Raw genomic sequence first — 127,693 nt, forward strand, 5'->3', positions numbered from 1 at the left:
ATGCAGTCTGGTGATGAAGACTAGGCTTCTCCCCCCTCTTGGAAGTGTCAGTTCCTTTCCTGCTTCCTCAGGCATAGCTGGTTGAATTGGTCTTGTCACCAATGGATGCCTGCTGCACAAGACCTCAGACATTCACCTTCAAGGTGCTTTCTTCCTCTTGGCCTCATTGTGCAGTGTTTTAGGCATTGAGGGCTGCAAAGGCAGGATAGTCTCTGTACTCGGGTCCAGGAATATCTCTAAGGCTGCACTGTGCAGTGTCTCAAACTGCTGAACAGCTTTCTGCCCCAGCTGCCAGTCTTCAGCCTTGGCTCCCAGCTCTGGCTGAACTGGCGGAGCCCGCGCTAGAGTCCTGTCTGATCCGTATGACTGGTGTGATGGTGGAATCTGCTGTTGCTTCCCAGGGACTCTCAAGGACTCAGTGACATGTCCACAGGCTCTCATCCAGCCCAGAAACCGCAGGCAAACTGAAAGAAAACCACTGGCTATTCCAAACAGAAGGTAAAGACGGACCAAAAAGCAAAGTCACACCATTAACTGCTACCCAACACTTGGTCTTTCAGACAACTGAGAAACAGCGCCCATCTTCTCTGCGTCCTGCTTCAAAAAGACAGCAGCTGTCCCAACTTTAGTTCATTCTGTAGCAGACTCCAAAAATATACTGCCACATTATTGATCTACCCAGGCTCATACGGCTTTCTGAAGCTAACAACCATTTAGCACCTATTACCAGCTAGTGCCTCTGACAACACAAAGTCACACATTCCTGTGGCTGCAATAACTATGTATTTTTGGTATTCGGTGTTTAGTGAAAAGTGCCATTCCTCCTGTTATGGTCAACATGATGTCCATTGGCCATAGAAAGCAGTAAATGTGTTGTGTAGGAAATACCTCAGACTTTCATGCATTAAATTTGTAAATGATGTTTTCTTCTCTCAATTGCTGTAACTGTTAATAGTTGAAGAGTTTAAAACAATGGTAATTCCAACCAATTAATCAATCAGGAATGGAATTGATTAAATTAACAAACTAAGACCTAAGGGTGGAATGAATTATAGACTTGTCTGGTGGCTCCTAATCAATTAAGGACAGAATTGACTGCACTGAGAAACTAAGACCTAATGCTGGAATGAACTGTAGACTGGTCTGATTGCTCCAGTGAGGTACTATTAGCAGACCACAAGTCTTGAGTTCCATCATTGCAATTTTGCTTCCCAGATCTCTTTCAATAAATATCTCCTTCAATTTAAAGGTTACCCAAGTAGATGGAGAACAACGTATGAATTAAAGTTCCTGTGTTTCTAGTTCTGATTAGGCAGACACAAGCCATCCTTTCAACAAAGATCTTTTCTGCAGATGAGTGTTCTTGGAATAGGTCTATTCGAATGTCCTCATCACTTCTAACTGGCTAGGATTGTCTTGACTTAGTAGTGGTACCTAAGTTACCAAAGGAAACCTGATTTGCGTTAATGATCACACAATGCAAGAAAACACTTTTTGAAGGAAGAGGTGATAATGGTAACAGTACAGTAACATTCCCTTTTCTTCCATTTATGGAAATGCAACGTTCATGTAATCTTTTTTATTTTCCATTGCTTTCAGTTAACTTTTCACTACTGGGGGAAATTAGCCTTTTCTACTACACCAAGCTTTTGCTCTGACCTTGAAAACACAGCAATGAGGAGAGAACAATAACTAGACTTATCTCAGAAAGTCAAGAAACTTGTTTTTCCCCAAAAGCCAACTTTAGAAGTAGTGACTAGACTAGACGCTCCAAATCACAGGCACAGGACTGAGCTATAGATTTTCAAATGATGTAAAAAAGCAAAAAAATAATATCTTCAGGCAAATTGAATGCTTAATGTGTCAAGCTGTGCTGAAGAAATTGATTGTGTTGATAATGCAGCGGTCTTCACGATGTGAGCTAATGTTCCTCTGCTAGTACAGGCTGGGAGGCGTTCTGCTGTACTCATCTCCAGTGCAGCTTGCTCCCCACATACATTAAAGTGCTGATTAGGCCTCGCTGGCAGTGCGGGTGCAGAGAACTGATCTGCTCTCTTTGCAGTTCGTTAGCAGTGCTGGTACTTGGTTCAGGCGTCGATCATTTCCAGGTAGTTTTCAGAAGCTGTGCTGCAAGCGACAACAAAGGTGAAAAGGAGCTGCTGCCCTTGAAGAAAGGCTGACAAATGCTCTGGATTTCACAGAGCAAGAGCTGATTCATCACCGGGAGGGAGAGGGAGGAGTGACCCTGGACGTATGACACAAGGGGCGTGTCTCTCAGCTCTTTGTCGTTCTGCAAAGATGATGGTGAAAGTCATCTCCACAGGTGCTCTGAGAAAGAGCATCTTTATTGGACAGAGCAGGGGATTCCCTGATAGCTCAGGACCAGGCTGCGGCCCTGTTTCTGCTTAACACACAAAACCTATCAACGTTTCGTGAAAAGTGGGCATTTCAGCCAAGACTAGGCTTGTGTGTTTTAATACAGCAGAGGTAGTGCGTTGTGATGTTGATATTTGATTTCAAGTTTTATTGTTTCCTTCAACAACAAATAAACAACACAAATATGTTGCCATTTCTGTCTGATTTTGAATCGTGCGCAACAGGCACACACCCCTTCTCATACTGGAATGGAAGGTTTTCTAATCAAGATGTAGAGAAAGCAAAACTGCAGATGGTCAGACTGCGTGTGAGATAACAACAGAAATTGATCTTTTTATCTTTTATGTCATGCAGTAACACAAGTCCAGGAACCAATTACTCTGGCCTCAGTGAGCCCTAACTAATTTCTCCAATTTTTCAAGTTTTCTCTTTGTTGTAAAATGAAGAAGGAAAAGCGAATTATACAGATGGGCCCTTTTAGATAAAATAATAAGCTCGCTCTTGTGCAGCCTTTCCAATTTCCCAGGCCCACATCCCCAATTAACGCTAATAGTTTGTGCCTGAATAATTGCAGAAATCCCTCCCCTCCCAGTCTTCTGCAATCCTGACACTTAAGTGCTGGAGACGCTTGGCTGAGCCCAGGACTCGTTTATTTTTATTTTTATCCCACCCCACTAAATTCCTCTGCAGGGCTCCCAGCCGGAATAGTCCCGGACATTGTGATAGGGTAGGTCTGCTGGCTTCCTGTCTGCTCCGTAATGGCTCAATCAGGAGCTATTCGGATGGGAAGCAGATATCCAAACCCGTTCGTCTTTGATCCCGACACCTCTGCTTCCGGGGTGCCACACAACGTCTCACTGAGTGGGGAGCACCGCAGAACGGTTTCTTCCAGTGTCCCCACAAATCTGCACAGGACGAGCCCCCTTATTCATCATAAAGAACCCTAAATAGAGAGCACAGCAAGTGCGGGTACTCGTATCTTCCTTAACTGATATTCACCGGGCTCTTGTTGGTGTTTCTTTTTACAGGCCTCCCGTGGATCAGACCCGTGGAGCTCATGAAAACAAAGTGCCTTCTTCCTCGTTCTCGGTGATTTGCAGGCGAGTGATGCTGGTTCAGACTCACGGAGAGCGACCCAGGAAAGCCGAGACACTGGGAGACCGAGTGTTAGTAAGCAAAGGTCAGCCTCTCTGTGTGTGAGTCCCCCCCAACCCCTGAGTGGAGGGGCATTATCGCAGCAGGTGCCCCATTGAAATAACACAACAAAAGCCCTTGGTCTGTGATCGCATCTTCTGAATCCTCCCAGGTTTCATTGAGATGCCAAAATGTCCTCACCTGCATGCTTGTACCTTGGTCACATTCTTCATGCTGGAAACGGGATTCTTAAATTAATAACATCAGCTTCATTTCTCAAATAATGCCAAAGTAAAAATAGACCTAACTGCAACAGTAAGAATGATGGTGCAGGATGGGGCTCATATCCAAAGATGACGATTTGATGTTGTTACCTTCCTTCGGTATCACTGCTGGAGCAACAGAGTGAAAGCAGGCGCGATGCTGCTTACATGAAGCTGTTGAGATTTAAGGATGGAGGGTGTCTTCCTTAAATAAATCTAGTTGTTCTTTCCAAGTTCAAGGAGAATACATTTTTTTAAAGAAATCAATTATGGTTCAAAACAGAAAGCAAGCAATAAGCAAGATTTCCATGAAGGTGGAAATCTTTACAGACGCTCCCAGCTCCAGGTTTTCGTCCCGTGTCCCGTTCCTAGCTCTCGAGGGCTACTCCTGGGTTCTTGGCATGTTTTCACGGCTCTGGTCTTCAAACTCGGCCCTCTCTGCGGTGGCACACAGGGAGGTGGAACACCACTGACCTGTCGTGGCTGATCTGAGAGGAGGTTGCGACCCTGCCTAGCAACAAGAGAAGGGGTTCCCCCTGCGGTGTTCCAGGGGCTGGCTTGTGTGTTGCTTGTAAGAGTCAGCCTTGTTAGCCAGATGCCCTGGGAAGTCAGATTTTCATCACTATTCAACGCGGTTCCCAATAAAACAAGGTAGTAGAGTATCAGCAGGACCTGGCTTTAAAATATTGCTTTGATTGATAAAAGACTCCCCTTAAAAGAGCTCTGACTTTCTTTGGAAAATATGTTTTATTTTTGACCCAGTGGTACTGCCTCATCAAAGATATGCTTTCCTTTGAAATAATAATTGATATGGAAAGTCTTGCAGTCACCAGGATGAATGGTATCGTGTATATCAACCTCACCAAAAATCAAATACAAATTTTTACATGGAACTCTGCAGGAGTGAAGTGAAAAATTAGATGATTGCAACATCTTAAATGATGCTGGAACAGTAAAAGCCATATATTAGTACATATTTACTGGGAGATGTCACAGGTCTTTTAAATAAATGCATGCACTAACATGACCTCTTGAAACAGGTTAAATAGGAAATAAAGGAGGAATCCACTAGCCGGTGATACAGTTGTTGAGAAAGATACCTGCACCCATATTCGGAAAGTTTACTGCAATCTACAATGGTATGAACAGAGTGAGTGTAGTAAAGACCAGCAGTGGGGTCAAGCTGAAGCACAGGGAGGCAAGTCAAAGCATGATACTGTACAAACTGAAACTATGGGGGTAACGATGAAAATACAGTGCAGACGTATCTTCATCAATGTCTGTATATCATTTGGGACATCAATCTTTTTTCCTACTGCCTGAGTAACTGAGGGTGGTTTCTAGGCTCTGTTCAGTTAATAGAGTTACAGATCTAGACCTGTGCTTATCGCACTTGTAAAAGCCAAGTGGCTGATTGCCTGTGGTGCAGCATCATTTCTAACATAATTGAAAGCAGTTTGTGCAAGCCAACAAAGAAAAAGAGAGAAGGAATAGGCTTTTTAGCAACTTACTTCATGTTCTGCTGCTCTGCGATAGTTTCAGTTAATGACCTCTGAAACACATACAGTTACATATCTTCTAAGGCCATCAGTGACCATTGCCAACAGAGGAAGCCCACTGAAGCAATGAGAATTTATTTCCACTCATTGTCACAGCAAATGGATAATCATTAAACCTCATTTTGAGGATCACAGAGGTGACTTGTCAGAATGGTCAATGCAGAAGTAGAATATAAATGGGGCATATTATACCACAATCGGTGTGCCTGAGGGATGTTTACTATGGTACTCAGTGGTGTTCCCATGGTCCTTTGAAGTAAGGTTCTGTGCTTCAGTAAAGTGCCCTGTATACTGTATATCGAAGAATATTTGAAAAACAAAGTATCAGGCATGGTTGCTCTTTTCTTTAATTAGTCAATTTCCTTCAATTCAGGTGTTTTGTGCAGCAACCTTAAGAAAACCTAGGGAGAAAATCAAACTTATTATCCCTGAAGCTGACCACAAGACTTTGGTCATTTAAAAATGGGAAAAGTAGCAGAATATACAGCAAGTTACTTCTGTATAGACATACTGTAAGTAAATACAAAGACAGTCCATAAAATGAAAACAAAGAAAAGAAAAAACACTTATGCGGGAGTTGATAGATTTGAATATTTTTAGTAGAGATAAGAACAGATTTTTCACGCCTTTTAATTAAGAAAAGTATCTAAGTGGAACTGGCCCAGTTCAGTGTGTTTCTCTTCAGCTCTGCAGGCTGGCTTTAATCTTGGAGCCTGCTTCATTAAGAGTTTCTTGGTTTTGTTCCTGGCAAGAGAGCAGCAGGGGACTCTCCTTTAAGATCTGAGCTCTGAAAACTCCTTAGAAAATGCAGATGAGCTGCGGCAGAGTGGGAGAAACCAGCCGGGGAGTCTGAGGAAAAACAAAACTGTCAACCAGAGCTTCTTCTTCCACAGGAGCAGAGAAACGACACAGTCGGGCAGGGCGGATGGGTAAGGCTGTTCTCTGGAGTTTTGTTAGCTGTGGTACACGCACTGCTGGGACTGGAATTATTTACTAGCCCAGAGCAGCAGCAATCTATTTATTGATCCAAAATTCTACTCTCCTCTGTCTGTTCTCAAAACGAAAGGTCTAGCCATCAAGTGTTACGGGGGTACTGACTATCACCAGAATGAGGACAGGAAGAACAGAACTAGAGTCAGCACATGACAGGTCTCCTAAAGCTACACGTAAAATGTAAAAAAACAGATTTCAACCTTCAAATTAAGTGTAGACTACAGATATCCATCATGACCAAACAGTGTTCCATCTGGCTCAGTGCTGTGACATTACCCACGGTGCACCTACAATGTACTCTAATAATGGGGGAGCTTTTTACATTTAAAAAGGGAGAGATTATTTCACCCTTTGATTAAGAGGGAACTTTGAGGAGGAGAGTTTAAACAAGACCAAAGTGGAATATCAGCAGGATACAGTTTTTTTACAGCCCTGCTCTTACAAAGTGCCATCTTCAATAATAAAACAGTCAGAACTCATCTGACCTGAAGAAGGGCACCACCTACAGCAGAGTGTCCCTCTCATTGTAACGGGGCCTTGGTTCGGAAGTTCTGATCCAGAGAAAAGATCCCCCCAGACTGGTCCATCAGCTTCTGAGGTATTCTGCCTTAACAAATGATGCAGGAATGCACACAGTATCGGAGGTCTTCATAATTAGTCATTGAAATACTGTCCTAAATCTTTTACCTGTGTTTATCATGTTCTGCAGCCTGCTTCACTGTGTCTAAAATAAGTATGATACCTGAAATACAAGGAACAGGTAAACTTGCTATCGGGCATCTCATCTGTCTTTCATACTTATACATATATTTGTACAACACACCAGGGGCTAAATACTGTAGTGTAAATGAACACCCCACGCAGCTGCTCAGGTTGTAAAAGTGATATGGAATGGACCTGAAGTTTACACTCGAACTTGCTGAAGACATAAGACACAGCAATGACACGATGATTCACTTCTCACCTCTCAACACTAACTTGCTGTTTGCTGAAGTGCTGGTACACTTTGCACACAAAGGTATAAAAATTCCCCAGTGATTTCTGACAACCCACTGAGACGACTGGCTGCTGCGACTCTGACTGCGTTCGTTACCAAGCAAACATCACCAAGACTCCGACTGTCCATCTGATGTGCCGCTGATGCTCCCTGCACAACAAACACCTCCTTGTATCCTGGCAACAAAGCCTCTTGTTCCTCAGAAGCCTGACGAGAACAAGGCTTTGTACTGCTGACGCTTGACAGTAATTGATTGATTGTGCCAGGGTCTCAGCTCTGAGGAAGGCAAGGGTTAAATAACACACTTATTTATAAAGAAAAATGCATAAGCCAAAACTGTTTCTTTTGCTGTTGAACTAAAAACATTGTCAAAAAAACATTGTGCAAGATGACCTATGTTCACTAATTAAAATGTAATTGATGCTTTCATTACGCCTACTGTAGATGTTAATAGATATAATACTTGACTCACGTTGGGAATGTTTTTCATTCCAGATGCACATCATATTTATTTAATTTCTAGGTCTTTGATTATGCAGATGCATAAATATCCTCACATATGCTGAATGCTATATACTGTATATAACCCTTAACATTAACTGTGCACAGTTAAGGCAAAAAAAACAACAAAAACAAATGAAGGCTTTTTATTTTGTTTTTTTAAAGGGGAATAACTTCCATACCATGAAGCTGGGGGCTCTATTGCTTTGAAACACATCAATATTTTTTTTTAATCTAGGAAGAGGAAATGGTGCCTGAAATTCGAAATGTGCTTCCATTTTTAAAATAGAATAACATATTAAAGTGCGATAAAATGAGAAACTGTATTAAGGAAGATAATTATCGGATTATTGACTACTAGTGACTAATATCACGTACAGTATGTGCCAACATCCCACGTCCCTGAGCTACAATTCTTTAACGTTTTTAAACAAAGAGAGGTTTTAATTGTCACTTGGCTGTGTGCCTCCTAATAGAGTTTAAAGCTGGAGTATCACCCTGAGGAAAAGCAGAGTAACGCGTGGCAAGGCTGAGTGGAACCGCGATAAAAGCACGCAGCACGAAGACGACGCGGAAAAAGCGTGGAAACCGTGTAATGACACCCCGCTGCATATTTTCATAAGGTCTGGTTTTGTGAAACGTCGTATTTTCTTACGTTACTGAATTACACGCAGCAGTGTAAGAGTGGTTAAACCTCAGGAGCGGAGGGTCGCGGGTTCAAATTCCTGGTGGGAGGCGCCGTTGTGCCCTTGAGTAAGACACTTCGCTTGGAGTGCTTCGGTAAAGCGCCCTGCACACAAAACCTTAAGTATCGGGTGTGGCTACAGTTTCTCTTAATTAGGCAATTGCCTTCAAAGCGTTCAGCCGTTCTTTAGACTCAAGAAACACTTCAGAATAAAATCAAACTTATTATTTCTGCAGCTGACCACATGACCTCGGTCATATAAAACGCTAGAAAAGCAGCAGAAACATACCGATTTCCCATTGAGTTAGTTATTTGTCCAATATTGGTGGCATATTTGTAAATGCATTCAAATAATACCCTGTACGTACTGTACAAACCATCGTACAGTTGCAATACAGAGAGAAACCAAACCAGACTCTCTAACCCCAACCCCTCTCCAGCATAAATACTATTAATGTATATAATTTAATCGAAGTTTGCTCTCCAATGTTAGAAGAAAAACAATGAACTTAAACCAATACAGAGTTGCTTGATTATCATTAACACATCAGCCCATGGAGAGACAGCCAAATTCGCTCCAAAACATCTCGGACACGGTGCCACAGCGGAGTGAGCTGGGCCAGCACCACTAGTGGGCACTTCTGTGAGCGTAAATTTCAACAAATAGACTTTCGATCCACGTTTCCATTTCCATCTGCCCGCTAACGAAGAAATGGCAATTGGCAGTTCAGTTCCGCAAACGGCAAATACAGCTCTTCAGGTTTGACATATCACATGGAAGAGAAATCGGTACAAGAAAAACAACGTTGCCCCCCTTGGTACTGTACATATATGCTGAAATATCGCCCTGGATAACTCGACTCTGTAATTGGAGCGCAGTGGTACTATTCCCGAGCCACGCTGAATTGCTTGAGAAGAAAGAGACTTCTTTCTCGGAGGCTTGTAATTTACTGTTGCTGTGTTGTAATTATGCTAATTCTAGCAACCCACACTGTACAATTATAATGTCACAACTTCAGTGCAAATGAAAGCAATGAAAAGTCTTTTCAGAGAGACTGAAAAGCACATTATGTCTGAGCTTCTGTTAAGTGTGTGATGACTCGAATGAAAGAGAGGTACTAAAAAGAAATAACATTTTAATTAATTTCTTCCCCAATTCTACATTTCCTATGGTTATAAGCCATTTTTGTTGGTTATTCACATTGAGAAAATGTATACTATGTCTATCTTAATCATTCATGTTACCTAGTGTTAACTTGCAGTAGATGTTTGTTCTCTTTTCACTGAATCTATATTTTATTTCTGAGTAACAAGGTGAGGTCAGCACAGATCAATAAGTTCACACACCAACTACGAAATATAGCTACCCCCCCCCAGTAATTATAAATGACATCAAAAGGAACAGATACAAGTGTGCCAAGGTCTAATGATTAAAATTAGACACGTTGAGAGATGATTTTCCTGGAAAGTGAGAACTTGTAACGAGTGCTGTGTCCACGAGGTAGAGGAAGGACCCCGTGCGTTGTTCTGAGAGTTTCAGGAGATCGTTGGGTACTTTTCCAAATCGCTTAAATATCCCGGGAAGTGGAGGGTTTGGTTATTAGTGTAGTGTCTTGATTGGATAATTGATCAGCGCGCTGGCGCTTGCTGGAATTACCCATAGCTGTGGTCGGTTTAGCGAAAGGTCATTCACGGTTGATGGTGGACGTGACACTTCCTGCGCTGTATTGCTTCCGAATTGTGGTAACATCTGTCAATTAGGCATCAAGCTGAATGGTTGCCAGATGCTTTTGTATGAGAAGAAACTGTTTTTAGTCTATTTCTTGGGAAACATTAAATTCCATTTAAATGTGTTAAGTGTTTATTTTGTCCATTCTATCCCGGTAAGGTGCAAGGAATTCTTTATAGTGAACTGGTACAGCAGTGGCAAAACACTAAGCACAAAATAGAGGACATTCAGCAACCCCAATATCCAGCAGCTTGCAAGGCCCTCTGTCCGTGATGAAATGTAATGTAGGCAGACAAGGTATTGTTTATTGACTCTCAATATCCACCCATTTTTAGGAATCTGCTTGCAATTGGTGCTTTTCTGGAGTCTATACCAGAAGCCCAGGGAGCAGCACAGAACAGAGAGCAAATTACTGCCCTTACTCTAGTCATGGTGCCAGTCCATCTCAAATTCGAACCCAGGACCCTGAAGCTGAGAGCCATACCACTGTGTCTCTTGCTTTAAATACCCCTGAATGGTAAGATGTGTTAGAAATAAAACATTTAAATAGAGGGCTCCTATACCGAGACAAAATGATTGTCTTGGAATAAATCTGTATTAATCTGCACAACATTGTGGAATTATATATTTTTTTACACAATGTAAAACCCTCATTTCCAAACAGGAGGACCTACAACCTAGACTGTTGGCACGTTCCATTCCAATTGGGTATCGGTACATCAGGCCTCATCTTCAACTGTGAATTCATCTGGAAACGCACTATAAATAATCATGTGCCAGGTAAGGAACTAGGTGTTGCAACATTTCACACTGTTCTGAAGTGTAGCTGCAGTTCAAGGTTCCCAAAATAAAGAGCACATGGCTAAGTTGTTGATATTAAACATCTTTGTTCCTAACTGAAAGCCAGGGTTGCTTTTTGTGAGGGATATGAAGTGTATCTCACTCATTTTTTAAATGTGTCATGATACCATCAGTGTCATCGTCACCCCTCTTACATGCCCTGCTGGAAGGGGACCGCCCACTGAACTTCCACATGCAGTCATCCAGTGTGATCAAGCATGCTCCCGAAACCACTGTTTTATACAAGTCCTTCTGGGCCTCTTTAGATCCAGTTTGGTGGTCAAATGCTGATCTGCTCTTCCTGCTATGAGCCCGACCCATTGTCTCTGGGTCTCTCCACAGTTACAATCATGACATATGCGACACAGGTCCTCGGTTGACCTTCTGATCGTTTGTATTTCTCTCTCTTCTGGTTATTCTGAACCTTTGCTGAAGGATTTGCTGTGCTTCCATTTTTTAATCCAAGGATCGGGTCTCATGTCCATGAACGTAAAAGGTGGAGACACAAAAAGTTCTCTACTATAGAATCCGACTTCTCCTTCCGTTGAAGAGCGCATTTTGGAAAGGTGGGGGTCTATACTTCCCTGTAAAGATGAAAGATTCGCTGTAGTTAATAATTTGAACTGCATGCATTCAACAAACTCTGCAGAAGCAGCACTTTAAATGGTTAATTAAAAGGCTAAAAATAGTCTACAGCCTTTTCCTTCATTGTTTTTTTGTGAGAAAATCCTAAAATAAACAGAACGTTTTAAACAAAGAGTCCACAGCTTTGGACCAGATGAGAATTATCACAGCTAAAAGCTATGTCATCTGGTGATCACAAGAGGCTCTGAAACACCAGATAGAGTCAGGCCTTTTTATGTTTTATAAAAAACCAACAGCCTCTGGATGGCTACCCAATTGCTGTGGCAAGATATTTTTTCCTTGCTCACATGTTAGCAACTGTGAAGCAGTTCTTCCACACTCGCACACAAACCAAAGTCTGATGGTCTTTCTCTCATCTCCCATTTAATTGCCTCTGGGCTCGTTAGGTCTAACTGACATAGACAGCGTTGGAGGCAAACCCAGCAGGTTGAGGGTGCGAAGACCTCTGTACCGAAATAAAGACTTTCCTTCCCACCTTGGAATCAGATAATCAGATTATTTCCCAGCCTCTCAGGAGGCTTGTGTTTCCCTTCCTAAAAACACACTGAATCTTGACCACAGCTACATCAGGCCTCGACTGACATTGTCCTTTGTAAAAAACTGGAACAACCCCTAACCTCCATGAGATGACCAGAGCGGGCGTTTTTTCTTTAGTTGTAAAACCTTACCGTGCTTCTTACATGATGCAGTCTTGCAGGATTACGGAAAAGAATGGCAAGAAGGATGAAGGGTGATTTCTGAAGAGGTGGGTTTTGCAGTCTCAATGAACAGATCCTTAGTCTGGATGGCTGGAACCCACTTGATCCCACCTCACCCCAGCCTTTAAAACCCTGGTGCTCCGAAAACACCGCACCAACCAAACAGACATTCCACTTTCTCAAATCAAATCATTGGAAACAGGTAGATGTCTCTGAATGTGCCCCTTGAATACGTTTAAATAGCTTACAACATTTAAAGTTAATACAACTTCTTATGTTTCACTGCGGGGGGGGGTATTCAAAATACAGCCCCCCTCAGGTCAAGACAGAGCAAGGTTTTATACAACTCAGACGTCAGATTCATGATCATTAATCTGCAGCTAACTCTGTGGTCTCCCCACCTGTAATGGCAATCAGGCTTTTGATTTCTTGACACAAGAATCCATCCATCCACTTTCTAACCTCTGTATCCAACACAGGGGTGCAGGGGAGCTGGAGTCTATCCCAGCAAGCAATGGGCACAAGTGGGCACACCCTGTTGGTTGGTTGGGATGCCAGTCCATTGCAGGGCACACACAGATACTGTCAGGCACACACTCACACAAGGCCAGTTTCCCCAGACGTCAATAAACCTACCAGCATGTCATTAGACTGTGGGAGGAAACCCACACACACAGGCGGAGAACATGCCAATACCTCCCAGATAACACCCCAGGAAATGAACTCAGGGTCCCAGCACCACCCTGGCACAAGAATCATTTAGCTTTAATCATTTCATTTAATCATTTGATATAAGTGCTGTAACAAAACATACAGTAGTAAAATAAAAAATATAGTACCGAGTTTGCCATACAGTATGTCAGACTTTGCCCAGCACCTTAGCGAAACCTGTCCTATAAAAAGATGGGGGAAGTCAATTCATTTTTGGATCACGTTGCTGCTTGAGAAAAAAAAATAGAACTGTGGGCAAAGAATCAAGGAGCAAGAGGAAGATGATTGATCATAATGTGAGTAGTGAGAAGTTAGCAGGTCGCCTGAGTGTTCTTCTGTCACCAGATTCCACATGTTCGCCACACAGTGCCATCGATGCCATCGTCCAGCTGGGCATCCACAATACAACACTCTGTTCCTCTCCTGTTCTTTTTCCTCTAAATAGGATGAGCGTCTGTGCCTTACTTTTCCCCTGAATGAGGTGATATCTTGCCAAGCAGGAACAATCGTCCCCATTGTGCCGAGTGTCTGCTGTTTGCCAAAAGCAGCCTTCACTTTATAGACCCTTTCTCATCATTGCAATGTGGCACATGGGGAGTTTGTGTTGTCGTCTTTGTGGCTGGAGCTGTGTGAGAAACAGGCAGCCCCTGTTTTGATGCCCTGTGGCTTTTTTTTTTCAAAGAACGGCTTTTAACTTTTTCCAGTTTTAGACTTTGCTCATCTTTTAGATTCCTGCTGTTCATGCGCCCATCCTGTGCCTCCTGGTGCCCAGACATTGTGGGGGGTTTGCCTAAAAAAGCCTCATTATCGTGAATGAAAACAAAAGGAAATTCTTAACATACTGTATCTCTTATTGTGTGTTCATTTTATATACAGTATATACAGTAAGCTAGAACTTATCATATGTACCTATGATATATATATATCATATATTAAAAATGATTTTTTACTATATTGACATTTATATGCTGAAGATCCTATTTGGTAGTACATCACCATGTTAGTCCAGTTTTCTTTCTGTCTGTTATTTTCTTATGTGTTTTTCTATGACGAATACAAAGATGAAATAACTTTGGATGGCTATGAACTCTGGCAGTCAAGCTCAATGCTGACTGCAAAGCCTGCTTTTACTGCAATTACACAGCCGCTGGTTGCAGACATGCTCCACAATAGTGTGGTGTGCAGTTATGTGTGAATACTCTCCCAAGTCAGCAAACATTTCCTCTCTCGACATCCTTATTGTTCTTCCACGGACTGTAAAGGTGTTGCTGTGTCTGGACTCCTGCCCCTTTCCCTGAAGGCTGTGACTTTCTTACAAGGGGTTATAAATTACAGGTTATCAAGGTCACTCTGTTTCTTTTTCTGCCTTGCTCAAAACAAAACCATTACTCAAAGAAAATCAATTGACATAATTTATGTTGGGCATCTAGCACAGCTTGGTCACAGCTATTTTGTTTTCTTGAAGGCTATTTTATTTGATCAGTTCTGCCTTTTTGCCTAGCTGTGCAAGCTTGTTGATATTTTTTTAATCAAATCAGCAAAAATAAGAAGGACAGGAAGCCAAGAATATGCATGCATAGTCGTTATTGAGTACAGGAGAGGTAAGACGAGCTCGTGTTATTCTTTTCTAGAGCTCATGGTTTAGATGAATTATTCAAAAACATTTGTGCCGCAATCTGATTCTGGCTACATTTCCCAATGTGGGAAATCAGTAACTACCGTTAGAACAGGTAGCAAAGTGGCCTTTAACTTGTAATACCAGAGATGTGAATTTAAAAATGTTCTTGATGGTTTCAGGTTTTTATTGTTCAGAATTAGGGTGTGTTGTTCAAGATGAACAGTGAGTAAAAATAACTGCCAACTGACAAGTCTCAACCTTTCCATTTCTTCTCCGTGGCACATTTTAATTAACTTTTACAGGGCACAGGAAGGCTTATTTCTTGAGGGATCTGTGCTGCATCTTTCTGGGTGATGATAAACTATTCACGATTGAACTACCTCTACTGGCAGCTCATTCAAATCTACCGAGCTATGCTTTGAAGGCAACATCACAAAATGCATTATTTTAGCACTAGTTTTGCTGTTCATATGTTTTTTTTTATTTAAATGGCTTTGTGCTTTGCTTTGCAAAAGATCTATTTCTGTATGTGTATTAGTGTTAGTATTATATAGTGAAAGCCTGTTGTAATACTGTATGTACAGTGGTGTGAAAACGTGTTTGCCCCCTTCCTGATTTCTTATTTTTTTGCATGTTTGTCACACTGAAATGTTTCAGATCATCAAACAAATTGAATTATTAGACAAAGATAACACAAGTAAACACAAAATGCAGTTTTTAAATGAAGGTTTTTATTATTAAGGGAAAAAAAAAATCCAAACCTACATGGCCCTGTGTGAAAAAGTGATTGCCCCCTAAACCTAATAACTGGTTGGGCCACCTTTAGCAGCAACAACTGCAATCAAGCATTTGCGATAACTGGCAATGAGTCTTTTACAGCGCTGTGGAGGAATTTTGGCCCACTCATCTTTGTAGAATTGTTGTAATTCAGCCACATTGGAGGGTTTTCGAGCCTTAACCGCTTTAAGGTCATGCCACAACATCTCAATCGGATTCAGGTCAGGACTTTGACTAGGCCACTCCAAAATCTTCATATTGTTTTTCTTAAGCCATTCAGAGGTGGACTTGCTGGTGTGTTTTGGATCATTGTCCTGCTGTAGAACCCAAGTGCGCTTCAGCTTGAGGTCACGAACAGATGGCCGGACATTCTCCTTCAGGATTTTTTGGTAGACAGCAGTATTCATGGTTCCATTTACCACAGCAAGTCTTCCAGGTCCTGAAGCAGCAAAACAACCCCAGACCATCACACTACCACCACCATATTTTACTGTTGGTATGATGTTCCTTTTCTGAAATGCTGTGTTACTTTTACGCCAGATGAAATGGGACACACACCTTCCAAAAAGTTTAACTTTTGTCCCGTCAGTCCACAGAGTATTTTCCCAAAAGTCTTGGGGATCATCAAGATGTTTTCTGGCAAAACTGAGAAGAGCCTCTATGTTCTTTTTGCTCAGCAGTGGTTTTCGTCTTGGAACTCTGCCATGCAGGCCATTTTTGCCCAGTCTCTTTCTTATGGTGGAGTCATGAACACTGACCTTAACTGAGGCAAGTGAAGCCTGCAGTTCTTTGGATGTTGTTGTGGGGGTTTTTTGTGACCTCTTGGATGAGTCGTCGCTGCACTCTTGGGGTAATTTTGGTCGGCCGGCCACTCCTGGGAAGGTTCACCACTGTTCCATGTTTTCGCCAATTGTGGATAATGGCTCTCACTGTGGTTCGCTGGAGTCCCAAAGCTTTAGAAATGGCTTTATAACCTTTTCCAGACTGATAAATCTCAATTACTCTGTTTTTCATTTGTTCCTGAATTTCTTTGGATCGCAGCATGATGTCTAGCTTTTGAGGATCTTTTGGTCTACTTCACTTTGTCAGGCAGGTCCTATTTAAGTGATTTCTTGATTGAGAACAGGTGTGGCAGTAATCAGGCCTGGGTGTGGCTAGAGAAATTGAATTCAGCTTTCCAAAGATGTGATAAACCACAGTTGATTTATGTTTTAACAGGGGGGGGCAATCACTTTTTCACACAGGGCCATGTAGGTTTGGATTTTTTTTTTCCCTTAATAATAAAAACCTTCATTTAAAAACTGCATTTTGTGTTTACTTGTGTTATCTTTGTCTAATATTTCAATTTGTTTGATGATCTGAAACATTTCAGTGTGAAAAACATGCAAAAAAATAAGAAATCAGGAAGGGGGCAAACACTTTTTCACACCACTGTACATGCTGTGTTTCCTCTTTGTATTCCCCAGCAAACAGATTATTCCCAGAGTGTGTGATCCCAGAATACCCTTTGGAATTCAGGGGAAAAAAAAGGAAATCTTGTTTCATTTCATGTGGCAATGTTAGTTTTTCACAATAGTTAACCGATTAATGCAAACCATCGGCCATTAGCCATCTTTCCAAGCTGCTCATCTCTTTGCACTGGTACTGGTAAGTTGGACTGTTAAAGTAAAGGTGCCCTTGAGGACTTTGGCAAGACCATTGGGAGTCACTTTGTGTCTTCTTCACAGAGCAGAGATTTGGAACCCGAGCGCACTGCTGCTGTCAGTGTTGCTATGTTAACCGCTATGATAACTATGAAAATCAATTGCAGCTTAGCTCAGTTCTAGTGCACAGAAAATACAGTTTAACCTTTCTTGTTTTGTTATAGTTTCCAACGTGTCCTTTATGTGTATGTATGGTGTGTAAGAAAATTGAAAGAAATCAAATTGTCAAAGTTTTTAAGTCCTAATTCAGCAAGAATTAGGAATTAAATTCTTTAGGACTAAGTTAGGGTTAAGCTTAATATAACTGCCAGTCTATGGTTTAGTTTGAGAGTTAGGAAGAGTTAATGTTTCTACAAGGATTGGGGTTGAGGTTAGTGTATGTTTAGGGTTGGGGTTACAAACATAAATTATCTGAGGGTTATTACAGTCTTGGAATAATGTCTACATTATGTCCCATTTTCTAGCATTACAAATGTTGAAAATCTGTGGCAAGACTTGAACATTGTTGCCCATCAGCAATCAACCCCCAACCAACCTGACAGAGCTTGAGAAAAATGCGCAAAACGGGTACCATTCAGGAGTAAAACATTGGTAGAGACTCAGAATGGCTCACAGCTTGATTGCTGTGACATTGACTCGGGGGAGAACATACTGCAGTTCTTTTATTTTCCTTTGTGTTTTTTTACTGAAATTTGACTTCTTTTCCCCTTACAACCATGCAGCTTGAGCAATAGAGTTTTCATTAAGAAGACTTGCTCTAAAGAAACACGTCTACCTCATCTGTAATTCAACAAAATGGGACAGGGTTGAAAAAGGGTGAACACGTAAGCTAAGCACTAGAGATGTGTGCTGTATGGGCTCTCCTTGATTTCCTTCTGGAGATGACACCTCTGGCTCTGGAGCATCGATCCTCTTCTGCGTGCAGTACAGGACTGGTGAGGTGAAGTGTGGGTCTTTACTCATTGGTGCCTGCCTGTGCAGCACAGCCCTCATTACAGGACCACTAACACACATCATGGAACCAGCCCTCAGCTCCTCCCCCTTTTTTTCCTGAATGCAGCACATGAGTGACCTTTTCACTAACACAGCCCAGGTGAGTTGGATGGAGCCTAATGGCTTTCTCTGGGTTCATTCTAGTGGCTGCGGGGATGTGAACCCGGTTTATACACTAATACATAAAGTCTTTCAAAGGGAAAGTCAAGTATCCTTTTATGAGGATTGAAAAAAATGCAGTGGAACATAATGACACCTAAGAAAGAAAGAAATATGTAGTGCTGGGATCCACATATATTTTTGTTTTATGCTATTTTTGGAACATTCCCCTGAAGCGTGCAGGGCAGTGTGGGGAGAGGTGTTTTTTTTTACTAAACCTGATAACGAGGGGCAGGCAGGAGCGGTAGAGATTCACAACGCCAGAATCAGAATCACAACGGGTCCCAATCCTACTGGGAGAGGGAGGAGGGAACTCAGTCGAACTGGCAGCCGAGTTTGTGATCTCCTGTCACAGCCTGAGGAACAGTGAGCCTGTCTCCCTATAATGCTCAATATGTTTACAGTATATGTAAATATTTCATGATATGTCTTTGTTGTAAATGTCTGTTATATGTCTGTAGATTTTATTTTATTTTTGTTTTGTTTCATGATAATTTTATTTTTATTTGCTTTGGCAACACTGATTGTACCCATCGGTCATGCTAATAAAGCACCTTGAATCGAATTGAAATTGCATAAAGTTGTAAAGACAGCATCATATCTCTAACCCCTTGGCAGACTGGCCTGGCCCTGACTCTAGCCCCCTCACAGGCACTGGGCTGGCCCTGCTCCTGGCCACTGCGCTGAGGAAGAGCTGAGCGTGTCCGTGAGGCAACAGCAGCAGCAGCAGCTCTCCCACAATAACAGTGTTGACGTCAACTGAGCCACAGGCTCCCGTTGGAGACTGAGCTGCGAACTGCGAGAGAGAGAGAGGGATAGAGATAGAGAGGACTGGAGGGGATAGACTAAGCGGCGGTGGCTGAGGCAGCCATCTTAGATCTTTGCCGAGTTTACAGAGAATACATTCCCGGAAATTTTTTTTTCATGCACTCCTTCAGAAAATACGTTTTGATTTACCAGAAATAAGGACGCCACTCGTTCGTTTTTTTATTTTGCTTCCATTTTTTTGTGTAAAAACGACATGCATTTCCGAAGACATAAACCTCCAGCATCTGTAGGCTGGCTGGTCCTTGGATTATTTTTTGCGGTAGAGGCAGCGAAAGGTAAGCGTTAAAAAAAAGGCGACTGAGATTGTTTCCCCCACTTGAATCTGGCTACACACGATTGAGCTTGCCTTGTTTTTGATGTCTAAATTCTGGGGTCTTAATCGGCACGTCGTTTCAGCCATATTTGAAGTTGCTTTCTTGAACTGAAGGATGCTTTTGCCTTCCCATAAACGAGAATGCGTTCACACGATTTTATTGTAATGTAGCAAATGCAGTGTTATCCTTTTTCCTATGTACTCTGTTAAAAAAAAGCGCCTAATCGAGTCGGTGAACGCGTTTATGTTCCCCTTGAGTTAAATATTTCCCCCAACAATAAATCCGCTTAAAAAGTGGGTTCATACATCGTTTCTGGTGCAGGAATTAGTGGTTTTGTTAAAGCGGCTGATGTTAATCGCAGTGATGAAGCTAGTTAGGGATACTCCCCGTTTTTATTTTCTGTGTTTTGCTGGGATAAATTCTCGTCCCAATTTTCACCCTTTCTACAATTCTAGTATTTTTTTTCCTCGCAGGGTATATATTTCTTAAGCATCGGTCTCAGTCTAAATATCTGCATAGCTCCGCTATTTCCACGACGTTGGTTTACGATGTTATATACAGGGGGTATCAGGTTCAAGGTTCAAGAGTCGTCATGTTACGCTGTATTAAAACTAGCCAGATTCGACCCCTATCCCGTTTAAACATATTTTTTTTTATTGCCAGGATAAGTTAATGTCTCTCCGTGTGATCCACACAAATGCTTGTGTATCGATTAGTCTGGGAAAGCATGAAGCCCTTTTGAACATACGCATTGCAGATCCTTTCACAAACGCTGAGAGGGTGATTTAAAATTTTAATGGGCCACAATCGCTCCCATGGAAAAAAAAACAAAACAAAACTTGTGAGAAGATCATAATTGTGGGCACTCAAGGTCATTAATTACAACCGACGTGTGGTTGGGTTAGATGCACCGGCCCGTTTTCTTCCGCCATTCATTAATTATTTTAAAAGATGAAAGGGCGTAACACATGAACATTCGCTTTTTAGTGACAGATGACAGTGCTGGGTTTTTTATCCAGCGATGACTATCCGTCTGCATTTATAATTCGTGATTTCAGGCAGTATCTGGGAAAACTAGCCGCACGTCTCCTGCTGCTGGTTTGTTAATGTGGGACAGCTATTCCAGATTAAATTAGCCTCATCACACGTTGGAGTTCTCGTATGTGATTTCCCGTCGCTTAGTTTTATCATGGATTTCAAAGACGGGAATAGATGTAGGGCTATTTTGTAAAAGTAGCTGCCTCGCGTTGAGCTGGTTCTGCGTTATGTTTCTCCTTACGTTTCAGCCACCCCGGTAAAAAAAAAAAAGAGAGAGGAGGGGACCGCGGTTCGCTGAAACACTGTTTGGGCGGCCGGGGTGATGAGACACAATGTAGACGCAGGTTGCCTTTGTGGATCACAGAAGTGTTGCATCGCTGTGCTACTTCGGGTGCTGAAAAGCGAGGCCAGATACAGGCCGGGTCATGTGATGCGCGCTCGGCGCTGAGATCCGGCGCGGTGTGGCGCACCCCGGGCAGCCGTGCGTCTTGAGCCGCTGTACCAAGCGGCACCGACACATACTGTAGGGTTTTAGTTCAGAGTGAATTAACAATATTTTTACTGCGCCTTTTGCGTTCCCTCCCCTTGCCCCACCCCTCGAAACGGCGGTGTTGTCTTTCGGGATACTGCGTTGGGAAAACGGGGATCGTGATTTTGGTGGTCTGCGTGCTGTCCTTAGAAATTATATATATTTTTTTCCCTCGGACCATATCCGAATAGTTCTTTTTGATCCGATGCAGCTGTTCACGAAGCCGTGGTGGCGCAATGAATCTATCGATCAGCGAAGCTCTTGCAGAAGGTACTCATTGACGAGAACTTGACGTTTCATCTTATTAAAAAAAAAGGCTAAGCCTTAAATCTTCAACGAGCAGCACCGGCTCTATTACAGATCTGTGTTCTCCAATGCAGTGACACAGCAGATCTGGTGGTTTCCAGAAGCAGTTGTGTTCTCTCTGAGTTTTGTTAAACGCCTTTTTTTTAAAAAAAAAAACTTGTTTAGCTTCTCAGGTGAGGGTGTGAGGTGCCTGGGTTTTAATAGGTCACTCAGGGCTGGAACGATTTGTGCTAATCGTGGTTTGCAAATGCCCCACCCACTCTCCCTCGTTCTATATCCATGTCAGCTGCAGTTTACAAAGTTATCTCCCTCTTTCACATTGTAAAGTGCGTGGCTATAGTGCACTTGAATGGGCTACGAGCTTTAAAATAATGATACGGAAGATCTGGTGATCCACTTAACATTGCACACAAGAAACTGAGAGTCGTACCCTGGGGGTACAAGTCAGCATTGTGGAAGCTGTCCTGCGGAGTGCACTCTGTTCACTGGCGATAGGTGTTTATTTTGACAGTGGTAAGATTGGTCTGTTCTGAAAGAAGAGCAGCCAGACTAAAAATAAACAATAGCCCTTTTCTCTTTTGATGATGGGTAAAATTAAACCACCCTCTATAATCAGAACATTACTCACATAGGCGTGTGAGAGGGGTGTAGCTCAGTCTGAGACAGGCTGCATGGGTTTCTGTGCTTTGTTAATGCAGCAGGAGCTCAGGACAAGTTCAGTTTTTTAAAAAAAGGAAATAAAAAAACCTTGCTTTTTAACTGAACGTGTCTTAAGTTGGCCATGTCATTGCTGGGGCTTTTCAAACATAGATAGTGGCACAGTTCAAGTTGTACAGGAGGTCTTAATTGTTCAAATGCTCATTGAAGGACAGAAAATAAGAATAAAATAGAGTAAACCAAGTATATTTGTTAAAGGTAGGTGCCTTTATCCCCCCCCCCCCCCCAAAAGAAAACTGCATGAAAACCCGAATGCAGTGTCCTTGGATTGTCATTAGTCATAGGAACACTTTCCCTCTGTATGCTCATCTGAAAGGCTGGATGAGGAGAGACGAGCCATACCTTCGTCTCCTCTCGGGTTGGCCATCGCAGTGCCCCGCTGGACAACAGGGGCACATGGTTTCAGCCTGTGCAATCTGAGCTCGAGTCTCCCTGTTCTCCAGCCTCTGCACTGGTTCCCTGCTGAGGGCGGTGCTGACAGCTCCCAGGAGAGACCGGCCTGTGGCCCTGCTGGTCAGAGGGCCTTACATTCTTTTTCAGACCCTCTTCCCAGATCTGATTCTTTGGAGACTCTTCATACCCGCTGTAGTGTGCATCTTCGTATTTTGTTTCCAGGGTGTGTGTACGGAGCTTCGGGTTGTCCTAATGCAAGGTGCTTTATGAAATAAGGACTACTGTTAAGGTCAGATTTATCAGCTCCACTGGGGGAAATAGGTCAACAAATGTCTGCTTTCTGTTTTGTATTTCAAAAATGTGATTTGAAAAATAAAGTCCACGTCTGTTGTGGAGGGCCACACTTAACGCATTTGAAAAGAAAAGTTTCTTAGCACAGTTTTCTGTTTCTCCAGAAAAATGTTCCTCTGTGTCCAGTCAGCGGACTGTGTGATTTAATTTGACAGGAATCCAAGCTGGTTAGAGTCTTGGCTTAATATTGTGGTGGATTCCAGGTCTGGGTTTCTTTTCTAGAAAACGCTGGTGGTATTGTTTCTTCTTGTTATTTCCCAGAAGGCCCAGGGTCTCATGCAGCTATCGCAGTGGGTTTTATTTGGGTTAATGAGAGCGCAAGCCCGGTCATGTGACTGGACCAGCGCACATTGTGTGCTCTGTGCTGTCTCATCTCGTCTCTCTGTTCCCGAAAAGGGATGCACAGATAAGGCCTGGAGACTTGTTGTGTCAACATGGGGAAAACTGGAGCTATGAAAAGTCCACTGATGAAATTCTGTCTGGCTGCTGACTGAGCAGTTTTGTTCAAGTGGCAAGATTATTTTTTTTCTGTAAATTGGCCGTTTTGGAATGGGTTATGATTAATTGTGCAGTGGGCGAAGAAGTTTCGGAGAAAAATACTTCATTTCACTAAGCTCTTCATTTGTAAATATTATGTTTTGAGAAAAGATATGTGAAATTGCTTAATGATACTAGATGTACAATGAACTTCTGTAGTTTTAAAAGTTAATTCTTAGGATTTCTTTTGAAAAGTTAAGTCATAAGGCAGCAGTACCATGGAGTTTAATACTGTTATCTCAGTTGCTGAGTTCTAGGTTTGATTCCAGCCTGCGGCACCTTTACTGTGGAGTTTGCATGTTCTCCATGTGCTCTTGTGGGTTCTCAGTAGGTCCTTCTGTCTTCTCCCACCTTAAAAAGACATCTAGGTTAATTGGTATCTTTAACTTATATGTAGCTGTGCACACTACATCCCATATAGGGTGCAATCCCTCCTTATGGGAGTTTTGAGAGAGAATCAGGCTTCTCACAAACCATGCCAGGAGCAAAAGGCTTTCTGATAATGGACAACTTATGTATTTTCAGAAGTCATTGTTCATTTTTATTTTTTGATTTGTTTTTCAATCTCTGCTGTAAGGGCGGTAGCAAGGCAATGATTGTTTAATGTTTAGTGACATATACTTGAACAATATCATCTTAGAGAATTGTTGAGATTAAGCGTTGACTTTAATCAAAGCATGTCCATAGGATTTTTTGCAGTTCCCTCTTTAATTCAACTAGTGAAGCTGTTTGTCACATCTTACCCAGGGATGGTATAGTAGAGTAAGTGCTGTAGGTGTCCTCCTATAAATAAAGCAATTTCTGATCCTTTGTGATACAAAATGTATTGTAAATGCTGCTAGTTAGATTTTTTTGTCCCTCCTTTTTTATACTGCCACCTTTGTCTGTCCTGAGTTTTGATGCCTGTTTATCAAGTGTGTTAACGCAAAGATTTCTGTATCTGATGGAGTGCTATAGTCGCAATGGCTTTAAAGGAGGAATCCAGGCCCAGAAGATCCTTGCGTGATTATTGTTGCATGCTATGAGTGTCTGAGCTGTGCTTAGCTTTAATGACTTGATCTGGTTCCTCTCGGCAGTGTTGAGTGGGTGGGATGTACATAACTAACTGCAGGGCATTCTGGGGGTCTCCTCAGCTGAGTCAGAAGCGATTGCGAGTCATTGAGACCATCTGTTGTTACAAAACTGCATATTTCAGATGCTGCTTTATTAATGGGCAGGTGAGTGATTGGAAGTCCGTTTACCTTTGCCCATATTCATCGAATCCCTGTGAGCTTGCTACATGAAGAAATACTCTTGTAAATGACCCGTTCAGAGATGTGGCAGCTGTGTCTACAGTGGCTACTTGTGCCTGCAACCCCTCGGTTAGGAGTTCAGCACTGCTCTGTTCAGTGCTGTCGGCTTCAATCAATAGCTGGGCATGTTTTATAGAGTGCGCCTCAGAGTAATCGAGGTTGAAAGCTCTTTGTCATGATATGCATTAGGTGTCCAGTGTCAGATTGTTCAGTCAAACACAGTCAATAGATGCTGGTTTTGAGGGCTGTGGTGTCCTTATAAATTATGTAGTCTTATTTACTCTGCAAGTAATGAGTCGGTGATTGCTTTAATTGGAAAGTGCTGGAGCTGAATATAGGGTCATTTGTGGGTCCTCAGTTTTTCTTCGAAGATGTGCCTGACTGCTGTGTTGTGTCTGGAAAAGTGCTGCAGGTTATGTAACTGTCAAAAGACAATTAACCTGTCTTTGCTTTTGAGCATGTAAATGTGCCTTCAGGTCAAACTTTCAGCATGTTGCTGCACCAGGTGCTTCAGTTAAGACGCGGAGTGTCTCGGGGTAGACGCGCTGCACTCATTAGTCATGCTGGAATTGGTGCACGCTGTTTCTGTTAAGTGTGACGCTCGTAAAGAGAAACCCAGGCTCGACAGGTGTGTTCTTACTTAAACATGCATGTTGGGTTTTAAGCTCTTCTTTTGGCTTTCTTTATTGTCGAGCAAAGTTAGTCCGGCTTGTCTGTCAGGATCATGTTTTACTGCAAGAATGGCGACGCTGTAATGATTTTGGTAGTTACCGCCACTGAGGCAGCTCTCCTGACATTCAGGCCTATAAAATTGTTTTAAAGAGCAGAGGTCATTGTTGCAGACTGCCTGTCCTGAGACGCGTATTTGATGGCACAATGTCGGTGATGAATTCGCGCTTCATGTAAGATGCCCTGAAGACTGAGCATCTAGCCAGCTTCCATTTCCTCTAAACAGCTGGAATATTTTCACTGGTTCCCTGATGCATGTATAATAAAAGCTGGAAACCTACAATTCCTGTTTCTTGACCTAGAATAGAGGTGGAGAATAGGAGGAAAAAGAACATACAAGAAGTTACATTATCAGGTTTTGGCAGGTTTGTATTTTTTAAACAATTAAAATACAGAGAAGTGTATGTTTTTGAAGAATTGGGAGAAGGCAATTTTGAAATTTTGTTTGTTTCAAACCTCTTTGTCGTTACCGCAGCTAGGTGTTTTCAGAAAGGATGCAGAGCTGGTGAGGCCAGTGATCTTTATAAGATACCCTTAAAGGTTTATTGTCTTATTGTAGTAGCACCTCAGTGCTAGTTCAGGCACAAAGCCATGCCTCTTGTTTTGCAGAGCAGTTCCAGGCTAAAGGACTTCCTCGCATGTCTAGTTAACAACCCTTAATCTTGTTCCTTAGCTCCAGCAGATAAGCTTCCCTTGGAAGTGGGGGCTGTGAAAGACTGTTGTTTCTGCTTGCTTTGGTTTACTTTTGGTAATCAGTTTTTTCAATTGAATTTCATCCTTGTTTTGAAGATAGCCATCTTAACTATAAACTCCTTTTTCTTTGACTGGTTTACCCCCCTCCCCAAGCTAAACTTGACCGAGGACAAAGAGCTTCTGTTCCCCTCGGTCTTCCCTCTTGTGACCGCGATCTGGAATGAAATGCGTCACAATGCTCCCACTATAAGCGCCTGAAAAAAAGACCTGATAGCAGCGTGAGACTTGGGAAACGTGAAGAATGTGGGGGGCAGGACCAGCAGCAGGAGCTTTTATGGCTGTTGTTTTGTAACCCCTTTGCTTTCGCTTGGATAAAAAGTCTCAAAAAGCCACCACACCTCTTTTGTTTGTGTTTACATTCTCTGGTCTGTAGCGGCCTTGATCACTTATACTGTTAGATTTCACTGATTCCACAGTAATAACTCGCCTGAAAAAGTGATCGCCTCCTAAGACCGGTCTAATTCTTTGGCCTAATACTATTGTCATTTTTTTCTTTCTCTGTGTTAGATCCAGTACAACTTTAGCCGTTTGTCCAATGACGTTGTGGGCTTGTTACATGTTGGACACACTTCAGCTTGTGCTGTATGAAACTGAGCTGGTCTGATAGATAGGTGCAAGTGAACAGACTCAACCTCGATGTGTTTTGGACTATTGCAGATGGGAGGTACAGTTATATTCCCCAGATAATGGGTGCATTAAACGTTTTAGCTCAGAAGGTCCAAAAGTCCGGGTTCTGAGAGGGGAGGCAATGTAACATCCTATACCAACATTTAATATTTTCCCCTAAAAATATTTGCACATTTCTTTGAGGATGCTGAAATATTCCTTGTTAACACGTGAGATTACTCAAGCATCACACTTATGTGGGCTTTGGTTGTCTTGCTGCATGTATGTTGGAGCTGCTTCTGCTGGGTCCACTGTGTGCTGTGGCTCACGGCTCCAGTCCTCCGAGCCTTGCGAGCTGCCTGTTGGTGTGGCTGAAAGATCGGGTGTCACCCAGTCGGTCTCCAGGTGCTCATGTGAGCTTCACTCGCTCCGCAGCTGCGCAGGTGTTTGGAGGAGAAAGGCTAATAAAGTATTGCTTGACCGATCTAAAATGGGGTCATGTTATGGTTAACAAAAGGATAGGTGGAAAAAAAACTTTCTGTGCCAGAGGGGAGACTCTTTGAGTTATTGAGCGGTCTGGTCCCTGGCTTTCCCTGGCTTTGACCTGCTGGCTGGGGTTTTAATAGTTTAGTGAACAAACAAGTGCTTCCTTGAGCAAACAGCTGGGCCACTGCCAGAGCACCCTCTTAACATCCAGAGAGTTCAGCCTGCCAGCTTGTCGGCCCTCTGCTATCAGCCTGCCTGGGGCTTGTTCACAGGGTCCTGGGCTGTGGGGAGCAGCTGAGCGAGAGGTGGCGTTGTGCCCAGTGTAGGACAGCGGGAGGAAGTCGGGGTTTCTCTCTGAAACACCACTTCAGAAACCCAGACTGCAGAATCATGGACAATGGAGAAGAGCCGAGTCCCTTAGACACGGGGAGTCCTTGCTCAGTTCGCTTTCTGGCTCTTTTGTGCCTTTTATTTCTCCTTTTTAGCAGTTTTTATGAAAAGTTTCCTAGCTTGATCTACGTCGTGTTTTTAAAAAATATTTTATGTTAAACATTTTCGAAGAAAGGCCACCTTTTGACTGATCTCCGTCTTCTGAACTAGCAGCTAATTGACCTGAAGATCTTATCTAGCTGTGTCTGAAAGAGTCCAGAATTGTGGTTAGTGCTTTCTTTTTTTATTTGCAGCTCATGTGTTCTGGTCCTTTACTGGAGGCCTCTGGTGATTATAGATGCATTTGACTCCTTTGTGTTTTCTTGTGACAAACGTCATAAATTCAACAGACTTGTAATGGATGTAATTGGGACAGCAGTGGTCATGGATCCAGACCTGTATCTGAAGGTTGTGGGTTCAAATCCCAGTTGAGAAACTACTGTTTTTGTTCCCCTGAGCAAGGTACTTACCCCGAATTCTCCTAGTAGAATACCCAACTATATAAACAGGAGCAAATATAAGTCACTTTGGATATAAGCATAATCTAAATTAGTAATAATCATTGGTTATTTTCTTTTGTACTGCAAGCTTAAATAAAATAATGGGGAGTTTTTTGTAAGTGGTCTACATTTTTAGCACAGGCATTTTTTTAGGTTCCTTTTAGGTTTCAGCTAAAAGTTGTCAGGCACCAGTCTTTAGCAGTGCTGGGGCCCTGAGTTCAATTCCTGGAGTGTTAGTTGTTTTGATGCTATTCCTCGCATGGGCTCACATGTTTGTGTGGGTTTCCTCAGGGCGCTCAGGTTTCCTCCCACAGCCCTAAGACACACTGGTAGGCTAATGGGCTTCTGGGAATACTTATACTGTTGCAATTAATTTCTCTGTGCTAGATCCACTACAACTTTAGCTGTTTGTGCCCAGTAATATCGTGGGCTTGTTAAAGGTTAAGGGCACACTTCAGCTGATGCTTTATGAAACTGAGCTAATCTGAGAGATTGGTGTAAGTGAACAGAAGACACTGCTGCAACATACTCCGACATGTCATGATACATAGCGATATTGTGATAAGTTGTGGCATACTGTGATGTGTCGCGATATCGTGACATGCAGTGACGATGCAGTATAGCGTGGCATGCCGTGATATACCCTGACATGCTGTGGCAGGTCACGACACACCGCAACACACTGAGATATATTGCGACAGCCCCCGTGACGCGTTGTGACATATCGCGACATACCCGCAACGTCATGATATGCCGGGACAGGCCCACGGTTTCTCAAGCAGTATGTGACAGGTCCATGACCTGTTGCTATATTCGTGGCAGTCTGCGATACATGTATATCGTGACAGGGTCACAACATGGCGTGACAGCCCCGTGACATATCGCGATATATCACAACAGGCCCGTGATATATCACGATATGCCGTGACAACCCCGCGATATGTCACCACAGCCCTGTGACATATTGAGAAATGCTATGACTTTCCCTCAACATAAAGATATATGCCGCAACCACCCAGCGATATGTGGCCATATGCAGTGATGGCCCTGGTATGTCTGAGTTTTTTTTCCCACTGGAATTGTTCAGCTCTACATTGAGGAGGTGTTCTTAAAACCTCCTTCATGTTGATGGACAGAGAACAGAATTGCACAGATCCATTCCATATTTCATGGGTTATGACAACAGTTTCTTTTAAGTCCCTGCTATAAACTCCTGCAGTTATTTAGGTGACTAATGCATGACAGTTGCTATGTGAGGTATTCAGCTGCCTGAGAGTATTTTTCCTGAATGAAGCACGTCTGGTTCCAGGGTTCAATGCTGTCATAACAATGTAGTCATAAATTCTTCATGTAAGTATGCCTGTGCTGTCACTGCCACATATACTAAATAGCTTATCTGTTTTGTTAAAGTTTTCATCTGCCACAGGAGCTCGTAAGTGGATGCAAGGCAGGCATGTCATTATAGTATTGGATGTCCTTAGGTTTTGTTATGCATAGTAGTTTTACATACCGATCATAGTATAAACAGATTCAGTTTTGAGCTGCCAGGTGAACCCTTGAACTGTACTCTGGCATGAGGGGACATGAGTATTTTTACAGTAGCAGAAGGAGTTTGAAATGGTGGTTCTAGAGTGAGCCTAAAGGTTTTATTGGGAGTTTTAAATGGATGATGAGATAGGGCATGAAAAGACTATCAATGCTGCACTAACGGCAGGTTTGTCCAGTTTGTTTATTTGCAGCTCAGTTGATGATTGGGATTTGGGATATCTCCTTATGTTTCTTTTTAGATCCAACCCTGCATACTGAAAGTAAAAAGGGCTTTCAGAAGCTTTGTTTTTTATCTCGGACAATTTGCTTATTATCATTCTAGGTCTGCTTCACGTGTCAGGTTGGTGCTGCAGGCCAGCCGTTCACACTATACAGCATTCCGCGTGAAGTCTTTGCATAACCACAGCGCAACATAAAATAAAAGAAATGGGAGTTTTGGTCGACAAGCTCCCAAGTGCTGGCTTCATGACTAATGTTCCAAAAGCCCATTCCGTTATATCTGTCCTTGTTTCTCAGTAACAAAAAAAAACTGAATCTGTTATCATCAGCTCATCCCTGCTTTAATTCTCTACCAGCTCCCTTAGTCCCCCTGGAATGTTGGGAAAAGAGCACGGAAGCACTGGATGTGGTCCATTTGTTGTAACCGTGGAAACCGGGGGGGGGGGGGTCCGGCCACACTCATTTCCTTCCGGGATGCAGTGCCAGCTCCTGCCATGCAGGAGGGCATGTTCATGTGGGCATGATGAATGTAGCATGTGCACACGTGTGTGTTAGATTTATCATTACTGAATGTGACCAAATACATTTTGGAGGTGAGGAGATCCTGGAGATAACTTTGCAGGTTAGCTCTTTTATTTATTGAATCCTTAGCTGAAACTACAGATCTCTTGGTTGGAGTTTTTTTCCTACTCAAAGGAATAGGAGTGTGGTTCTCAGGGGATTTTAAGTCACTTATGAAACGCTATAGTTGAAAGGCAGCCTTCTGCATGTTAAGAAACCAAAAAAAATAGTTCAGGTGAAACCAATTATTTATGTCTATTAAGGTGTTATTACAATGATTTAATTTAGGGCTTAGATGAAACAAAGTGCAGAAACAGGTATCAGTCCCTGTACACTGTGTGCACAGGTATTGCTATCAGTATGGGGACCAAATCTGATAACTCCTTCAGAAAGAGACGAATCCAAAAGTGCCAGAAGTGTGTTTTGGACCAGGTTTCACCCTGTGTCCCTTTTAATTTCAACAGAGTAGAGAACAGCGCAGAGAAATGTGAGCACTTCCCACCCTTACTCCTTCTAAGTGCAGCAGTGCAAAGGTGTATGTAGGAGGGCGTGAATTTGAATAGAGTCTTTTATTTTCCACATTTTCAACAAAGCTGTCTGCATTTCAGTTTGTTCAGTTAGATTTCGACTTTGCTGAAAGTGCCGTTTTCAGTTGCTGACAGCTGGAAGGTGATTTTATTTCAGTTCAGAAGGGGCCTGTGTGTCCTTGGCGTGGGTTTGCCTGGTAGATGCTGGCCTGTTGTCTGTTCACCAATCTGCTGAGCCTTTCTTTCAGAGCATCTCTATCTGGGCTCTGGGCTTTAAAAGTCTTGTCAGTGTGCTCAGAACTTTGACGATATTTTTCTTATATAAACTGTCTGAAGTTGCAAGTGACACTGGCTCCAGGCCATTGCAAACAAAGAGTCCCTGCCAGAACAGCAGTGCTTTCTAGAGCTCACTTAAACTGCAGGAAATAAAATTATAGAAACCACACCAGAGGCAGTGTGGTAATCTCATTGTCATCATATCCTCATTTTCACTTGCTTTGATGCTTAACTGGAGGCTTATTAAGTGTGTTTACTAAGCATTAACATGTGGCAAAACCTAAATTGTTTCAAATTGTTGAGTAAACTTAGAAAAAAATTAATGCATGTCAAGTGCACATTAGTTTATAATTGTGGGCTTTTTATTTCCAGTGCTCACTCTACAGAATAGTGAAGCCTTTTGTTTTGTTAGCTTCTTAAATGTAGCATTTTATAGAAAAGCATTTCTGCCTTTTCGTTAGTGTTGGAACAAGACCTTGTGTAGTTAATCCATTCAAAAATCCTAGATCTCTTATAAGCCTGTGCGAGGTTTTATTTAATCAACATTCAAGCTACTTTATGGTCCATTAAAAAAAATACTTAGTGAAACTAATTTTTTGCGGTCTTGAAATATTTGTTTGAAAATTCATGTGACTGCACTGTTTTTCTGAAGGTTTTGCACACCGCAGAAATTAAGAAGATTACAGTGGTGGTTTACCAGTCTGGTCTGGAACCCTATTCAGAGAGTTCCACTGTAGCTTAGGTCATCTGGGGCCTCCTTAAAGGAGATTAAACAGCTTTATTTGCCTCTGCCTTACCGACAGCTGTGGGGGAATTGGTGCACTTAGTTAACTTGCAAATGATTTGTGGAGTATAAATGTTTATCCAGACGCATTTATAAGACTCACCATAATAAACAGATATGCCTGAATAGATTCAATTTGATTTTTCCACATGTTCAAATTGGTTACTTTTGCAGTTAGAGACGTTTAGCACAATTTGTATAATATGCTTTTCTGATTAAATGGTAACAACCCATTTTAGAGTGAGAAACACGCTTACGTTGTAGTAATAAAAGCAGTAGATGAACTCTGCGGGGTGATAGAAAATATAAACGATTTTTCTGAGAAATCCTCTTCCTCATTAAATACCCATGCAGTTAAAATGTCTGGGTGGACATATTCTACCATCTACGCCTGAGGCTGTTGTTTCTGAGATGTGGAGTTGAGGCTCCTAGTGATTTAAGTTTTTTCACACACAGCCAGTTCAGGTGGGAAAAGCTTTGCTGGTCTCTGTGCTTTGGTCTGCCGACACGTGAGAGTATGGTCGTGTTTTGGCACCTGTGTGTTCCTTCCCCTCTGAAAGCCTCTGATTTCTGAGAAATGGATTTAAAAAGAGTTTTAAAAAAGCAAAATGGAACTGCTGGAAAGACAGGGATTCATCCGCATGTGTAAAGGAGGAGTCCTGTGAAAAGATGCAGGTACCTAAAAGGGGACCTGTCTCCCCCAAGGCATTTTGTAATGAAACTGCAGACTGGGCAGAAATGAATTCTTCTTTCATGCCTGGATCTGGGAACACGCTTCTCTGAACTTGATCAGGAGCGGATAGTGGTCTTCGGCGGACAGCTGTGCTAGTATTTGAACAGGCCGGGTTCGAGCTGTTACAGCTCCAAGGAGAAGAAGCTGGAGACGTTCCCAGAAGCCAGGAGGATGAGATGGATTAATCCAGGGAGGCCTGACAGCCCATTATCTCCCCACCCCCCTTAGCTCTGAGATTCCTCTGGAGAAGTCAAACTAGTGTTGAGGACACAGAACAGTCAATTCAAAATAAGCCCCAGCACTGACATGTGGGCTAATAGTAAATACCTGGCTTTTCTCCACCTGATCACTTTCCAGTCCACTCTGTCGCAGTGCTTTTTTCTCCATTTACTGCCGGTGTCCTACTTGGTATTTAGACAATATGTCTTAATACTCTCCCCTGCCTTCTGATAAGCATGATATTACACCTCCAAATTCAGAGACGGCTTCAAGCTGTCAGGTTATTGAATTCTACCTCAACCACTGATTCACACTGATGGTTTTTTTTGCACACTGCTTGTGCAGTTTTATTGAAGTTGAGTGTTATTTACAAATGTCTTTGTATTGGAACATAAGCATTTCATTGCACTTGTGCATTTGACAGGTTATGTTGGTAGTGCAGATGGCCATTGATGAAATGAAAGAGCAGACTGAAGGAAAGCATGTTATACTGTATCTGTTGATGTATGTAGTTAAGTATAGCATTGTTTTTTTTTTTTGCGTTAGGTAATGCTAATAGCTTACACGTGACCCCGTTTTCTGGTTATCCAGAGTGATTGTAAAAATACTAGACCTATTCTTATCTTGGTTCGAAATTTAAGCCCAAGTGGTTTGTCCTGTGGCCAGTGTGGGCAGTTTGGGTGACGACGCTGTGACCGATGTCTAGGGCTATCACATGATCTTCTTCATCTTATCTTTTGGTCTCACCAGCAGTAGTGAGAGGTGTTTCCCCTCTTTACAATGAAGCTGCCAGTTCAATTTCAGTTTGAGGTGGGACTGCCACACATTGGAGTTTTCTGCACCGCAGCGATGGTGTTCAGCTGGCAGCTGGATGTCTTTGATGAAGCAAAGACGAGGATGCTGGGCACTGATCCTGACCATCCCCTGTGGGTGTACACTCCACACGCTCCCAGGTGGTGCAGGATTCCTCTGCTTTGGAGTGTCTTGGCTGGCAAGCCCTTGCCAGTGCACACCCTTTCTTGTCAAGGACTCTGTCCTCGGTGCGAGGCCCAGGCTCCAGCGAAAGGCAGGGTTGGGGTTAGTCGGCCTAGACAGTCTCGGTGCCTAGTGAAACGATGCCTCCCTGTGGGCTAGCGAGGAATACGCCTCCCCTCCAGTCGATGCTGCGCATCCTTGTGATGTTCTTGCAGAACCTCTAGCGTGTCAGAACAAGGAGCACATGGGTCAGAGCATGGCTGTGCCTCCTCGTTCTCCGGGGGGGGTGGCACAGGTGTCACCCTCCTGAGATGTACAGATCCAGTTGTTAGGTTCCTAAGTGGGTGGGGGTGTATCCTTTTAAAGATCAGGTGGTTCTAAACTTAAAAAAAGGAGTAGGTCCTACTTCTGGTACCTTGCTTCACCAAGCACGTGTGTAACCGTCAAGGCAGTGTGGTTGAAGCCTTCAGCAGTAGGAGCTCTGCTCTAGACACAATGTAGCTTAATTGGGAGATCCTAGCTCATCACCTTCCTGCTCCTAATTTTTGGTGCAGATGTGTAATACAAAGTACAATGATCAGTCACAGTTTTCTGACTTATATGCTGCTTGCTTGCAAGATTTGCTCCTGTATGAAAATACAGAGGTCTTCTCTGCTGATGTTCAAAAGTGATTAATCCACTTGATCTTTGTTTAAAAGTATTGAACTGCTTCAGAGGTGCTTAAACTGTTCTGTCAGGACGCTGGTTTTAAAGGTTTTGTCATTCTTTTCATTTTCTAGTTAATAAGCATAAACCGTGGATTGAAACGACGTATCATGGCATCGTCACGGAGAACGACGACAAGGTGCTTCTGGACCCTCCCTTGATCGCTCTGGACAAGGACGCGCCGCTGCACTACGCAGGTAAGGCACAGGCGAGCCGTGCTTCCCGTATCCCCGCGCGTCTGCCGGGTCCACTTCCCGCCTCGCCACGGCGCACGGAGGAGCCTTTCCCAGCGCCTCGTCCCCACGTTTCCGACCCTTAAGCGGCGAATCCAGGCAAACCAGCCCAGCCGGATACCTGGGAGATGTGAGAAATAACGGAAACCCAAATCCTGGTTCCTCCTTCTTTTTAGCAGCCTTGGGATTTCAGCCACGCAGGTTTGGAATCGGACAGTTTTCCATGACAAATTCTGGCCAGTGACCCGTTGGGAACACCAGCAGTGTTGAGGTCAATGTTAAAGGGCTGCACACCAAAGCTGTGTTAAACGTCGCTCTCCAGCAGTTAAGTGAAGCCTACCGTCCGGTGGCTTTAGCTTTAGACAGCAGTGTGTAGAAATGCAGCTGTCTAAGCTGGTGATCAGTTCCTTCACCTGTGACTGCTCTGCAGTGGAAATGTCTTATCATGTGCTTCAGTCTGTGTCATTATCCCGGGCCTGTGGCCATAGTGAGGAAAGGCGTGAAGGTTTGGGGGTTAAATCCATATTAGGACAGGTCACTGAATTGTCATGCCTTAATGCTTTCTGGCACAATATAATTTGAGAGAGCTCACATAGCTCACCAAGCCTTTAACATTTCAGTTATGAAAATTGCATTAGTTTTACAGAAGCCAATACTGCAGCAGAACTTATAATGCTTTATAAATGTGTTTTATAAAACCCATGGTTATTCTCCAGGATTTCAATTGATAAGGTAGACTTTATCTCATTATTTAATCCGGCGCCTTGTCCAGTACCAATATAAAACAACTAAAACCCCAAAAAGTTAGCTTTAGCTGACTGTCAGTGGAACAGTGCTAGATTTCTACTGACTTTGACACACGTGATTTGGTCACGTTTATCTGTAAGATATTTTTTATTTTTGTCATGCCGTTTAAGGATGCAGCAGTGGCCTCCTTGCTTTTTTGTTTTCTTTGAAGATCAGAAAAATGTATGTCTTTTTATCTTCATTTTTCAATGAGGAGGACTTAAAACAACACGCTAAACCAGGCCGTGTGTATCTGGGTCTTTGAACAGGCATGTTGACCATGTGGCTTGTTTTTATGATAAATTACCACGTACTGCAGGATGCAATTAGATGTGCAGTGTGCCCCTTTATCTCCAAGCAGTGGTTTCCAAATCGCTTGGATCTTTTTTCTAGGTTTTAATCGAAATGTATTTGTTCTCCTGGGGTAGCTGCGCGTCTGTGGGGCTGTGTTACGGACTTGAAGGTGTTAAAGAGTCCAAGCTGTTGTTCACTTTCGGCGACCAGGCACTTCCCAGAGCCGTGCAGCTGACGGGAGCTGGTCGTGCCCTAGACTTTGTGATAGCACAGCGGGTGTTGCGGTGCGTGTGCTCTGCCACCTCCCAGGGGTATCGGAGGGGTAGCCTGGTTACCGGCGCTCTCGCAGGGCCCGCTCCGGCGTGGGGAGGCTGGGGTTTCGTGTCTCCCTCTGCTGTCGGGAGAGGACGTGCTCGCCTGGGCGTTGCCAGCCCCCGTGTGCGCAGAGCAAGCGCCTGCGGTACAGCCGGTGCTTAAGCTAGCCAGGCGTCTGCCCCCCTGTCCGGAGACCTGAGCGCATTCAAGCCGTGCATAGCTTTTTCAGTGCCTTCGCTGAGCGGAATAAGCAAGTGATTCATACCGTAGCATGACCCTGGGAACTCCCAGCGCAGACGAGCGGTGATGGCCTGAATTCAGGACAGATGGTCCTTCGGCGTGGCTAAGAAATAAGCTTTCTACACACTGCGCACATGACTTCACTCCTCCCGCATTTCTAGAGGTTGTCATTTGAATGGCCTTAGTGCATGGTTTTCACCCTTTCTATTAAAGAAAGCTGCGTTTTTTTCCAGATTTGACCAGCCCCACACCGGCACATGCAGACTTACAGTCTACGGGACTGGTTGATTTATTTCTGTGAGCGTTAAGCACCTCTGGTCTGGTAACTGGATCTCAAGGTGGGCAAAGCTACCTGACGGGAGCCCAGCTCAGGGCAGAACGAGAGGGGCCGAGGGGCCGGGGACCAGGTGCCGGCGCACTGCTGCAGGGAGAATGGAGATGAGAAGCACAGCTGCTACCGCTGTCAGTGCTTTAAACACCTCAGCTCAAGGCACTAAGCGTCCCAGATCCTGAAGATGCTGCTTGAGGGCTCCAGATTTTTATTGCACCATCAGGAAGTTCTGCCAGACTGCCTGACAGAATATTGGGGGAAGTCTTTTTTTCAAGAAAGAACAGATGGATCTCTCCCAGTTATACTGCAATTTATTTTTTTTTTGCATGCTGCTCTAATTTGTTGGTACGTTTTTCTTTTGAGTGCTGCCTTTTTTTAAATGCCACTTTGGAGTGAATTTTTTTAATTAATTTTTTAAGGAAAAAAATAAAGGATTAGGTATAGGGGTGTTTACGTATTCAGAGTTCTGCATACATAGTTATAACTAGTTGTGAGTAATCACAGCTGGCAAAAATCTTCTGCACAAATGGTTAGAAAGGATGATGCACACGGTTATATCTCATTGTATCATAAGATCACTTTATTGGCCAGCTACAATTTCTTGTGTTAGGAATCTGTCATGAGAGAGAGAGAGAATCATGAAGTTATTATTTAGTCTCATTGAAGTATAGCTTTGGTGTTTTTGGTTAAGGAAGGACGTGAAAATCAGGTTCTTTTTGGAAGATTCAGAAGCCTGGCGGGTGGTTTCCCAGTCAGAGAGGCTATCTGTTGTACTGCTTGCTGTGAACAGCCTCACCCAGGGAAAAAATCCGTTCCTGCCCTCAGTCGTAGTGAAAATGAAGCAACAGCCGGTCAATGATGATGTGATACGTGGTTTCAGATTGGTGAAGTTTGCAAGAGCGTTGGAGTTCAACCAGTCCGGTGGTGGGGATAGTCTTGGGCAGCCGGAGCTGATGGAAGTTATGATGTGACTGAAAACTGAAGAAAAACTTACATCTGAAGCATTAGTAAACGGCCCAGCAGTAAACATAGCTTCTTGTGCTCAAAAGAAACTCGACATGTTTGAATGAAAGAAATATGAAATACAGATGGAACCCAATGGCCATAGTTTCAAAGACATTTCCCTTCTGGAAAGTAACAATTTGAAAAAGAACAGAAATACTGGACCTCAGTCTGACTGGTGCTTGTTGTAATGGAAATTGTACAGGTGGGATCTGTTTTAATTGGTATATTTCAAAATTCATATGCCTAATGACAACATTATTATATCTTAAATTGAGAAGCTGGTGTACTGTTTAACTACTGTGTAATTATTGTTTATCCTGATTTTTTTAAATGTGGAAAGAACTTCCAGTCCTGCACTGAATGGTGCTGTCCCCTCAGGTCTGTATCATTGGGTGTGTCAAAATCCCAATAGTTTTCTCTCTTTATGCCCTAAAGGTAAACATGTAGGTCTGACTCGTGCCTAAGAACTGTAGCAGGAGAAAGGTTTGCCGCTATGAGCAACATAACAAGCTGAAAAATGAAAAAAGCAGTTTTCCATTTCATTTGTTTCGTGTAAATTGCTGGTGGCGTATTTTCTAAATACGAGATTACCTGACCTGCAGCAGGTCTCCAGCCAAAAACAAAATCAATTAAGGTGCCTGAAAAAATGTGGAGACAAAGTACAACCACTGGTTTTCTGGTCCAGCGTTCGAAGACAGGCCTGACATTTCGTGCTCTGCATGGTGGGGAGACCTCGTGGCATTCATACAGCCCAAAACAGATGTTTTTGATGAAATGCGAGAACTCGTGTAACATTTAGCTTTGGGCAGAGGTAGAGGTCCTGCTGTGTGGTTTTCAGGATACAGTTCTCGCTCTTTCCAGTGCCCTGTTTGTGGTATATCTTTTGTCAGATGCTCACAAATACCTTCTCATTGATCTCCCCTTGAACCCTGTCCCCCTGTATTTGCCATTTGTACTCAATACTCAGTCTCTCTCTTGTGTAACTGACCTGGGTTTCTTTTTTCCCTTTGTAGAGAATTTTGAGGTGACTGTCACCAAAGAAGGTGATAATGGGTTCTCTTTCTACCCTTCTAATACTGTTTTATTAACCCACTAACCCCGGCCCCCCTCCTCACAGGGAATCAGCACTTGACACAGAAACTCCTGTCATGTTCTGTCATCCGTTGTCCCCGTTTTCTTTCGTTTTGGTTTTTTTTAAAAGAGAATTGCTGATTCGCGTAAAAAAAACAACAAACTGGATGAAAAGCGATGAGCACCTTTGAATGAAATTGTTAGAAATATCTGTGCATGAGGCATCCATTTTACTGCCCAAAACCCTACACACCACAGTAGACTTAGAAACGCCACAAATTATTTTGGTATATACTGTAAATAATTTTGAATACAGCCCACGTGAGGACTGCACTTTTGTTTAAGGCTGCATGGTTATGGATTAGTAGCTCTTGTAGCCCTTTTTGAGTTTTCTTAATGTTTTTTTCTCAAAAAGTGAAAACTCAGCTCAAGACAGACTTGTCCCGTGTCTGTGGAGGCTGACACTCATGTCCTCTCCCCTCTTCCTTCAGTCCTGGCTGTAGCATGTGCTCTCGGTCTGCCGCTGATATCCGTGGATGACCAGCAAGTCGATATTTCTAACACCGACTCTCATCCAGTGCTTTTGTTTCAATTCCCTAGTTTTCTTATTATTTTGGGGGGGCTGTCGGAGGGGCAGACAACATTGCACAGGAAGTCTGCTTTTTTAAAAAAACAAACAGTGGATTTAAACCAGTGACAGAATTTCTGCAATGGTGCTGGACCTGAACTCAAAAGCTGTTTTTAGTCGCCATCTGTTTTCTTAACTGCATTTTAACCTGTTTTTTTTGTTCATTGTGCTCTGGTAAACCTGAGCCAGCAGCGGCAGCGTGGTATTTATATCCAGATATATAAATATATACGATTTGTACGTTGCAGAGATCTTGGCCATGCACTTTTGGTTTTACATTTTTCTTTTTAGCTGGGGGGTGTCTTAAGTACTCCTGTGAAATGCCTGTCTGCATCTTTCGGTTTTCTTTCCAGCATGAATGAATGAATGCGATGTGAACCCAGTGGCTTGGGCATCAGACTGCTCCTTTCGTAACAAAAAGTTTACCCCCCCTTCCTCTGCCCTCCTCCCCTTTCAGCACTCACCCCTGTTTAAGCACAGTGCTTTTTTTTGCTTTCTCCACAGACCCTCACAATGTAAACCCTTGGCTGCCAAAACGTTTGGGCCTTTTTTTTGTTTGTGTGTTCTAACTGTGCTGACGATGTGCGGTACAGGCTGCGGTTGGTGTTCTCATGTTGTGTGTTACGCCTCCCCCCTCCCTGGTTGTCGCCATGTGTAGGTGAGATTTGTGGGTTTAGGATCCATGGGCAGAACGTGCCCTTCGAAGCGGTGGTCCTGGACAGGTCCACTGGCGAGGGGGTCATTCGGGCCAAAGACAAGCTGGACTGCGAGCTGCAGAAGGAGCACACCTTCACCATCCAGGCCTTCGACTGCGGGGAGGGGCCCGACGGGGCCAGCATGAAGAAGTCCCACAAGTAAGAGCCGCACGTGGGGCCAGAGAAACGCCATTAAAAGGAAAGGCGAGGGAAGATTTTCAATCAGACCAGACTCTGCCGTGCTTTTCAGTCACAGAATAACATTGTTAAAATCCACCCTTTGCTGTTGGCTGTGCATGTGTGCTGTGTGATAAGGTAGATGTGCGTTCTTTTACACTCGAGGGCGCCTAGTGACATTTTGCAAGACATAAGGTAAACAGATTTTGATTATTGGCTGAATTTGTTTTCTTTTGCCGGTTTTCTTGTTGCTTGTGTGCAAATGCAGCAGTATCTTTATCGACCATGTTTCCCCTCCAGTTATACAGCAGGTCCTCTTTCAGCCCATTACCATGGAAGACAAGAAGGCAAGGGCACTAGAGATCCCAGCCTGCAGATTAGATCTGAGCTCGTTGTGGAGTGGCGTTTCAAGCTTTGCACTCTTATCCAGGCAGCAGGAATGATTTTCAAGCCATTAAGCTCTTCTAGTATGTGTACTTAGCTGTTTCTGGGGGGCTCCAAGTGCAAAGGTTAATTTAAGAGAGAAATGCTTTTGTGAAAACATTATTTCACAGACTGCAAGTATCCACGCAAATGATGTGCCTTTTAGTTACTGGCAAAGGATGTCTTTATTTCAAAATGGGTTGTTAGGGAGGGGAGACAAATATAAAGATTTAAAGATGGCAATTTAACATTCACTAATGTCAGAAAACAAATCTTGACACAACAGACCATGTCCTCGTGCTTTGTGTAACAGAATTATAATGCACGATAGATAATCGTAGTAGGTTTCCGTTTTGAATTAAAAAAACTTGCATGGAATCGTGCTGTACATGCCTGTCAGATTGGGCGACTGAAAAAGGTCGCAACGATAATGACAGGTGTCATTCACAAGAATTGTGTGCCCATGTTGTACAGCATAGATCTCCACTTATTATGATACTATTATTATGTCTCCCTAGCCTGACAGTGCACAAATACAGTAGCATTCACAGTGACTTTCCAACCAGTGGAAGAAGTACAGATAATTGCTTGACATTTTGTATTTCTGTTTAGTATGATTCATCTTCATTTTGCTATAAAGCAGAGATCGCTGTATTGCCTAGCTCATTCTACAGCCATGATCCATCCATTTTCTCCGTGCAACACATATGGAGTTTGTCACTAAAGTTCAGGAGGGCCGACAACAACCAAGTTCAGTCCGACTCAGCTGTCGGTAATTAGCAATCACTCAAAAATCACAATCGATTTTTGGCGTCCGACCTCCACCCCACTCTCCTCACTCTGCAGGGGGGTCCCAGCCTCCTCGTCCTCTGGCCAGGAGGTCAGCCCTCAGACAAGCAGGTGAAGCCACATTTTGATTAAACACTCCATAATAATGTCCTTTCAGGACACTTAATTCTTGGGTGTTGGTATTCCTAGTGACCCCTTATTAATGGTCATTTCGCATATACACACTCTCTTCTTTGCAGGTTATCTGAGGGCTTTAAAATGTGTTTTACAGGTTTTTCATTTTGGTCTTATCTGCCGAGAGTTCATTTTTGTTTCATTTTCATTTTCACTGTGGCAGGGCTACAGTGCACATTCAGGTGAACGATGTTAACGAGTACCCGCCAGTGTTCAAGGAGAAGTCCTACAAGGCCACCGTCATTGAGGGCAAGAAGTATGACAACATCCTGAAAGTGGAGGCAGTGGACGCCGACTGCTCCTTCCAGTTCAGCCAGATCTGCAGCTATGAGATCGTGACCCCTGATGTGCCCTTCACCATTGATAAAGATGGTGAGTCGCCCCCCCCCTCCCCCCCAGCTCACTACCTCCTCCGCTGGTGCCTTGTGGTACTACAACACCCCCCATCCCTCTGCATCAGGCCGTAAAGAAATACACATTGAGCACAGCTGGGCTATTGCATACTGAAGTGTTGGTGTGTGCTCCATTTTGTGCCTGGTGTTTTGCAGTAGTTTGATATGCAGTGAACTAAGAATCATCCATCCCTTTATGAAGGCAACTTACAGAGTCAGATTCAGTGACATTAATTAGGAGAACAGTTCTCTTGTTTGCCATCTTGAGTGGGCCTAAGCTTACCTCTGAGGAATTTGAATGTCTGAATGAAGTCCCTACACCATATTTTCTGTTCCTGTCTTAAATGATTCAGCTGTCTTAGTCCGTCTGCCTGTCACATTCCCTCCAGGCCAGGAATACATTTGGTTATTATTGTTTTACTGCCTCTAGAAACAGCAGTCTTTCTTGTAGAGTGGTGAGCAACACCGAAAACAATAAGTGTTATACTCCAGTCACTAGTAATATTTTCATTATTACAAGTGATATTGTCATGATGTAATGATAATGGAAATGTGTAAATGTCTCTTTGATTTAAATTGATCCACAGTCTGGTTGCAGAATCTCCTAGGTACAGTATTTCTCACGTATTACTTCTTCCAGTTACTTCACATATTACTTCTTCTGATATTTGGAAAACCCCTTTCTTTCAATGTCATCTGTAGTGATCTGGAAGAGGTAAATTTGAGATAGATTTTAAACATTGATTTGATCTGAACAGAGGTTAAACTGAGATGAGGCCATTGGTCTATTGAACACTTTTGCTAGTTAATATTTAAATGAGCTAAGTTTCTTGAAAGGAGACTAGGTATTAGCTTCAACAACATGACTGGATAGCTTGTTCCACACTACCACCACTCTTTGTCTAAAGTAGTGCCTGCATTTCAGGAATAGGTGACAGAGTGGAGTGCTGGCTTCATTTTTAAGAGTTAAATGGGCTTGTGACATGTGTTGGGCGATAAGCCAATTGGTTGTGTTAAAGTAGGGAGTTCCATTTTGTTAACCCAAAAGACACAAATTGCAGTGTTGTTACTTTGATATGCAATTTGCATTTATCAAATGCATTCCTTGTCATTTCTTATGTTACCTGCCTGCTGTGTATCTTTTTGTCTTTTCAAAGTGAGCTTGCTCAGCTACAGGTAGGCTTTGTTCTTTAGCTAACAGGAAGTCGCAAAGGGGTGAGAGCGATTAATGGTGAGCTAATTTCTGTCCTTTTCTGTCTGCTTTATAAGGCTACATAAAGAACACGGAGAAACTGAACTACAGCAAAGAGCGTCTGTACAAACTGACTGTGACCGCCTACGACTGTGGCAAAAACCGAGCATCTGAGGACGTCCTCGTCAAAATCAACATCAAACCCACCTGCAAACCTGGGTGGCAAGGTACTGCACAGCTCTCGCCAATTGCTGAGCCATTTTGTCGTCATGCTAGACTCCAGTTTTGTTGCCAGAACATTTTGGATGAAATATTGCACATGGTGCCAAGTCATTAAGTTGCATTAAGTTGAGACTTGGCGGAAGTGACCAATCTGTAAAGCGTGTATCACTTTAAATGATTGGCTTTTGGGTTATTTGACGTCATTTTGCTGGTCATTTTGCACAGGCTGGAGTAAGAGGATCGAGTACGAGCCAGGCACAGGAAGCCTAGCCCTGTTTCCCAGCATGCACTTGGAGACCTGTGAGGAGCCCATCACCTCCATCCAGGCTCATATTGAACTGGAGACCAACCATATTGGCAAAGGCTGTGACAGAGACACCTACTCAGAGAAGTCCCTTCACAGGCTGTGCGGTAAGAGCTCTGCTGTTCTCTGTAGTTGTGTTATCGATGGCTGTTTCAAATCCATGTCTGTCTCTGTCCGCAGACTGATTGCTTGTTCCCTTCTTAATTACTTCACTACTGTAATTTCAGGAGCCAGCTCTGGCACAGTGGAGCTCCTCCCAGCCCCCAGCAGCACAGCAAACTGGACGGTAGGGCTGCCCACTGACAACGGGCATGACAGTGACCAGGTCTTCGAGTTCAACGGCACCCAGTCCATTAAGATCCCTGAGGGTGTGGTGACCACCAGCTTCAAGGAGCCCTTCACTATCTCTGTGTGGATGAGACACGGCCCCGGGGCCAAAGAGAGGGAGACTGTGCTCTGCAACTCCGACAAGACAGGTGCGTGCACAGTGTGTCTGTGCCCTTTAAGTGTACTCACCTCTTATCCATTTAGTACAGCTTTATATAATGTACAAGTCAGAAAGGGCCAGCCATTTTATCCTTCATTTCATATTGCTCTAATAAAAGTGTGTTTGACATCGGGCGTCCATACTGCTTGAGTCAGGCCTGTGTTTTTTTTAATAGATCCCAAGTTCTCAGGCCACAGTAAATCACCGTCGGGGTCTTATTACTCTCTAACCAACCCCTTTTCCAAACCCAGCCCTTTTATGTTGCCAGAAGCCAGCTGCAGTGTAGCCACCAGTACGTTTTGATCACAAGAACCAGAAACCAGGGAGAGTTTTGACTCGGGAGCGAATGGTTGGGGCTGTACCTGTCTTGTTGGCAGACTGGAGGAGGTGTGCTGTGTGTGCAAAGGTCACTGCTTTCATCAGCTGGTGTGCTGCTACAATGAGTTGGATTACAACATGTGAATTTTGACTGTGCTTGGGTAATTTTGCACCCTTAAGTACACTTCATGTCTTATCATGAACATTTGGTTTTGTTCGCTGATAACGTATCTAAGGCGCTTTTTTAAAATCCTCTTTGATTGAATCGACTTAAACATTTACTGGAGCTGTTCTTCGACTGCGCCCCTCCACCCCCATCACACACACACTTTTCAAGAGGGTGGCTTTGGAAAAGTCCCCTAATTACACGGGCTCCTTGACCGCTTTCACCTCCAGGCCCAGTTAGGTACAGAATGTCTCCCAGGGCGTTTCTCGAAAAGAGTAGGGGTGTAACTCCGGCTTCCTGGCCATATTTCGCCCTTGGCCCTTACCAGTTATGGCCTCCTAACAGTCTAACCCCTATCTATCAGCTGGCTTCATTCCTTGTTCTCCTCCCCACTGATTGCTGGTGTGTGGGGAGCGCACTGGCGCGCTCTGGCTGCTGCCCCATCACCCAGATGGGGGCTGCACACTGGTGGTGGTGGAGGGGGGTCCCCATTACCTGTAAAGCGCTTTGAGTGGAGTGTCCAGAAAAGTGCATAAGTTCCACATACTTATTTTTAAGTACTTCCACTCGTTATTGATCAATCCCTCGGCCCGCCACCAGGGGGCACCTCACAGCCCGCTGCGTGGGAAACGCTGCTCTGAACTGTGCTGTCTCCCCCCCCAGCAGAGATGAACCGGCATCACTATTCTCTCTACGTGCACAACTGCCGCCTCGTCTTCCTGTTCCGCCAGGAGCCCGCGGAGACGGAGAACTACAAGCCTGCCGAGTTCCACTGGAAGCTGGACCAGGTGAGGGAGAGGGGAGTCGGCCCAGGCCCTGGTGTAGTTTTTAACAGCCCTGTGTCCAGGCCTCCTCCTGGGTGCGCACCCTCCTCGCAGGCATACTGACAACCATGATGCCATCCTGGAGTCTCTGGACAGTCACACTGCCAGGAACTGTAGGCTGTTTCCTCTGCGTCTGGCACCTCCAGTGATTAGAGCACAATTCTGAGTCACTGGGTTGTTTGCTGAAGATACTGCAGCACCCTAATGTGTATTTATGTTTCTGCAAAATTTAAAAATGAAATGGGTAATGGGTCCTCCATTCTCAACTGAGTGGCACATTCATATTTTTAGCATAAAAGAGGGGGAAATGTTTTAAATTGGTGCATACAGCAGCAAGGTGAAACACAGCATTTATGCCAGTTGACTCTTATTAAATGCTTGTTGTGTATAAACTACAGAACATGTGCACAAGTTATCTTATAAACTGCATTAAAGCTTGTTTAAAGGTTGGATATTAAATATTAAAATACTGTAGATTATATTTTAGTTTGATACTTGAAAAATGACATAATTAGCCCATAGTTCTTTCTCGGGACAAATGGATTTGTTCAAATTGCACACAAAAATTAATTTCCAGCTTTAAAGCGCTTCAGAGAGCCAACATTGTGGCTGGAATCTTAGAAATGGATGTTTTTCCCTGAGCTTCTTCGATTGATTACACAGCTGGAGGGGAAGGAAAGCTAAAGTGACCTTTTTAATAATGCACCAGGGCTCTCGAGTTGGCTGAGGTGCATTGATTGCAGTAGTCTGGGGTCACTGGGTCATTTCATTCTTATTGGGAAGATGGAGCTCAAAATATTAACAGGACAGCCGCAACAAAGCAAGAACAGACTCCTAGCACTGGCCAGAGCTTCAGGGTAAGATATACCGTGCAGTTGTTCCACTGACAGGAATGTACCAGCTAGACAACTCTTACCTGTCAGAATTCCTTTCCTGTTGTAAAACTTAATGAGTGACTTAGTGACAGCATAATGTCAAGTATTTAAGATGCCATGTTTAAAATATACAAAAATACATGGAGCACAGAAGCCAAGAGTAACTAAACCGCCTTAAAAGATCAGGTTTGCTTTTAAAGCAGTGAGACATTTGTGCTGCGAAGCTTATATATTTCTTCCGACTCTTCCACGGCTGTCTTCAGTATCCCTTTCAGGTGCCAGCTCCCTCCTAGCCTCTAAATCCCAAGCATGACTTAAAATGCTTGTTTCACCTCCATGAGGGAAGACCATTTTCCTTTATTTTTGGCGTTTCTGCCCCTGTGGCAGCTCTGCCATGGCCGGAGCCAGCCATGAGCGATCCAGGCTCCCCGCTGGTGGAGTTGCGTCCTCTCCCTTGTGTGCTTGGTGTTTTTGCTGCAAAGGATTGTGGGTAGAAAAGAGGAGCGCCAGCTTGGGTGACGATAGGGCTGACTTCTCTGTTTCCCCCAGGTGTGCGATAAAGAGTGGCATCACTACGTCCTGAATGTCCCCGCCGTGTCCCTGTATGTGGATGGCGTCTCGTACGAGCCCTTCCTGGTCACTGAGGACTACCCCCTGCATGCATCCAAGATCGAGACGCAGCTGACCGTGGGCGCCTGCTGGCAAGGTACGCCTCGGTGCCGGACTTCACCCGGCAGACCGCGCGGACAGGAAAGGGCTTTTTTACTGTATGGAAAAATAGGAAACGCTGTTCTGCAAACAGCAGAAACAGAATGAGGAGGTCGTGCCTGACACTGACCTTTCAGTGTGATCATGTGAATACCTGTGAATCTGCCAGATAGATTTTCAGTGTTTCTGCTTTGGTTAATTACAGTAAAACTGGTGGAAATGTCACTGATAACTGCATACTAATAGGTCCATTTCCGATCAAGATGTGTTTTTTTTACATTTTTTAACTTTGCATTACTTTTTTGTCATTGCAGTTGATTGACAGAATATAATCCCATTTCAGCTTTGTGTATAGACTGGGATGGAGGAATAGGATTTAACCAGGAAAAAACTGCTTTAAGTATCAAATACTAGCAGCATGTCCTAATGCTGTTTCAGGATGCGGGTTTCTCAGTGTGTGTGGTGGACTCTTCAGTGATAAACGTAATTGCAGTTAGTTGCAAATCATTCTCAACTGGGGTTGCAGTGCTGCATCTGGTGCAGAGTTTTCCTACTGTGTGAGAAAGGCCCATTTTTTATTGTATACCTGGTAGGTCTTGCACTGAGAACAAACGTCAAGGTCTTGATACGTCTGGCCTTCGCTCTAACGTCAAATGAAAAAGACGGGCGTGTCCTTAACTTTGACCAACCTGCCTTTGTCCCTGTTTTGTCTTGCCTCTCTGCAGAGTTGACAGGACATGAGAATGACACTGAGACTGCCTCTGAGGCTGTGTCAGGTTGCTGGAGTGTTTCCTGTGTGTTTGTGCTTACTGACGCGCTCGAGCGCAGCATGACTCCGTCACTGTGTGACTGCCATCATTGTTACTCAGCCCTGCCTGTCTGCCTGCTGGTTGTGCACTGATGTGTTGTGTTCCCCATCCTTTTTCATGTTTAAGAATGTCGTTTATTCTTAACTGAGAATATCCTGTGCGTTCACTGCCAAAACACAGTAAGATTAGTAATCTAACGGGGGTGTGTAGACTGTTACCATTTAGGGAGAACTCCTGATTTAATGCGGCCTGTGTGGTACTGTGCAGCTCTGGAATGATGCAGGTGGGATTTCCACCTTGCATGTTACCTCCAGATTCTCACCGATGGACTTGTAAATGGAGCAGAGGTACGTCAGGGGCTTAAACTCCCTTTGACCACTTTGAAGGGCTGATCGACAGTACTGATGTCCTGCAAAGAGTCTGTGTGACTCAGGCAGCGGAATTCCAGTTTGTCCTCTGTTAATTCATGCTTGAGGGGAAAGAAATTATGCAAATACAAAATGGGATTTTCTGATATAGCAATACTGTAGACTTATTGTAATGCTTGCAGGGTCTTCCAGTTAGCAATGTTCAGCATTTGTGCTTTAATCCAGAATAAGGTAAAAAAAACAGTCCTGTCTGAAAGTGTCTGGTTGATGTAGGGCCAGATGGTGACTCTAGGCGCCAGGCTCAACTTTCTACAAGTCACTGTAGCCCAAGATATGTGAAGACTTTGACCTTAAGAATGTTTACTTGTGAGGTTTTGCAAATGTTATGTCCCATATCTCCCATAGAGAATGTGTCATAAATGATGAGCCCCTGGAAATGAAGAGGATCTGTTAAATTTGTTTCATAGTTAATTTAGACGTTTCTCTGTTAAAGTGCATTTAAAGAGAAGTCTGGTTGCGAGTGTGCGGTACAGTTTGAGAGCTTGCAAAACATGCGCATGCTTCTGCAGATCCTGATCACTGCAGGAATGTCTGTATATTAGTCTGAGGCGTTTTAGTAACTTTCTTCTGTCTTATGAAAGAAGAACTGTGCCGTTTTCAATTTTATCTTCAGAAGGTTTTATAGTTTAGAAATCAAGTTCATTATTAATGTCATATCTTTTTATGTGCCTTTTATCACCTATATTTGTTTTTTAAATGCGTCTTAATTTTGCTTGTCATTCTAAAATCCTGTCCCTGTTCACCATCACACTGTGACATCAGCTGCAACACTATTTGGATTTTTTTTTCCTTTTTTCTTTTATTTAATTTTCTTTTTTAAGCTTGTTTTGCGAATTGGAAACAAAACGTTGCATGAAGGAAGGCCTGTTTTTCAGTTCATCCATCGTCCTGGCAGCCTGCCCCCGAGAGCCGAAGCACTAACTTTGCATGACCCCTCGTCATCTGCCACATGTGGAGACATGCATGCCTGTTGTTACCGAGCAGAAATGCGCCCCCTGCTGGTTTTAACTGATATCGTTTTCCTCTGTTGGCCACTAGGTGGCAGTGCGCGCATGACCCAGTTCTTCCGTGGGAACCTCGCCGGTTTAATGATCCGGTCTGGGAAGCTGGACAACAAGAAAGTCATTGACTGTCTGTACACCTGTAAAGAAGGCCTGGACATCCAGGTCCCTGACGAAGTGGGTAGCAGTGTGAAGGTGAGTGGTGACTGCAGGGGTCGGAGATGTCACATTCAGATAACTGCACTTGCAGAGCTCCCAGGTTGTGCTGGTCTCGGAGCAGCTGGAATCTATCCACTCTCTCTTCTGAAAACCAAAATACTTCACTGTCATCTGCTGCAAGGGTTTGGTTTTTTTTCCTCACACAAGTGGTCCTTTCATTGGATGAGTTACACTTGTGTAAGAAAACAGAGCAGTTTCAGCAGCCTTTGGTACACCCATTCTATAGCCTGATATATTTTTTTTCCCCATTTCCACTTAAAGAGCTTTAATGAATGTGTCGGGAGATGCATGAAGTCAGAGTGCAGTTCAGAAAAGGTGTGAAATGAGTCTTTAATTTTAAGAAAGTGGCAATTTTCTGAGGCCATCTTCCTGTAATTCTTGGCATTGAACCATTCTCAGAGGGTTCTTGTGATCCGAGTACGGCCCCAGTCAAGCTCTGATGACCCTGAGTGGGTGATCGCTGCACATGCGTTGGAATCCTTACAGAGATAAAAAACCGTTACCCCAAACTGTCACGTACGACAGAGGTCTGTCACCCTGCAAAGAGCAGATTCAGGGTGGAGCCTTTCGGCAGGTCGGGTTGTACAGGGGGCTGATGTCGTGTCCGCGGCTCAGGTGCAGTTCAGCCCCAGCCAGTCCTCCCTGGTGATGGAGGGAGACGACATCGAGAGCTTCGACCGGGCCATGCAGCACGTCTCCTACCTCAACTCGCGCCAGTTCCCCACGCCAGGGATCCGCCGGCTGCGCGTCACCACAACGGTCAGGTACGTCCCCCTGCAGGCGGCCACATGGTGGCGCTGTGGGCGTGTACATACACGCGCGTCGGGATACGTACGCGTGCAGGGCAATATTTGTCAAACTAGAGAATCCGAAATACGTGTTATAAATATTGGGCGTGCCTCCATTCTTGTTTAAAGAGGAACTGCAACGCTATTTTTATATTATTTGAGGAGTGCATTTCAAACCACAATAAAAGTAAAATGTACTGCAGTAACTTGTAAAACCTCCAATGTCAAGATAGACAAAAGTTCCAGTTGTGCTCAGCGCCATGTGCTGTGGTTCAGAGCGAGACAACAAAACATCCAGTGCCATGTTGCGGCCCTATTGCACTGTAAACAAGTAGGCTTGTGAATGCCTCTCTTTCAATCCAATAGAACTATTGCTCTTGATTTCAAGGTGGTATTGCTGTCAAATACTACTTATTTGTCAACTCTGCTTGGAGATCCTGTTGGAACATTTCTGTGGTGAAATGTCTGCTGCACAACCTGTAACTTATTGTGTTCGTGCATGGTATTACATTAGTCCTGACAGTGACTAGTGAGCAGGAAGGGACACTTTGTCACAATTTGTGCAAACTCTTGCTTCTGCCTGTGGGAAGACCAGGGGTTTGGGACAACATGGTGCCTTATAGTACTATCACAAAGTTCATGTTTCTGTGCTTAATTTGAAATTTGTAAATTGTTTTTCCATGCCAGTGAATTGATTTTGTTACGGAGATTTAATTACCGGTTACTGAGAACTGCGGCTTCCCTTTAAATCCAACCCCTTCAGGAATATGTACGTGAGCACTCATTAGCCAGGGACAGTGACGTTCCAGCTGGTCGAAAGCAAGGGGTGTCTGAAAGGTGAATCTCCATCTGCTCCCATGTGGGACTCTGAGCTTTTCCGTGTCCCCCCCACCGTGAGCCAGGTGCTTCAACGAGGAGACCTGCATCTCCGTCCCGGACGCCGAAGGCTACGTCATGGTCCTGCAGCCCGAGGAGCCCAAGATCAGCCTGAGCGGCATCGACCACTTCGCCCGCTCCTCCTCCGAGTTCGAGAGCGGCGAGGGGGTCGCCCTCTTCCCCGAGCTGCGCATCGTCAGCACCATCACCCGCGAGGTGGAGCCGGAGGGCGAGGGCGAGGAGGACCCCACAGGTACCCCCGTGGGGCTGGGCCGCACCATCTGGCCCGGACAGGCGGGCAGCAGTCCGCATATCCTTTCCCAGCCCTGAATAAAAAAGCCTTTTGTAGTGAACACGCTTCCTGGAGCGATTAGCAAAAAAGACTTGTTTCTTTTAAAAAATAAATACCATGGGTGGTTTGTACGGGTTGAATTAGTTCTAAATTCAAATGAGGTTTGTCATAGCTCCCTTCTGAGACTAGAAAATTAGAAGGTATGCCAGGCCCAAATTAATTATTTTATAGAGGAGGTCTTCAAACATTTTCCTGAAAGTTTCAAGAAACCGTTGATTCTGAGATGGCTCAGCACCTTTGAGTATGTGACTTATGATGGAAATCCCGGTTCTCTTTTGTTTGCTGCTGCTTTTCAGTCCAAGAGTCTGTGGTTTCGGAAGAGATCATGCATAACCTGGACACGTGCGAGGTGACCGTGATCGGGGACGAGCTGAATGCCGAGCAGGAGTCTCTGGAGGTGGATCTGGCCCTGATCCAGCAGAGAGGGCTGGAGATGAGCAGCTCCAATCTGGGCATGATCATCACAGGTCATTGCTGCTTCACTACCAACACTTCATCATGGACATCTGTGTATTATCAACCCTTTCCTCTTGACCCCTTTTAAGTGTTGATTTATATAGTGGTGTTGGCTGTCTATGGAGATGCAGCCAAGAAAGTAGCAATCTGCAGTGGCAGATTGATGAACAAGACTTGGGTCACAGTGTTCTATTACACATTAACACCATCACCCTGGTGAAAGAGGATAAGATAAGATCACTATTGGCCACATACAAGTTCTTGCATTAGGAATTCGTCTTTTCGCATACCCCAGTTTGCTCTCCATGAGTCACACAGACACGCAGACAGGGAGAGAAGCTTGGGGTCAGAGTGCAGGGTCAGCCATTGTACAGCGCCCCTGGAGCAGCTGGGGTTAAGGGCCTTGCTCAGGGGCCCAACAGAGTAGGATTCCTCTGCTGGCCACGTAATTTGAACCGGCAACCTTCCGACCACAGGCTGCCACAGATCCTAAGCCACAGAGCCACCGCTCCGCCCCATAGAACTGCATAGGATAGAACTGCAGTTTGAGACGGGTCTGTGTGCTGTCCTAAATGGACTGCACATGATGCTCTCAAGGAGCAACAGAAAGAGGGCAAGAGAAGAAAGCAGGTGAGGGTGAATATATTGGTTCCAAACAAAAGCAGGCCCTTGGGCACAAAAAGCCCATTTGGTAGTAGTTAATTGATCTGGGGATCTTGGCCAGTTGTTCGTTGAAAGACATCAGGGTAACGACTACAACAGCATGGCTGGACAGCTTGTTCCCTACTCCCACAACCCCTGGTGTAAAGAAGTGCCTCCTGTTCTCAGTTTTAAATGTACTTCCGTGTATTCTCCACCTGTGCTTGGTGTTTCACTGTTTGTCCGAAAGAAATCCGGGGAGTCGGCTTTTGTCAGCATCTTTGAGGATGTCGAATGCTTGTATCGGGTCCCCTCATAGTCTTCTCTTTTCAGGACTGAGAAAGTTCAGTTTCTTCAGCCTGTCAGTAAAGGACATTCCCTTTAGCCCTGAAATGTATCTGGTTGGGGTTTTCTGGGCTCATTCCAGAGCAGAAGTCTCTTTTCTATAATGCGTTAATGGGGGGGAATAAAATAAAAAGCACATTTTGTGTCTGGAACGATTCTGTTTGTTGGAAAGTATTTTTCGGTTTGAAATTAAAATTGACCTCTGTTTCATAGGAGTGGACACCATGGCAAACTACGAGCAAGTCCTGCAGCAGATCCGCTACAGGAACTGGCGCACTGAGTCCCTCTTCGACCGCAAGTTCAAGCTGGTCTGCTCCGAGCTGAACGGCCGCTACATCAGCAACGAGTTCAAGGTTGAGGTAGGAGTCGGCTCCTGTCCGTCACAGGAGGAGGAAGTGTGGGGCCCGTGCAAGGTTTCAGAATGGTGCTGTAGTTCAGAAAATGGAAACCCTAAGGCTAACCAATACAGAGGCAGCTGTCGGAATTGCATTTAACAGAACAAATCCCTAGAAACGGTTTGAAGCCGGACAGGTCACGTGCTCAAATGTGGAAGATCACTGTGAGTGAAGTGTATCCCCTGGACAACAATTAATTCCAGCATTAGAAATCGACAGCGTATATTTGCAAAAAGATGGCCAAAATGACAGAGATGTGCTGAGTCTTTCTCTTGGTGATGGAAAAGTAACAAAGGTGCAGCAGTAGAAAATAATTCTTCTGTTATTTTGATTTTCTGTTAATGCCCCCTTCTTTGATTATTTTTCTTTTTTAATGCATGTCAAGAAGGGGGTATTGGTAATATATTATGTCTCCACATGATTACGGTACAGTATAAAAACGAAGAAGTGTATATATAGAGTGTGTATCCCATGATAAGATCACGTTGTGCTGCTTCCATGGGGATTTCCTGCTCTTACTCCTGGCTGTTACTGCAGGTCAATGTGATCCACACGGCCAACCCGGTCGACCATCCTAACAACGCCATGGCCCAGCCTCAGTTCATCAACCCCGTCTACCACGCCTCCGTGGACCTGTCCGGGCACAACCTGGTCACAGCCCCCCAGTCCTCAGGTACGGCCTGCAGCAGAACTCCGCGCGATGGCAATTATCCAGATCGCCGCAGGTGGAGACAGGTGCAGCAGATTATTGAACTGCGTGAAATAAATCCTCACCCTGTGGCCCAAAGGAAAGCTCTTCGGCAGACTGTTGGTTTTAAAAGTGATTTGACGGAATTTTATGAGAATTAAAGTCAATTAAAAAGTGGGCTTCAAAGATGAAGTCTTGACAGAACAAACTGCAGAAGTTCTTTAGGCCTGTAGGCGGTTGATCAGTATTAAGAAATATGAGCTGGGAAGATGACTAGAAGCCCCCTCTAACTTTGTACTTTAAATGCAATTTTTCATGCCATCAGTCTAATGCATATAGAGCCATTCTATTTTTTTAAATAAAGCTCAGCTTGCACACACCTCTGTGTTATTCACGGTGTAGAAACTTAAATTAGGCGACTGACCAAGGCTGACAAAACATTTGGGAAAGATGAAGTTGCACTGATGTTAAAGAAGTAGAACCACTCCTTGGAGTGTGTCCTGATGTGTTTGTGCATCTAAATCGCCAGCAGCACAAAGAGTTGCAGTCCATGCCCAGTACACAGCCGAGCTGCACACAGGAGATCCTTTTTACCAGAATTACCCCTGCTGCTCAGCAGCACACATGCTCGTAGCTGCGGTGTTATTTGAGCTCCTCACGGTGCCCTCTGTTCTCGCCCCGCTCTTGTGCAGTGGTGCCCAGCGCCGCCACCATCGTGATCGTGGTGTGCGTGAGCTTCCTGGTGTTCATGATCATCCTGGGCGTGTTCCGGATCCGGGCGGCCCACCAGCGCTCCGTGAGGGACCAGGAGAGCGGGAAGGAGAACGAGATGGACTGGGACGACTCCGCCCTCACCATCACCGTCAACCCCATGGAGGTGAGAGCTCGGCGTGACCGTGTCCGTGACGTACCTGCATGGGCGCCTCTGTCCTCCTGTTCTGTGTATGGGCGAGAGTGGGGTGAGGCCAGCTCGTTAACCACATCGCCGTCGTCTCTCCCGCCCAGACCTACGAGGACCAGCACAGCAGCGAGGAGGAGGAGGAGGAGGAGGAAGAGGAGGACAGCGAGGACGGCGAGGAGGACGACATCACCAGCGCCGAGTCGGAGAGCAGCGAGGAGGAGGAGGGAGGGGTGGAGGGCCAGCAGAGTGGCAGCAGACAACAGCAGCTGGAGTGGGATGACTCCACACTCACCTACTGACCCCACACGTGCACACACACACACCTACATACACACACGCATGCGCACACACACACAACACCTGGCCCACCAGCCAGGATTCCACACAGCTGCAAGGACCCATGGTGTACAGAAAATTCCACTCAAGACAAAATAATTTAAAATCTGGTGTTTGTGGTGACTGGTGTTGCTGCTTAAGTTTTTAATATCTAGTGGCCAAGGTTTGCTTAGTCATGGCACATGCTTATTCTAGTACAGTCGTATTTAATAAAAGTAGAAGGTGCCACACTCGGCATCCCAATAATCGGGCAATCACCGATGTTTTCTTTTCTCTACAGACTTTTGCCCTGGCCTCCAGGTTTTTCATTTGGTTGACTCCACATAAGAAACCACCTTGCACTTTTCTTCGCTGCCATCTCTGCAATACAAGAGAGAAAAAATGGGTATATACTGCACATGTGTTTCTTTGTCTTTTTTGTGTACGACAGCATACAGAAGCATTTCCTCTCTGCCGTCAGACTTCAGTTTTGGGGCGAAAATGGCGAGGCAGTACCGACTGCTCATACTGGGCTTTTTGTTTCTCTTTCTAGTGCATGGGAAATGTGTCAATGAGGTCAGTAATGTAGAGGAATAAATTACTTTTTAAGATTTTGTAAATACAGCAAGAACATGTAAGTAGTCGATGTGGTAGTGAAGACTGGGGTTAGAAGAGTGGGTCCAGTATACAAAGTGGTACGCTATATTCTGTAGTATACTTGTCACTACAACTATAGCATGTTTCAGAACAAATTGGCTAAGAATTTTCGTCATGCTTGTATAAAATGTGCTTTTGAGAAAGAAACCCATGACAAGAGGTTTCTCCGACTGAAGTGTAGTTTATTTTTATTGTTGGGGGTGGGGTTGGGAAAGTTTAGATGCTACACTTAATCAGAATTCACCAGGCTCGTGCAAGTTAAAAAACGACGACGAAACCCGTGATGGCTTAACTGTATTTGCTTTTTTAAAAAAATAAATAACAGTGGCATATTGTTGGCATTTGTCCGATCGTGAAGACAGCGCTGTACGGTTTTGCATCCTTTATTTTCGCTTTGTGCAATTTTACGGGAACACGGAGGCGATGGACTGGAAGTGGGCGACGTCGCCTTTCTCTCCCCCATCGGAAAACCTTGATGGTTCCGTCTCGGCTCACATGTTCACTGTGGGGAAAACTGGAGTGGGAACTTCCGGGCGATTCCTGGTTTGCAAGGACTCGTTCAGCAGGTGCGCTTGCAGCCAGACACTCTTCTAGCGAGAGATTTTAAATACAAATCTTGGGTCATTCTACATTTCCAGTGACTACAAATATATATTCCTTGTACATGAAACTGTACTGTAGTTGTTTTAAACTATATGTTTACATTTGGTAAACTTGTGCTCCTTCTGGTAATAGTATAAAAATTATACAATGAATTTGGAAGATTTGTTGAATATGATTTTTTTAAGATATATATTTTTTTTCTTCTCAAAATGCTACCTGTTTTACTCCTTATTGTTCTCAGAACCTGGAACTGGTTTCTGGAAGGCCTTGTTTGCTAGTGGTATGGGCGTTTTTAATGTTGAAATGATCTGCTGTCTGCATGCAGGTTTGTGAAAGCATGTCTAGCTGCAGTGGGAGAGGATGGGGTTAGGATGAATTAGAAACTACAAGGGAAATAAATAGTGGTGAAGTCAGAGGTCTCCCTTTGTGTTTCTGGGGAGCTCCAGTACAGTTGTATACTGTATGTCCCCTGTTTCTAAAAATTGTAAACAACTAATTTTCTGATGAATTGAGCAAGTGGTCTGTTCAAATGAGAGAACTTTGAGGCCTGAAGGGATTTTAGAGACCTAAACTCTAATCTCCAAATTGTACAGTTAAATTGCTTTATTGATCACAATGCCATTGGTCCAAGTTTTTAGAAATGGGGTTTAGTGTTGATTTGTACTGCCTGCTGGACTGGGGCTCCTCAAGACCAGGGTCAGTGTTGTAGATGGATCGGAAGTGGGCGACGGGTATGGTGGGTTTTTAATTTCTCAAGCTTGTCTACGTAACAAGCCCTGGAAGGCGAGTAGACCTGTCGAGCAGATTTCAGAAGTACGTTTGGGAAGATTTTGTTTTTGACTGTTTCAGGTTACACGGTCAAGTTGCAAAATGGCTTTTGGAAATAGGATGCAGCTTGTGTTGTAGAATTGTTGTTTTGGGAAAATGAAGGTTACACGCACACAGTTACTTTCTGGAGGGCTCTCCCTGTTTTCTAATGGAGCCTGGAGGGAGAAGGCAAACTCGATCACAGACTTCTGCTTCTTTCACTGGTATGGGGAGTGCCTTTTGCCCTTTCACAACACTAACTTAGCTCTAGACAAAACAAGTTGTCCAAATGGTTTTAGTTGTGGCGGATTTATAGTTTTGTAAATTATTAAATGCTAGGCTTCTTAACAAATCCGGGGAATTGGTTTTATTTAATTATTTTTTACGTTACTCATAATGATGAAAAATACTAGTTTTATCAAAAGTGAAAGTTTTTAATCGTCTCAAATAGGTGTCTTGTGTTCTTGTTGGAGTGTACAAAAATTAGGTCTTTCCATATGCTGTCATCTTTAGATATTGTACTTTAAAACATGTTTTGACAAATTTCTGAAGACGTTGTACATTATGCTATATGTAGCAAACGTGGGTATACATTTTCCAAATCTGTATATGGTAATAGGTGTTTCAACAGTTCTTAAGCTGCAATGCATTTCCAGTACTAAATACTGTATAGGCGTCTTACCTACTGCAGAGACCATGGGTGAGCAAGGCTGTGTGAAATTCATATCAATAATAGTGCTTAAAATGAAAGAGCCAGCTATTCTTATTAGCCCCTCCCTCTTCAACCAAGAAATAATAATTGCTCAACATTCAGTGTGGGGATTTGTGATAACCAAATCTTTGTTTTTTACACTCTGACAATATAAAAATGATGCTCATGTCGATATGTTAACAAATATCATAGGTACATTTAGGGTCACGTATCCTGTTCCTGCAGGGTCCAATAATCCACATTAATCTCATCTCCTTTTTACACCTTTCTAAAGATTTGAGAACACTTGAGCAAGTTATTGATCTGCTAAGAAGGTAATCTGTTCAGTTAGGGAAATTTAAGTTCCTTGAGGACCGACAGGTATTGAGATTTGTACAAATCTCCGAATTTCGAGATGTTTTTGTTGGCTTTACTGATCTCGGTGAAACTGTCCCCAGCCCTCAGGACTGGAGCTGAAGGCCCTTGGGAAGCCGCTGAAGCTCATTCGTTAGGTAGCGATCTTCTGCGTTGGGCGTAGCCAGGTCCTTTGTGTTGGGAATACTGCATCAGAAGGGTAGCCTCCCCCAAATGCTTCTCAGTCTGAGGTTCAACTTAATTCGCGTTGAAGGAGAACAAGCGAATTGTGTCAGAGTGCCGTCTTCTCTGATGTCAGGTATGCTCATTTTTGCTGTGCTCTGTGGGATTAATAATCCCTACATGACCAGGTTTTTCTTTGAACCCCTGAAATGTGTGTGTATGGACACTAAGACAGTCTTTGCATACAGTTTATTCAAGCCTATTTTTGTGTTAAGTACCATATAGAATTAAAGGATTGGGGTGGGGGGGTTATAGCAGTTTAAATATTGTGAAACAGTTCATTGCAAATATACTACTGATTTTCAAGTAGGTCTAAACGATACAGATCTTTACAAGCTGCAGTTACACGTTTCCTGTGGTGTGATTGCCTTCCATCTGTTTTATTTTGTTTTGTTTTTTTGCTGTAAAAAGGAAAAGGACCGAATGTCTTAATGACTGTTGGGAACTGTGTATTTGGTGGGGCAGCATTCACTTCGTGATCTACCAGGGTTGTACTGTGGCAAAACATGCTTGCTCTTAAAATAAAGGATAAAGAGATGGAAAAAAGTAGCATGTCTTTATTTTATCTGTTTTTTTTCTGGAGCAGAACAAGAAGATTTTAAGACACACATTTTTAAGGTAAACTAAGACAGTTTACCTACCTTTGATAACAGTTATTTAAATACAATAATAAATGTTTTTGCTTGATATTTTAAGAGTCGTATAACATTAATTTTACTTCCCTCCATTGGGTTGCAGTTTGATGGAAGTAATTTTATTGACGTGGCTGTCTTCCATTAATTATTTTCTTCTCACTGAAGTCATCTTCAGAATTTGAGGGACAGGCAGAGCGAAAAGCATCATGTTCTCTCCCACTGCCTCAGGGGAAACAGATGAGAAAAAAAATGACTCAACTGGCATTTTGCATTGCAGATTTTTTGAAGAAGATGATTCTGCATGAATCCCGTTAATGACAGGGCCGTGCAAGGGTGGAAACAAAGATATGAGCTGGGAAACGTTTGTATGACCCAAGAAGCGCCTCAGTGCAGGTGTGTTCCCACTCCTTGTTCTTCAGCTTTAAACAGCTGACAGCTACACTGGGCAGGGGCACCCCGGTAGTTGTCCTGAGACCTCACACACACACACACGCGCACGCGCTCACACTCCTGCTGGTGTTAGTTCCAGTATGTCACTGAGCTTTTGATTGACCTGACCTAATTAATTTCTCTGATTGTTTTTATTCCTAAAGCTGTTTGGAGGCAGCTTTTTAACTTGGGGTTCTTCAGGTATCCTCTGTGTTTTGAGCTGAGAAGGAAATGCTTACAAAGAATCTAATCAAGATGCAATTAAGCAAAGAGCTCACCGGCAGTAGAGGATTCATGAAGGTGCAGCTCATTTCTTTTTTGTTACTCGCCAAAAATATTTCTCTCATGTTAGAATATTTGTCATGTGGTGCCTGCTGGTAAACTGTATGAGCGTTCTAGCTGGGCATGGTACGGTCTCTTTGTCCAAAGGGGGCTTCAGTCTATAACACTGGTGCAGGGAGTGTGCCAATTATCAGGTTTAATAATGTATTGCAGTGTACATCTCTCTGAAATAGGCAATGGCTGCTTATTTCTTTTAACTATATTGAGGCTAGGCTGCCTCATTGTTTAATACTGACACACCTGCATTAGTCCATGTTTAAAAAAAAACCTTACCAGTGTTGGCATAAAGTCCTTATGGTCTACACAAATTCAAATCAACAAAACAAGACACAGTTTTGTTTTAAATGCAAACACCCTTTTCTGCATACCTCCCACGTTCCTCTACAGGAGCAACAGGCAAGAATTTTTTTTTGAAAAAGTGGCTCTTTATTTAAAGTTTACAGACATAATTTTATACTTTGACAGCATTAACTTCATGAATTTGGCTTCCATTAAAACCACTTTAAATTGTAGAAAAAAACAGCACATCATCAGTCACAGTTCACATCAAGCATTTGAATATTTTATTACAGTACATGCTTTGTAAACATTTGTATTTGTAGATGGACCTGGGAACTTGCTCATTATAACCATTGAGTATATACATACGTGTGTGTATATATATATATTAGATAAAATACCTTTAAATTTCCAAAGGTATGGCAAAGGCACACATAAATTTGCAAGAATGCAAATAGTGAAGCTTTATGCTCAAGTGCATTTTTTTACAGGGCTAACCAATCCAAAGTTATTAAACAAAACAATAATGTGGTACCTGCTGCTTTGTTCTTGTTAAAATGAAAAACTCAGGAAGTAGTTATTGCACCTCGAAAGGGTGCAGTGACAGCAAGGCTCAAGCACATATTTCAACACCGAACCACAGCTGGTTCAGCTCTCAGGCCACGGCCTGGCAGCTCCTACAGCCATATGGTACTGTGTTTTACTGTATTACAGCAGAGCATGAACTTTCAAGTACAGTAATTGTGTAAGACCTTTATGGGTCTATTATAATCCAGATGTACCTGTAGGTTTTCCAAGTCTCCTTAAAGGTGCGACACCTGGGAGCTGCTGAGTAACTCAATGAAGAAACAAACAAGGGGCAGGTGTTTGAATATTAATAGCAAACTGATCCAAGGCTTTGACACCATGGCTGGGTAGCTTGTTCCCCACTCCCACCACCCTCTGTATAAAGGCATAGTCTCAATTTTCAACAGCACATCCACGTAGTTTCCACATGTCTTCTGGGTTTGTGTTTCATGGTTTATTTTGGAGATGGCTGCTGGGGGTGTCTCCCTCAGCGGGAGTGGGTATTTTGAATTATTGGCTCAGGTCCCCCCAGAGGCTTCTCTGTTCAAAACTTAAAAAGGTTCGACAGCATTCATCACCGTGACCTGCATATACACCAGCCCTCCAGGCCTGTTGCACCACTCTGGCTTAGACCAAATCACGCCTGTTCTAAAAGTCCCATTTCAAGAGCAGAAGGGATCTCCAATTATACGTGCCCAGGGATGTGCTGCAGAAAGGGGTTTTCTTGCACTGCCTCCCTGCACGTGAAGGGCGCTGCCCAGTGTAATGCCAATGAGTGCAGACTAGTAGCTATGGGTTCAAAACTGCACAGAAATGCGGCACACAGGACCCTTTGCCCCAGTGCACAATGGAAATACTGCTAAATTTACATGTATATGTAACATTCCTAAACACATGTAGACATAGGCATGAACCATCTAGTTTCTGAACCATCTAGTGGATCTAGATATATTTTTATTTAAAAACCAGATTGAGGAATAACAAAGCAATATTACTATATACTGTGAACTTTCAACTCTGGTGAAAGTCACAGGTGAATGAAAACGACTAATCTGTATTTCAGTCCTCGCATTTTCCCATCAAGCTTCTAAACCATTTCAAAAACAAGTATTCAAATTCCCCAAAAGTGCCCCAATAGAATAGCAATTCCACCTTTGAATGCATAAGTTAATCATAATGCAGTTTGATCTAAGCAGGATCTTTCTACAATTTCATAATTTTGCAGGGAGCCTAAGTCATGAGTCATTTATGATATTTTATGATATTTATGGGATCTGCTGCTATTCTTCATTCTGTATTCCCTGAAATAGTTTACGTTTCAAAAGGTCCCGAAGTTTCCCCTCATTAGATCACTGTATTTACTGCATGGCTTAACCTAGCTATTGTGGAATTGACACTTTATTGCACACGCTATGATTCTTTTATGTAATTCATAGCAGTTTTCCACCTTTAAGCCTGAAATCTCAGAAGCTCAGCAAGGCTGGGCATGGTGACTGCTGGGATGGGAGACCTCTAAGGAAAAAAAAAAAAACGGATCTCCACTGTGATTTTCATGGGACAGTGGCTGGCTCCCTCTGGCTCAGAATTTCCAAATCAATGCCCTAGTGTGGTGACTGGGAACACTGTGCAGAAGCAGGTGCCCTTATTCTGATGAGACAGTAACCTGAGGTATTTACAGATCCCATGACACTGTAAGAACATGGGTGTGAAGCCCAGTTTTCAGGCTTTCATCATTGGACTTCCACAAATGGGCCTCCATAAAGTTCACCCTTAATTAAATTGGCAACACAATTCCTCCCGTCTACCCCTGACTTGCTGTGCAGTGGAGCTGCTGGGGCGCAATGGCTGCTGTGTGTCATCCAGAGTAGCACTTCAGCCTTGTGTGAAGTGGGTCCTCTCCTATATGTGAAACACTTTGGGATTTGTTATTCAGCCATCTTTGACACGGGAGTCTTATGCAAGTTACACTCAATGGTATTATAAACTTTGATTTTTTAATGTGAGGTCTCAGATTGCAATGGTACTCAGGTTGTTCTAAATTAATGGCCAACTTCTCAGGCCCTCAGTTTTGAGCGGTGACTAAAATCAGATTAACTTCATATACTGCAAGGCTTCGTTCTACATATGATTTTAAACCATGATTTTCTTTTGTTTTTCCATAACTCGTAAAGATTAAACTTCACTGGCTATAACTCAAAGTGCACCACTACAGAACCACTTCAGAAGTTTCACTTTAAGTGCTGACAATGACAATGTACACGATGTAAAACAGAACAACACACAATAAGATTACAAATAAATAGAACTTAAAATGACATCCATTAAGGATGTAAACAATTTTAAACACTACAAGTGTTTGATTTTTTTCCAGATGTTTCAAGTCACACAACATGTTGCAATATCCCACTCCGATTTCAAAGTATTGAAACAATACCTCACTTTGGTCATGGTAAATGTACGCTGTCCTGTGGACTGGTAAATAACAGAGCAATCCTACTCATCCTGCTTAGCTATACCTCAGCTGTAAACATCTGTACAGTTAAAAAAAGTGGTTGACTCGAACACAAAATGGAAAAAATAAAAAATGCTGTATTATACTTTTTTTCCAACAACACTAGCTGCACAAGTTAAATCTCTCGGAGAAAGAGCACTGGTGTTTCCTTCTGCTTCACGCCCCACCTCCTCTACCTGTTATCTTTAGCTACATTATGAGCCATCCAGTTCACTTTGGTCTTCCAGCTCTCCCGCAAAGCTTCATTAAACTTCACTTTGAAATGCTTCAGGGCTTCCTCTTCGGTCTTCCCCAGGGCTAGAGACTCCTGCAAAACAGGCGCACGGGTCAGCACGCAGCACGGCGGGTGAGGTGCGAGGTGGGCAGGCCTCGGCCCGCTGGACCGCGTCTTACCTTCAGATACTGGATGTCCTTGGAGGAGCTGAGCTCAGGAAGTCCTGCTGCCCGCATCAAGGCAAAGAGGTTCACGAACAGCGTCCCGTTCCTGCACAGGATCTTATAGGCCTGTTCGCAGTAGTCCCGAAACCTGAGGGGCACAGACAAGAAACCTGCCGGTCATTCTCCCTGCTCTGCCGTGAAGGGGGTGTGTGCAGGCTGAGCATCCCACCAATCCCGGTCAGGAGTCAACAGAAACATATCCAGGCCCGTACCGCGCTGAACGCTGCGGGATTCCAACGGGCAGCCCCTGACAGAGAGGCACCGCGCACCTCGTCCCGGGACTGTGGGCAGGGCCAGGCTCCCTTCCTTCAGCGTGGGGATGTCGTGTACAGGTCAGCCAGCGTGTGTTAAAATAGCCCACAGAGAGTCCGTCCAGAGCTAGCTAGCACACCTCTGTCCCTGACCTTCACGCCACCCCAAGGCCCAGCCTCTGGTCTGTCAGAAACAAGCATGCTGGTGTCGGCTTGTCCCATGCCCTCTCCTCCTCTCTCTGCCACTTATTGGTAGTTCAAAATACTGGTTTTGTACTTATGCCAATAACAATAAAGTGACAAAATCCAGAGATGTTATCTTCACTACGTTGACTGAACCCTGAGGGTTTACCTAAACGCAGTGCTTTGTTATTGCGTCACATAATTATGCAAGGATTAAAAGAGCATGCATCGCCTACTTTGTTATGAGAAACAAAAATTGTCAACTAGAAAGCGTGTGAATAGAACATTGTCGGCGGTCTCACCTCTCGAATTTCTCGTTGTTGTTGGTTCGGCCTTGCTGAATGACGTGGACGAAGTCGTAGGTCAGAATGAACGGCACGCGCTCCCGGTTGATTCCAAACTTGCTTTTGAAGTTACCGAGGAAGTGTCCGAAGTCGATGTGGAAGAGCTGATCCAAAAAAAAAAATTCAAAACTAAACCTCTGGTTTACACATGCGTCATCAATGGAATATGCCTTCACAATTTTTAAGGATCTCCTGTGATCTTTAGCAGTACGTATTTCTACCTAAATCTGATTCAAAGGATCCAAATTCAGAAATATATAACACTTCAGAATCATTATATTGTACCCTGCAATACTTAAGGAAAGAAATACTCCTATCCTAGAAAAAGAGTTTCAAAGAGTATGTTCACAGAAGAAAGGTAAGTTAATTAAAGCGTCTGATGGAGAAAGAAAATCTCTGCAATTTAATTCTGTTAAAGAAAAGGAGAGTTAAAAAAGGAACTGGTAAACAGGTGAAGAGCCACAGCTCCCTCTTGTGGAGGGACGTTGGTACTGCTGCTGATATTCATGTTTAATTCTGGTTACTGAACTAGTACTGTCGACTAACTGAAAAGTCCTTAAAAATTAAACGCCTCTGCTTTTTAGTCTTTACTTTTAGGTGGAGAAACCTACAAAGAGTAAAAAGCTAATGATGTATACATGTGTATGCTATTTCTCAGTAATGCTGGTAATCCTTGTTTGGTGGACAGCAGTGATTCAATTTCAGGGCATTTACAGTAGAATATCGCAGTATATTACAGTTACATTTAGGTGTATATGACTAGACAAACTAAGGAAGACCTTACTGATGGAAAGGCTGGATCTTACAGAGTGAGTAGGGTTACAGAGTGTTGGAATTGTTTTAAACAGTACTCAAACAGTACCTGTCCATTTTCTCTGATCATGATGTTGTCACTGTGGCGGTCGCCTATTCCCAGGACGTAAGTAGCTACACAGTAGCCAGCACAGGAGAGGGTGAATTCCTCTATGGCCTGTTCCAGTTTCTCTCTGAACAACAACATCAGAGAAGAGAGAGCCATTAAACCAGGCATGCATTCAGCGCTGTTCGTATCTGCTCGTCAACTCCTCACCCAGTGCTAGTACGAGCCAGTGCAGTCTATCTCCTGCCCGTGTTATTGAGAAAGAGGAAGTGTTGATCAGTTACAAGGTACACTTTTAGGAACTGTGTTGAGGGAGGCAGCAGACAAAATTCTGGACGTTTATGGTTTCGTTTCACAGCTGGTAGAGACGTTCGAGTTAATAGTTTCACACATCCTTGTTTGCTCCAAGCGCACTTCTGCAGCTGAAGCTTTGATGACTGTCTTCTATCTCAGCTGCCTGATCCTCCAGACTACCTTCGCACATTCGACAGAGGGCTGATTATGGAACGGAGACAAACAAGCACCCTATCCGTTCATTTCCTCCCTCAAAACGTGGAAGAGAAGTTTACTGCTTTGTATTTTTTATTTATATTTATTATACATTTGTTCAGTTTTTAAGAATAAAATACTCTGTTAATATTAAATGCCCATAGTCCATTCTGAATAGAACCTATGTGCATGCTTCAGACAGGGTTTTATCTGAGGTCTATTATTAGCTTTTAATTGTAATAAAACAGGGCATTCTGTTCTTCATTTTGCCCCCGGGACTAAAGCCTGGTTGGTCTTTATATTAGGCTGTGCCAGTAAATTTGCAACATTCAGTATAAGATCCTACTGTCTGAATCATTCCATGACATGACAGGCATCTTCAAGAACATTCAGGTTTTAATTTCAGCTTGTCTGCTCTTCCAGTAATTACAGTTCCAAATATATCAGAACAGTCTTATGCAGACCACAAAATCCATGAGAACCACTTCTCACGTGTTTGCTAAGCACATGGCATTCTCCTCTCATATTACACACACACAAGCAGGACTGCACTAGACGAGCTTGCCTGTGCAGGAGGCTCTTCAGAATGAACATGAGCACAATAAAAGAGATGCAAATGAATGAGTGTATATACATCCTTTCAACCCATTATAGTGTCTCCTGACTTCAACATAAACATATGGAAAAACATTGTGAAGGTTTTTGGTCAATGGACAAGCAGTACTATATTTTCAAACTGCAGGGCATCATATCTCTGTCACGTTGAAGGACCAGTTGGTTGCTGCTTATCCAAGCTCAGTTAAATGCCAATAAATCTTTGGTCCTATCCCACAGTAAAAATCTATGCACAATCCTGGGTTTGATTTCAACTTGTGGCATCTGTCTTTGTGGAGTTTGCATGTTGTTCCCAGGTTTGGTCAGAGCCCTGGTTTCTTTCCACCACCCAAAGGTATGCAGGCTAGACATGTACATCCCCAGTAGGAGCAGCAAGGGTTTGTGTTTGGCTTGTCATTCAAACATAATCAAATGAGCACAACTGGCCTCCACTCACTTGTAGACACCATTGCATCCTGTTTCAGTGACAGAATCGCAGGGCTGGGGCTCAGCTCAAGGGAACACAAGACTGGTTTAGAAACAAGAGGAGGCGCTTTCAGTCTGTTGGGTAGTTAGTAATTAATTGATCCCAGGATCTCATTCTCTTCTTAAAGGAAACCAGGGCATCACCTTCAACAGCAGGGCTGGTAGGTTGCTCCACACCCCCACAACCCTTTGTGCGACGCAGTGCCTCCTGTTCTCAGTATATAATGCACTTCCACCGAGCTTCCACTTGTGCCCCCTGGTTAGCGCTTCAGTGTTGATATGGATTTGGCGATTCGAGGTTTGTCAACGACCTTGAGGATTTCGAAATGCTTGCACCAGGTTCCCCTTAAGTCCCGGGACGGACCCTATAGCTCTGCTCTGCTCTGGACTCACCCCGGGTTCTTGGACTTCAGCCAGTTGAGCAGGGCGTCCTTGTTGAAGGCGGCCGTGGCCGCCATGTTGCTCTTGTTGAGCTGGATGTTGGCGATGGTGTCCGAGTTCCTCACCACCTCGATCAGACCCGTCTTGTTACCCGTGGAAAGGCACCCATAAGGAATCATCCTGAAACGCAGGCAGAGGGCAATGGAAACAATGGAAACAGGGAAGCGTTTATGTCCCAGCGGGTTTCGGCTGACTGGTTTTAATCACCCGTACCTCCATGTCATTTACATAAAGCAGAAGCCACTGATACTTTAATTACAAGACCAAATTTTAACAAAGACACAGAGCAGCTCTCATTATGCTTTATTTCTACTGCTCTGGACTTGTTTATTATAATGTGTTCAAATCCACGAGCAACATCTCGCACATTCTTGTAATTTTAACATTTCATTTCAAGCATTGTGTACGTTTGTGTAGTACTTTCTGTTTATAGCATTCAGATATTAATATAAATGTAATTTATGGATTTACACTAACACTGAAATGAATACTACTTTATTCTTTAAAAATGTCAGGGTTTAATGAGCTTCAAAGGTAAACAAATATATAAACATTTTCTACTCTTTAATCAAGGACTTGCGGACCAGAAGTCTTGTCTCTCTTGTTATAATAGTTTTATATTTTATTATGATAATGACAACAACCATTTTATCTTCAGTATTGATACTTAAATCAATACAGACCTTAAATCAAGTCCCTCTTCTTTCCAAAGGACATCCATTAGCTGTATCATCTGTAGAGTCAACATATCTTGTCGGAGATCTTAGGAAAAAGAACACGTGACCATTAATTTCTAAAGTGTCAAAGTTTGCATGCTATTTAAAGAGACCTATGAAGGCATGTTTACCGCAACACCTGAGGACAACTGTTTTGCATTGCACATTTTCCTTAGCCCGATAGTTCTGATACGGAAGGAATACAGTACGTACAGAATTCACAAAAAAACGCAGAAAAATCAAGGCAAGGCAAGGTTAGTCATTTCACTGGTCTCTTTTGAGAAACAACAAAACCTTCATAAGAGGTGAAACATATAATACAGACGTCCAGTTGAAAAGCCAGTCGTCCATTCCCCTGCATTCAGACTCAATCCAGAACTGGTCAAACAGCAGCCAAAGGGGACAGAGAGAGCTACTAATATTGGGGGGAGATAAAGAAACGTCAGCGATGAGAGAGCCGTCCCGGACAGAGCCAGTGTATGATCCAGTGCAGGGAGCCAAGCTTCCACAATCCTGCATCATAGCAGAAGGGGTGTCAGTGCTGGGGGTGTCAGATACAAGGACCGTCTGTCAGGCTGTGGCCTCACAGGACCAATCATATCGGTTTACACAGGGCAGAACGACCTTTTGCCATGTGGCGATGCCTGTGGCTCTTACCATCTCCGTTCTTGAAGATGATGCCCATGGGATCTCCCTGCACCTTCTCGTTAATGTAAACGAGCCACAGGGGTTTCATCTTGGAGTCCATGTACTTGCACTTTTCGGGACTGTCCAAAAACAAACAAACAAACAAATATTTTACAAACGGAGGAACACAGGTCTAATTTCAACTTTTGCATGTTGAGCAGTGCTTTAGTCACTCATTTGTAAAAGCTGCACTCACTACCCTGGCAGCTGTACCGTTTCCATTTTAAAATAATGTAACCCAGCTCATATTCACACGTGTGTTTCTGCACATTTAAACAGCCCGTATTGCTGTCAGGCAGTGAGAGCTGAGCACGGGCCCTGTATCTGCCAAACAAATGGAGATTCCCAGTGAAAACTGAACAGGTCTAATCTACTGGGAGATTATCATCTCTGTCAGCTCTAATAGTTTATCTAGCTGTGTGTTCAAATCCATCCTCCACTGGGATGGCCAAAGTGATCGGTTGCCTCTCTCCAGGCAGACAGGAACCTGGGAAAGGGAGAGGGTGTACCACAATGCCTTTTTTTCTCTAATTTTGGTGGTGCTCTGCTTGGCACATTATGTCTGTAAGTGCCAGAAGGGGAATGTATACACCTTTGTTTTTTTTATCATTAAAACACATGATTAAACCTGTTTTCAGTCCAGGAGTTCAAAATCGCTCTGCACGTTTTCTCAAGATAAGGACAGTAAAGTGTTTGTAATCAGGAACCCAACCCCTGTCGCAAAGCAGCCCTCTGCCACTGATACGAAGGTCTCTAATGCAACTCACACAGAATGTTCCATTTTGTTTCACTGTAATTGTAAGAAGAAAACCAGCACACATGCTAAGCTACTTTACCTATCATGCTAAAGGGAAGACAGTATATTAGGTTTTACATTAATAGCTCATTTAGTTTAAAATATTTACAGAAATCTATTATACATGAGAGCTGTGTTTCTTATGTGCATCAATATACATTTAAATTAGTCTGCACATTATTTTCTTTCTTGGCAAACGTTTATGAACCTGAGTAACTAAAGCCAATTATAAACACACTCACCTTTTTGTAATTTTACATATCTATATAGTTATAGTTTTGTCTCTCAAAATCTTATTGCTTTTTGTTTTTTTACTCTCTTTTTAAAACCTTGCTTGGACAGATGTGTCTTCCAGGACATTGCATATTCTCACCCAACTCACTGCAGACACAAGGAGGACTGCAGACACAATCTCAAATGTGCTCAAAGAACACCTCCAAGCAAACTGCATATATTAAAAAGCATTCAGAAAGGACAGCATGACACTAGCAATATCAGAAGTTTCCCAATAGGGCACTGAGGGCTTTTTCAATTCCGAAATGCAGAGAACATGGACAATTATTTTAGGTATCAGGCGAAGAATGACCGTAAAAGCCGTTGGCCAGCTGACATTACTTTGCATGGCGTATCTGCTTCTGGCATGACTGTGCACATTTACATTCCCAAACAGAAGGCCTTCCTGATCTCAGAAAACACACAGCTCTTTCCTCATTATATAAAGAGCACACTTAAGCACACACAAAAAAAGCTTTTTCTTTTACCAAAGCACAGACACTGTCCCTGAAAATGACTGACAAGCAAACCATGAGTATAAGTTTGCGAAATACGCAAACTACAGATCTGTTTTGACACCAGAAAGAAACTTCATAAAATGATCTTACGCATTTGAAATATAGCTTTTGCAATCTCCCATTCAACCTCCTTAACTTTCCAAGTGAAAACTAAAACTGACCTATTTACTCAATGTATTTATTCAGACTCATGCACTCAGTACCATTTACCAGGCTTAAAAAATACATTAGATGCATAATGTGAAAATATCTGATTTCCTACTGGTAAAATAAAGTTTGAGAGCCCTGCCAGCAGACAAGCTGTGCACAAACATGCGTGACAGACAGAGGAGACAGGATTCAGCTTTGGGAAGAGCAAAAGCGAAGCCTGACTGCAGGAGAGACTGTTGCACTTGGCACATACCAGAGGTTACTGAGGATGATGTTGGGGTTGAGGGGAGACAGGAGTTCAGACATGGCCTCCATGTAGGTGTCCTGTGTCATGTAAAACTTCATGACTTCCCTTGTCTGCGGTTTCGTGGTCTTCTGAGAGCTGGACTTCACAAAGTCATTCAGGGACTTCATTTTGTTGAGAGCTTCGTTCTGGGAAAGGGACAGGAAGAAAAGACCACCGCGAGATCAGACCCCCAGGACAGAACTCACAATTGCGGGCATTCTGTTTGCTGCCTGACCCACGCGGTCTCATACGGTACTGTAGCTGTATCAGCCTTTGCCCCACATCTTTATCTTATGTAATGACAATAGATGCAACTTTCAGTACCGAAAAGGAAACGGTACAATGTAATAAGCAGACAGGTTACTCATAGTGAAAGGATGCTGCTCTTGTAAACAGTTAAAAGTGACTTGGGGGGGCCTCCTGGGTGGCCCACACAGTAAAGGTGGTGACCTGAGTGCAGGCTGACCTATATGATCCCGGGTTTGAGCCAGCAAGGTTCCAGTGGGATGAGTCACCAGAGTTTCCTTGGCTCTCAGTAACACAGCGACCCCTGCCTGTTGGGGAGGGACATGCATCTCCTCCAGTCGGGGGCTGCGGTGCCTCTACCTCACCCTCGCCTCCTCATTCTCCACTGTGTGGGGTCACAGCCCTTGTGGCCACGAGCCGGGAGGTATGGGATGCATAAATGGCGATTCCAGATCAGCTGATTTGGCGAATCCAAATTTTTTAACAAATAAAGAAAGGCTTGGAGTGGCAGAACAAACTCCTACAGCAACAGGAAGCACGAGTCCTCATTTCCAAATTTTTCTCACCTGCTTCATCAGACTTTTCATGTGAGAAAAACTTCCCCTACAGTAGGCTTCCAAAATCAGACCAAATCGCAACGACACTGAAGGAACATGCATTTCTGACCTGGAAAAGTCATAAAGTGTAATTAAAACAAGCTGACACACACAACACACTTATTATCTCTAATGTAACAAGGGAAGAGTTGAGTCTTCTATGTCACACTTCTGTGTTTTACTACTTGCTAGTCCCTGCTGACTGAAAAGTACACCAGCCATTGTGATATTCACTCCTTATTATAGGAGCTTTTCACAATATCTTTCATTTCAAATTGAACTAGATATGATACAATTTGTGAAGTTCAAAAATAAATGATATGCAATTGACTATAAAACTAACAAACAATGCTATTTTCATAAGCAACAACTGCAAATACTAAAGCGATTATCATTTCAGAAGCCTGTTTGATTGCTTCTACTGTACGTTCATCTAATGAAGTTGTTTTCCCTGGAACAAGTATGGAGAGTCACGGAACCAGTTTGAAACTTCATTTTCACACTCCATAAACAAATTTTAAATGAAAGAGGGAACAACGGGACATTTAAGCCTTTATTACCTGAGATGCCAAAACAAGAAATGCCCAATTTTTTTGTTGGCAAGCGCTCTTTCCAGCAGAAATCTTGTCAAATCACAGTCCAGGTAAGACTCGTACTTCAGCACCTGCACCAGCTGCAGCAGGTACTGGAACAGTTCCTTGTCACTGCGGAACAGATATGACGACAAAAAACGACAGTCAGAAAAGAAAACTCCTTAGAACAGTGCTTCTCAAACAGTGTGTCGCACCGCAGAGCTGTCTTTCAGACGTAAATGGGTATGCCTGGGAATTTGAGGAAAACATCACAGATGAAGAAAAAAAGGAATGAATTAAATATTGTTTTTTTCTATAGAAGCACAAGCGCCACGTTTCACTGTTGTGAAATTCCTACAGAGCTTCCAGGATGAGGGGGCTATGCAGTCTGAGGCAAACTCAGGTTAAGCAGTAAAATAAATTAGCATTCTAAAGTTAATAACGATGTGCCAACTCTGGTGATGTGTGTGTTGGGGGGGTTGAGGGGTGGCTACAAATTTCTGTACTTTTCTGTGAGTGTGAATGGCTGATAAATGCTGCCTTAGATGCATCACTGCAAGTCTTCCCTTTGTGCTGTCCCTGCACGTGTGGCACTGGCAAAGACCCGCTTGCTTAAAGCATCTCCCAGGAACAGCGTGAACAGTACATTCCAGGGATTCTCCAGACAGTCCTAGGTAAGTGACAGAGCTGGTATCGAATACTGTTATCTAGATGAGATGTTCCTGCAGAAGCCTTCTGCTTCACATGAAAAAAGTGCATTTCAGGGCTCCACAAGACGGAAGTTCCTAATTCGGGAAAAACACTGAGATTGAACAAGGAGCGAATTCAGTTCTTAACCCCAGGCAATTCCGAATCTAGAACAATGTTCAAGTAAATAAAGAACCTCGCACTGAAGTGGAAAATCAAATAATCTTACATGTCCTGAATAAAACCTGAGGAAAGAACATTGTATTAGCCGACCTTCTTGAGCTACAGCATGCAGCACACTGACTGCACCATGAAAGGCTTATGAGCATAAAGCACACACTCACCTGAGCTTCCTCAGACACCTGACAGTGAATGACCTCACGTTGCGATCAGGAAAGCTATAATCCAGCAACTCCAGAGCGTGGATTGCAGGGAGGTCTGGCCATGTTTGCAGGAGGCATAACATCTGTCAAGACACAGATATTAACAGGAAGATAGATATGCAAAGTAAACAAGTGGTCATATATAACCCACTGGTGAACAACTCTGGTCCCTGTCTGGTCTCCATTACAGTTCAGCTCTTGAAAACTTTGTTGATCTAATCAGTGTCTTAACTGGAGGAATTTAACACCTTTAAGCTCTTTTTTAGGTGCTGGAGAAACAAAACGATCTATAAGACTTGCTTTGGGACTAGTTTTGCACCCTATATAGAAGAAATTGTACTCTGCATCTTTCACTAGAAAAGTCTTATTCAAATACCTGACTGTTCCCATAAATCATCAAGATTGACAGCAGCTCCCACTATATTACTTTAATCATATTGACAATATTTTGTTATATCCACAAGATCTAGAATCAACAGTTGTGTGTTTTTCACATCCAAGCCTCAGAACTATGAACCCTGCGAGCTAATGAAATTACATTCACTACAAAATCAGGTCAGACTAACTGGTTTGAAAAAAACAGTAACACTACAAAATTCTGTACTGTAACCAACTGTATCAAAACTGCTATTCCAGCCCCTTGCTATATGGCTATTTCATGGATATGTGGCTCTTAAAAGTCTAGGCATTTTAAAGCAATGGGACAACAAGAAAAAATGTTATATATTTTTTGTGTCTCATTCACCTACTGCAAGAATGTCCATCTGGTAACTTTCAGAGGCCAATAACGTAACTCTCTAGGCAACAATTTCTGATGCTGTTTTTCACAAGAGCAACAACATTACCCTACTTTGCTTCCTGATAAACAACTGTGTGAAGGCAAAAAAAGAGGACATAGTCCAGTTTTGGAAGAACGGCACCTTCTTTTAAAAGGAAATGAATGCTGTCTTTTCTAAGAATCTACGCATTTAACAAGTGATGACACAATCTGTACAGCAACCCCTGATAATTTTAACCTCTGAATCTGCACACTGCGGTCAGTTCCAGTAAACAAAACAAAACATACAACAACAGCTTGGCTGAAACCTGTGAAGTTTTCTCAACAGCTAGAAACAGATAAAGAAGTAAAATAAAGAACAAGAATCTCGAAATGTGATTTGCTAAAAAAGAAAGGGTGTCTTAGAGCTTTCTTTCCTTGCTTGATGGCTGACTGCTCTGTTTTGGTTCATGACTATCCCAGAAATGAGAGTGCTGCAGTCAGTCCTGCATTCATGCACAGAGCCTGCAGTTCAGAGTCAGCATAGGAAGCTGTGGACGGCACCCACATGCAAATGAAACAACTGGAATGTGACCTCAAACAGCAGCACCCACCTGTCAACCACCTGTCTGAGTGTCAACTAGCTGAGTGTCAATCAGCTACCTGTCTGAGTGTCAACTACCTGAGAGTTCACTACCTCTCTTAGCGCCAACTACCCAAGAGTCAACTGCCTGTCTCAATGTCAACTCCCTGTCTGAATTAGTTCAAGTAGCAGAAGGCTCCACAGCCGAAACGCTGTGTTTCTTTTCTTCTCTTTTCAGCAGGGAATAAACCTGTTCTTGTTACCTGTCTGAATGTCAACTACCTGTCTGTGTGGCACATGTTCAGTGCAGAGTATTTTTCTATGCACCTCTTCCTGCATTACAGAGTGCCGCTCTGTCTGTCCAAGAGACAACAGGCCCTCCCGTGCAGCCCCACACACCTGCGCCACGTCCTCGTGCTTGTTCCACTTGGTGATGAGCAGGAGCTTGGCCAGACTCTCGGGGTACTTTTCTCGCACCTCGTAGCGGAGCTTCCAAAGAATGTCCTTGTCGTCCTCGAAGAACTCTGTGTAGTTCTTGTTCTCCACTATTTCACTCAGCTTCAGGAGCTGTCATTGAAAGCAAAGGAAGCTGAGCGTTTGAAATGTTTTTCAATAAATTATTGTTCGTGTGTAATCATATGGACAGTGCTAGTTACTGTATTTCACACTTTTGTTCTTAACCTGAGTACCACATAGCTACAACACAGACATGATCATAACTGCAGTTAACTCCCTATAATATACATCAATATTATTTTTGCAGGGCTGTGTATGCTGTCCTTCAAGGGAAAGCTCAAAAGAACAGACTGTATTTCCATTATGATACGCAAGGATAAAAAAAGATAGATTAGAAAATGGAAAATGCTTTGCTGATTCCTCAATATCCTTGTCTGTCAGGGTGTGTGTCCACAAATCAAAGTATTTTACCTGCCCTTCTGGAGTGTACTAGATACCTATCAACCACAGACATGTGCAGGAGAATTCAGTTGTAATCATATAGAGGAAAATAATATATAGAGGGCTCCAGCTCTGCGAGGCAGCAATGCTAACCACTGTGCCACCGTGCCAACCTTTATAATAACTAGCCAATCTAGAGATTTTTTACTCTTGTACATAGTGCTGGACAAGCTAAACAGGTGCTAGAGAAAGACACTTCATTAAATAGAGAGCATGTGACTGCTCTTCAGCAGCCAGCCCACCTACCTCCTCCTTGGACGCCATAGTCTTTTTCCCATTTCTTCCAAGTTCACTGATCTGCAGGGGAAGGGAAGATTATTAACTACAGAACTGAACCGTTAGCATGAGAATAGAAAATCATCATCACCACAACCACAGCAAGGCAGTGTTCCCCTCCAAACACCACTCCGACCTGCTCAGGCACCGAGACGTGCTGCACCAGAGAGCGACAGAGGCACAGCTGCATGCCGCTGAGAGAGCACAGACTGCAAGCAGATGCGAGAGAGGCTGGTGCTATAAAGAACATTGAATCTAGTAATAATAGCACTTCAAACCACGCATGTAAACAGCCCCACTCTTTTAACCTGAACAGAGCAGACTTGATGAGAAAGATGAGAAAACAAAAAAGCACAAAAGGAATGAGGCACAAGCACTTGAGAATTTGGCATACAGGGCCTAATGCAGTTGGTCATCGTGTAGATAGATACTTTATTGATCCCGTGAGGGAAATTGCAGTGCAACAGCAGCTTAACCCAGTCAACACGGCACAGTGTAACAAAATGATACAATAATACAACAATACAATACAGTACATACAATACAACCAGTGCAGTCAGTGAGAAATGCACTAAGAGTTGCTCACATGTGTGCTTGGAGATATTCAGAAAAAAGTCACATCTGCATTTTCTATGTGTGGCGGAGTGCTCATTTTATTATGGCAAGGCTAAAGTGTGATGCCGCGGTTTGATAAATGTCTTCCTGGGCTTCACCTACCTTCTCAAAGGAGGGGTAGTAAATGGGGTGTGGTCTGACACTGGGGAAGCGGATGATGAGGGCAGCAGTGCTGTCAGTGTTGGGGTTGCTCTCCACCGTACCCATGGGGTTCAGGAGGTCGCCTTTGTCATCTGTAAGCACATGGCCAGATCTCAGCAATGCTCTCCTCACACTGAAGCACGCACAACACCTCTGTTTACACCAAAGTGCACTGTTAAGTGAGTGAACTGTTTTCACTGGCAATGCACTTGGTATGTTAGGCAGTTAGAGCCTTGTTAGCAATTTTCAATTTACATTCGCCTATCACTTAACTAGAATAAGATTGCTGCACTGTTTCAAGACTGTAATCTGTACCTCTGTATGAGAGCGTCTTCTGTCTACAGAAAAAGTCCAACTGTCTAATTAATCAACGGAAAAAATGAAAAAAAAATTATCCTGAAAAACTGATACATTGGAGTTAATTAGCTTGTTATCACCTGTTTTGCTTTAGTGTTTACAGTTGACTTCTCTCCATATTAGCAGGGCACAACTCAAATTCAAGTGCTACAGCCAACCTGAAGATTCAGCCACCACTCTGGAGTAGTCAGGACTTGCATTTCTGACAAGTGGCTGCTCTCTGGAATATGTTTCTCAGTTTAGAGCAAAGATTCCTATGCATCTGAGATTTTTTAACACAATAAAAGCATATAAGGTGTCTTAAAGGCATGATAAATCTAAGAAACGACTTTGGTTGATTGCTTATAATAGGAAAAACAGACTCTTTATCTCCTTTGACACAAACTGCCCAAAGCAAATTTAAAATAAATCAGAGAGGCAAACTCCTCCAACAGGGAAGTGTAGGCCCATATTTCTCCTCCTGGTGCAACCTGAGTAGGACCTGACTGTAATGAAGCATAAGAAAGGGAAGCTATCAAAAATGAGTAGCGAGTCTTAAAACTGCATTCTAAAATGCCACTGGAGATGAGTGTCTGGCTAGTGAACCCAGTGCCCGTAGCCAGTACCTGGAACAGAAGGCCAGGTGTACAGGGAGACATTGCCAGTCTTCAGCTGGTCCTTGTAGTCGAACACCATGGTGTTCACCCAGGCAAGAGGACAGTCCTGCAGTGGGAAACAGAATTTAAGATCAGCTCACTTCCCTGAGATCAGAAACACAGGTTTGTCTTCACTATCAGCACAAACCTTTTAGATTATTTTCTCTATGGTTCAGCTATCTCCAGCACAATCCTCGCCAGAACTGAATAATAAGAATTCACCACATTAGTCTAACAGCACGACAACATCATCGAGTAAGACTCATACTGCTACTACTACTGTGCACCCCACTGCAGAAGTTTCCACTGTCAGAAACAAGGGGCTCCTGTTACACAGACACCTTACAGCATGTTTCCTACAATGTTTGAACTCTTAAAAGGATGAAAGCATGCTTCCTGTAAAGTATCTGAATCAGAACAGAACAAAACTCTTTGCCAACAAGTAAGAAGCAGTTCTGCGTAATATCACTACTGCTTGAATGAGTTTCTTTCTTACTCCTCAACCTCTCAACTCTCCTTTGTGTTCTGCTCCCTAGCCAGAGCAACATGTTTCCTCAGCCTTGGATAAAAATAAAAATGTTCCCAAAACACAACGAGGCACAAGCTGTCCAGCCAGAGAGGGGCTGGCACTGCCCCTCAAAACCTCTTGCAAAAACATTCTCTCCCCACCAGCCCTGAAGAGATGGAATTAAAAGATAAATCAAAGCACCAGGGGACAGTTTTTGGGCAAAAATCATAATATGACAGGTTTGGATTTTAATTTAGCTCTTGTCCCATTACAAACAGGACTTCTTCACCAGCAAACTCCTTAAGAATCAGAGGGCATGAGTGTAAACGATGTGGAAATGCATTTAAAACAGGTGTCACTTCTTTACCTGAAGAGTTCTGGAAGTGTGAAGCAAGCTACCCAGACATGATGTTAAAGCCAATACTCTCGTTTCTTTTAACAAATGTCTTAATAGCTGTTCTTATGTTCTTACAAATCTTTACTCGATAAAACTTTCTTAAACAAACATCTTAAACGAGAAAGATTTAATAACAAAGACTAAACCTCCTTAAATAAGCGTGCTATCGATAAGATATTATATTTATAAATGTCCGTCAGGCCGAAGTCATGAACCTTCCCCAGCTGTGCTCTAAGCAGGACTCAAATGATGCTGAAAAAACAAAACTCCTCTGAAAAAACAACCTTCACATCCCGCAGTGAACTTCTCAATTTTCAGGTCTGTCTCCCCTGGACTTCTCCTCCAGCTCAGAATTCGAGAAGTACAGCAGAATGGAAAGGAGAAGCAGCACTATAACAGCATGTTCTGCTTGCCGAACACATGCACCATCTTCCTCCTCGGTTGCGATAAGACACAAACTGCATCTGACTGCTTTCCTTGCCATACTCAAGAGAGGTGGGTATAGCACAGACAGCATCATAGCAGCTCCGCAGTTACTTGAGCTCAATTTCTGTCTTTTATACCTAGTGTAAGTTATGTATGTTATGTATCAGGCTTCAACAGTACTGATAATTAAAAAAAGACAAGCTCAGTGTTGTGTTTGAAGACTGCCACCTGTAACAGAGAATATGCAGGTGCCCTAACTTTAAAGTTTGCTCTACTTGAATAATTCACAAGATCTTAAATGCAAGGCAACTATCAGCTGGATTTGGCATATAATAAATATCAATATAAGTGTCAACAATTTTGACACTTGGTTCAATAAATCAAAATATTTGCCATCTATCTTGGGAACATTGCTTTTTCATTATTGAATAATATTTGTAATATTTTTAAAGTGAAACATATAAGAGAGGGTAACATTAGTGTAACACCCCACACGCTGGGGTACAGTATCTACAGTAAATCCAAATGGAACAAACTACAGTATGTTCAAAATTCATCAGCCAGAATACTGACCAGGTCTAGCACAAGTGATTGCACTGCTCCTAAAGTCCCTGCACTGGCTTCATGTCCAGTCTTGTGTCGATTTCAAAATCCTCTTTAAAGCTCTTCACGGCTTGGCACCTCAGCACCTGTCTGAGTCATTATCGTCCTGCTCCCCACCTTGCAACCTTAGTTCACCTGATTCTGGTAACCTGTCTGTCCCCCAAGCCCATCTACACTCCTGCTGCGCCCCAGAGCTCTGGAATTCCATCCCTAAGGATATCAGAGAGTCACCTTCCCTGAGCTCTTTCACATCTAGACTCCAAATGTTCTTCTTTAAAGGGGATTTTATGTATGGAACTGGTTCCCCTCGGCTCCTTGGCTTTCCTCCTGTATTCCAAACCCTTGTTGTAACTGCAATTCTGCTGTCTCCTCTCAGTGTATTTTTTCTGTAAAGTGCTTTGAGAAACAATGTATCTCAATGCATGTTCTAAACAATGTTGCTGATTTTGCAACCTTTCTGAACTTTGTCAGCCTAAAATTAGCGATGATTGGCAGCTTTTTTTTTTTTAAGAGCGAATCTGCTTGACATGATATTCTGACCACAGAGGAAATTGTCTGCACTTTACTACTACTTCCATTAAAAGGGGTTGAAAGACAATGACGGCAGTGCGGATGTCAGTTAGACAAACAGATGCTCTTACTATACATGACCAAACTTCCCAACCACAGTTTCACCTAAACATTCACTCAGAAACCAGTGCCGGAGATTGAAAGTGCCTGTGTACCTCTGCATGCCTTCCTCGCAGGTTTGGTAGCCTGTACCATACAGCAGCATTCACAACAATGATTAAAAAAGAGGAAATTCCTGCATTACGTTCTATTTGGAACAACTAATTAGTTTCGACTATTTACCCACTGGATTTTGAAATACCCCTTATATTGAGATTCGGCTTGCGGCTGCGACTTCCTGTGTTGTAAAAGTCCTCTAACACGCCGTGGCAGAGCCAGTTGTGTTTTGACACACTGCATGTCCCCATGGTGCCCACAGTGCCCAGCAGAAGAGTTGCAGTCTTGCTGGTACCCTGATATTTGAGCAGACCCTGGACCTACACTGGGATCTCTGCTCCCGCCTGACTGCGATTCCCCGACTGGCAGGAGCTGCCGGGAGCTGGTGGGATCGAGCTGTCCTGCTCATCCTCGCCTTGTCGTGCAGCCCTGGGCTCAGAGAGCCATGCCCCCTGCCCCTGATGATGTGATCGCGCTCAAAGGCATGCGGGGACAGGGGGTGAGCAGGGCGCACTGGGCTCTGCTACAAGGACAGCAGCAGCTATCTTTATAGCAGCTGACTAACCTTCGGGGACCCCAGATTGGAAGGGTTTCAGATGGGAAAATTATTGGCGATTGCAAATGAAAAAAAAAAAACAGGAATCACAATTCACAAATCACGATTTTTCCCATTTTTCTTGATTCTTGAAATGCTTCAGAGCCACATTTTATTGTCTCCTACTGAACTTTTCTCATTTTTGAAATATAAACTATTAAATGTTTTAAGTTACAAGGATTTACATGTATTATTTCCGCTTGGGCCTCAAATCGTTTTCTTCTGAGTAATAAAAATATTTAAGAGTATATATATATATTCGCGTACACATTTCTTAAACAGTTTTGCAAGTTGGCTTCAGCTCTGCTGTAACCCCAATCGCTTCACGCCACCTGGTCACCTAACTTACAGCTTTCTTGTGCTTCTTCTTGGTGGACCTGGGCTTCTTGGTCTTCTCGATCACGGCGTAGAGCGCGAAGCAGAGCCGGGTCATGCGCGGCAGGTCGCTGACGCCGATGTCGAACTCCAGCTTCTGGTCCCAGAAGGGCTCGGAGCAGACGTTCACCTCATTGCTGGTCACGGTCTTGCACAGCATCTCGCTGCCGTGGAAGAGGCCAGCCTGGACCACGAGCTGCAGGACAGAGGAGGCGTGAAACCTGTGCTCTAGTGCCCGTGGTGCTCGCACTGCTAAAAGCCAGCAATCGTAAAATGATGGGAAGCACTAAAAAATTATTCCTATGCGTAAAAGGTTGAGGGATCACAAAACTAGCTCCCAAGCCAGGCTTTTGAAGCCGATGCCCAGTTTTAAGCCAAGAAAAGGCTCAATGAGATCCACAGATCAACTGGATACCAATTGTCATTATGGCCTCAGGTTTGTAACCGTATTCTTATATTGTTAAAGGCATCTGCTGTTGATAGCCTGCAAAACCGAGAGCACTGTGTCATGACATCATCTCAGCTACCGACGCACGAGTGTGGACCCTGATACAGAAATGCACTTTTAGGAGCTAATGGCACAAAGGACATGACACAGCACGCCACTGTTAACAGTTAATGAAATATGCACATGGTATGTGACCCAGATGGTGGCCGTGATAGGGATCTTTTGCAAGACCACCAACAGAATAAGTTGATCGACCACAACACAAATATGATCGCCAGAGCTCACTGTAGTCTCCCAGACAACAAAGGAGGCTGCCACAGTTCTGACACACGGCTGTATCTATGACTGCTGTCTTACATTACAGCACACATGCAACTAGGCAGGACGAGACAAACTCCGGGATCACACCTGCCAGGCTGGGGAGCATTAGGCTGATCTGCCTCTGCTGCTCCAGGTTAGTGCTCTGTCTGCTCCCTTTCTCCCCCACCCCTCCCCCACAAAACCAGGCAGCGCTGCTCAATCTGCATGTCGAGATCCCATGGCGGACTTTAAGGAATTCGGCACTGTGGTACAATGTACATCTTATTCACACCAGACGGGCGCATCACAATCTGCTCCAGCCGCAGTCATATGAATCTATAATCTATTTACAACATCTCTGAGCCGCTGAATCAGGCTTATTGTTGGAGAACCTGACCCAAGGCATCTTCCACTACAACTATCTGCGACTGCAAAGAAACACCCAGATGTTGGTTATGTGTTTTCATTTGAGGCTTTTCTTACCGTTCATGCAAACAAATTTTGCACCACAGAACTGAATCCATTGGCTGCTTCGCACAAATCTCTGATAACCATGATGTATTACATGACCTGTATCATGTTGTCTGCAGAACACATCTTCACTTGCTCTAGGAATAAAGAGCACATTTTAAAGTTCCCACACCCAGTGGTTGCCGGTAGCATTGTGTCAATTAATATTACCCTTTAAGGACTGTGATGGTTGACACACAAGCACTCTGAAGTCGTAAATGTCTCCAAATGCTCTGAAACCAAATTCAGTAGTGCCATCAGATCCTCATAAATGCAAGAGCGACCAGATATATAGAGCATATTTGGAGTAGCTTGCCTGGCAGCCTCATGGTAAGGACCCAGTGCTGAGTGTTGCAACACTGCAGCCAAAAGCACTAGAAGTATACTGTATTTTGTCTCCAGTTCTTGTTCCCTATCCCCTGTTCCTGCAGTAAGAGTGTCCAGTGATGAGGGACTTTCCTTCAAGAATCTCCAGTGTGTCTCGGACAATCTTCTGACCGCAGACAAAATAAGTTCATTCTGCACCTCAACCCCCCCCCCCCCCAAACACACAATTCCTGGGAGCACTTCTGACACACACACAGAACGACTTTAAAAAGCTGCTCATCAGGTTCTGAGAAAGGTCACGCACCATGTTCCCACACTTCAAAATAAAAATTCCCATTGAGCAGATACATCTGTCTCGCACAGCCTACATAGTATAAGTCGACACCTTAAACAAGCAAATATTTGTGTATGTACGTTCTTTGCTGTGATTATGAAACTGTCCCTATCACCAGGCTTAAAACATGCTATTGGTTATAAAATGCTAGAGACCCGTAATACCAACTTCTCACAACTTGAAAACACAAGAATATTTTTTCTAGCTTAACAGAAATAGATTTAAACCCCCCAAAAAATACCCAGTATAAATCCTAATGCATTATAAATTCTGCATCAGGAACACTTTAATTTTTAAGCATATAAACCTCCTAACTTCATAAGATACTTACTAAGGCATGTTTTTTTAAAAAAACAGCTCAAAACCAACTGTATCCAACATCCATTGCTATCATTCATCATTCTCGTCTTCCTCCCAGTAAAACAAAAGCATTTTTGTGCAGGGAGCTAACATTTATACAGACGCATGAACTTGGCGGTCGAAACTTATAAAACACGCTTAAAAAAAAACCCCAGATGCGTCTCATATCTAAACGTGCCTGAAGCGTTTTGATCGGCATGAAAAACATCTCGCAAGAGGTGATGCTCAAGAGAGGTAAGAAGTAAACAACTCTAAACTACAGAAATGACTGTCGTGAACATGCAGAGGAATGGGAGTAGAGGTCTGGCGAGATCTGATGACTAACAGTAGCCGTACAGTGCTGAAACCAGGTCACAGCACCGCTAGTGAAGATCTAGAGCTCAGTGTCACCCTGCAAGGATTCACCAGCTTTGGAATTTCTAATGGGAAAGGTGCTCATCTATGGACAGAGATAAAAAAAAATTAGCTGGCGGGAATTTATGCAACGTTGAGGTGTTTAGTAAAGCATTTCATTCCTCTGCCCCCGGAACCATTCCTTTTTATTGCAAAAAAAAAAAACGAAGACAGTGTTGGCCTGAACTGAAGAAAGGGTTTTCGAAGGTTTCTTGGTAGCTCGATGAGCTGTAAAAAAGGGAGGGCCTTGCGCCGTTTCCAGGCAGGCCCACTCTCACTTCTCCTCGGTCTGCCCTTGCATCCTCTTGTCATTCATCTCTGAAAGATGTTTCAAGACTACCAGCTTTGCTGCTCCCCCCCCTCTCTGTTCTCTTCAACTCTCTCTCTCTCTCCAGCCGCAGAGAGGGGTTAGGGTGATACTAAGAATGAGTGACAAAAAAAATCAGCTCTTCTTTTTTCTAAGAATTAGGGCTAAGCGCAAGGAGTACAGGCCAGATAGTTCCTCCCCACTTCCTGTTTTTAAAAGTATCACGAAACCGCTTCTGATGAATTATGGGAAATATGCGGTTAGGTCACATGACCACATGACTTGCAAATCGGCTTTTTTTCTGGGTCTTCCTCTCTAGAAACATCAGTAAACAACCTGATGCAGCACTTCATCGCAGAGCAACAGCAGCAGCAGCAGCACCCACCTTCATCCCCTCGTCGGCATTAACTCGGCTGCCCTGCACGAGGTGAATGTAGAACGGCTCTTCTATTGACCACAGGCTGCAAATGGTCTGCTGAGAGGAGGATAAAAATACACAGAAATATGAGTTTTCTGCAAATTATGTTACTAATTTGACATAATTAGGATTGTGACGGCCTGGAGGAGCCGAGTGGCCTCCTTCGTTTGTAACGTTTCTCATGTCCTTATTTCAATGATAAAAACCTGAGCCAAGGTCTCCAGTTTGATAGACGTGTATATGTATGCTTGCACAGAAGGAAATCTAAACGGTGCTGATCTCCAGATTACACTGGATTCTAACTCTGTTCTCAGAGGTACGGAGAAAAATACAAAGGCCACTTCAGGCCTGAACAAGGTAACAAGCAGGTTTGCAAAAGTCATTAAAAAACACGCTAATAAAACAAAAATTCATAAGTCCATTTAGGAAAACAAATTACTTGCATTCAAGCACACCGGTTTCATTTAGACAGGGCAGCACTCCAACAGCGGTTTAGCAATTCTTTTTCAAATTTGAGATTGAATTGTTATTAACATTACGTGAAACCGTCCTTGCATAAAATGCTGCTCATAAAATGTAATGATAGAACTGTGACTCAAGCCTTCCTTTTTTAACTCCAGCATTCTGCAAGCACCGGGCAGAGCTGTTGAGAAACTGGGCAGCTTCTGATGCGATCTGGTATTCTGCAACGGGCAGAGTGTGAAACCCACTGTGGAGAGATAGCTGGCACTGTTCATGCTCAAAATAAAAACCAAAAGTTAAGCCTTCCTTTTTCTTGTACCAAGGACAAGAAAAGAGCGAGCTGTCTGCCTCAGATCTGTTAAACCGCAACCCACAGAAGTACAGCCACTGGACGCTTGAGAAATGTGTAAATTTAAGTGTTAAAAAGGCTGTTTAAAAAGTGCTAAAAAGCAAGTTTGGAATATTTTCTAAATCCACTGCATCTCCTCTGGTTCCTCCAGTTGTTTGCCGAGTTAATTTCTTACTGTAATTAAGGCTGACATCAATATACATCGTTCCGGGACAATCCCGGGTTTCAAAAGTTACAAACGTCTCGCTATTGAGTCGCTATGGCGATTTTATCCCGTCCTCTGACAGTGGGACAGGTGCTGCAGCACCCAGCCAAATGCTGCGCTCTAAACAGGGCGACAAACCAGGCACCCCGTCCGGCATCGGGCAGAAAACCCAGAGAGCCGCATCGGAGCGAGATAAAAAGAATGAAAAACGCCCGGGTGGCAGACGAAGAGATGCGGAGATAATTACCGTACTCGGGTGAACCTCAACCCCTCCGCCAACACGCCCACACTGACTTGGCGCTTCAGAAATGCGGGCGCTTGAGCTATGGGTCCCACCCCTCGTCTTTGGGTAAAAGTGTTTGCAGAGTGCCGAGAAAACGGGCTCGGCGTGAGTCCTGTCCAGTCGAAGGACAAGGAGCGGTGGTCTGTGTGAACGACGCCGGCCGGCAGGTCGCGTCTCACCTTCTTCAGAGGCAGCGGGGGAGGCTTGGAAGAGGAGCGACTCTTGGACAGGTGCTTGATGAAGCCGCCCTGCTCGTCCTGCAGCTTGCTGATCGTGGAGTGATGCACCATGGTCAGCTGGGGTGTCAGCCCGCTGTGCAGACAGGAACAGATGTACTGGAGGAAGGAGAAGAGAAAAGGGAAAATTCAAGCTCATCAGTGTTAACTTTGCAAAACATACTCAAAAGCTGCACTGACAAACAGTACGTGGGCTGTGAAGGTTAAGACTGTTAGGTGTCCTGCTATCTCTGGCGCGGATATTGACGTAGAGGCTCTCCAAAAGAAAAGGCTGAGCAGAGCATGAGACTCCATGAAAGCTTACAAGAGCTGCTATTACATCAGAGTACCTGTTTTGATCGACGTAATCCCTGTGATGCAAACTAACATTTAAAGCCTGACGTGAAACAGAGAGTAATGCCTCGTCATTGTGTGTGCCAAGGGCCTTATTTTTTTAATTATAAAGCACAGGTGCACTGGTACGTTAACCTGCAGAGAAAAGCAGGACGCCATCCTTAAGAGTTCCTGAAAAACAACCGGCGCTTATGACCGTTGTGGCTGCTGAAAATGAAAAACACATGAATCACGGTAGTGAGAGGTGCTTAGTTTCAGTATCATCTTGAACTTTCCAAGCCACACATCTCGCAGAGCAGCCCGAGCTGGTGTGTGAAAAAAAAAGAACAACAGCCGGGCCTCAGTTCAACTGCTGAGGTGCAAACTCTGAGAAATCAGTGTGTCAACACCACCACCGGGCACTTCAATAATATACAGAATAATCTGAAAAAACTCCAGAAATCTACAAGAATTTGGTAATAACGCAAGTATAAAAAAACAGCACTCAGTGTTAAGTGTTAAGTAGCAGTTTCATATGGGCCCTGCAGGATGAATCAAGGGAGAAGAACTATGTAAACAGCACACAGCAGGTAAGGGTCTGACACTCGGGCTGGTGTCTGCTCAGCCAGTGAATCTGTTCATTCCGAACACTAGTGGGCCCTGCTGTCCAAACATCGCAGGTTCTAGCCAGGGGCTGGGACGTTACCTGACCGCTGGGAGACCTCCAGCCAGCCCCTTGGCAGGAGGAGCCCCGTCTCTCCTCCGGTCACCTGGAACGCGCTGCAGAGCCGCCTGTGTGCGCGACACAGGGAACGGCCGGCACACAGACACAGAGGAAGCCACGCTCTGCCCAGACCCGCCCCGGGCTCCAGACAGAGAGGGTTCAAAAAGAAAAATAACTGCTGACACCGAGTGGGAAAAAAAAATCCCGGGTGTCTCAAAGGATTAAACATTAAACAAGCACAGCTTCTCCTTTTCTCACATTCGAAACACAACCAAGCACATTCAGACCATCAAGCCGGCAAGACGCAACACAACCAGCTCGGGGCTGGTGGAAGATACTCTCGTTTTGTTTCAGGACAAAGCTGCTCGGACAGGGCAGTTCTGGAGCGCCGGGGGACTCACTTTGAACTGGCTCAGGGGGTAAAGTCCGTAGATGTATTCACACCTGCCCTTCACCTGCAGGGTGTAATCCTCAGGCTTTTCCTGCTTGGGCTGCCGGAAGACAGTCGCTTTCTTTTTCAGGACGCATTGCATTAGGGTCAACGGGACGTCCTGGGGCTGGACCTGGAAAGCGAAGCTCTCCTGCGGAAGGGAATCGAGATAGAGGGGAGGGGGAGGGACAGATGTTACAATATCCAAGCTGAGGAAAAGCCAGTTTTCAATGAATAATGAGTCGGCCCATTTTAATCCTGATTAACCAGTACAGTGAGGTGAAGGAGGGCAAGTTAAATATTTGCATCTTGTTGCTGCGCAAACATTTATGTTCTAATGATTCTCCTGGTGCAGGAGTTCTTAAGTCTCACTCTTATCGGTGGTCATACTAGTCGTATCTTTTACAGAGTTACTCGGCATGCTTCATCACTGGCTGCTTCATTTGAACAAGGACAGGCTGTGTGAGGGGTTAGGCCTCGGGGGTCTCAAACTCTGCACCTGTAAGATCACGGGATCTACTGCTTATTGTTGAGACTATAGGTCTCTCCCTTGGCGTATGAATTTTATCAATCCCACCCCTATTCAGAATCACAGTTTCCTGCTGTGTCGGCTCACAGCTGAGGGCAGGGATGAGGACCTGCAGGCAGACCTGGCTCCGCCCCCCTCGCCGCCCGCTTCCCCGCCCCCGACAGGAGAGCTGCTGCTGATTGGAGGACTGGTGCGTCTCTCACTGACGCCGTGGAAACCGACAGCGCAGGCCGACAGTGACATGCCAGTGACATGATCCAGATGGGAGCTTTCACCACCTGGGCCCGAGCTCATCCTGTGCGTGAAGCAAGCGTCTCTTGAGAGCTCTTACAAGCTCACAGGCTTGGCGCAATCCTTTCTTCTGAACACCATTTATAATCTCATTGATAATTACGACCTGCCTTCTTGCCGTTAATGGCTATTTGACGGTCTCTTGCTGTAAACACTTCCTGGCAGCTGAAGGTGCGTTCACAGGGACGAACACCCATCAAGCCATTCAAAGCCGCGTGACACGAGGGGCTCCGGAAGGCCCCGCCACACTCACCTCGCTGGACTCGAACTTGACACTGACGATGAACTTGCGGCTGATGCGAGACGTCAGCAGCCCCGTCTCCAGCATCCTGGGGCAGGGCTCCAGCTCGCAGGGGAAGTTGTACTCCATCCACTTCTCCCAGGGCAGCTGCTGCCGCTCCACGGCCCTCTCCTCGCAGAACGGCCGCATCTTGGAGCGGAACTCGTTGACTTCGTGGTTCTTCAGGGAGTCGAACTCGTGGAGACCTGCGGAGGGGGATGAGCGTTATCTTGGGAGGGGGGGGGGGTCCCCTAACATCCTGTCCGAACACCGGGCTTCGTCTGAGCCGAGCTGAGACTAACGACAGGTGGGATTTCCTCCCTTGCCTTCGGATGGGGAAAAAATTCGACAGACACATTTACCCAGCTCTTCGGCCCTCACTGTCCCTGAGCTCTTGTCACCCCGTTGACCTGGCTAGTCCAGTAACTGGAAAGATTGAACTCTTCTCTCCAGGTCAGGCTGGGATGAATAACTCTTTGGCCATTTAGCCACATAACAAGCAACATTAATTAGCCTTATTATTTCAGTTGAGAACCTCGCTTCAGGAATGTGGGCAGAGTGCAATTAATGGGAAGTACTTCAGGTCTAAGAAGAAGTAGAACTTCTCTAGAAGAGAAAGGGTTGCGGGTGTTCGGAACAAACCACCCATCCAGCCAATAATCAACTGGCTTCTTTCAAGAAACAGCTGCACAATATCATCAGATTAACTGGCCACTGGCATCGACCAATATGGGTCAAAAGTGCCAAAACTCGATTCCTCAGCTGTAGGTACATGGATGAACGGATGGATTGCAGAAGACCCAAATGGAAAACATATCCAACTGAGCAAATAATTATGTCAATTCAGGAACTGGAATAGAAAAACAAAAGCACAACGATTTGTCTGCTAAACCCTGTGAGCAACATGACAACAGGAAAGGTTTAAGATGAAGACGTCACTCCGAGGGAAACAGAGGGACCTGGTGTTACAGCAGGCTGAGTTATTTCAGCGAGACAGGCTGCGGCAGGCTCACAGGTGGCCACAGACCTTTGCCGATCAGGAGGCTGATCTGCGTGTTGATGAGCTTCTCCACGCGGTCGCCCTCGCGGGCCACCAGCCGCAGGACGGGCAGGAAGGGCCGCACGTCGCACAGCCGGCGCTGCTCGTCCTCCAGATCCTCCCGCTCAGCTGTGTGGTTGATGCAGGTGAAGACATAGGCGTCGGGGTCGTTGAGCGAGGGGAAGAGGGGCTCGGTCCTGGCTCTCTTCCAGACACTCTGCACCGCACAGGAGGAGCAGGGGAGAGCGGGGGGGGGGGAGGAGGAGGAGGATGGAGAGTGAGGGGGTGAGGCAGAGGAGGATGGAGAACCAGGGAGTGAGGAGGAGGATGGAGAACAAGGGAGTGAGGAGGAGGATGGAGAACAAGGGAGTGAGGAGGAGGAGGATGGAGAGTGAGGGGGTGAGGCAGAGGAGGATGGAGAACCAGGGAGTGAGGAGGAGGATGGAGAACAAGGGAGTGAGGAGGAGGAGGATGGAGAGTGAGGGGGTGAGGTGGAGGAGGATGGAGAAAGAGGAAGAGGAAGAGCAAGGGGGGAGGGAGAGGAGGATGGAGCGTGAGAGGGTGAGGCAGAGGAGGATTGAGAGAGACAGAGAGAAATGTCAGGGAAAATGTTTTTTACTGGGTCCTGCACATCAACATTCAGACAAGATGTGGACTCCTCTGCAGGTTAGCTTTGTGCTTTAGTGTTCTGTTCTTAAGGCTCCAAGTATTCCCTGTCCCCTCATCTGTCACAGATTAAGCAGAGTACAGTTACAGCGTCTTGGCTCAAATAAGAGGGCAATGCCAGAACACTCCTTCATGGACACCCAACCAGCTCCATCCTGTGCTAACAAACCTCTGCGGTGCATAAAAATAGCTTGTGACCTGGTGGCCAATAGTGTCACTCCACTGTTTAAATGGTGAACTTTGTCAAACTATGAAACTGGGATCTGCCATCTAACACACTGACGCACGTGTGCTGCCTGCCTAATTTATCTTATTGGGAAAAGAAGCGCGTGACTGTAACTCCTGCCTGATTTCAGGATAACTGGATGAATGGCAAGAGCAGAGAACTGGTTATCAAGAAAAGAATCTGGCCTGCAGCAAGACCAGGATTCAAAGCCGCTTCTCATTTTAGGAGTGAAATTGCTTTGTCAGTCCAGACAGCCGGAGTGTGAGTAGGTATTGCACAAGGCAAGAAAACATGAAAAGAGCATGGAGACAGCTAAGTGACAGCGAGAGACATGCTTTGCAAAGAAAGCTATGAAATATAGCTGTACAAGTTTCTTAATTGAAGTTCTCAATTACAGAAAGTCAGTATTCAATAGTGGCTAAACAGTAAAAAAACACATTGCACAGTAATGCCAAGAAACTATTGCTTTGAGTGTTTCATTGGGATTTAAAAGGAAAAATTGTGTTAAATTTTGACACGTTATAAAGAACATTCTAAGTGTAATTCCCCTAACTGGGACTCTAATTTGTTTCCCAAAACAATTTTTACAAAAAAAGAGTTATAAACCTTTTGACATTGTGGTTTTCTTGAGAAATATCCCCATGTGACAGTAGTGGGGCAACAGTTTTGACATACAGCAAAACTGTTCTATCTGACATCGACAAAATCTCAATTATCAAACCTTGAAACACCAGCAGAGCTCCTGTCCAGAGGCTCACAGACACAACTGTCCCCTCCCCTGTCCAGCTGTCCAGCTCTTATGACCACAACAGTGCACAACAAACAAGGCTGAAGGGTCAGCACGCCCACCCCAACTGCCTCTGGACACACCACACACTTCCAGGTGAAGGCCCAGATCATATCGCCCGCACGTGACTGGAACACAGTTCTATACCTTCTTGATGTTGGCGATCGTGGCGCTGCGTGGCACGGGGAAGTTCAGGTATACCCCTGTCGGCAGAAGGAAGTCGACTTGAACCTCGGGGCTCTCCGCCTCTTCCCAGACATCCTGAATGTAGGACACACCCGGGGGCATCGTGGACACTGCTCAGCTGCTGCCAGCCCTGCTGCAGGAGAGGAACACCTGCAATCACAATCCAGCTGACCATCAGCCACAAGACATCAGGGCCAGGGAGCAGGGATCAGGGGGATTGGACATGGGGCTTGATGCAGGGGAAATGAGATAATGAGGAATGGGCATAGACATGGTCAGGGGCAGGGGGCAGAGGCAAGGGCAGGGAGAATGGGCACGGTGCTTGGGGCAGGTGGCATGGGGCATAGGGAATGGGCATAGACAGGGGAAGACACATGAGGCAGGGGGCAGGGGCAGGGGCTTGCCCTTGGGCTCTGGCCGTTTCCAGAGAAACCACGACATGCCCGGCAGGCGGGCATCACCCCTTCCCCCACCAGTCTGAGACTGGCACAGTCGCAGTGCTCTGACTAAACCCCAACGCATTACCTCTGAATCTTTTCACAACCACACCTGAGCAATCAGGAAGCGCCTCTGCAGCCAACAGGCATTCTAATGTTTTTGCCTTTTTTACACTCTGCACTTCAAATATTCTACTTCCATCTTAGAGGGTGCAGTATCATTATAACACCCAATCAGAGACTGCAAATGCGGCCCTGCTATTCGCACATAACCACAAGTTGCTCGTTGCTCAGTACATCACTTACAAAGCAGGGCCTGCCTGTACTTTGAGGAACTGGTGGCACAACTTATTGCCACTAGTTGAAAAAAGATTTAAGTAAGGGATTCCTTACGTATATGATATGGTTGGAACAAAATTTTGCAACTGACTGCTAAGGTTTGTTCACAGCTTTGTAAAAGTTGAATGTGGTCTATAATGGTACAATCAACATGAAGAATGTTAAAGCCGGGTTGAAGCAAAGCAAGGAATATGCACAGTGCAAACACGATGTACTCATGTGCAGATTTACTATGGTAAACTGTCAAAAGGGATCACAAAGGTGTGCAGGTAATGCGTGTGTGTGACTGAATTCAGGGTTAGAAAATTTAGGAAAAGATTTTTTAAAAGGACAGCTTTTGAAGTTAGGCCACTCCTCCACTTTCTCAAATGTCTTCATTGAGAGTTTGTTTACTAACGGGTAACTGCACCACTTAGAGTTTGACCAAAAAAAACACTTCCCTCTCTGAGCTGGTACTCTTGTAAGTGAACTGTGGCTAAATGAATGAATGCACATGTCCACAACAACCCAGCCAACACCAGCAGCTGGGACAGAATCTGCTCCCTCTTCCCTGAACGGGTCACGCTCATATAAGACATGAAATAAAACATTTCCATAAAACCAAAATTATATTATAGTTTATTATAGCATAGTGCTTTTTAATTCTCTTTGCATGCACATTTCTAATTATGGTATGTTATTTTTTTTATGCCTCGAAATTCTCTGCCAGTAAAACAAGCAGGTAGGCAGCAGTGCGCTATAGCGATTGGGACTGAGGGCTAAAGGTTGCCAGTTCATATCCTGGGTGGGACACAGCTGTCATACCCTTGACCCAGGTCTGTCATTCAAATTGCTCTGTTGCACAGTAAAAAGTCTCCAGGTTGTCACTCTGAATGATACTTTATAATTAACCAGGTGAAATGAAAACATTAATACACCTTCCTATTCCACGGCAGTCTGAAGCCAATTTAATACATCTATATAATGACACTACATTAATTTTTAGACATTTCATTAGCTACAAAATACAACAGCCATCCTAATTTCTGTATAAATTAACAATAATTTGTTTTATTTTCTATTATCAAGCTTTAACACTTTAACAAGCTTGTTTACCCAAAGGGTTGTGGGAGTCTGGAACAGGCTACACAGCCATGTTGTAGCTGATACCCTGGCTGAGATCCTTTGATTAATTAACTACTAACTACCTAATGGGCTAGGTGGGTAAATAGCCTCCTTTCGTTTGTAACCTTTTTTTCTGTTCTTATAACATCACAGCAGGGTCACAGTGCAGGAAAATGGCAAAGAGCAGACTTCAAAACGCTTATATTTAAGCACTTTTACTTCATCTTCATTTTAGACAATCTCTTTTGTGTACTTCACTTTTAATATTGACTGGATTTATTATTCTTAGGGATCTGCGATGTGAGGAAAAGGAACTTTATGTAAGTAAACGTCTATCATGACAGCAGCTTTTTCTCACCAGTAAGCTCTGATATCACGAGATTATATAGAATATTATTGCTCATCTTTATTTATCTTTGGAGGTTTAGAGGAGCATAGAAATTTGGGGACTGCTTTACGTGAAGGGAAATTCATGCTGTTAGAGGAAACTGTGTCACCTGTTCCTCAGCCCTCCACCACACTGCGTTCACCTCACTACTACTCCTGTCACAGCCTTCACCCCACCGAAACAGCTCAAGCTTTGTTCTTTCAAAAGTGGGTTTCACACACTTGCACAAAACCTTAACACCCGAGTTGAGCAAAAAAAAATAAATCAATATTTTTCCATTTCAGGAAATGCTTCGTCTCCACTGATTTAAAATGCAAATTTTCAGGCCAGGACTCCAGTAACTAAAGCCCTCGTTTCTCCATCCAGATTCTCTTCACTTGAGACAGTGAAGGTTGTCACAAACTTGATGTCTCTTGCTAATGCAATGGCTTAGTCAAAATACCGACTGACGTCAACCTCGGAATGCTCACCCACAGTCTCAGCAGTCCCTTCTATCTGGCATTATCCAGGCCTGCGTCGGTCCTGGAAATCGAACACTGGCAGACTGCTGTAGCCACGCAGTGACAGAACCAGCAGGCAGGCGCTGAACAGTCCCGGAGCGCCACTGAATCTGAGCTCTCCTGCCTGACGGCTGATCGCTAGCCGTGCCCTGACGAAAATGAGTCACCGCAGTGTTTCACTGCAGCACCACAGGAAGAGAGAAGCTGCCAACTGACCTTTGTCTAATCAAGATTACAAATAAAACCAACCAATCAAACATAAACTGAAATTAGCGGCCAGTTAGTAGAAACACATCTCAATTACCAGGCTACCCTTTCTTAGAAAAAAAGAAAATTCTAAGTTTGAGAATATTTCCAGTTTAGGGCAAACAATACCACAGATGGAGATCAACCCTTAAACAGCAGTTATATAATTATTTACCGTATATGTACTGTACATATCTGCAGGTTTTCTAGATCATGCTGCAACTGCACTACATGAAAACCGTCTTATTATACCCTCCACTGCTAAAGTTACTCATCTTTTTACTTATTGACTGTCAAGATGAATCATTATCGCCAATGAGCATTCGAGAGTTTGCACTCCTAGGTGGGCTTCTCCACGGTGAAAGCTGATTCCTGTAAATGCTGCAGCTGACTGTATCAACTAAAAGGGGGGGTGACACATGCTGGTGAGGAGCAAAGACGCTCACAAAACAGCATGCTGGGAAAAGGCTCAGCAGAGTACGCCGCACTCCTCCGCGATTATTCAGCCTTCAAAAAAAAGTGAAATTCCACACACATGGGAACGGGCCCATTCTGACAGCTCAAACAGTCCCAGTCCAAACCAATCGAGTGGCTCTGCAAAAAGAAAGGCAGCAGATTGCTGTAGCACAACTATAGGAGTCTGAGACTTTGAAAGGTCAGGATTGTCTGTGGACCCAAGAGATAACAAATCTAAAAAACCCAAAGAGGTTCTTGGCAATCACGGCTCAGATCCACAAACTGAATTATTTCAACTTAACAACAAACACAGACAATATTGCTAGATGAGAGTTTTTTTTTTTCTTACAATTAACAAAGCAATATGGAACCTCATCAGATCATCCCAAACAACACATTTTCAGTACAAAACTTTCCAGGGTTACCCAAAAACACATGTCATGGAGCAAAGACGTTCCATCATAAGCCATGATATGAGCCAAGTAAGGGTCCATCACAACTGCTAGACACCTGTCAGTTACCGGTAACCAGCGAGCTAGGCAGCCAATATCACACCCAGGGCTCGTAAAAACTGAACGCAGGTGCAGTGGGACCTGAGAGTCCAGAGTGAAGGCACTAGCCAGTACAGAGTCAGTGTTCACACTCCGAGGCAGATCTGTGCTTTGGGTTAGGCCTGGGCTGACCTTGCTGCATCCTGACAAGGCGCTAAGTGGCCTCTGCTTTGGCACAGGGGGTCTGCATCTCATTCCATATTTTGAGGCTGCCAGGGGCATCCAAGCACAAGATCGCATAGCTTTTAAAGGTTAGCTTTGATTGCTCAGAACGCTGAATGCCAGTAAGCCCTTCCCAACAATGGTATTATTCAGCCAAAACAGTAAACAACTGCTGAAACTCTCGCAACAGGATCTGTGCTGTACGACGGTCTGTTAAAAAGTTGTTTTTCAAAAACGAATAACTATCGAGGCAGGCCCGGCGTGACCCATTCTAGGGCTGGTTCACGAATACTGATGTGTTTTCTGATCGAGCAGAGAGCAAAAGACAGATGACATCCAAACTGTTCTGTCAAAGCAGTGCAGCAGAGGAGCTGAAGTTCCGCCGACTGAGGATTTAAGGTGTCAGCCAGGGCCACAGCCATGGAAAAAATGTGCAATGTTCCAGTTAGCCAGTTGAAAATGTTCTCGTTAATCAGTTAACTCATTGGTCAAAGCAGCTTGGAACTCAGTGGAACTGGTGAAAGTGAAACACTCCAGAACTTGCAGCTTTGCAGCTCAGCCTAATGGGTTCTAAGCAGTTTTGTTCTTCTGACACAAAGGAAAGCCAAATGTAAGCACAGGCAAAAGTCTGTCCATCTAAGAAATCTGTACATTCACTGACGCATCCTGGGGGAGAGTCAGATATGAGCACCTACTTCTGTACTGAAAGAGAGGGAAAGTGATAAGAGGAACAAAAAGCAAAAAAAAACATCCACAAAACACAGTCATTACATGAATGAAAAAGACTGCCTTCATGGCTGCGGGGAGCAGTAATTTCAGGATTTATTTATTCAATTAAAACTTTTATTTCCTCATCTGGAACTCTTCGTACAAACGAAATAAGAAGAGACAATAAAACTGACCATCCATTCATGCATTATCGCAAAGCTGCTTATTTTGGGTAAGGCTTATCGCAAAACAGAAGCCCAACCCAGAATCACAGGGCAGGATACACCTTTTTTGGGGGCACCAGGCCAGGCAAACACAATTCAGAGAATTGTTCATCTGGACAGCGTACTCATAGAAAACCTACGTGAATACTGGGGAACATGCAAACTCCACAGACACAGTGCTCCGGTCACGAATCGAACCCAGGACTCAAGACATGTGAGCGCGGCAGCACTAACTCCTAAAAACATGAAATGGATATGTCCGCTTTCTCTGGCTTCTGTGCCAGTAATGGATTTTTCCCAATTTCAAACTGTACAGGAGGTCAGCTCCTCCAAAATGTGATAAAAACAATGTGGTGCGAAATAACAACAGGGCTGTTTATCGCACAGGAGCGTCACACAACGTGTTGCCCCCCCCGGGTAGGAATCTGAGTCAGCTTTGTCTTGGAAGTTAAGAAACGCGGAATAAAAACAGCCTGTCAACAGAGAAATGTCCCAGGATAGCCTGCAAAAGGAATGCAGTCAAACTGCTTGTCACGGTGGACAGGAATGACGGCGGGTTGTAAACAATCTTTCTTCAATCCCATACTTTTGCTCTCCCACAATCCACTGCCCAGCGGAGAATGGTACTGTATAACAAACACAAGGTGATCTCCCTATGCAGTGTGGCACTACATGTTTCCCTACGGTAAACCTATAAAAATAAATATTTTGCTCCATTGCATATCATAATAATTTCCAGTGCTTCAGGACGCGACGCTGTTGATTTTGTGTGCGGAAAATAAAATAAAAGCATCCTTTTTACATGCTGTGAAATGAGTCGACACCTACTGTCCCCCGCGCAGTAAATATTTAAAACAGAAGCTCAGAAATACTAGACAAACATTAAGGCAAAGCACAAAAATCTTCAGCTCCAGTAATCTCTTCCAGCGTGGAAACGTCACGTCACCCCACGCCCTTCATAAACAGGGCTGCGACTGTTTCATTCAGAATTCCCAACAACTGCCTGGATCCCTGCTGATCTGGAGTCCCACGCACACAGAGACTCCCTGCAGGAAACAGGAATGCTGAAGAAAGGAAACGACTTTCTCCCGATACTGGGAAAGCCGCCCGCAAATGGAGAGTACATTTAATGTTATTTTGAAATGTTTGTTTTCTCTACAGTGCACATCAGCTTGACACCCACATGCAAACTGGATTTACTCCATACAGGTCAGGCCGAGAAGAGGCTAGCTGCAAAGTGAACCACATTCAGTCTATCCTGCTGACAAATGCCCTTGTGTATGAAAGTCATGACAGGGTTCAAAATAACTGAGCGAGTGTTGTGCGTCAGAATCGAACATAACGACTTAAAAAAAGTTTTTTAAAAGTTCGTCTGGAAATTTCTATTGCAATTGCAAAAATATTTTTTTAACACACAGCTGCTAAATCTTGGCAAAACATGGGCTACAGTTATTAGGAAAATGCAAAAAAAAAACATTTATCAAGCGCTTACTGGAAGCTCTCCTAAGATAATCAGTTACACAACTTCAACAGCAGCAGGAAACGTAAGAGTTTCAAGAGAAGCCGGATAATATTTTCTTCACCAGTCAAAGGGCGCCAGTAAAATAGGCGAAAAAAGATGATTCCTAGAAAAAAAACTGCAAGCGTTCTTCACCTTCGAGACTGTCAATCACAAAAAGCTGAACCTTACAGGTTACATAAATTATTCAAAGCGAAGGGCTGGGGATGAGCTGAGTAATACATTTTCGCAGCCTCTGACATTTACAAGTATTTAGCAATTGTCTTTCCCTAGAATTGTAACAGTCACGGCCGACCACTCTCTCGTATTCGAGTGATGAAACAGACTATAACAGGTGGGCAACAGGGCATAGTTTCTTCTTATCAATCCAAAACCGCAGCGGGTGTAATTTTAGCCCCAAACGGACATTGAAGACCCTGAACTTCAGCAGATACTTCAAGCATGTACACCGCTGTCGCTTCAGCAACACCTTTCCAATAGCCAGACCCTTAAAGTCAAGATACAGCACCACCCTGCCTGTGATGAGTACATCTTCTCGGACTATAGAAATGTTAGGTGTTCATCTCATTTTCTCCCGATACTCCTCCATACACTGTATCGTCGCATCGTTATACCATTTACAGATAAGCCAGGAGTCAACATGCAGGAAGTACAGTACATAAAACGTCCAAGTACATACATATATATTTAAAAAAAAAAAACAATTAATAACTGGAAGCCAATGAAATGATAGACTGTTACTTGCCCGTGCTCCGGTGATGCGAGCCTCACTGGCAGACCCATTTATCCATCGCTAATGGATGTCCTGTCCCCGTATACAGCATGCAGACGTTAACGGAGATGCTCTCCTCTGCCCGACCGGGGGACCGCACGCTTTTTGTAACAAAACTCTCGCTGCAGTTCCCGGGAAAGCTGCCTGCGAGGTGAAAACCCGGCTCCGCGACACGCACCTCGCCTGGGCTGCAGCAGAACTCTCTCAACTGCGGGCAAAGCAGGAACTACGCCTGAGGACCGTCTCAAAAGTTCACACCCAGACACGGGGTGAAAGCAGAGGGTGGGGGCGGTCGGGTTGGCCTCCTCATCTCTGCACGCCTGTCCCGTTATAACAGTGTTAAAATGTAATAACCACGCGGCGCGGGGGAAGAAATGTCAAACGGGAATAAAACTGCAATTTATTTACCGTCTCGTTCGATGGACTGCAGAGATGCAGCGTGTGGAGGAAAGACAAACAAATATATTACCAGACCCGTTTACCGCGATTGGGAGAGAACCAGTCACCATACAGGTAAAATAAGATCTTAACACCCAATAATATTGAACTGACTGCTACAGAAGTTCCTTTAATCATATCAGTCAGTGAAGTCTTCCAATACCGTGCTCTTTTTTCAGTGAGGGAAATTATTCAGCAAGTTAAACGTGAATAACTAATACTAGGATTTTCCCTGAATATTGTCCCTTTTTGTCTTCAAGAAAAATCCACTTTTTTTTTCAAATTGCTCATATATAGACTGCACATATTTGAATATTTCTAATGTATTTTTCAGCTCTCCTGTAAAACAGAGCTGGTGCTAGGCACACATTAGTACAATTCACTTTAAATCATGTTAACGTCTGCAGGTTAAATTCGCTCCAAAGGTTCCCAGACTTCAGTTGCCAAGAAAGGGAAATGTTTTATTTTGGCTGTGCATTTAAAAACCAACAGGAGATTATCTTGGGGCAGCACATTTAAGTTATACACTCATGTAGAAAAACACAGCCTAAATAAACAAACGATTCTGAATGCAGAAATACAGAACTATTCCCAAAATGCAGAAGAGAAGAACAGGAAATCAAATTTCTCAAAAAAGGTGTCAATATGCTTTAGTTTTGTTTCAGTGGATTGCTCCTGACATTACCGGCATTTCTAACAAAAGGCAATCTTGCCCATTAAAAGCAACAGCTTCAGTTATAGCTTTCTGCTGAGACACTGCCAGGGCTTATGCAGGAAGTCTAATGTCTCGTCATGTTTGCATCAGATGCACACATGTCATCGCATTTACACCCATCACCCTGCTTCACTCACACCAGACCTGTTTGCCTTCCCATCCCCGGTGATGTTCCCTGCGCAGATGTCTCGGGTTCGAATGCGCAATTCGATGTCAGAGATGAAGGCCTCAGTGAGCACAAATCAGAGTAAGGAAGGAGCTAAATCCTCCTGAGAAATAAAGGGCTCACGAGCTGCGTGTGCCACTCTGAGTCTGAACACAGGATAAGCACAATGGGGTTTTTTTTGCCAACTGAAATGTTGATCTTTCTAAAAAAAAAAGCCCAGAAGAGCTAAAAAAACAATTCCTGTGAAACTACATATTTTATTTCTTGTCTAGAACAGAAATGTTCTAAATGATGTTCTCACGCTGCATGACTTGTTCTCAGTTTTTCATGAGTTTAGAATGAGGACTCGGGTGTCCTGGAGAGCCAATTCAGTTGGTCTTATACTGTGGGTCACCGGTCCTGGTCCTGGAGAATCACAACACAGTTAGTTTCTTAAGACTGGTCACACCTGTCAGCTACTGGTGAATCAAGCACGTCATCTGTTCAATTTAAAAAGCTGTAGTCATTCAGGACTGAAGTGATTTAGATTTAAGTATATACTTAGATCTTAATCCTAAATGATCCCTAAATCACTTCATGTAACAAATCACCCATTTCATTCCATCGTACTAGAATTGCTACATATCTTTATGATTTAATAGTTGTGAGTTACAAAACCCTGCAGGACCGGGATTGGAAATTCGTGTTCTTCAGCAGCAGCCTCACCGAACTGTGACACATGTGGCCTTTACCATCACAACAAAATGATACAAACAACAGCACACGAAAGACGTCTTAACGGTGAATGTTGTCCCTTTGCGTATAAACAAACCGTCAGACATAATTACATAAGTTTTTTAAATAATTTCTAATACAGGAGAGTACAGGAAGGATGGCGTTTTAAGCGTAGTTTGCATTAGAGACGATCCCTTACTTATAGTACCGCACTCCAAAATGCAGATAAGGCGGGTGAGCTCACAGCCTACGTCAGCGCTTCAACGGCAGCCTGGATGATGAAGGGCTCAAATTTTCCAATTTCCTCTAACTTTCTCCTGTCTTGTGTTGAAGCTATCCTCTTAATCTCTGAAAAACCCTAGAATTGTCAACCGCAGCCCTTTGTTTCTTCATCCGCCTACACCCGATGTTCTCTAACCTACACAATTTAAAACCAACATTGTCCTATCTTCTCTTTTCAAAATTAACCCTCCGGTTTCTCACAATGCAACAAGGGTCAGGTTTCTTACTCGCGTCGCTTCGCTGTTGCAAAGATTTTTGTAAGATGTTTTCGCATTTTGAAAACGTAAAGATTTTAAAATGAAAGATTTTTTTTTTCTTCGAAAGGATGGACAGAAGTCATAAATACACATCAGAAGCCAGAGAAACACAGAAACGGTCAGCTGGTGAACTAGTGGTCTTGTATTTGACAAACTGTATGGTTTAAACTGAGAAATTACTTTATCCTGCCTGGCTGGGCGTGTCCCCACCATGTCATCCCATACCTTACCTGTTAAGTTTTCAAAGGAGCAAGTTTTTTTTTCTGTGTTACACTGGCTTCAGGGATCAAACCCCAGTGAATCACCTTCCCTGTCAGACCCTTTCTTTACTGGACACAGCAGTCTGTAAACAAATGTCAGTCCTGCTTTCTAACAGAAGACCAATCAATCGAGTGATTTAATTACATTTGATGATGACAGCCTGCACAGTGTACGACAGTTTGTACAAAAAATACACTGGTCAGAATCTCAGGGAGAATAATTCACAGCTGGAGAGATTACTATAGATAGCCATGGTGCTACTCTGGACATCATTACCAATAAACCCTGCACCTCCCTGGCATATACACAGTAAGTCATTGCCAATCAAGTGCAGAGAAACCTGCTTAACTCTGATTTAAGGATACACAACGTCAGACAGCCTTATAGGCAGAAAGCGTCTGTGAAGGAATCCATTAGACCAGTCTTTCATGTAAGACTCAAGGCTCTCTTCTGTCAATTCCCAAGAAAAGGAAACTGGTTAAAAGGTTTTTGGATACAGATGAACAGAACCAGAACCACAAGGATGAATCACGGGAATGAGGAATTAGGATTCTGCTTGAATATCCGACAGACACAGAGGACGATCTCAGAACCAGACACACGCAAATGAGCTATTCCTAACACTTTCCATTTCGACTGCTGGAAAATATAGTTTAATCACCTTCAGTTCTGCTACAGGTCAGACAGATACACATCATAAAAGCTGATTTGTTTAAATTAAATCCACAATCAATATAATCAGATACTTAAGTAGACAGTAACATAGCTGATTCATGTTAACTTGATTTTTCAATATTGCTTTTTTGTAATTAAAGTTTATTTCGATAGGGGTAAACAATATGTAAATATTTTTTATAAAAAGCTTTGAAATAATGGTTTAATTTTACCAGCTGGTTGGAACACCCCTCTTCATAAAACATATTTGCATTGAATTATCATCAGATTCAGAACTTGGTAAATGTAATACACAATTTAATAAAACAAAAAATGCATTACCATACCAGTAATGTCAATTTCTTTAAGACTGATCGATCAATCTGGAAAAAAAACAACATTTATTTTGCATATTGAAGTCAGATTACTGAAACCAAGCCATTTCATTATGTCTAATTTTTATTAGTATTTTTTAGTGAATAACTGTAAAATATTCCAAAACTATAACTCAAATAACTAAATACCTAAATATTAAAAAATAAAAAATGAGACCTTTACAAATGTATACATTATATATGAATTTAAATTGTAAAATTCAAGATGTATAATTTTACGTTCTCATTATATTCTTAGGAGAAATGGAGCAAATCATTTACAGTACACTGTTAGTTTCATGATCCAAAAACAACTTAAATAATAGCCAAAATTACATTTAAGGTAAGAAGTCTCCCATTTTTCTAACATTATTTCGTTATGGGATGTTTTATTGGGAGGGGGAGGGATATACAGAGTTCTGCTGAACTTTGTTCTACTTGGTTCACAGTATGAAGAAATAGAAACTGTCCAAATTCACTACAGCAGTTCGTGAGATACAATGACTTTGTACTATTAGATGGAAGAAAAAGACTTTTCCAAAGTGATTTCCTAAGGCCCGACTCAGGCCTCAGTGCCTTTAAGGTCGTTCTCCCTGTGCTTTCACATAAATCAATGTCATTAAAATACTCGAGGAGAAAATGAAGTTCGTCCTTTTTCGGAAGACCTCGAAGGTCCAAATTCCTTCAAGCAGAAGTGACTGGAGCCAATATTTCAGCCGAAGCTCTTCTGCAGGCTACAGGATATCTATCGCACACTGCCACACTGGATTCCGGTGAACTTGATCTGCTTTTAATAGTATAGAGTATATAATAATACTCTATATAGTATATAGTTTAAAGAGCATATGGCAGAGTATATGCTAAAGAATTGTATCTGATTTAAGTGTTTTGGACTAATAAGCTCTTACTGTATCCTCTAATCAGAATTAGATTCTGAATGCATGCCATTCCTTTGACCAGTGTTAAGGGCTCCATGGCTTATACCCCTACATGCCTCTAACACACTATCCGCAAAGATAAAGAGGAGGATCTTGCTCTGGAAAAAGGCTGCATTAATCAGATACCTCCCCTTCTGTGTGTCAGCCTCACTTGATTAATCATGCACTTCAAATAACCCCGTGCACTGGGCATCAAACACACTAATGGGTCAGTCGCATCTCTCTTATTCCACAAGGGGATTTAGAAAATCAGACATCTGAATGCCATTTGTAAGCATTAAATAATTTGTCAAACCAAAAAGAGGGAGCGTTCAGTACTTTAAAGAACAGTCCTTCTACAACGTGGGCAGGCCTGTGACTAATATCAAAACAAGACGTTCCACTTCAAAGATATTACATTGATCAACAGCAATGAAAATGGGTAGTTAAGCACCAGAGACTGAAAGAAGTTTTTTGGCCTCTGTGTTCCAAAACAGAGCTTAGTACTGAATGAAAAGGGACTCAGAAGCTCAGTGCCTTCAGAAGCTAAACGAATAGAGAGAGCTGCAGCAGAAAAAAACAACAAGCAGGGTGGATTTCAGCACCCCTGAATAAATATATCTAAACCAATATGATCCTTGCAGAATCTATGGTGCTTATGTCTACGCCATTTTGAAATTGGTGTTGTATTCCATATACAGTTTATAATATATTGTGCAAATGTCAAGCCTTTTTTATATTAAGATTTTGGCATATTAATTCATACTGTTTGCTTTTTTTTTGGCACCTTCTTTTTAAAATGGAAGAGGTCAAATTTCACATGTTTTGCTAAGTTACGTTGCACTGTTTCACTTTGGACTGATAGTTGCCAGCCCATTGACTGAAGCAGGAACGATCTGGAAGTCTGAAGAACAGGAAGTGGCTGGGGAAAAAAATCCACATTGCTCAAGAGTGTAGTACTGCACCATCACTTCCCACGGCATTCTGGGATATATTCATGACAGCACACACTACAGCTCTGACTTTCAGACAGCCGCTGTTAATAGTAGAATTTACTTGAGCAATACATTTAACAACAAAATATAGTGCATGAAAACCATTCTGATTTGACTATCTTTTATTAATTTTGTTCATCCATAATGATTTAAAGTCTTAGCAGCCACATTTTGCAGGGCAGCAGGAAACAAGTATTACTTTCAGAATTACATTCTACGTCCGTTTTTAAAGAAAGCAGAACCAAGACAGGAACATGAAAGAGAAATTTAAGAGCTGGTCACAGTTGTAACAATTGTGGCAATTGTTTAACGTCTGTGACTTGTTCTCTCACAGACAGATCAGTTTGTGGTCAGTTTTAAAGTGTTGATATGGCTTTTTAAGTTTACTGTATATAAAATGTCCAGCTCTAAAACAGAGTGAAATTTTCATCTTTCTCGACTCTGATGATGTTCCCTAAAGATGTCAGAGTATTTGTGGGAAAGAGTAATTTGCTAAAATCAAAAACAAGAGCCTGGAAACTGACCACAAAGAGCTTTGTTTTAGGAATGCAGCTCACTTACAGTATGTCTGCGTGATTCTGTGAGATCTAAGCTGCACCTCCTGTCCAGTCTTCAGAGTGCAGTTTCAGCACTTTATAACGAAACCGTAAATTGATGAGGGCTCTACAGCCTAAATATTAGAGTATCTACAACTTCCACCTGAAAAATAGGACAATCTGTGCAGAAGGTTAATAATGCATTTTAATATTTTTGACTTCATTTAACTTCAAGTCAAGTAATTTAAGGCCATACTGATTACGTATACATACATTTACATTGAAGAGAAGTTTCGTTATGCTTTCATTCATATGCTTTTCTCTTTTTTTTTAATTATTTAAAGCTTGCTAGGAGAGGAACACAAATGCTTGACTGAAGAAGGCTTACGGTAACAATTAAAAACTTTAATTTGACAGCAGGACAAAGCACATGTACACGTTTTAAAAGCCTTCACATGGCCCTATAATGTATGTATTCAAGCACCTGGGATATATACAGGAAATTATTAACAGAGTAGTAAAATACAAAGAGTAGGCGAAATTAGCACTTTAGGGCAAAAATGTGACTGTATATGAAATTTCTATAAATAATTTTTACTGCTGCTAGTCAGATAGGGAGTTTACAGAATGCGCACACACACGCCTCTCAGCACCCACACACAAGCCTGCATACCCAGTTACCCTCCTACACAAGACCGCAGCAATCTAAGGTTAAAAAAGGTAAACATGATAATGTGAATATCAAGTCCATGGTGCTTCCAAATCAGAGGCTACCTTAGGCTCTTTCACCATTCCTTTCAGCTAAACGTGCTCGGGACCTTTTTGTTTGGCCAATTAATCAAGTAACCAAACATTTCTACAAAAGAAAGAACACTACTTTAACAAAACAAATTGCACATTTCATGTTTAGGGATGGTTAGAATGTCTTTTCCGCATCTTGGCTGATGCATTAGATACTGCACCATGACTTCATAAAGGGAGTAAAACCAACACCATCTGTGCTCTGCTACTCTACTGATAGGGCATCTTCCTTTCATCTTCAGGCACATTTGGTTTAACTGTCTGCTTGCTTATTGAAGTTATTTGTCCAGGAGATACTGAAATGTTTGCATTTGTAAACCCCCCTTCTCCTCGCAATATTACCTAAACAGGGCTGAAAGAGTTTAATGAAGCTCACTGAATTAAACAAATTCTAGGAGATTCATGACTCACCCCAGCATTTGCCGATGACGGCACTGACCTGCCTTCACTGTCCAGCTGAGGAACTGAGGCTCTGCCACACGCCGACCAGGATCAATACAGTAGCTTCACTTAGGCAGTTAAAGCCCATTGCTTCCAGTAGGAAATTATTTCATTTTTTAAAACAATCTCCTTCAATGGTTAAAATTACATTGTATTTGGAAAGCTGTTTCTTTTGCCTCTCTAAATCTCTTTATGGATCTATATTTCATATACATCCATATGTAGAAGTCTACATATAGATGTGTGTACAGTATGTACATACAGCTATAGACCTTTCAGTTATAGACCTTTATCCTCTTATATGATCAGTCAGTAACTTGGATACACTTAGCAGAGCACAGCCCTAGTAGCACCAAGGTAATCAACTGTATTTGTAGCTCATCCCAGCCTGCCTGGCTAGTGTAATGAGTCATGGTCAGCCCCTCAATTCAAGAGACTTTCATTCTCTCATAGAATTGAATATAGCTGAGCATTTATCTAGATGTACCTATACCTATAAGTTAGTCACTAAATTATTAAGTGTAAAAAAATATTTATGTTTAACTCCACTAATCATCACAAAAGGCACTTAAGAACTGTTCTAGAAAATGAACTAATCTAAGATGCAAGGTATCTGTACCACAGTGAAATTTGCAGCTAACAAGGTGTAGCCCTGCTGTGACTGCTCCACATATTATAACAATCTGGGAGACAATGGGACCATGTGGAATAGGAGAGAACATGTACCTCCACATAGACAGTCTGGAATTGAGCCCAGGATCCAACGGCTGTGAAGTAGGCACTAACTGCTTCTTACTTCTTTCTTGAAATGTCCCGAGTCTTTAGAAAAAGGAGAATGAAGCTATATGTCATTTCTGCCTTACACAGGACATAATACAGAAACGTCCCTGCTATTAATATTTCTGTGCTCTCAGCACTAAGGTCAAGGAGTATTCCTGACTTTACATTGCCTTTTTAAGAGCTCTGAAAATACACATGCTTGTTCTTTGTAATTTTCTAAGATGCCAGAGGAGCAGGGAGCAAAAAAAGAGAGAGAGACCGTCCTCTGTTCCTTGAAACCCCCCCCAAACCCCTGGCTCACGCTGGCCGGTCATGCAAATAACTCTTGGCCCTTGCTGGTAAAAACTCAGGTGGAAGCAAAGTGGTGGACAAGGAGGAACACGTGTCTCTTGCAAAGCAAATTCAGGGACGACAAGTGGTCAGAAACATCGCCTACGTCTTCTTTTGTTTAGTTTTTTAATGTGCTTCAATAAGCACAAAGGTAAACTTAGCAGAAGGGGGTAAACAAAGAGTTAACTTTTTCTGTAACACTAAACGGTGAACAACAGCAGCAGCCTACCCAAATCAGGTACCAAAGGCACAAACATCCCCAAAGCCTTGTTCACTGTGCCTGCGGTCAGGTGCGTATTTGCTTTGAGTGTTCTGAAAGAGCAACAGTGCGATGTCAGTGAAAAAGAAAACAGGAAGTCTCTGCAGAACAGAAACTTCAATCTACGGGCCAAATAAAGCTGCAGGCAGCCCCCCTCCCACCTTATACCACAGCGCTCAGCGCAGCAGAGGGACAGACCTACAATTCTGTTACCGTAAAAAACAAATCTGTAAAAAATAAGTTTCAAAACTAACAAGGAGCTCTAGGGGAAATCAAGGGGACTGTGCTGGGAAATAGACCTCACCTCCGTACTGCTATTCCACCCCACCCCCCCCAGCAAAGCAATGACTGTATTTAAGAGTACTGTAAGTTCATGGCATTGCAAAGTTCAAATCCAGAAAGAGAAGAAAAGAATTTATACATGAAGATGGATGACATACTGTACAACCTTTTGGCACAAAACACTGCCCCTGGAAAATCTGCAGGATACACAGTCATAACACTGTCACTTTTTCAGAGCAGGGCACAGCTTAAAAGACAGGTAATTTTAGGAAGCAAGGAAAAAATAAATGCAGAAGTGAACTGTTTGTCTGATTTTACTTTCACTGCTACGTGGTTCCTAAAAAAAAACAGTCTCTCTTCTGTGTGTGCAGTTATTTGGCATTTTATTACTCTCACTAATACTACGGCAATTTTACAAATAGGCTAAGCACTGTGTAATGTGCTGCACATTATGTCAATCAATCCTTCTAACTATTTTTGTGTGACAGTTATTTTAAAATTTTTTTCCTGTAGCAGCATCACACTAAAAAGCAACAAAAATGTACTCATCCTCAGACCATAAAATAAATAGACCGACCTCCCTAAAATGGGACTGTAAACATTTTTCACAACTGTGGTAGACTCTTCAGTGCTTCACACATTATCTAAATTCTCAGGCATTTTGGTAACATTTTTTAAACGGGCAATTCGGAATTTATCACAACGTCACCACCGGATATTTATATATACAAACAAAACAAATACAGGAAGACAAAATATTGCCGAGTGTCAGAAGCTGAAATAAAGGCTGATACAGAATGATATATCAGTGTAGATCTAGATCTGTACAGATTTCAAAGCAAGCAAAGTTTTGCTGAACTTTACGAGGTAGAGAAAATCACATCCCCTCAGTCTAGACATGGGCAGAAACAGAAGACAAGACTCTGTGCAGAGCTGCAGTGTGAAGGAAAGAACAACAAAAACGATGCTCTTGCTCAGACAGAACACAACCACTGCTGGGGTCTTTACAAAACAACACCGCTCGTAGCACAACATAAACAGTTAAAGCACCAAGTAAGCTGTTATTAAAAATTACATAATAATGAATATTACACAAAATGTATCCACAATTTCATATAGAAAATCAGTTTTCTCTGAGCTTTTAAATTTGTTTAATAAGTAGTATACTATATTGTTTATAATTAAATAAAAAGGGACATTCAAACTATAAAATGTTTTTATACAAATGCTTTGATATTTATATACACAAAGCACCCAGATAACTATACTCTTCAGGAGACATTTCCCAACAAAGAGTTAAAGATTTGGTGAACACAATTACCTAATGCGAAGTACAGTAAACATCCCCACAAAAAAAGGAACCTGACGATAAAAAAATACAAAGTTACTAAAAATGATATTAGCTAAACGGAAATCTGAACAGATCTTCCCCTTAGCTTTTTTGGTCAGTTAAAAATAAATTCTGTGTATTTGCATGGAGAAACTCAAAATGTGTCAACAAAACTAACTTTTCAGAAATAACCTTATTTAATTGTTACTTTACCAGAGCACTTTAGCCATACTTGTTATGAAAGGATTTCTTGATAAAATATAGCATGCTACTTCTTTAAAGACTTCTCAGCTGTTATTATGTACTGACAAACTGAAAACTTTCATTTAAATCACACAAGCTTTTCATTTGTAATGCATGGACTGCTACTGTTGCTATCACTTGCATGATCCAAGTCCAATCTCTTATTGCCATGGTAACATTTTTCAATAGAAACAGAGGCTAGGTTTATCTGTCCTTCAGACAGGAAACAATTCTGCCTTTTCACATCAAAGTAATATCCTATCCTTGGACTGTCAAGACCTGTAAGCTGCCACTGTGTTTCTCCAGTTTTTTTCAATCATGGTTGGAAAGTTTTAATGCAAATTCTCACATGAAAAAACTGTCTTTTAATGTTACTTTGCAATATATATTGGAATCAGTGCTCTAAGCAGTGCAGACTATTTTAAATGAAGTTCAAGCTATATCAAGGCTGTAAATCTTTCTGAATTTCCTGCATGTCAACATTCAATAATTACTTAATCCATACTGAGCTTTGAAACATTTTTCATAAACACACACCTACTGTATGAAGCGTTCGTCCAGCATATTTATATGCTGATTCAAAATATTTCCTTTTGCATTACCTTCCCAACCTAGGAATATATTTAAAAATATATTTTCAGAAAATTTTTTGTGAGTTAAGTTTTTTTTTCTCCAAATTTCAGACAAAAGTCAACCCCCACTCTTTCTCTTTGAGTTTCATTAAGGACACCAACTGGAATCAAGAGCAATTATTGTATGAGTTTAACAACTGCTCCCCGTAAAGAGAAAACTAATCAACGTTTAGAATGACTATAAGCGAAAGACGAAAAATCTTCAACATTTTATATGAAATCCGTAACCATCTGTACGCTTTTTAAAATATAAAACTATTGCAAATAATGCACTTTTTAAAGCTTCGGGTAATGTTATATCAAGACAGTAATAATAAAAATAATGCCACTTATTCTAGAAACCCAATTAATTTCGTCGTGATTGCCATTGTGTCCTGTTTCTCACAATAGTTCTCGCATGCTTTTTAATGCAGGTGTGAGACCAGATCCCACCACCTGTAAAAAACAAAACATTTCACATTTAGAAATGATTTAAAATGTGGGAGGGAGTGCTCGACTCTTCCGTGCGTGCTTCTCTTGACCATGAAGAAAGACACAAAGATGACGTCGGACATGAGCTGCTTTTCACGGTACGACGAGTGAAAGCGGAGCTTCTGTTTTCCTGAGAAGTAAGTGGTCAGTAAGAGGAAGCAGAGGCAGGGGGGAGCGGTGGGGGGAAAGCACAAAGGTGGCCGACTTCCCCAGCAAGACAAAGGCACTGCGACACTCCCAGAGCCCAGATTATTCCGTTTCCTGTGAAGGTGTTTGCTGTGTGAAACCCCCTCCTCTCAGTAAAACCTACATAGCAGACAAACTGGGGGTTCTCCCCACTAACCCACCGACCGTGAAAGAGGTTCCTGCACAGGAACAGCCATGCTGGGAGAGTGGTCTGTTTCAGGGTGGGCGGAAATCGAGAGAAAAAGGACTGGCGACCACTTTGTTTTTGTTTTTTTACAAGAAAACAAGAAAGGGGCTTTACCAAACAGTTCCAGTGTTTCAAGGCCAGCTGGGTTCATCAGAAACTCCAAAGTTTTTGTTGTTGTTGTTGTTGTCATTGCCATCATAAATATAATAAGCCATTAGCATTTTTATTTCCACTTGCAGCAGATCAGAACTGAAGCGCATTGCCATGATTACAGCCGTAGTAGTGAACAGCCCGGGGCTCTGGTGTGCCCGTGGATTAAATACGCCCACGTGTGGATAAAGTTTTAAATTGTAAAACACAAACCGGCTTCACCCTATTTTACATTTAAACATCTGACCAATCCCGTCAGAAATTACACGTTCGGTTTTATGAAACTGTACTGGTCATTTTTAAGAGCCGGATTTATAAAATTGTGGCTTTTCCATCAGCAGCTTTTGAAATGCTCGTTGTTGGAATGAACGGTTAAACTGGGCCGTGCAGGCGCCGCAGAACCTCTTTCTCGAACATGAAAGAAAAAGAAGGAAGAGGTCAAATAGTGTTGCGTTCCTTGTTCATCAGCGCCTTCTATGGGAAATTAGGTAGTTTTGGGGAGCAGCAGCAAAGCAGCACCAATGAATGCTGACTTGCAAGTGATTGTTCAAACCTCACTGCAGAATGAAAAGCTGAAACTCTCAGAGCCGCTAAAGCTGCAAAGTTTGAGGGTGCATTTAGTTTTACACTGTCCTGCTGCAGACAATACAAATGCATTTCCTTTCTCTCTGAGACCCAGAGTCCCTGTTATCTCATCCATTATTTACAGCCCCAGGCTCGTGCAGTCCCAAGCTTTTTTGCGGTCCTAACACGGTTTGTTTACACCTCAAACACTTTATTTTTATCCGTTTTAAAGAAAGCTTCCTGTTTTGGTTCATGACCACGGTGCTCGGCGGAGACGAGCTTCACCACTTAACTGCCGGACAGGTACCGCCAGACGGGTCACTACAAAAATATCTGCAAGGAAACACCAGTGAGCCTGGCCCAGAACCCCGAGAGAAGAAGACACAAACACACAAAAAACAGAGACAGATGCACGGCTGATATATAGACAAGAACGTCGACTAGAAAGGGGCACGTTTTGTGTTGCACAATAAATGAGATGTTCTCTACACTGTATTGGGGTTTCTTACTAAACCACCAAAGAAGGACTTTTATCATATAGACCTTGTGTATTCCTTTCTTTTTAGGTTTCTACAGTACCTTGTACGCGGGAGTTCACCCTTCTCCAAAACTACGCAGACTAAAAGCGTGCAGTATTTTTGTATTTAAGACATCTTACTGCTATGGGGGAAGAGGACCACTCCAGAACTATGCTCATACTTCTGCCTGACCCCACGAAACACCTGAAGCACAGTTATCTGTGAAACAAGTAAACCAACAGCTCCGTCTAGAGAACTAAGAGATCTCGCACTATTTCCAAATGGAAGAGTCTGCCACAAGACAAATACACGTTAGCACGGCGAAACCAGATAAAATGAGGAAAGCAACACAATTGCAAACCGTTACATAATAAGTCTAATAGTCAAGATCTGAAAGCAAACCCCTGGTGCAAGATATCACTTTTTTCATCTTGGGTAACGTGTCAAAGGCAATCGATTAATTACACCAATGTCACATATACGGGTACCTTCTGTCCTGTGTCACCAGTGCAGAGCTTGTAGCTCCTAAAATCTGAAATGGATCAAAGTGCTGTACAATGGGATTCTTAAACCGTATTTGCTCTACAATGACCATTTTTAAAATGCCTGTGCAACTAAACCCATGCACGGGAAATTGCTAGCAGTCACCTGATGATGGCCATTAACGAGCTGTCAGAAGCGTCCATCCTACCTTGGCGATTTGCGCCTCCTCGCATTCCAGTCACTGTCCAGCTCGGAGCTGCAGGGGACCGACACCAAGATCCAGTTTCAAGACTCCTCTTGTTTACACAGCATTGCCACTGATTGCGTCCTGGGCGGTGTTGAGGTGGAGGGGTTAAACACCCAATTCGTGTCTCCCCCCCCCCCCCCCGGGGGCTGTCGCAAATGGAAAAACTAAGGAGTTTGGTGGACAGACGCGGCGCCGGTAGAGGCGGAAGTGCCGTGTGCCGGTGAGGCGCACGAGCTTCAGCTAGGGCTCCGCGGTGCCGCACGCCGCGCTGCAAAACGCGTACGACCAACTCCGATGACACGACCGAGCACACCGTGTCAACATGCAACCGGTTGTCCAAAGGAAGACAGGTCTCCAGTGATATTATCTGGTTCAGAACAAACGCCCTTCATTTAATTGCCCTGTAGTGAACAACGTAACCAAGAGCGCGCAGTCCCGCGCCAAGAACCGCAAAATCTCGCACAAAAGTTCAATATTTACTATTCTGCTTCTATAACACTACCGACTGCTTTTATCCACAATCTGTCCCGCACGGGCTATGCGCTATGCAAGCTTTATAAATGAGTGCTAGCGAGATTTTCAGTAATACAAACCACACAGACGCGTCGCTCCGTGTCCATTCCTGCTTTAAAAGCTGAGGGATCTGATCCAGAATCCAGTGGAATCCATCGACCCCGTCATCCGAAAGAAAACATCTGCCTGGACTGTGCTTCTGAAACCAGGCACAAAATATTTCTAAATACCTTCTCTGGGAAATCTGGCTGCTCGAGAACAGCGAGGATGCTGCGCATTGCGGGTCCCGAGTCGATTGAACTTCGCGGAGAATCAGATCTCCAGAGCGCTCTGGCGCTTTGTCTAAACCGGCAGTATCTTTCACACCGGCGAGCTCCGGGCTATCGGCAGCGCTGCGTGCGGAAGGCTAAAAAGAGCCAGTCCGGACAGGACTTGTGTAATGTGTATGTTTAAGTGCAGTTAAGTCCGTCTGAAATCTAAACGACTGACGTGTTACCAAAAGCACTGCAACAGCCTGAGACGACTGTGCCTTTTTTTTCCTGGGTCCTACAAGATCAGTGCAAAGCAATATTTGTTTACCAAAAAATATATTTAAATAGCTTACACACCGTGGAAAATAAGCTATCTGGAATATAAAGTATGCTCCCGATACTCGCGTTTTTACGTTCTCTCTGCTGTAACAGCTCACAATGTCCCGAGATGCTGTAGTTTCAGGTTTCTTGTCATGCCAGGGAACGCTCACTGAGTGGCGCTGTTGTACGGATAACTTTCGCCGTGGCGAAACAGGAGCCCGAGAAAACAAAGTCGTTTGTTTTTTTTTTTACTTTATCAACAAATAAACCGGGTGTATTCAGGTTCTTTCCTGCATTATTAACGACCTGCATAAAATACAATGCATTCAAAAGGTAAAAAGAAAGTATCTTCTAGACACTGTGGTGAAGCAAAAACAAACAAAAAAAAAACGTCAGGCTATATAGTTCAAATGCAAAAGTGTGAACTGAGAGATGTGAAAATTATGTAATATACTAATAAGACCACATTTAGGAAAAGTGTATTATGGACACCCACCCTGCTGCTCTGGAATCACTCACAGCGACCAGATATATTTTGAGTCTTAAGGGAATGCTCGATGCTGGTAGGTTAAAAGAACGTAAATCTATTCCCGAACAGAGAAAACAACGAGGAGATCTCATACAAGAATTCCAAATCCCCAATGTCCTTAAAAAAGTCAACCCATTTCACTGCTGATTTTTTTAAAAGGCGCCTATTTACACAAAGGGTTGTGGGAGTCTGCAACAAGCTACCCCGCCCTGGTTTCTTTCAAGAAACAGACGGAAAAGATACAATCCGATGGATGAGCTACTTCAATACTTCATCTTGACTTGTGATCGGGTTTTTGAAGTAAAGATTGCTAAATGACACATTCTAGCTACTGGTTGCTTTAAGACTTCTGTGCATCAGTGTACAGTATACCCACGATATAGCAGACCACATGCTAGGAATCTGTCTTCAGTGATTAAAGTCGTTTTATTTTACGATAACAGAAAATCTGTTGCTGAGGGTCTTCTTGCACTTCAGTTTTTAATAAAAAATAAACACGTATGCTGTCGTATACATCATACAGTAGTATGTAGTAGTAGAAAATAGATCATAAAAGCAGAGGCTGTCCTCCCATTATACTCGACAGAGCGCGTCTGACCCGAGTCACTGCCTTCAGTTGAGAATTTCTCCACTGGAGGTCGGTGTTTTCTGTGGTAAGTAAAGTTCAAATGCTGCAAGACGACTTGTAGCATATTGGTAAACTTTCTACACAGCACTGGATTGGAGAACTGTCGATAGAGGATAAATAGGGACTTCGAAATTGCGTCGTAACCTATAACGGCTGCAATAATATGTTCATGTTTCAATCGCTAGAAATCTAAAGCAGACAGCAAGTAGCATACATTTAGAAAGATCCGTCCAGTTTTCGCAATTTTCAGCGGTGTATCATTGTCACAGCAGCTACTCGCTCTCTGATTTCCATTAAAAAAATGTATTCTTCAATGTTTGTTGACCTTGATCGTTACGCGACTTTTTCCATTTATTTCCCCTAAAATAAGATGTGCGAAATATTCAATGTTCTGTTTGGAAAAAAAAAGCTTTTTAAATATAAAAATCGTGGTAGGAAACTGAATTAATTGTACAAATTGACACTTAAGTAACACAATCTTAGGAATATAGTTACGAAAAAAATACCCTCACTTTCTTACATGCAAAAAAACGAAATATCCTGAAAACATTAATTAGATTCGTTTCTCAAGCTTGCCGATTTGATTAAGGTAACAGTATAAATGGAAGTCGCACAGTGTTTTAAGATATTAATTTAAGAAATTAAGATACTGGGAAAACGAAAACTTTGGTGTCAGTCAGTTCCACGTGTTTTATGTAAATATTATAATGTACTTTTTAGCTAGCATGCATATGATATATTTTAAGAAAGCTGTAGAATGAATTCTTAACGAAAACTAGGAGCTAAAAGTCACGTCAGGTACAGTAAGTCTACATATTACCTGTTCTCCTGTCGTTATCGTAATAAATCGTTAAGATAATAATAATAATAAAGGATTTCTAGGTACAATAAAAATACATTAGTTTAACACAGAACGCCTTTAAAAAATACGTTATAGTTAGCAATTTTATGTTTTTGTTTTATCGAAGACGACTGTATTTTCCAAAATCGGGAAAGTCGGGAAGATTTATGGATATATTGTATATAACCTAAATAAAACGTCTAAATTATATTACAGTGTTTTGAACTGCGTATTGTGTTGATTTTTAAAAAACGTACCTCTGAAACCCCGTTTTTACACCATTTTAGACTTTCAGAGCTCCTGTTAAACCACATTTCTAGTTAAAACTTACATTCCCGCTCCTCCCGTGACTCACTTTTTAACAATTAAAAGACTCATACTAATATAGACTACACTGAAAACTGTTTGCCATCGAAAAAAGACATTGAATTTGTATTCAAAATGTACATTAGCAACGATGGTTTCTGCATCAGTAACAGAAAGCAGCTAATTTCTGCGAATTTTTCCAGTTAAAACGTTTTGAGAAAACATCAGATCTGGGAAGTTATTTTACGTGTTTAATAGTAAACGTTTTTAATTTAGCACAGCACTGGACCAAAGTGTGAAAAAACTGTTACTGCTTACATATTATTTCACAAAGTTCTACATATACAATTAGCCTGTCGATATTTACAGCAATAAACATGATACACAACAATTGTGTATATAATAGGTGTTATAATAAATTGAAGTAAACGTGTCTGAATGTTTTACGAATTACACAAGCCAAGGAAAATGCTTTAACAAACTTTTATTTAAAAAAAGAAATATCAGTAGAAAACAGAAATACTGGCCTTCATGTTCGACATTTTTTTTAATGAAAAACTTGGCAACATTGAAGAAAACGACTTTAAACTAAGGAATCAGATACGAGAAAGCGGCTAACCTGCGTGTGGACCTTTCCACCGTCAGGCAAGGAGCGTGTCACAGAAAGATTTAACGTTTAAGCTGTTGGGTTTCATTTTATTGAACCCTCACCAATGGGGTATTTATAGAGGTTTAGATAGTTTTGATTTCCTTGGTCTTGAAGCAATTAAAAAAATGGTTATAACCAAACTGATTGAACATCTGTACTGTGTTACATCAAAGTAGCTCAAAAAAACATAGTAGTAAAAATTATGATGGGGCATTTGGTGAGAATAGGCCACAAATATTTTATTGTTTTTGCTTGTATTTGTAGCTACATCTGTTACATTTGTACTGCAAAGTACAATTACTACAAGACACCTTCGAATCCAGGCAGGTAAGCCTTCACGACCTGTTTATTATATAGTGACGCTGGGTTACCCGTCTAAAACATTCAAAAGTTTTAAAATGTTGCTTGTCATGTCGTGCATGTATGTCACAAACTAAACACGAAAGGGTTTGTTAGACTGGTTACTATTGATGTTCCAAACAAAATAAAGAGAATTCGATTAACTGAAATCTCTGTTTTACAGAGGGGTGTCCGGAGTTGGTCGGACTGAGCTTTTTGAAGAGCTTTTTTGAAGGTTACAAAACCTCTCAACAGAATGTTTACTCTTCGCGCTGAAAGCAATCATTTCTTTAATTACGATTCCCCCAAGTTGAAAGCAGTCATTGAATTATGATTCCTGCAAATACACAATCATACAAAAACACACGACAATAAGGTGTTCATTTGTGCGATTTTAAACAGTACTTTTAAACAATACTCTCTATATTTTTATTTCTGTACTTTTATTTTCAAACCTCATCCTCACAGTGGGAAGACCTGTTTTTAGATCTTTCATCTATTCCAACATAAACATCTGCAGCACTTTGAGGTGAATTAGCATGAAAGGCACTATAAGAAATAAATGCTATTATTGTTTCCTTGGTCTTGGAGTCATTTTGAAAAATAATCCTACACAAAACTGCTTAAACTTCTTGGTGCTGGATATCAATTTGTAAACTACTGGAAAGAATAAATGTAACTCAACAGCAAGTCCAAATAAAACAAAAGCAGAAAGAACAGACATCAAGCAGAACAATTAAAAAACTGTGAATTACAGAACAATGTAAACATTAAATTACAAAAACCGTTTTCAAACGCCAAGGGCACTTTAAGTCTATAACAAATAAACACGGTTGTACCAACTTTAAAGATTCATATTAGAAATGTTCTAAGAAACTAAAATGCAAAACGCTCTAAGCTTTAGATCATCTCTATGTTTCCCAATAGCCCATGGGCGTCTTCGAAACTTTTTTAATGCGATTACCGCATCAAATTAATATTTTTATACCCGACCCGTTCGTTTTCCTTTGGAAAACTGTCAGTCTGGTTTTAGTCCATTTATATTTTTAATTCTTTCAGTTTTTTCAGTGGGTATGTACCAATAGGCCTAAAGCATGGAGTTCAGAGAACAGCTGCGACCCCCTTTGAACCAAAATCCAGCACAGTCCTCGGGCTGTGCTTGGCACGGTCCTGGCCAAGTCAGCTGAACGCGAAATGTGAAGTCAGATCCATACTTCTGCAAGTGAGCTTATAACAACCGAGACCCCGACATTCGCCTACCCAGCCCGGTCCGCCTTTATCCCCGTCTCGCTCAGTCGCTTGCGGGTGATTTCATAGAAGAAGAAAAAAAAAAGTCATTTACAAAAATAGATTTAAACACATTCTGAAGAAAAAAAAAAGAAACCGCGCGATTTACTCTAACTCGTCCAGAACGTCCGGGCTTTCTTATTAATCGTAGTAATGCACAAGGGACACGTCCGGCTGCCGGGCACAGGACAGCGTGTGATAACCACCGCTGCCGCCCGCAGGAGCTCCCCCCGGGCTCACCGGCTGGGCGATCCCCGTGTACGGGCTACCTGCGTGGGACACCAAGAGGCTCTGGTGCCGGTGGTAAGCGCCGTAGGGCTGATGGAGGTGATGGCTGGGGTAGCCGGTCACGGACGGGCTGGCGTACCCGTTCACGGGCACGGGGCTGCCGCCGCCGCCGCTGCTGGGCTGCGACTGCTGGTAGTTCACGGGCGCGCCCGGCTGCCCCAGGGGCCAGGGGCTACTGACGAAAGAGTTCTGCAGGTACTTGGGGCTCTGGTGCAGGTAGTACGCGTCAGGGTAGTTCAGACACGGCTTCGCCGGCAAGTAAGGGACCGAGGGGGGCCGGTACGGCCGCTTGACCCGTCTCCGGCGCCTGTAGTTCCCTTTATCGAACATGTCTTCGAAAGCCGGGTCCAGGGTCCAGAAGTTCCCCTTCCTCTCCCCGCCGCCCTCCCTGGGCACCTTGACGAAGCACTCGTTCAGGCTGAGGTTGTGGCGGATGCTGTTCTGCCAGCCCTTCTTGTTCTTCTCGTAGTAGGGGAACCTGGCGATGATGAACTGGTAGATCCCGCTGAGCGTCAGCTTCTTCTCCGGGCTCTCCCGGATGGCCATGGCGATGAGAGCCACGTAGGAGTAGGGGGGCTTCTGGGACGGGTCCGACGCCTCGGGCTCCTCGCCCTCCTCCCGCTCCGGGCTGCACGCCGGCCGTGCCCCCGCGCGGACGCCGAGCTCGTCGCCGTCCTGAAACGTGTCCATGGCTCCCCGGGCTCCAGTTAGGCTGTTTTTGTCCTCTGTCGTCGATTGGAATGAAAAAAGCGGACAAACTGAAAGCAACACGCCCCGAACCAGCTTAACCCGCCAGCCCTGCGAGCGCTCTACCTGCCGACTTCCCTCTGTAATTTTGTTCAGGAACTTAAATCGACGCAGGTATAACCCCTCCCACGGCAAATCCTTATAGGCTGCACGCGAACTTTTCCCCCCTTTCTCGCCGCTTCCCCCCCCCTTTTTTCCCCCCTTAGACTCGATCCTTTCTTGTTTTCGGATCATTGAAACATTGTTTAGGTTCAAGCCGGGGGCACAGACAGTTTTGAACTTTCAGAGCTTTGATCCGAGAAGCAAAGAGAACCGAAGGCAAAACACGACGTTTTCTCAAGACGCTCTGCAAAGGAGGCCGGCGTGTCTTAGAATCTACTTTCCGAGACATCTGCAACACCCGTCGGTGCAGCGCAGCGCAGCGCAGCCGTGCAGAGACGACCTCTCGGTCAGCCGCACCGGACTCGTTCGCTCTCTCTCGAAGCAACGCACAAGGCGCACGAAGGAGGAGGGAGTGGACTCCCCACCCGCGACAGGGACAGAAACGCGGGACGGGGCTGGGGGGCCGCAGTAGAGCTCAGACGCGGTTACAGGTGCGGCGAAGCCCCGGGAGCTCCGACAGTGGAGCACACCTGTTCTCACGCCCCGGCGCGAGTGGGCATCACGGGGACGCGGGGCAGGTAAGTGCGCGCCGTGATTCCAGCTCGCACCCGTGCGGCAGCAGGAACTGGGGAACCATCCCGAGCTCTTCCCGCTGGCTCTCTGGTGCTGTCAAACCGCGCCGGTTAGTCACAGGCTGCTTGCGAAATGGGTTTCTCAGCTGCAATACTAAATAACAGACTTTCCCTTTGTGTTGTTATACATCTCGGCGAATTAGTTACATCGCAAACGGCGGTATTTAAAACTTCATTAAGACGGGACCAGGATAGGAGATGCACCCAGGGGTGAGGTCCTGAGCCGAGAACGTTAAGAAAACTTAAGGAACTTTTTATACCAAAATGAGCTGGATGATAAAAACCTTAACCTCCCCCCATGCGTGAAGAAGACTGCATTAAAGGAACAGTTCTGCAGCCTTTTTTTTCCAGAAGCGCACCCCCACCCGGCGCGTTTCTCGGGTGGACAGAAGACGCGACAGCACCTGCTCTGTAATTGCAGCTCCCGCTCGCCGTAATTAGAAGTTTTCATTTTCCCACCTTCCAAACTTTGTGTGTAAATACATGCATATTCCCACACAGACCAAATGCGCCGCATAAAAGTGTTCGCGAAACAGGCAACTGTATGGGTAACGACGGTTAACGCTTTATCCTGATCTTTTAAAACGAAAAAATAAAACACACCGTACGTGGTGACTTCGTCAAACTCCATTTTCCAGTTTTTCAACGGGCCTTTTGCACCCCAAAACGCGAGTTGCCAACGGACAGAAGAAGTCATTCATCATCGATTATTATTGTATTTCAATTTAACACGTGGGGGTGAATTTAAAAAACGCGGTTTGTTTTTCACCGCTGCGTGACCTGAACGAACTTTTACAAAGATGGTAGAAAAAAAAAGAAATAAGGCCAACTTGCCTTGATGTACATCACTGTCTGGACATTCAGATATTGAATTGTTCTTTTTCTATTGTCTGTTACTGAAACAGAAAAACAAAGCACACAGCGCAGGTCGAAGGGATATTTTAAAAGCGCGTCCCATTCAGAAGGAGACGCGTCTCTAAAACCAAGCGTCTGTCATTTACAAATAAATGTCAAGGTCACACAAACATTCTCCAGAATCATTCAGCAGATGTAGCGTTCTGTCGGGAGAAAGCGTCGGTTAACCACGTAAAGCTCAAACTAGTGAAGACGCGAGAGGGTGGATTTGCTTATCTTCGAGAGAATTATTTTTATTTTAGAGAATAATGTAAACACTTCAATACAACCCGTCAGTTATGATAGATGTGTAGCTGCCTAGAGCCAAAGTCAATTACAGTAAAATATTTACGACTGTAAATACGTGTAAGAATCGGGGAAATTTACTGTAATTTGAAAAATATGAATCGCTAAAGTATTAACATAATTGCAGAGGTCACTGATATCACAATTTTCTCGAGGAGAATAAAACAAAATGGAAATGTTTATGATTGTGGAATTTTATCGTGCCGACTCATTGTTCAGCAGCAGTCTCACACCTATGGACCTATCCATATCAGATGGTTTCTGAACAATTTATGTTAATGACCTACAGACAGATAAGGAATCGCAGATAACAGATAAGCGCCTTCAGGTGAAAGGCGCTGTTTCCACACACGTCACCACTCCAGTCCAGGAGGGATACGAGCGCTATCCTCCCAGCGGAGCCTTTAATGACCTAATTGATCTCACTAATTGTTTAATTGGATACTCCGAAGGCTCCAGTTGTCCCCGAGAAGCTGGAGGTTTGAAGAGATCCGTAAGGCGGAGCAGCGGCCCCTGAGGACGGGATATGAGCACCGCTGATATAGTCTTCAGCTGTAGACGAGAATTATTCCTCTGTCCGTCTAGGGTCGTGCACCCTGTCTGTGTGCCCGGTAGGCATTGTTAAATAGCTGGTAATACCATCCAATGCCAGTGCACAAGTTTGAACCTTCCAAACCCTGATATATAAATTACTACTCGCTGTATTACTGCAACTGGCCATATGGCAATTCATTCGCAATGAGTCCGCCAACCCGTCATTTATGTCTTAAGTCTCGCCTTTTTGTGTTGAGGAGGAGCTACCAAACCACCCGGGAGATGGCCAGATAACGCAGAAAGGATACAGGGCTGACCTGACACCCCGCCATTAAGAAGAGCGCGTTTAGTATTTCTTGTCGCTTAACAAAAATAACAGCCGACGGTTTTTGAAAGACCGTCCCGCAGCTAGGCAGAATGCTTGAGAACTGGAAGATTTCAGCCCGGCACTTAGTTAATCACCTGCTGTTTGTTTTGAAGATTAAGGCGTTCCGTGTCTTTATGTGCCTTAATTCTGCGTAATTACATTGCACATGTGCAGCGATCCTGGGACTGCAAGGACTGCAAAGAAAGATCTTGGTCTATTACACCGCCAGACCCGGGTTTCTATTATTCTAAAAGGGGAGCGTCTGTCGCTCGGATTCGACAGATCTTGAAATTAATCGATGCGTTAATATCTCCGCTTTTAATGGGGAAAAGCATACCGTAATACTTGTAAACCAGTTTCTTTGGTGGCGTTGGGGAGGGATTTGTCCGAAGTGAAAGGAATAATAATTTAAAACGATCTGTAAAACTCGCCAGCCAACCAAGATGCACGAGTGTCCGAGTTTGCATGTCCATGTATCCCTATAATATCGAATATTTTAGATAACGTGCAAAGTATTGTATTAAGAGGATATTTTATTGACGATTATGCTGAATTCCTCGGCAAAGTTCCCCAAACACCCGCATTTTTTAATGAATCTAAACGGTATTAAATAAAGAAACAGGGTCTACAGTCATCACATAATAAGAATGAAAAAAACTATTTAGTTGAATCGTTTCTTAGATCACTACATTAAAAATGATATTTAGCTTTTTTCTTGTTGCTACTCTCCAGAAAGCAAGATGGCAGTTCTTTGTAAATACCACGTGTCATTATCGTGTCAAATACGGTTATCAATACATATAATTTAACATCGGTGTCTACGACAAATCCACGCTCTAAACATTGTGAGGCGACCGCAATTCCATTTTAAGCAGGTGTAAAATTAAATCATTTTTTTAATTTCCACGCTTAACATTTAGTTTGTGGGCACAGTGTTGATCACTGTTGAATCTTCAAGAGGCACGTACTGTACAGCATGGGATCTTTAACTTGTTCCCTTATCCATGAAAACCTAAAATAATAGCTCACTGTGTTGTCCGCTGAACTGAAGTAAACTACAATTCTCCTCCTTATTCTAAATCCACGGAGACCCTAGCGCCTTGTGTTTGACTCAACTTGGGTAGTCAATTAAGCCATCAACCTAATTGGTTTCTCAATTAGACAGGTCTTCCTACAGTTGATTACTGAGCAAGGCAGAAGCAGGTAGGATGCTGGGTAGGCTGGAGCAGAGAGTGGCTGAGCTGAGCCCCATTCTCTTGGCCTCAGAGCTTGGGTTGGTCTCAGCAAGTGACAGGACAGGAGAAGAGAAGAAGCAACTCAAGTGCTAAACCAGTGGTTCCTAATCTTCGAGGAACACTGTCTGCTGGGTTTTATTCTAGCTGAGCTCTCCTGCTCCAGTGCTAATTGCTGACCTAATTAAACTATTTGCTAGTTTAGACTTTCTTCAGTCAGCCCCTACTTCAAGGCTTCTGTTTCCAACATCATGAGCACACAGACCTGTGCACAGATGTGCTGTCCTCAGTGAGCTGGCCGCTGTTTCTGATGGAGCAGCTCTTACTAGCTGATCAGCTGCTGAACAGACACAGGTGGGACAAGCCCACAGTGAGTCTATATTACTGCTACAGAGGTCTAATTGGTAACATTTCATGCAGCACCCCTGAATCCGGACAGTTCTGACACTGAGAAGTTGTTAAAAATCACTATTTTTGTAGAAGAAAAATCCTGCTTTTTAAATAAAAAAATGCATCTCATCACTTACCTCTCCACATGGTGTTCCGTTTAGTTACACGGAAGATCCGTTGAAGGTGAACAGATCTGATGCCTCTCACTGTCAGCCCAGCTCTGAAAATTCAGTTTTAAGAAGATTTAATTTATGTTCATGTTTATTTAACACAATGTGACCTCAGGCAAAGAAATTACTACTGTGTGTTTTCTCTTTCACAGCTGGTCAAATAGCTGGAAGCATTTACAGAATTACAAGGAGCTTAGTCAGATAAGATCACTTTATTGACCATATACAATTTCTTGTATTAGGAATCTGTCTTTTCGCAGACCCCAGCTTGCTCTCCATGACACACACAGACAGGGAGAGAAGCTTGGGGTCAGAGCGCAGGGTCAGCCATTTATACAGTGCCCTTGGAGCAGCTGGGGTTAAGGGCCTTGCTCAGGGGCCTAACGGAGTAGGATTCCTCTGCCGGCCGCGGGATACGAACCGGCAGCCTTCCAGCCACAGGCGCAGATCCCTATCCACAGGGCCACCCCACCGCCCAAAATAAATCACTTTGTTTAATTGCAACAGCAATAGAGAGAAGACACAACTACAAATAATTCCTTCACATGACAGGAATAAAATGTGAGCAATTTTTGTAATGTTAACAATGTCTCAGAGTAGAAGGGAGGTGGTTATTTTACACAAGAATACACATTAATTTTTAAAGGCACTGCTCATCTATGTTCCATTAAACACTTGTTAAGAACAAAACAGAACTGAAAGAGTGTATTTAAACATTCATCAGTTTTCTTTTCATCTTTCACAGCCTGAATTACTTCAGTCCCTTCTGGGGGAAAAACAAAGTTACCTAAGTACACAAAACCCTACACTTCAAACAGGTAACCTCTATTGTTCTGAGCCCGGGCGATTCAGCCTTAACCCTGTCAGAATAATGAAACACTGCACTGTTGCTACTGGTTGTAAGTCATATTGTCAGAAATTCTTTGTTTCTTCATTAATTGGCTTTGGGTCATTTTTCAGTTATTACAGAAAAATAAAACAATGTATAAATCCTAAAAGATTAAAGTACAGTACAATGGTACTGTACTCCATATAATGTTTGAAACAACTGAATTGTGCAGCTATTCAATTTAGATACTGTATGTACTCTATGTATTTGCATAATATAATTAGAACCAAATCCAAATAGTTAGATTACTGTTTATAGTGAATGTTTGTTGCAAAACAAAGACAGTAAAGAAATGTGAAGACACTTGAAATTCTCAGGTGTGAAATCTGACATTCAGGAGTTTCAGGTCTACCCGCATTTTGTGGGTTTCTTTTTTTGCAAGTAATGACCTGCTGATTGTGCAATAAGGAAAGTCCCTTTCTTCTGACACGGTAAGTTGCCTTGCAGGGAGTCAACACACTCAGAACGCAGTGTACTCCATGGGGGACTCAGTCTAAAAATAGATCTTCCCATTCGACATTCATATATACCTTTTTCCATTGAGTGTGCTGCTTTTAAGAAGGTGTTATAATCTTCATGTTTAAAAAAAACCCAACCCAAACCACCTTTCTCTGTAACAACAGCTTCTCCTTCCCCACATTGTAGAAGCGAAACATCACGGCTCCCCGGCAGCCAAATCACCCCAGTGGTAATTACTGCCAATTAGCGATCATCCTGTCATCAAGGCCCAGAAGGCCCAAAGGCGCTGCTGTAATGAAGTGATTTCGCAGGCAAAGGCGCGTTTCGGTTCCTACCAGCACGCAGCATCAGGAGAGTGAACAGCGTCTGAGGCTGCCTACACTCCCGGCGCCTCTGGCTCTGCTGCGCCCGCTTGCTCTCCAGCAGCTCCACAGCATCCCCGGCTCTTGCCATCGTCAGGGGCACTCCGCTGCTTCTGTCTTCCATCCCCAGGATAACTTCCATCCATCCAGTTTCTAACCGGATGTTTAAGCAGATATCCTGTTCCTTTCAATCTGCGGTGGAGCCGGAGCTTTTCCTGACCAGCAGCTGGAGCAAGGCAGGATACACCCTGGACAGGACACTGTTGATAACAATGAAAGAAACAAGAGGCATTATATGACTTTAATCGCACAGGCCTACCTGTGTACAGAACGTTAATTCACAAGAAGGTCTAAAGTACATGGTGTTCGTCAGGAGGAGGTCAGATCCTCGCAGTGTTGCACTTCAGCTGCTCTACGTATAAATACTCCCTGGCGGCACACAGCTCTTTTCTCCCACCTCTCCTTCCACCCAGAGTCACTGTTGCAGCAGCCTCCCTGGCTCATTCCTCGTGGGAGAGGGCGGTTGTGACAGCGCTGGTCCTCAGCCAGGCAAGCTAAAGCCAAAGTGTCCCTTGTTTCATCATCATGGGAATCTGCCCGAACCTCCGTCCGTGCTGGTTTGTACAGGAGAGCCTGAAGCATGTAACACCTGAGAGGCATCCAAGTGCTCTGCATGGCTGTCTTATTTGCTCTCCTCAACTGTTCCTACAAAACCTCATCCTTGGTGAAGATTTCATTCTTTTTTTAATTAATAGATTAAACAGTCAATTTAACAGTGAAAGAGCTGGCTGCAGTGAAGTCCTGTCAGCCAGTGGTTTTGAGAAGCTGAGCGCAGAACACTTAGCCGAGTAAAAAACTAGGAGAAAGCTTTAACTGTGTGTTAATGTAAGACGACAAACTTGCACAATAACACTGCTAGTAATTGCTATTTTACAACACAGGGATGCACTATTTTGGAATATTAGATGAGATAT

The 127,693-nt window shown here is 43.4% G+C and overlaps 3 protein-coding genes across 17 annotated transcripts; 1 reads left to right on the forward strand and 2 right to left on the reverse strand.

Annotated features, from left to right (window-relative positions):
• Positions 1-19,181: 19,181 nt before the first annotated feature.
• On the forward strand, positions 19,182-59,498 carry clstn1 (calsyntenin 1). Of its 7 annotated transcripts, none has more exons than XM_088937890.1 (19): positions 19,218-19,484; positions 34,811-34,933; positions 38,954-38,983; positions 40,298-40,493; positions 42,061-42,269; positions 43,559-43,708; positions 43,929-44,114; positions 44,235-44,483; positions 45,645-45,766; positions 47,227-47,383; positions 48,111-48,161; positions 49,661-49,818; positions 50,458-50,606; positions 51,533-51,759; positions 52,155-52,325; positions 53,512-53,657; positions 54,231-54,366; positions 55,074-55,258; positions 55,387-59,498. In XM_088937890.1, the coding sequence occupies exons 1-19, from the start codon at positions 19,403-19,405 to the stop codon at positions 55,579-55,581; spliced, it is 2,922 nt and encodes a 973-aa protein (XP_088794016.1). In that variant the 5' UTR covers positions 19,218-19,402; the 3' UTR covers positions 55,582-59,498. The 7 variants fall into 7 exon arrangements, with proteins under 7 accessions (XP_088794020.1, XP_088794017.1, XP_088794018.1 ...); XM_088937889.1 differs by having other exon boundaries at positions 19,259-19,484; positions 45,642-45,766; XM_088937894.1 differs by lacking the exon at positions 48,111-48,161 and having other exon boundaries at positions 19,182-19,484.
• Positions 59,499-60,761: 1,263 nt separating this feature from the next.
• On the reverse strand, positions 60,762-107,814 carry pik3cd (phosphatidylinositol-4,5-bisphosphate 3-kinase, catalytic subunit delta). 9 transcript variants are annotated; one of them, XM_088938128.1, is made up of 23 exons: positions 107,748-107,814; positions 92,026-92,194; positions 90,188-90,416; positions 89,134-89,366; positions 88,032-88,211; positions 86,538-86,693; positions 85,027-85,116; positions 81,637-81,858; positions 78,003-78,099; positions 77,002-77,132; positions 76,255-76,305; positions 75,451-75,618; positions 73,673-73,794; positions 72,630-72,773; positions 72,040-72,139; positions 71,195-71,373; positions 69,175-69,284; positions 68,485-68,563; positions 67,754-67,921; positions 65,795-65,918; positions 64,891-65,036; positions 64,110-64,242; positions 60,762-64,023 (listed from the first exon to the last, which is right to left on the reverse strand). In XM_088938128.1, exons 2-23 carry the CDS (start codon positions 92,164-92,166, stop codon positions 63,889-63,891), a joined length of 3,138 nt encoding a protein of 1,045 aa, XP_088794254.1. In that variant the 5' UTR covers positions 92,167-92,194; positions 107,748-107,814; the 3' UTR covers positions 60,762-63,888. The 9 variants fall into 9 exon arrangements, with proteins under 9 accessions (XP_088794254.1, XP_088794252.1, XP_088794256.1 ...); XM_088938126.1 differs by lacking the exon at positions 107,748-107,814 and adding an exon at positions 99,879-100,023 and having other exon boundaries at positions 92,026-92,197; XM_088938130.1 differs by lacking the exon at positions 107,748-107,814 and adding an exon at positions 99,444-99,672 and having other exon boundaries at positions 85,027-85,113.
• A 9,728-nt stretch (positions 107,815-117,542) lies between these two features.
• Positions 117,543-120,461, reverse strand: foxl2l (forkhead box L2-like). Its single transcript, XM_088937961.1, has one exon. The coding sequence runs from the start codon at positions 120,323-120,325 to the stop codon at positions 119,489-119,491; it is 837 nt and encodes a 278-aa protein (XP_088794087.1). The 5' UTR covers positions 120,326-120,461; the 3' UTR covers positions 117,543-119,488.
• Between the last annotated feature and the right edge of the window lie 7,232 nt (positions 120,462-127,693).

The sequence above is a fragment of the Atractosteus spatula genome, chromosome 20 (genome assembly GCF_055471065.1).
Source record: "Atractosteus spatula isolate fAtrSpa1 chromosome 20, fAtrSpa1.hap1, whole genome shotgun sequence".
Taxonomy (NCBI): Eukaryota; Metazoa; Chordata; class Actinopteri; order Semionotiformes; family Lepisosteidae; genus Atractosteus; species Atractosteus spatula.

Coding starts and splice junctions, on each gene's coding strand:
- clstn1 (XM_088937889.1), top strand. CDS start 19,403: ATGCATTTCCGAAGACATAAACCTCCAGCATCTGTAGGCTGGCTGGTC. Junction 43,709..43,928: donor CTGCAAACCTGGGTGGCAAG/GTACTGCACAGC, acceptor CATTTTGCACAG/GCTGGAGTAAGAGGATCGAG. Junction 44,484..45,641: donor CTGCAACTCCGACAAGACAG/GTGCGTGCACAG, acceptor CTCCCCCCCCAG/CAGAGATGAACCGGCATCAC.
- foxl2l (XM_088937961.1), bottom strand. CDS start 120,325: ATGGACACGTTTCAGGACGGCGACGAGCTCGGCGTCCGCGCGGGGGCA.
- pik3cd (XM_088938128.1), bottom strand. CDS start 92,166: ATGCCCCCGGGTGTGTCCTACATTCAGGATGTCTGGGAAGAGGCGGAG. Junction 72,774..73,672: donor AGGTGTCTGAGGAAGCTCAG/GTGAGTGTGTGC, acceptor TCTGTTCCGCAG/TGACAAGGAACTGTTCCAGT. Junction 67,922..68,484: donor GAAGAGGGACTTGATTTAAG/GTCTGTATTGAT, acceptor CCTGCGTTTCAG/GATGATTCCTTATGGGTGCC.